This window comes from Argiope bruennichi, chromosome 6, assembly GCF_947563725.1.
Source record: "Argiope bruennichi chromosome 6, qqArgBrue1.1, whole genome shotgun sequence".
Taxonomy (NCBI): Eukaryota; Metazoa; Arthropoda; class Arachnida; order Araneae; family Araneidae; genus Argiope; species Argiope bruennichi.
This window is the reverse complement of record NC_079156.1, coordinates 96,742,277-96,882,619: the sequence shown is the minus strand read 5'-3', so window position 1 is coordinate 96,882,619 and position 140,343 is coordinate 96,742,277. Positions and strand designations below refer to the sequence as shown.

The window sequence follows — 140,343 nt, the reverse complement described above, 5'->3', positions numbered from 1 at the left end:
TATCCATTAAGGATATATCATTATGTGCCAGTATTGAGAGGAGTTTCTAAAAGATTTTTAAGTGGAGAGGAGTGAAGTTTTCAATTAATTTCTAAAGTAGAAACATTAGTATTTCTCCTTGTCTATGTAGTGAATGTTGTACTTAAGTATGTGACTAAATAGAATAAATAACTGGATATAATTTGTGAACAAAGATGGTGCTTTTGTAGCTTAGTTATTAGTAAACTATAAAATTTTTATTGTATTTTTTTATTATAATTTATTTTTCATTTCAGTTATTACAATAAAAAAAATCTTATTTTATAAATGACATCCTTGTATTTCTTTTTGTTTTTAAACAAAATCTTTTATCTATAAGTTTCACTAGTATTTCTTGACAAATGTTTGATCTTTGAAACTGTTCATTAAATCAGTTTACACTTTGCATTTAAAGAAATGAGACAGTTGTTGTTGTTGTTTCTTATGGCACTTGCTAAGGGCAAGCCCGCTTTTCGAAGACAGCCGATTTAAGCCTGGGGGGGGGGGTGCGCAGATGCTAAAATTTCATAATTTTATTCCGTAATCTCTCTGATCTGAAAAAACTTCTTTGTTTAATTGTATGAAGCTGTTTAAATGTCATGCAACTAAATTGAGACAAGATAACTACAAAAAAAAATGACTGTCACTGATGCATTTTTTTTTTTCTGTTATACTTTGATTTTCTGTTTTAAATTGATGTTAAAATGAAAATATCTCTATTTGCTGTATTGAAAGCAATTTTATAATTATGGATGTTTTTAGACTAAGTGTTTTATAGACTAGATGTTCCATAGACTAGATACTTCATGATATTAATTTTATAATGGAATTTAATATCATAAATTGCAATTATTATCTGAAAACAATTGCAGTATCTAATCTTTTTTTTATTTAAAAACCTTATGTATACATTTATTATTTTTTCAAATAAGCTAGTTAGGATACAATAAAAGACCCCCTTTGCCACCTTTATACTATTATTTTATGTAGACTTAATATAGAATTAATGTCGTTTACTGTGATTTGTAATTCCCTTTATAGGTAATCCCTAAGTTCCACCTCAATTTCATTGAACTGTAAACTGTGTTGGTAAATTGATGTTCATCTATTACTTTTCTTAAACGAATTTAAAACCGAATTGTATACAAAATAAAAATTTTGATGGAAATTGTATTTATTTTTAAAATGATCTAAAAATAATGACAAAATGTTTTTCTTTGGCATTTACTATCAGATTTTGCTATAAATAAGATGGGAAAAATACAATTTATTAAAGTTGTTTTTATTGTTGTTCACATTTTTATTTTTATATTTATTATGTGACATATTTAAAATGAAAATTGTGTGTAAATTGGTGGTGTTAAACATTATTTATCTGTAATGAACATTTTTGTGTGTGTGTGTGTATTTTCATTTTAATAAAGTGTTTGAAATTAAACAGTCGAAATTTCCGGTCTTGAAAGGAAGTTTTCTTTTTCATTGCTTAAAAAAAATGTAATCAATTCACAAAATTCAGAAGATAGTATTTTTATGTATTAAGTAACATCTGAAAAATTTCATCCCTGCAATGCATGTTGTTAAATATAAACACTTTATATCTTCAAAAATCAGCTATCATTAATTTATTCTGAAAAATTTTGATATAAGTATTTGAATTCTTCAAAATAGGAAATTTTAATGTAATTTAAGTGATTTTTAAATGACATTTTCTATATTGACTGTTTGTGAATTTTTTGATCATCTTAATGGTAACTAAGCAATTTGATAAAATGTTTAATTCCAAGTGAAATTTTAAATATTTTAATCTGCAAAATTGTAGATATTGTAACTAAACATGTTGGATTTCACTACCAGTGTTTATTATTTTATGTACATTTATTTTAACCCACTTGAATTTTACTTTTGCTACACTTTCACGCTGTTTTTACTTAAATAAAATTTGCACTTTAATTTTATTACATTATTTGTTGAATAGTTGCACATTTGCAATATTGCAACAATATGAATATTGTTTAGTGTAGATGTCATATTTGTGTTATAAGTATACTTAATTATACATTTTTCTTAAATGTTTTTCAGCTAATAGAAAACATACAGCTAATAAAATGCATAAATCATCGTCAATATTTACATTTTTTTTTAAAAGGAAAGCATTTATTTTCGTTAGCATTAAATTTATCGGTTGTATGCTCGATATAATTTTTTAAAGATGAAAAGACAATAAATTAACCCTTTGGATAGATACATTTGACATATCAGAACGTTCCATATTTGTTTGAATTTATGTTTAAAGTTTTTTTGCAATTCTAATTATCTTACGTTATCTCAATATCATGCAGCGTTATATATTCCGAATAGTTAAAAATAAATAAATTCGTACATAAAAGCTACTGCCTTCATATATTCAATACATTAAATGTGCTTCAAATACAAGTCATTTTAAATAAATGTGTAGTTGAAGCATTAAGCTTATATCAAAATTTCCAATCTATCGCCCTTTTGAACTAATATCATTCTAGATAAGTGACTGACTAAGATAATGAAAGTTACAATAGTAGTACTTCAAGAAAAGATTTTTTAGTAAACATTATTTAAAAAGTATATAAATACTAGAAAAATTGTATAATTGTCTTTTTTACTTGCTTTCAGAGGTTGATTTAGTTCCAATAACTTGCCCAGTCTGAGCGGCATACACTATTAGCTAAAAATACAGGGTGTTTATAAAGTCCCGGACCCATTTTGATGTTTAATAACTCATAAAATAATAAAGATAGATTTAAATTAATAACATAAATGGTTAAATAGACTCAAAAAGTTTCATGACCCTTGTCAATGAACTTCCACGTGTGCCCCCTTCGTCGCACGGAGAATATCAAGTCGATAGTCAATTTCACGCCAGGTAGCGACAAGCATGTCGGCATCCACAGAGCCATTTGCGCACATTATGGCGATTAACAATGCCAGAAACATGAACGGATGCTTCATCGGAGAACATTATGCTCTTCAGAAAATCAGCAGCATCTTCTATCCTCCTTAGCATATCTGTTGCAAAGGCCATCCTCCTAGGTCTATCGTTCGGTTCCAAAACTTAAACAATTTGAACTTTGTATGCATGCAGTCTTAATTTTTTCTTAATAACCTTGTACACCGTCGAAATTGGCATATCCAATTCTGTTGCCGCTGATCTCACAGATATTCTAGGATTGAGTAAAAATGTCTCTCTGACACGCTCAACATCAAAATCACTTGTGCAAGGACGTCTGGAACGTTTCTTATCTTCGATACTTCCAATTTCTAGAAAATTCTTTTTCCACCGCAAGGTGCTGTTTTTGGATGGAGGATCTTTTTGGTAAATTCTTCTGAAATTTCTCTGTGCTTGCACTATCGATTTCATTTCTATGAACCACCATAAAATCTGTGCTTTCTCTTGTGGTGTATGCATTCTCCTTAATATCCGCTCGAATAAAACATCACATACAAAAGTACTACATAGAACAAACACATCAAAAGTAAACATAACATTGCAATAGTTGACAAAAACAAAAGAGAGAAAAATGCAATTAATAAGCAGACAATATTTAGAAAAGTACAGATATTTAGACTGGAAAATGAAATTATCTGAAATTAACCACACGCGCAGACGATATTTACAAAAGTAAAAATATTCAAACCTGAAAAGGAAAATATATGAGTTATTTCATCAATAAATGTCATAAGTGTGTTTATATCTTTATTATTTTATGAGTTATTAAACATCAAAATGGGTCCGGGACTTTATAAACACCCTGTATATATGTTAATAGATATTCATGATTTTATCGAATGAATATTTACATGATCTGAATGTAAATAATATTTACTAAAATATGCAAAGATTTTGTTGCAGTAAAGCAGAACATTTTGTGTTATTTGAATATGAAAAGAGCTTATTACCATCAGAGCCGGCTTATTGTACTCTTTTTATATTTCCCTTTCTAGTTACTACCGTTGTCATATGCCTGTCCTCTACTATTTATAATTTTTAAATCAAGCTCACTAAATCGTTGCAATAGATTTTTTGCTAATACTTCTCCAGTCACATCTGTTACTTCAATAAATTCTATAAATGGCTCATTTATACTTTAATCTTTTCTCTTCAAAATTTACGTACTAAATAATGATTGTTTTCCTTAAGGGAAATATCAGGCAAACAATTCATTTGGATACTGAAGTAAGTGGTTGCTTTTTATATCGGCTTTAATTTTGTTAAGAACATCATTTCTTGACACAGGAATAATTTATTCTTGCAATCTATCTGCTAAAGGATGCATAATTCTATTTTTGTGATAGATTGTTCATTGTTTAGAACATGATTTAATTCTTGATCGTGTTGGAGCCCTCTCAATTGCGAGGTTCCGACGCATGGAATCCGCCGCACCTACCAGATGGCCGGCCCTGATTATCACCACAAGCAAAGCAAAATGGATTCAGAGAAATGTCTAATTAAAAATCCTAGATTAAATTATCTTCTTCATATTATAAGGAAGGCAGATATTGTAATTTTGGACCACTATTTGATTACGAAAACGCATCATGTTCCAAATTATTACATAAGATCGTTCATCATTATGAAATCTAGATATACTCTTTAACTTTTTATTCTGTGATTGCAATTTCAAAGATTTACTTTTCAATAGTGCAATAATCAGGATAAGAGATAAGATAATTATAAATATTCCGTCGTCAATCTCTGTAGGGAAGCGACACGAAGCTTCACTTCCAATATATCTTTCGGAGGTGACGTAAAAAGACAAAAATAGTGTGTTTCTTTCAATTTGAAATCAGATTTGAGAGGGGTCGAAAAATACAGTGAAACAATTATTTTTGTTAAAGCAAGATAAACTCCTATATTCAAGTTCATTTCTTACAAGACTACAATCATTAAGTTTATCACCATAAATATTTCAAAAGGAAACTGGTTCGGGACTCTTGTAAATAAACAACTTTATATTGAGGAGCAAAGCATTTTCAAATGCAGATGCCAAAAAGTTTGTAGTAAGCAGCTTGAATTATAGTGCTTAAAGATCAGTGGAGTTTCTGAAGAAGCTTCTAATTTTTTTCTCCATTTCAAACGAATTTAAACTGCACCTGAAACAGTCGTTAAGTATTGCGTAAATTAAAGTAGCATGGATATTAAATAATTGTGCTGTAATATTTCGAATACGTTAAATTTTGATCATTTGCAAATAGAAATACAAAGTTTTCGACTACCTAATATCCTTCATTTTTACATTTCTGCTCACTGATTACCTGTTCTTCAGATAAACTGATCCCCAATAGGACCATAATATTTTGGGAATATATTAAACAAAATTTGAATACCATATCAACAATATGTAATAATATTCAAAAAATATTGTAATTTTTAAAAGCATCGATATAATTAAATTCTGGTCCTAAAATATTAGTTTTAGCTTTACTCATTTAATTTGAAATTTTATTGCAAAAAAAAAAAAAAAATTAGATCATTAAAAGCTAAAAATATTGTGCAAATATTATTGGTAGTGCTATATTACACAGCGTTGAACAATATTGTAAACATTATAATGTAAATTATACAATAATCAACGCTGTGATAACACTACTGTAAATTGTATTTAACAATACTGCATAACAGTTTATTCATTTTACCTTAAGTAATGCGATAACCGAAATTCATTTATATATATATATAAATGTTAAAAAAAAATGTCCTAACTTGACCTTTATTTATGTAAAATAAAATAGAAGAAAATTAAAAGAAAATAATAACTTTATGTGGGTATGATGGCTTTTAATGTATCTGTCTACGTGGATAGATTAATTTTTATTTTTTGATTAACTAAAAGAACTATGATAATTTTTATATATCAGTGTTTAAGGATGAAGTAGGAATTTGTGTGCTGCTGTCCAAAATGATTTTTTCCACCCATACATAGTACACTGGGCACCTTAGAGCAGCGTTTCTCAACCTTTCAGTATTCGTGGCCCAGTTTTCAATCATAATTTTCAACTCGCCCCCCCCCCCCCGCTTACAATAAAAAGTATACAACAATAATGTATATTGAGTATTTTGCATTCTGTTTTTAAATTATTTTTAACTAACTGCCAGAAAAAGAGTAAAAGCGAGCCAACATTGGCAAGAAACCACGTCTGGCATTTGCAAAGCCGGCATTGAACAGATGAAGCGAATGAAAGTGGGGAAAATTTAAATATTATTTTTGAAATGAAAGCAAAACAGGTAGATAATGTTAAAAGAATATGAAAATAGAAAAATTCGTTAATGGGAGTTAATCTAGACGGGGTGAGCTAAATTTAGAAACTGGGAATACATTTTTTTCGAATAATAAAAGAAATAAAATAGAAGCATGACTAAACAAAAGAGAAAAAAATAAGTGATGTTTGTGGAAGAGAATCCACACAACCGATGCCGTCTCGAGCATGCGCAGATGCTTTCTCATAGGAAGAAGGAAAATGTTTGATAATGCAAGTTTCAATTCCAGCCAGTCTATTCCACCTTCTATCGCTATCGAATATATCGTGAATGTGTATGTTATATATGTTTTCGTATTAATTGCAATTCACCACACTAAATATTTACGGAGCAGATTTATGCAGATTCATGGATAAATTTTTAAGCGAAAGTAAGCGAGCAGTAGACGACAGTCAAGCATCAACAAGTGCACAGACGAGCGTGGTTCCGAAAATAAAATCAAGAAAATATTCTCAAGAATGCTTAAATTTTAGGTTTACCAGTACTGAAGTAAATGAAGAAGAAGGCCCCTGTGTATCATTTGCTCAAAAATGTTGGCCGCAGGCAGCATGAAACCTAAAAAACTTAAACGACATTTGGAAGCACTTCATAGTGAGTACGTCAACAAATCCAGAGAACTCTTCGAATTAAAATTAAAATCATATAAAAAGCAAAAATTATTTTTTAAAGAAATTTTGTCTGTGAATAAAAAAGCTTTAATTGCATCGTACAAAGTTTCATATAAAATAGCCAGATGTAAAAAACCTCACACCATTGATGAAGAACTTATTTTGCCAACAGCAACTGAGGTTGTAGAAATTTTGTTTGGAGATAATTTTTCAAAACAATTGCAGTCCGCACCTGTTTCCAATGATACTGTTGCTCGTCGAATTGGTGATATAGCTGAAGATGTATAGTGTCAGCTTTTCTTGAAGTTGCGTGACAAATTGCTTTCAATACAGCTTGATGAAGCAACAGATAGTAATAAAGATGCTCATTTAATTGCCTATGTTCGGTTTTGTGATAATATGTCAGTAGTAGAAGAACTACTTTTCTGCAAACCAATAGAACTCAAAACAACAGCCCTAGAATTATTTGCTATTTTAAATGATTATATGAAGGAGGCAAACATAGAACGGAATATGCACCGATGGTGCCCGTTCAATGTCCGGAAGATTCCAAGGTATACAAGCACTTGTAAAACAAAAATCGCCTCATTGCGTCTGGACACATTGCAGCACGGCAAAACTGAGAGAAGCTATTTCTAATATTAAGCCTTCCTTCGAAAAACTTTGCTCTGCAATATGTCCCCAGGAAGTCACTAAAAATTATTAAATTAGTTTTAATTTAGTATGTTTTGATTAAGTAAGTTTTGATTTAGTAAGTTGTTTTACTTTAATAAGTTATTTAATATGTCGAAATGTTACCTGTTTTCTATGTGTATGTGTGCTTTCCTTTCAGTAAGTTAATCAATTTTTTAAATAATATTTTCTCTTGGATATTCTCGCGCCCCCCTTCTAGTGTACTCGCGCCCCACAGGTTGAGAATCGCTGCCTTAAAGGAATACTTCCAAGCAAGAATTACACTTGTGTCAATGGATCATTTCTCTTAAAGCTCGGGTCCAACTGTTCCTTGCTGATGTCTCATAACAAACTCCTGCTCACTCTAATATCTGATAAAAGGAGGGTAGAGCGCCCTCTCTTGGAAATAAATTATCATATCACATGACCTTCGACATGTGAAGTCTTCCGAATTTAGAAACACACAAGTGATCAAAAATCATATAAAAAATAATAGAGACATTAATTAAAAAAAGATTATAAAAAAAGTATGGAATGTTTTGATATCTAGTTAGTATTGCATCAGGGTTACTAGTAATCTTCCTTCCTATTCCCTGTACAGTGCTTAACATGATCTTATGAAATGGAAGTTGCTTCTGACCCTTTATGAGGTCCTACTTTTGCCACGTACGTAATCATAAATGATCGTTACAACATCGTAACGATCATGTGGGTTTATCTTGACTACTTTGTAAGGTCCGGAGAACTTGTGTCTTCGCTTCAGATCTTCTCCTAAAATGATTCTTTTTTACTTCTACCAAGTTGTTTAGTTTATAGAGAAGAGCAGTTTCCTCAAATCTATTATATCTACTGTTATACTTTGAAAATGCTCGCTTTGACCTCTTCAAGAAAAAGCTTCTTTCTCTTGAAGTATGAAATACATGAATTCTTTATCAAGAATTTCTTTGGTTCTTAGGTCTACTTTGTTTTGCATTTTCATGCCTGTCATCAATTCAAAGTGAATTTAGTGAATCTGCTGAAAATACTGTTAATAATACTATAATTTGTTGGATATCTGACACGAACTTCGCAGGATTGTCTATGTTTTGTAAGTACTGGGATAAAGGCTCTTTGTATTTCTTCTATATGATCGTTTACTCTTGGTACTCTTGTTATAATTTGCATGTACTGAATTCCTTCTTCCTTCCAGTAGTCCTCGAAGTAAGTAAATAATTCTCGAAGGATTTCCGAAAATACCTTGTTTAATCTTGATAAATTTTTTTGTAGTGTGTTTACTGCTGACGACGGCCAACTCTTGTCTCCGTCATCAGATTGTCTTCACGGGTAGAATTAAACAAATTTATTAAATGCATCTACTACTATATATCTCTTGCTCGAGGCAGGTGACCAACGAAACCAATGTGTCATGTGCTCAAAGGAATACTGTCCTTGGGAATCAGATTCAGGAGACTTTCTCCTTTATTTGTTTATTATTATAAAGGATGCACTCAACACAGTTCATTATGACTTATTTTATTTTGATCCGTTTTGAATATATCAAAATTTCCAATTAATTTTCTTAAGTCATACCATTTTATATCATAGTTTCACCGAGTTTTTCAGCAATTAAGTTTAAATCACACTTTTTAAAATTATTTTGAATACCTATTTTCAGAATTCACATGGCAAAATTATTATAAAACAGAAGTGTCATTATAACTTTAGAATTTGTTGTTCATTTCGAGTTCCCATGAAGTCGAGTGTGATGTGTTTAATGCATTTCTAGTTGGATAGCTTAATCTTTTCATTCTGGATTATGAAAAATGATTATAATGATTTTTAGATATGATATTTCAAGGATGGTGAAGAAGGAATTTATTTTAGATGAGGAAAGACATGTGCTAATGTCAAGAATGATTTTTTTCCCATTATGCATAGTACATTGGGCATCTTAGAAGAATTCTTCTATGCAAGAATTCTTCTATGGATTTTCAATGGATCATTTCACTTGGAGTTGCGGTCGAACCCTTCCCGGCTGATAACGAACTTCTGCTCACTTTGACTAATAAACATTATCAGAAGAAAGCAGAGTGTTCTGTGGTGGAAATAATTTGCCAAATTTATAGGCGCAAAAATTTTAAGATTCTTCAGCTAAGTTTTTATCTAAATAGAAAATGCAAAATTTATTATGTTGAAGAAAATTATCAAAAACTTTGATTAGCAACTTTTGTTTTACAGAAAAATTTACTGTTTCCTTTATACTGAAATTTTAATTTTCATAAACTAAATTAAAGCCAAAAGATAGTAAATAGTTTTGGAAATATAAAAATTTCTTAATGTCACATTTATTTAAAAGCTATTACTTTTCAGCTTCTATAACTTATTGTAATAGCAAATATTACTTACGAGTGAAAGTGCATTCTATTTGATTTCAAATCTCATTCTTAACCTGGCAAATTAAAAAGGCAATAAAAAATTAGATTTAGACGTGCCTAGTATTCTTATCGAGTCAACTACACAATTTCTATAATTGATACATAGTTTCTCTGGATAGTCGCATTCTAGTCCCGCTGATCCCATGGATAAAACGTCGTTTACAAACCAAAAAATCCCGAATCAGAATGTCACGATAAATGAAAAAAAAACAGCAAATTTAGGCTAAAAAAATAATTAAAAGAGTAGTTTAAAAAATTGATGTTTTTTCATACTCTAATAAGTAATTAAAATTGCTTTTGGAATATTTATAATATTGGGAATTGATTCATTGAATATCGAATATAATATTGTTCAATAACCGGAATAAAATATTGGTCAATATAATAATAATAATAGCTTACAGTTTGCTTGTTTCAGTATTGTAAAATAATATATGTTTTGCCAAACTTTTACAAAACAGATTTCGAAGCTCACAAAGTTTCGAATAAATTATTCACAATCATTATTAATAAAGGATAGACCGAAATCATTTGTAACTCGAACGAAATTTAAAAAAAAAATTGTAATAGAACATTTAAAATCAAAACAGCGATCGATGTCGGCAATTCATGCTCATGTTATGACAGTTATTATTGGTGGTGGTGGTGGTGGGGGGGTCCTTTGGAAGCACCTAGGCTCGCTGCTTTTTATCTTTCATTCAGCTGGAATGAGTGGGTTTGTAACAGACAATATACAATGAATATATTTTTTTAAAAATAAGTATATTACAACAAATATGCAAAAACATTATAGATAATTATAATTATAATTAAAGGGAAATTGAAAAAAAAAGACAATCACAGCAATTTATTATGTATACTATTATGTTATTAAGCTTCAATAATAATTTGCCTTATCAAGCAAAGCTTCACCGGTCAGGTCCGGTAGGGTTAGAGAGCAGGCCTAGGAGTTGATACCAAAAGGCAAATCGGGGGAGCACATTAAGCTGAGGTATTATAGAGAAACTGAGTGTCTCAGTTAAGATCAGTAACTTTTCCCATACATTATCTCTACTCTGCACTGCTTGCAATGTATCCGGTATGTCATTAATAACATTAAATATTTTGCCTAACTTGGCGGTGAGACCAAAACATCTTGAATATTTTCTGATGGAGGGGGCACCCGTTTGAGTTTTGGATCTGTTGATCCTTTCTTTTAGCTACTTGAGAGAGAAGGGGGGGATTCGTGCCTCAGCGATTGCTTGTATATTTGTCTTAAACAGTTCCGGTCTAATAGCCCTAACGGTATCCCGCTTTTCATTCCAGCCGAAAACGCGAAGCCTTTCTCCTACCGAATAGTTTTGCTTATCGATAATTTGGAATATTGGGGGAAAACCGCTATAGTTAGTGACGTGTGGCACACTGCAGTTAATGCACTTTTCCTTGGTATTTTCTTTCCTTCTTTGGGTGGCGGTGACTAGGGACTTTCAGCACTTTGGTTTTAATTTGCATCCCTTGGACCCATGATTACAATGGCTGGCAGTTATGGCATTGGTGGTTTTGCTTATTTTCATACTTTTCTACCATAACCTTGTTATATGAAAGGGTGTCTAACTTATAGATTTCCTGGATGTTTTTTATTTTTAAAAGGTGGATTTAAATATAAGTAGGAATTCTTTAGTTTTATATTTTTTTAGTTAATTTATTTTGTCTATACGGAGTTCTTTTTTTGTTCGTTCAGTTTTAATTTCGTCAACATCGGTATTCACCAGTAAGCCCTTGATAACGATTTTAATAGGCTTCTTAGTCTAAAACAGTAAAATAGTATAATATTTTATTAGATGTCTTAATTATTTATTTGTATTCAACCGTTCTACGCATAGTGATGTGTGAGATTTTATTGGGGTTTGAGATGGAAGGGGGTGGGTCGCATCTTTTATTCAATTTAATAAATTATATTTATTTTGGGTGATTGGTGGCTCACTGAAAGCAGTTTTCTTACTCGGGATAAATTCCTTACTGACCCTTCAGCTTAGCTTTTTCTTTTGGACCTAAAGCCGGCCAAAAGAGCTGTCTTTGGTTTTATTCTTATTTTTTTAAACAACCTACCTCTTTAATTATATTTTATTCGCCGTCGTTATTTATTTCTTCTTCATCCTCCCCGTGGGGGGTAGCGTTTGATTCATCTATCCTATTCTCAGTAATAATCTCACCGTCCTCTTTATATCCATGCTCTCTATTTATAATCGTTTCGAAAGTTTCGTTACAACTATCATTATTTAAACATTGGGGGGGGGACTAACACAAAAGTCTCCCACTCACCCTTTAGTTGTAGTTGATCGCTATCTACTTCATTTTGAGGTACATTTCCGGGTAGACATTAAATTGCTGTGCTGAACCAAACTTCAGTATTGTTTGTCGTTCTTTCTCTGAAATCTGTCGTTGATCCGGTTTAACGCCTTGATGTCGGGGCTACCTCAGGTGGCATATCCATTTATCACAGACATTCATTTTCAGGCTCGATTCGTTTGCCCTCCGTAGCCATCACAGTTGACTCGGTGCTCATGTTATACATGATAAATATGACAATTTACTTTTGGAGCGCATTCCATATCATGCAGTCGATATGGTGGTGCATTGGTGATAATGTATAATTAAATGTTAGATTGGATTGCATTACCAATTTTGTCATGTGATAAGTCATATATTTACAAGTTAAAAAGAAATGATCTTAAATGTTTTGGAATAACTGTAACTGTTCGATAACTGTAAACAAAACAGCAAATTAAAAACATTGAATTGACGGAGATTTGTGTGTCCTTGTATTCTCACGATTCTCATTTCCAAATTTAGATGTACAAATGGATTAATGTTACACTAAACAAGGTTTATGACTTTTCAAATTTTGCAAATTATTATAGAAATTAGATTGAAAAATATTTTTAAAGGAGTGTATATATCCCGTATGTGGACATAAAAAAATTTGCCTTTTCTTGTTTTAAATCTAGATTAATGGTTTCATGTCTGCACAATCACACACAACTTGACATTTGAAATAATATTTTAGCTATAGTGAATGCGGAACTTTCAGACAGGGTTTCTTTAATTTTATTTACTTTTATTGTGGAAGGAAGTACATATCTGATGTGTTTTTCTATGTAGCGTCTGCGTAAAACAAGATATTTGCTCGGTAATTTCAGTCAAATGAGACTTTTAAAAAAAATTAGTTTTTTTTTCTTTTCTTTTTTTAAACAAATCGTAAAAAATCAGTAGGAGGCTAATGTTCTGCCATGTCATTGCATGACATGAATCCATGTCTTAGATTACTAAAAATAAATAATTTTATTTTCTGTTTAGTGTGTCGCTGATTCTGAAACTATTACATATTTTTTTATTTCATATTATTTTATTGCTAGAAAATTTTATTTACCTTTTCTTTTGAATTAAATTATTGTTATATTATTTCCTTATATTAATATAATACTTTTTTCTATATCTTGTGTATTTCTGTAGTAGTCCAAAATATATTGAAAATATACTTCATTAATAATATATATAAAACAAGTTTTAAGTAACTCTTTAAAAGTTTTTAATTATCAACAATTAACAATAAAATGAAAAATAAGAAACAATAAGTTTAAAGATGCTCTCGTTAAACTTACTAGATACACTGTTTTAATGGCAAAATTATTTTGTAAAAACCTAAATGCTTTGAATTATTTATTTATTTTATATTTTATAATTTACTGCCAGATTATCATATATCAAGAATGATAATTCTAATTAGTGTTCTCTCTCTCTCTTTTTTTTTTTGTAAAAAAAGAAAAAAAAAAAAAAAATTAAGAAGCATCCAGACTACTAATTTTCCCGCCTTTCTTTCTGGGGGCACCATTTCATAGTATTATCTTGAATGCTGTTAATTCTTAAACCTTTTTGTTTTGCTCATAATTACCTTTGTCACTTTGTGAAAAATAGCCAAAAGTTAAGATTTTATTTTCTCAAATATGGTTTTTCATCAGCAGTGTTAAATAGTATCATTGTAGAAAAATAAATGGCTTTAATAACTTTGCTGTTATTGAAAATAGTATAATTTTCTTTGTGTTTTGGAATTATGTACTAACTCTACATATGATTTTTATATTTAAAATTTTTATTTTTAGGCCTATCGAAGAGTTTTTAACATGGCTACTCAATCTTCTCTTGATCCTTTAAAAGAGCTACTACAGGTTATTTATGAAACAAATCCACCGACTAAACCTGTCATAGGTTATTCATGGGTTCCTAGATTTTTGGAGCAACCACCTGTTGAAATGACGAAAGCTTTGATATGCGGAGTGGATTGCGATGAAGTATATCCTAACATATTTGTTGGTGATGAGTAAGTATTTGTTTTTTTGTGTAGTATTTCTTGGTATTACAAACTAAGATTAGATTTATATTTTTATGGAAAGGAAATTTAAGTTTGCCTGAAAAGCTTTCTTTTCCTGTTTCTTAACAACTCTTCAAATGCTCACCAGAATTTCTTTATCATTAAATTAAAAATGTGTTGAATATTGCTATTTAATGGCAAACTGTGAAATTCTAAAATGAAATATATTGGCCAATTTTATATTGCTAAGATGGTAGTCATACATTTTGATGGATTATTTATTAAAAAGTGATATTTTGTGGCATTTTTTTTTCTTCTCATTTATGTGTAGTAAACAGGTATTTAGTAAACAAAAAATAAGAAAAAGTCCATATTCTTTAAAGATGCATTATTAAATTGTGTTTATATTAAATGTGCTCAATCTGAAAAATAATCCAGAATATGTATTCTAGGTATTCCATTTACATCATTTTTAGATTATTTATTGGTATATCTTATGACCAGTTTTAATCCGATTAATAACTGAAGTTTCAGATAAAGAAAGGTATTAAAGTGATATTTAAAAAAGGAATACCATTAAATGCTTTTTTAAATTAAATATTCTGATCATATTCATTCATTCGTACATTAGATTTTTTTATTGTAAATAATTCTGATTTTAAAATGTATTTTCAATATTTACTGTTCTTTAATATTATTGCTTTATTAAAATTATTTACAGGCTAACAATCTGCACCTTTACAGAATTTTTTTTTTTTCATCCATATAAATAAATGAATAGAAAAGAGAATTATTTGAATAGAAAAAGAAATGTATGTGTGTGTGTGTGTAATTACATTATCAGTTCTTGAAGGGAATACAATTATTTTGATAAAATGTATTATTATAGATATGGTATTATTCCTAAAGTTAATTAGATATTGAAACAAATTTTAATTGTGTATTTAACTATTTCCAGTTCATGAGTATTGAAATGCTGGACTTGCAGTTGTGGCATCAAGTTGTGCCAAGTAAACATCAAATTGTTAAAAGCTAGTCTCAGATTAGCAAATAAACTTTTTATAGCAAAGTAGAATTCATTAAAACAGCAGTTCATCATTTTGAAGAAGCTTGCTAAGTTCTTTGGAACATGTAACAGACTAGGGCAGTGAAAATTATAGTAGTTATACTTTGAAAGACATGATTAATCTATATACTTTTTTATATAGTCAATGATTTATACTGCAGATGTGAGAAAAGTTACTCATTTTGAAATTCATCATGTGTATTTTAGAATAAAATTATTTATTGATATGCTTAAATGCTAAATAATTATTAATGAACTTCATTTTTGGAACACTGTGATGTTTTTACATTTTAATGTTAAAAAAATTATATCTTTGAATTATATTTTGTTTTAATTTAAAAAAAAATATATAAATGTGTCAATTTTAATTTTATTTAGAGGGTCTGCTAGGAAAAAAGACTTTCTTCAGGCTGTTGGTATCACTCATGTCTTGAATACAGCAGAAGGTTCAAATTTTGGTCAAGTTAATACAGGAACAAATTTCTATGCTGATGCAGGAATAAAATATTTGGGCTTTGATTTAATTGATGCTCCACGAACAAGAATAATTGATTATTTTGATGAGGGTGTCAATTTCATTGATGATGGTGTTAGTAGTGGTGGTGAGTATTTCTTTTATATGCAGTAAGAAATTTCATTTTCTAAACATATTCATCACTGTCTATTGCTGTTTAATTTAAATATATTTTTTATTAGTTATTAGAAGAGAGATATGTTGAATTGAATTATATTAATTCTTAGTTTGCATTTCATTTTTCAACTAAAAAAAAAGCGTTACTGTGCTTTTTTTTAAAGGCTTTAAAATTGCATTTTTTTAAAAAACACATTCACTGTTTTCTTTACATTCTATTGCTCTAATATTTTGAATTAATCTAATAATACTCATTATTTATTAATAATTATTTTACCATTTTATGTGATTCTGAGACATTTCAGTTTAAAAAATTTTTCCGTGTATATTAACACTTTTACTTGGGGCTAATTAGTTTTTATTGTATGTAGTAGTAAATTAGTTTCAAATATCACAGGAATTTCTTGTTTAAATAATTTTGCTCCTAATAGAAAGTGGTTGGAAAAAAAGTTTTTGTGTCTGAAAAATGATATATATGATATATATCATTCTAGAAATAATAAATACCTATCATTGCGAGTTTGAAATCAATATAATTATCATACTAACATTTGTAAAAACAACAAATCAATTCATGCTGCATAGCAAATATGTTTTGCAAATGTTTCAGTTATTTCAGCTGTTTAATTGTTGAAATATGAGAATATTAATTATTTCTCTCATTGCTACATAATGTTTTTGTCAAATTATAACATGTGTGTATTTGCATGAATCAATGATCGAATTAATATCTCTGTGAGTTTCATTCAATTGTGTATCATTTTAATATTGTTCATTGAAATATTGACATTTGAATTTTAAGACACTGTATTTATAATAACAGTTGATTGTTTGCTTTGTTTATATTTTTAATGTTTAATAAATGTTTATATTTTTTATTGTTTATTTATTTATTTTGAATGAAGTCTTTTCATTTGGATTTTTATAAAGTATGTTTTCATTTTGCAGGAAAAGTTCTTGTCCATTGTTTGATGGGTTTATCAAGATCTGCAACATTTGTGGCTGCTTACCTTATGATCAAAAAGAATATGAAAGCCAAAGAAGCATTGCGCACCATCCGCAAACAAAGGGAAGTGAGACCAAATGATGGTTTTTTAGTCCAACTTTTACAACTGGAAGCTAAGGGTTTGGATAAATAACAGTACTGTGGTAATATTCATGTGATTTAAAAATAAGCGAACTTGAGCATTTGTAAGCTGTTTGTAATATGTCATTAAGTATACCTTTTTTGTACTGTTTTATTGCTATTTTAAAATGTTTAAATAGATTTTCTGTGAAAGATATCTAGAGTATTATTAATGAAGAACTGAAATTTTTTTTATGATACAAATGAATTAAAAAAAAATCTTCATGTTCATTCAAATTTTAAATTTTGATAAATACATTTATATATTAACATTTAAATAATTCTAAAAGCTTGTATATGCAGTTATAAAAATGATCATTTGATTATTTAATTTATGATTGTGATTATTTTAATTTGATGTGAGGTTTGTTCTTACAATCAGATTATATAATAGTAATGAAATGAGACTTTTTAAAGATATAGTTTAATCTATCTAAATACTACATAAAATTATAGTGATAGCTATTTTAAATATGCCTCTAAATCTTCAAACAGTTTTGAAAAAAGCATTTTCAAATAAATGGTATTAGACTCAATATTTATTCTTTCTAAAACTTATTCTTCAAAACATTTTTTTTCCTTCCTTTTATTATAAAGCACCAGTTGCTGATTAAATATGTAATACAAATTGATGATATACATTAGCTGTTTGTAATATAAAGAATGAATTCTTAATAAGTTTAATTATATCTTATTGAATTTAATCAGTAATACAAAGTAACTCAAAGAAGTTTGCAGCTGTGTTGAAATGGTTTTTTCCTTCTTATAAATTTGTATTATTTTTTTTATCTGTGATTAATTAATTGATACTTCTACGAACACTAAAAAAATGATATAAAATCATATTCAGAAGAAATTATTCAGAATATTACCATGAGTTTCTTTTTATTTCAATTTCTAACAAATCTTGATCTAAAAAAATAAAATCCTCTTTTTTTAAAAAATTTGTATTCAACAAGTGATTTTTTTTGCCTTCTGACCATGACATATTTATTCTTTTATCCTTAATGTTCCTGTATTTTCTATAAAACACAAATTTGTACATTCATTTCATTGTTTTTTTTTATTTTACTCTAAAACAAAAATCAGTATCTAATGCAGTATATAATTCTAATTTTCTGTCAAACTAGTAATAATACCTCCTAATTTTATGCAAATGCAAAATGCTATTTTTTTTCTGTCTTTAGATAAAATGTATGTTTGTACATCCAGATTTTGTATTATTCTTTGAAGGAAAGTTACTTGAATTACTTTTGGTTTCATTGGAATTGATGCTTACTTGTAGTATCGTAAACTGATTTCTCTAAAATTTTAAATATTTAATTGTTAATAACACAAATGAACAAAATTGTACCTGAAAAATATAAGGTCACAATACTGACTTTATAAGAGTTATATACATATCAGTAAAAACTTTTTTTTTAATCATAATTTATATATGTTTAATAGTGATTTACATTGGTTTATTATAATTTTATACTCTAGGTAAAGCTATTGGGATTTAATTTTTAGAGAAAACAATTAGCTATTTTATCTGCTGATTATGATACTACAAGAATTAATAGTTGGAAATTTTATGTTTGTATTTAGCATTATTTAAATAATATTTAATATTATTTAAATTTGCATCGATTAAGATATAATCAGCAATTTTCCCAATTTGTTAAAAAGCAATTTAGGGCTGTTTTCTACTTTTTTTTGGGTTTGTTTAATTTTATATTCACAGAAATTTATATTACCTTAAACAATAGATAATAAATGCTGCTTCTTACCATTGCAGTTTAAGAATGAAAATTAAAATTTAAAAAAAATGTATGTACAATTTAAATTACTAATGCATTCACAGTAAAAAAATATGCATAAATATCTTACCTCAAATTTAATTGGTTTGAAATATGAATTTTTGAAAGCCTATTTTGATTAGATTCTTTTGAAAACAAGGTTAGAATATTAAGGTTCCTACAATTTATTGCATCTCACTTGGAATATGTATTTGTAAGCCTGGATAAAGAAAAACAAAACCAAGTTTAAATTGCTGAAGAACAGCTACAGTGGATAAATTAACTTGACTTATGTGTATGCTATAAAAATAATTTATTGTTGGTATTTGGAATTTTAAGGAATGTCAATCATGAAAAGAGTTTTTTTTTATAAAAAAAATCTAATCTATCTTTTATAATATTAAATTATTAAAATATGAACATGCATTATTTTATTTCTATAAATTATTATGATATAAGTCATTTAGCAGGTGTTTAAAATTTATGAAATAATTATTTCAAATGGAATAAACCTATAAGTAAGTTTTGAAAATCAAGTAAGATGTGTTTTGAATTTTTCTTGATACATATGTTCGTCTGAGAATATATATATATATATATATATATATATATATATATTCTTCTGTAAACAAACAACATATCTATGTAATTTCGTTATAATATGGAAAAAAAATTTACATTTTATTGCTTTCATATGCCATTACAAGTAACCTAAAAGTGAAAGGTTTTATTATCTATTTACTGAATTATATCTATGATTATAAGCTTCATAACAGAGCTTTTTATTTCAACATTTGCTCTTCATATAATGCAGTGAATGTTCTTTTCTATAATGGCGTCCATTATGAAAAGCAATAAGGATTTCCTTTCTAGAGAATACTGAATATCAAGTCTTCAGTGTCCTAATAATACTGAATTCTTCTGTCTATAGCAATAAAAAATACTTTGTTTCTTAAGTATCCATTACTTTTCAAAACTCAGGGATTCCCATTCCAGTCTATATTTGGTGCAGTATAGCCAGATATAGCTCTTGCGCCAATAAACCCCATAATCCAATCCAATCCCATTCCAGTCCAAACATCCTCAGATAATGTCTATAGCCTGCAATAAAAGTTCTGAATATTTCTCTGTAGCCATACATTATTTATCAAGCCTTTTACCTACTTCATTAATTTGCCATTGATCTCAACTTTTTAAATATATTTCAGTAGTGTGATAATTGTTGGATTTTAGGTATTTGATTGATATTTTGCTTTGTTGATTAAAAGTCTTGTGAATATTATATTTCATGGCTGCTTGAAAAAGTTTAAAATATCATAATCTATTTGAAAGCTTTTGGTTGCTCTTAAGAAGTTATTACAGTGCTTTTGATTTTATTGCATATAAAAGATTGATTGATTTTACTACATATTTATAATACATATAAAAGAAGATTTCTTAAACATTTTCTGTCTGAGTACTTTTCTGAATAAAAAATAAATTAGTTTCCCATTTTCATTCAGATTTATTCTCCATAATCCCGAATGCCTTTGTTCTTAAAAATAATAGGAAATAAGTAATTAAGATAAATAATCATTGCTGGAAAATTAATTTAATATTTTATTTACTAAAATTGAATTAAGATATTGGTTTTAAGATATGAGAAAGTTATATGTTTTAGAGATTTTTGTAAATTCAAGGACAATTTCAGCTTTTGTCCTTGATATATATCGTCCAATGTATAATTATTACAGCAATAACTCATTGTGCATTCTCAAATTTTAACTAACTATTTTATCTATATTTTTATTTTAATGAAGTTAATTATGCTTTATGATACTTACTTATCTTGAAATAATATGTTCATGTTGTACATTTACTATAATGTTGTTAAATTTGAGTTTTTAAAATGTATTCATATGTTCTTAATAGGTATCATAAGTTTTTTTTTATATATATATATACATATTTTTATTACAAAAACCTTCAGGGTGTAAGGGGAAAAAAAAGCTTTATGGCTTTTAAAATTGCATTGTGAAAAATTTAAATTAATTCAATTATACATAAAAAGGTTAATTAAAATTTCTAATCATTTTGCTGTCGTATCCAATTTTATCGTATTATAGATTGATAAAATTTTAGAAAAAAATAAGATTAATTTGTTGAAAAATTAGAATCAACAATAAGACCCTCCCTGCCTTCATTTTTAGTAGGAAAATATTGTTTTAAATATTTTACTTCTGAAACTTCTAAACTGCTATGAATTTTAAAAACTTTGACCTTTGTAAATGCAATATACAATTATTCAGCTTAAAAATTATTTCATTTTTTATATCTATTAAGTTTTGTATTTTTATAGAAATGATTTAACTTCATTAAAAAAATTATAACACTAGCAGTAATCGGAAAAATTTTCCATTTTCCATATTTGTGTTTCACTTATATGTAATTGTGTTTAAATCTAACAGTGATCTCTTCAAGTGCTCTTAGCGTTTGCCTTATATTGTATTATTTTGGAAGTCTCATAAAAATGTTTAGCTGTTCTTTCAGCTATAATCTTAAGAGGTTTTATTCTTTTGTATTTTTAACGTAACTATATGAGGACAGATGTTTTATGATGTAATTTATACTACAATATGGAGAGACAGATAACAGTGTACTATTATTTGTGTTTGTAATGTAATTCCCAATATTCTAGAAATGTTAATATTTTGTTATTAAATGTTGTTAAAAGTGCCATTTTTGTGAATATTATTAAAGGAAAAGTTCAAGTTCTGTTACTAATAAAATAAAGAGATGGACTCATTTCCCCTTTTGAAACTAAAGAAGTGATGTTTGCTTTGTGTTTTAGGTTACATTGTAACTTAATATATTGATAAATTATGCATAAAGTACAGATCTGCTAAATATATTGTGTGTTTATCCTAGTCAATTATTTGCTTTAGTATATATATGGATCCTGAAGTATTACTTAGGTTCTTTAACTTTCATTCAGTGTTTTGATATTTTTTTGAAAAATATTATAAGAAAAATTATTACCTGTAACATTTATATTTCATATTTAAATTTCACTTTTCTATATTCTTATATTTCTGAAAAGAATATTTGTATGCAATACATTTTTACAAATTTAAGAAAACAATATCTACATTGAAATACAAATTTTTTTCCCTGATTTTTTGTGACAGACATTATCTATTTATTGAAAGACAGTATTAGTGCTGGTAGGACTTAACATAAATATTTTTGGTTATTTGATTTAACTTGTATATGAATGAAAGATTAATAAAATTTTTATAGTACAAACATTTTTGTAGGAAGCTAATACTTAAACTATTATTTAGTTATAATTATTGCCTTAAATTATTCTTGTTATTGTGAGATTTCAGTTTTTGTTGCATTTGTTTGTAACTATTTTGAAAACAGTTTTTTTGTGTTTTCATTTCCTGCTGTGATATATATTCCTTCTTTATAATTTATGTTGATTGCTTATCGTTCATTTTAGTGCATAATAAATTTTGCTTCAATTTATTACTTGTGTGTCAGGGCTCTTATATTTTATTTAATTAGAAATATTTTTAAGTGCTTTTAATTAATTTGACTTGTTTTATGATGATGGTCACTTCTTGATGTGCTATAATTTTGAAATTTTGTATGCATATATCTTTTTAATGAAATGCAATATTTTAATACTTTCAGAAAGTTGTGAGTTAAGTAATAAATTTAATTAAATTTTGATGTAATGCTATTTAATGACAGCATATGGTATTGAACTTAAGAAAAAAAAATTACTCCTGGCATCCTGCCATATAATTTGTGCCTTATATTGAATGTACATACTATATGACAAGTAGTACCATTCCTAACTAATAGATTACTTTCTCTTCCTTAGCAGAGCCAGATTTAGGGCTCATAGAAGTTATTGTTAAAAAACATGGAAATGAAACATATCTCCAAGCATATTTTTTCGTGTGAATTTTAGCGATGAATTAATTAAACTTGCCACCGATTCTTAAAATGAGTCAAATTTTTTCATACATGCAAAATTTTCTTTAGCTGCTTATAACACTAATACAATATTTTTAATTTGGAATATCGTGGTTTAGAAAATGAGTGTAAGCGTTACAGCCTTATTTATTAAACTGTGGTACATATATCACTAATGGTACATTATAAGTTATATTAATTTAGTGATATAAAGTTTACATAAAAGAATGTATTTATTATTTAAATAAATCTAATAATATGCCACGTTTTTAAAAAGGACTAAAAATATAAAATAATTTCTCTTAGCCTCATACAGATTTGTATGCCCAGACAAAGTTTATTTTATTTATTTATTGGAGAATTTTTAAAATTAACAATCACAAATTTTCAGGACAATCTGTATTTCATAGGAGAAATGATTTTATACTTTTTAGTTTATTTTTAAAATGTAGTGTAAGTTTTTTATTTAAATAATTATTTTCTGCTTTTTAGTTGTGTGTGTGTATGTATATATAAAAAAGTAAGATCAAAGTAAGAAATATTTTGAAAACGAAACGAAATAGTTTCGGAATCGTAACTAGAAATTATTTCTTATTCAAACTAAAACCAAAAATGGAACAGGAAAAACATCATAATATTTAGAGAGTGCAAATGCAGCTACATCTAAAACACAGATGAATTGAGACAAAAGTAATAAAAATCAACTTAATAGGAAATTCAAATTAAACCAAATAAAAAGAATTCGCCTGAAGTCTTTTTCAAGGGTCACCCTCAGGCAGGGATTCAAAAAAAAAAAAAAAAAAAAAGAGGATTTTTCTGTGAAGGAATGCAGACTAAAAAGTCAAATAATGATTCCTCGTGACCCGAAAATCCCTTGAAATAAGGCCCAAGAGATATACCATTTTAACAGAAAAGAAAATACAAAACAATAAATTAGAAAAATAATATATATATATATATATAGTTTATTTTGGTTAAAGCAGAATGCAGGTTCGAAGACATTGAAGAGAAATTTTACATTTTTAAATTAATTTTAATATCCATTCTGGGGAAGCATAATTATTTACAAGCAGAGACGCGGACAAGGCACGTCCGCCACAGAGCGGCACAAAAGCAGAAGTAAGGAAGGGGGCCGAAATAAATGATCACTAGTCTTATATAACACTGGATTTCCGGCCACGTGTCGATTGAATACACGTGTTGACCTTTGACAAGGGCAACGGAGGGATCATTTTCACTTCACACATGGAACTGATGACGCCGTAATTTTTACTCAACTTAATACATGGAATGGGATCAGGAAACACTTTAGAATGACCCCGACATGGGCCTAATTAGGCAAAAATTTTAGGAAATTAATTTGGATTAAATTAGATATTAAAATATTACAATCCCCCCCACCCCCCGCAATTCGTAGGAGTGCGTCGGGACCCTTCGACACACAGCCATACCTTAAAGTGGTAGTAGCCATACCTTACAAATGCAAATTACGACCATAGCTATGGAGATTATTTGGACGTGGCCTTTGATGAATTTTTGATGAAAATAATCAACTAATTTAACATTTTTTGAATCAAATTTCAAATGTGAAAAATCAGTAAAATTAACAATATTGGGTTCAATAAACTGTTCAGTTAATATACAACATAAATCATCAAAATTATCAATATTTAAGCAACTATTTATATAATGGGTTAAAGCTGACCCTTTTAGAAATTTAGCAATATTTTTAATTTTCCACAAATCAGTTTTGTTATTTTCTCGACAAATTTTATTGAAATATCCCAACCATAAATCCATTTTCGAGATCAAAAGGGATTCTGGAGGGTTCTTTTTCATAATTTTCTTCTTTAGCAATTTTATTTTCTGAATTTTGAGGATCAGAACACGTTTGTTTTATCTTGGGCAGTCATTTTTCCTAAAGTACTTTTCACACAAAAAACATTATTAATTTATGCATAAAATTTTAAAATATAGACTTAATAAAAGACTAAAAATTCAATGTTTTAAATAATACTATAAAATAATTTGCAATAATTCTAAAATCTAAACATGAAAATCAAAAAAAAAGAAAAGCACACAATATAAATCTTGATTTTCACCCGTTGACACAGGAAACACGAATCACTTTTTAAGAAATCACAAAAGTAATTTTTTGCGCTGATTAACTGGAACTTCTCTATGATGACAATGAGCACAAAAACATAAGGGTATTGAGCCGGAGTGGCGATGCGGTATCAAGAAGGGAAGCATCGTCATTCGCAGAATTTCAGCGATGTGGTCGGATCTGAAGACGCTATGCCACGGGAGGTAACCCGACAGGGTCGGTAAGCAAGCGGCCGAGCCAGCACGGAAGCATCTTCAGAGTAACGGCGAATCAAGAAGCCGTACTGTAACATCAAATTGCCTCTCATCCCGGGTATTTAATTCATTTGAACATTTTTTCTTGTCGACTCTTTAATATGTAAGCATTATTTTGTTTGAAGCAGAAGGCAGGTTTGAAGACATAGATGAGACATTTTACATTTTTAAGTTAATTTTAATATCCATTCTGGGAAAGCAAAATTATTTACAAGCAGAGACGCGGACAGGCACATCCGCCACAGCGCGACACAAAAGCAGAAGTAAGGAAGGAGACCGAAACAAATGATTACTAGTCTTATATAACATGGGATTTCCGGCCACCTGGCGATTGAATACACGTGTTGATCTTTGACAACGGCAACGAAGGGATCATTTGCACTTGACACATGGAACTGATGGCGCAGTAATTTTTACACAGCTTCATACGTAGAATGGGATCAGGAAACAAGAGAACACTTTAGAATGACGCCGACATGGGCCGAATTAGGCAAACATTTTATTAAATTAATTTTGATGAAATTAGATATTAAAATATCATTATATATATATATATATATATATATATATATATATATATATATATATACCGGGTGTCCCATAAATTTGTAAATACTTTAAAAATTCATAAAAATTAAAGGAATGAGTATATTTGAATGCGATTTACGAAACTATTATTCTCATGAAGGGTTTTTTTTTGATACAGAAAAAAAAATTTCACTAGAGGGCGCTGCACACAAGCAAATCAGTGGAAATATGCAAATTAAAGTCTTATGAAAGGCAGAGTGAGCGATTGACACATCATTTCTAAAGGTTTGTATTAAGATGTTGACACTGGTGGATAAAGCACTATTGGTAAAGTTGTTTTATGTCAGCAACGAATCGGCGGCTGAAGTCTTACGAAAGTTTAGGACCCAGAAAAGATTGAAGAAAGGTTCAGGTCCGATCACTCCTGCTGGACTTGTTTCCCTAGTACGCCGTTTCGAAGAAACTGGAAGTTTGTGTCATCGGCCACGCAGTGGTGCACCTCGTTTAACAACAGTCCGTACCCCCGATGTCTCTTCGCAAATGGACACGCTAAGGGAACAGTCTACAAGTGCAGTCAGTAGCGCACGAGAAGTGGCACGAATAACTGGTATACCAAAGACTTCGGTATACCGTATCCTTCATGGTGTATTGCAATTTTACCCATACAAATTGCAATCGCTACATCAGCTCTTACCAAATGATACAGCCAAGAGATTGGAATTCTCAAATTGGGCTTTGGCGAAAATTGAAGATGATCCGCGATGGCTGCTGAAAATATTGTGGACAGATGAGGTTCATTTTGCTTTGCATGGAGCAGTTAATACCCATAACTGTAGAATATGGGCACATGAGAATCCACATGCTCACACTGAGAAGCCCCTGCATTCACCACGGGTTACTGTTTGGTGTGGTTTCACTGCATCCATTATTGTAGGCCCGTTTTTCTTTGAAAAGCCCTGTAAAAAAGCAGGATGGAAGGCATGTTCAGTTAATGGAACAAGTTACTTGGAAATGTTACAGAAGGAAGTGATACCGTCCTTATTGGAACACGATGTCCTTGACACAGTGACATTCATGCAAGACGGGGCACCTCCTCACATCGACACCGAAGTGAAGGCCTTTTTGACAAGAACTTTTACTGAAGAACAGATAATCAGCCGTCACTTTACACATGAATGGCCCCCACGCTCACCAGATTTAACACCCCTTGATTTTTGGCTATGGGGTTACCTTAAATCTCGGGTGTACCGCCATTGGCCAACTTCGTTAGTGCACCTAAAGGAAGCCATTCGTCACGAAATCTCATGCATTCATCCGGATATGCTGTATGATGCAATTACCAGTGTTGTCTCCCGCTTCCAGTTATTTGTGGTGATGGCGGACACATAGAACAAGTATTGTAGTACTGGTGTGATACGCATGTAAACAATTGCTTGCATGCAAATAAAAGTATTTTTCCCATAGAATTGTATGTTTTGCGCCCTCTATCGACACATTTTTGAACTATTTCTCTTTTTTTTTTGTATGAAAAAAAATCCTCCTTCATGAGAATAACAGTTTCGCAAACCGCATTAAAATATACTCATTCCCTCAATTTTTATGAATTTTTAAAGTATTTACAAATTTATGGGACACCCAGTATATATTGCAAACGATTTTAAATCAACTTCGCAGTGGGCTAATGAGTTCCAACGTCTTATCCTTCTCGAGTTATTTGGCGAATAATGCCAGGCATGCGTTAAGAGTAGCCAAAAATCGAATTTCTGTCTTAGACACATTTTTCTCAACCAATTGAAAGAAACATTTGACATGAAACTACACTTGTAGTCACAAAATCTCACATCAAATTTGGTATATTTAAATAATTGCGTTTTTGAATTATTGTGTTTACATGTTTCTGAAAGTACAGGCAGACAGACAGTCAACCAGAAGTTGTATTTGGCTCAAAATTTGTCAGGTATTTTGTCAAAATTTGTCGTCTTCTATTTAAATCTGTGTACCGAAGTTTTCCTAATGTATGCTTTTTCGAACTCTGGGAGATCTGAAACTGTAGAAATTCATCAAAATCTCGAGTTTGAATTTTTTGACGATTACTATAATTTCTCTATACAACGTGTACTAGAAAATTTAAAAAAATTGCTCCCACTTTTTACTTAATGGGTGCATTTAATAAATATTAAAAATTGGCCTCTAAAAGTCATTTCCAACTGTTTTATTACAAAATTCCTTTAGATGCGCAGAAGTTCCCCATTCTCCACTACATACTTAAATCTGTAAACAAAAAGTCAAAATGATGAGGAATTTGGTCTAAAATTTAAAGTACATCTACAATTCGGATTATAAATCCATATACAAAATTTCATCCACCGAGATCATGAGTTCTCAACGATGGTCGGTACCATCCACCCCCAGTGGGCACTGGAATTTCATATGAAAGCGGTTTTATATCCAAAGACAATAATATTTCAATATTTGTTACAATGAATTATAATGGAATGTTTTGTTCTTGTAAAAGGAGCGATGGGCCAAAAAAGGTAGGGAAATTTTGATCTAGAACGTCGAATGTTTGATTTATTGTTTTCTCATACTGGTGGATAGACGGAGAGAATTCTCTTAGACAAATTCCATAAAAGTTGTAAAAAAAATTTACGATTTTACGATTAAAAAAAATTTACGATACGAAAAAAAATTTACGAAGAATATGTCCCAAATTTCTTTGTTCTAGCTGATTGCATTTTTGAGTTGTCGTCTTCACAGACATATAGACATAATTTCATGCAAACACATTGACATAATAGTGTTTTTTCTGCACCTAGGTATTTCTAGAATGTTGAGCTTTATCAAAACAGTTATAATTTTAAAGGTAGTTCTTTTTTGTACTTGGGGATTTCAAGAAAATCGAGATTTATCACAACATATATAATTTTAGATAGTTCTGTTTTGTACTCGGAGATTTCAAGAAAATCGAGATTTATACGACATATATAATATTAAAGATAGTTCTTTTTTTTTTTGTATTCGTGGGATTTCAAGAAAATCGAGATCTATCACAACATATATCATTTTAGAGAAAATTCTTTTTTGTACTGTAGGATTTCAAGAATTCTCACAACATGTATAATTTTAAAGATAGTTCTTTTTTTGATATTCTGGGGATTTCAAGAAAATCAAGATTTATGACAATATGTATAATTTGAGAGATAGTTCTTTTTTGTATTTGGGGGATTTCAAGAATTTCGAGATTTAACGAAACAGATATAATTTCAAAGATAATTCTTTTTTGTATTCAGGGAATTACAAGAATATCGGGATTTATCACAACATATAAAATGTTAAAGATAGTTCTTTTTTGGTATTCCGGGGATTTCAAGAAAATCGAGATTTATCAAAACATATTTAATTTTAGATAGTTCTTTGATGTACTCGGAGATAATAAGAATTTCGAGATTTATCAAAACATATTTAATTTTAGATAGTTCTTTGATGTACTCGGAGATAATAAGAATTTCGAGATTTATCACGACATATATAATATTAAAGATAGTTCTTTCTTTGTATTCGGGGGTTTTTCAAGAAAATCGAGATATCATAACATATATAATCTTGGAGATAATTCTTTTTTGTACTGTAGGATTTCAAGAATTCTCACAACATATAAAATGTTAAAGATAGTTCTTTTTTGGTATTCTGGGGATTTCAAGAAAATCGAGATTTATCAAAATATATATAATTTTAGATAGTTCTTTTTTTGTACTCGAGGATTTCAAGAATTTCGAGATTTAACGAAACAGATATGATTTCAAAGATAGTTCTTTTTTGTATTCGGGGGATTACAAGAAAATCAAATCTATCACAACATGTATAATTTTAGAGAAAATTCTTTTTTGTACTGTAGGATTTCAAGAATTCTCACAACATATATAATTTTAAAGATAGTTCTTTTTCTGATATTCTGGGGCTTACAAGAAAATCAAGATTTATGACAATATGTATAATTTTAGAGATAGTTCTTTTTTGTACTCGGGGATTTCTAGAAAATCGAGATTTATCACAACATATATAATTTTAGAGAAAATTCCTTTTTTGTACTGTAGGATTTCAAGAATTTTCACAACATATATAATTTTAAAGATAGTTCTTTATTTATTATTATTATTATTATTATTGTTTTGATATTCTGGGGATTTCAAGAAAATCAAAGATTTATGACAATATGTATAATTTTAGAGATAGTTCTTTTTTGTACTCGGAGATTTTAAGAATTTCGAGATTTAACACAATATATATATTGCTAAAGATAGTTTTTTTTTCTTTTGTACTCGGGGGATTACAAAAGTATCGAAATTTATTAAAATTCCCCAGGACGAATGTTTTGACGATTGCAATTACTCTCTCTTTTTACATTTCATACATGACAAAATAATAATCGCTGTTTCAGACATTCGTTGCACATTTTCGAAACATCATTGAATGAGTTAATTTCTGAAATTTGCTGTTAAATCATTTTTCGATTATTTGAGCCACGCTATCAGTAACTAGCATTGTTTCGAGGATGGACGAATAGTTATTAATACTTATTCGTCTCCTATTCTGCTAGACTAAGTGCAAAAAATGCTTGAAATTTGCTAGCTTAGCTCTAAATTGTACAAGTGCGAGCCTAGTTTAAATTCGGCTGGAAAATGCAATGAGATTTCGGTTCTGAAAAGCTTTATCTGTCTATTGAAAATCTTTGTGAAGAAAGAACTGACTTTTGATCATATTTTTTAAAAATGTTTGTGAATCTGCAATCATGTTTCATGTTTATTTTTCTGATGAGTTCGTTCAATATATGTTCATGTAATCCTGTGTGCTATGATGGGTAAGTTGTTATTATTTTTTGTATATTTATTATTTACTAGCCGCCTTCGGTGTCTAACTGTTCATTCACAATATTAGTATCATTTAGTAATGCCAGTTAACCAGTTTAGTAATGTCATTTAGTAATGTAGGGAGCGGAGACAGGTAATTATTGATTATTTATATAGGTATCATGAGTTTCCATTTGAAATATAATCCTGTAATAGCTGAGTTGAAAACTCTGTTGTGGAATTTTGGTGAAGTATATCTTATCACACCAAATAAAAGTTCCTTTTTAACTTATATTTGCACACTAAACCTAAAGTATTATGATTTGTTAGCTATTAAAATAAAATGGAAAAAATAATTTGCGAAAAAAATGGTGAAAATGGTCTATTTGTTGGTTGCATTTGTGTAAAGGTTTTATTTGTAGTATTTCTGGAAAACGTAGGGCAGAAAACAACAACAAGTAGTCATTGATAACATATTTAGAGGTCATAGACTTTGAATTGAGACTTTAAAAAGTGGCAAAATCAGGGAAGTGATTAAAGATGCAGAATTGTTTACGGATTTCTTCCGTAGAGAATGGGCAACGAATTGGAGTGTTTGATATTTATCTCGAAAATAGGGAGTTGTGGGGAGGGGAGGGGAGAAGGCAATTATGATTATTTATATTGGTATCATGAGTTTCCATTTGAAATAAAATCGCTGTAATAGCTGAGTTAAAAACTTTGCTGTTTTTTTTTTGTTATAGAGAATGTGCAGTGAAGCTAGTGTTTTTGAAATTTTTTTCGAAAATCCGAAATAGTTGAGGTAAGGAGAGATAGATGAACGTTGATGGCATATTTAGATATTATTAGCATTCATACGAAATAAAAGTTGTAGAAAGTTGTAGTTGTATCAGTGGTTGAAGGTTGGTCACTGATTCATTGCTCATTTTTTCTAATTATTTTATGCCTGCTGCCTTTAGTGGCCAGCTGTTTCATCAGGAATATTATTTTTTTAAAAAATATTTTCAAATGAATCTCTATACATAGGTTAATGTTGATCATTTCTCCAAGAAAAAAATATTTAGCCTTCAAGTTATGGCAGACATGAAGACCGTGTTGTTTTAGTAGTCTTATATCTCTTCTGTTCATTATATATACGAGCTAATTTAATGGAATTAAGTTCCATTGCATCGAAGTGGCATTAAAAATTTACTTTCAGGAAAATCTATTTTTTAACTTTCGTCTTACTGTTAATTTGACTTTCTTATTTTTCATGTAAACTATACAGATATTAAGCAGAATCCTTCTTCCTTAGATTTCAACAATGGAAGAAAATCACGTGATTAAATATTTGTTGAAACAATAAAAATGGTTTGAACTTCAGTTTAAAAATTACGCAAAAATATTTTAAAAATTACTAATCTTGAGAAAAGATTTCCATGATAATTAAAATATTATCATTAAAAGACAATTTTTTGAATTTTTAAATGGCGTGAAAATAGTTTTGTGCAATAATATTTTCTTTTCAAAAATGTTAAAGTTTCACTGTATTTTTAATTAATTAACATTTAAAAAATCGCTCCGACAAAAAATTCCCACCTTCCAAAATATATATTTGATAAAATATATTAGCTGTAGACCAAACGATCTGTCCTATAGAAAGGCGGAACACGCACACGCACGCACGCACGCACGCACGCACACACACACACACACACACACACACACACACACACACACACACACATACACAGAGAGAGAGGGTGAGAGAGCAACGGATATACATTCATCTTTTATATCAGTAGAAATTGAGATATATAGATAGCATTCAAACATTTTATAAGAATTTGGATATTATCATCATTGCTGAAAAAAGCAACTGGAATTTTCAAAACAAATTAATTTTTATTTTATATAATTTCAATTCAAATTTGGTTTTATAACTATTTTGTATATGCATCTTGAATTTTTCTTTCAAACAAAAAAAAGTTTTCATTTACTATTCAAATGTTAATTAAGACACATTAAAAACCAAGATATGCTAAACTGAAAAAATAAGAAGTGAAATGATTGGTTTGACGAAACTGATCTCCGCTTGTATTTATTAAAATTTTATAGATTATACCATTGCTTAATAAGTAACATAATATCTTTCAATGTACGAAATAATTGAACGGAAAGAAGAAATTAAATTTTTTGCAGTCAGTGATAAATATTTCCGACTCTTTATTTAATTATTTATTTTTATATTATGTATACGAGAGAGTAAAAATAAGAGAGAAAGAATATTATTCTTTCACTTTATTATAACTCTTATTTCTACCAAAATACATTTCTTCAATGTCGATTAAAATATAGAATTCTGAATATGTATGTAATAATGAATACGATTTTGGATGCTTAGCCATAGTAATTTTTAGAGCCTGCTATTTTATTTTATTTTATTTGCATTCGCGATAGTAAAAACCAGCGGTAGTGGTCTCCCTAAAACTTTCTCGCATATTCTCTAATAAACGGCCTTACAAAGCAATGACGTACAATAGTTACGAAATGTTAACTTTTGGCATGAATTTATCATTTTTTACTGAATCTATCATGTCATCATTGGCAAATTATTCGGAGGTTAATCCCAGGCATGTTTTAATAGTATCCAAAAATTGAATTTGTGCTTTAGACACATTTTTCTCAATCGACTGAAACAAAAATTTGGCACAAAGCTCACAAAATCCCATACCAAATTTGATATATTTAAGTCGCTGCTTTTTTTAATTATCATATTTACATATTTCTGAAAGTACAGACCGACCGACAATCAATTCTTTTTTGGATATGGCACAAAATTTGACAGATGTCTAGACTATAGATGTTAAATTTGTGCACCAAATTTTATATATCTAGCTCCCTTCGATTATAATTATCGTGTCTGACATTTAGTAATAGATTTTAGAAAATCGAATTTGTATTTTATACGTGTCCCAACCGATTGAAATTGAAATTTGACAGACCACTACAATTGTAGTCATATATCAAATTTCATAAATTTAAGTCATTGCATTTTTGAATTATCAGTTTTACTTATGTATAAAAGTACCGATAAAAAGTCATTCCCTGGATGAATTTGGTTCCACATCTGATGCAGATCTATATTTTAGATTAATAAGATTTTATTTATCAAGCTTTTGCTAGTGTTTTGCTTGTGCTTAGACAATCGGGCAGACAGACTTCCTGTAAATGGATTTCACTCACAATTTGCTAGATATATCGAGATTTGGTGTAAAGGCAATATAACTCATTTCGTCAGCCTAGCCCAAAAGGTTTGTAACAGACAGATAGGGAGACATAATGCCAACAATATATTTTTTAAACCTGTGGAGGTGTAAATCTTGGTGATTCGTCCATATATCGAGTTTGAATTTTCTGTCGATTACACTAACGTAAGTATTGTAATAAAATTAAAAGGTTTAAACTTACAATAAAAAAAGAGAATGTGTGTTTTTCAACATTTGATTAGAAACCGATTTTTTAAAAACCTCAAGAATTCTAAAACTACGTACTTTTGTCTTATACGCAACTAGCTTCTTCATTACTACCCCTTGATAGTGACATATTGACGCCATCAGCATTTGTTCTGCCTGAAACACTTTAGTTACACCACGGAATGTCAGTAATGGGTTTCAAATTATTTTTACTTACATTTTAAATAATAACTCTATTTTTAAAACGTAATTATAAATAGCCAGGAGGAAGAATTACAATATTACGTTTATTACAAATATTGCAAAAATTACTTTTTCCTGGGGAATAAAATAAATTAGTAAAATTATTTTTCGATTAACCAGCATTATCAATTCAATGACGTATTCCCAAACTGGTTATCGATTTACCACAGACTTTTAAGAGAATTTATATAATTTTTTCAGTAAACCTGAAAATTACATCATTCTATAGTTTCATCATATCATAGTTCATTTTATAGTATCATCATTTTATAGTTTTATCATTTTATACATTTACCATAGATTTTTAAGAGAATTTATATAGTTTTTTCAGTAAACCTGAAAATGACATCATTTTATAGTTTCTTGCTATTATTTATATGTGTAACAACATATTGTTACAAACCTATAATATTGCTACCCGGCACGAATAGAGTCATCGTAAGAAAGACCGTTGTACGATCGGTCCTGTACGTGCTGAGATCAATGAACTTAGAGCTTGGCGAGCATTTGGCGGCTTGGCGATAAATTTGGCGAGTTTGGCGACTAAATGGATAATACCAGAAAGTTCGAGAACTTTCAGAACTTTCACGATCCATCCACTAAGACACGAGGTACAGCCAGCTACGACCTGATTGGTCTGAAGATTCTAGCCCCGCCTCCCGGAGCTATAAAAGACAGGCAATCTGAATCTGAAGAAGAAGTCGTGTCGTGTGTATCGTCAGAAGTTGTGTGGATAGTCAGAGGCGGTGTGTGGTGAGCAGTCGGAGTCGCCGACAAAATGAGGTCTTGGAGGATTAGACAGCAAGAAAGCTGCTGAACTATAGCAATTAAATGCGCTGAGTAATTACGATTGATCGACGGTATTTTGCTGTATAGAAAAATTTTGTAACAATATATATTATTTGGCCAGAAAAGCTTTTTAATATTCACTCTTTTTGATTATCAGTTTGTTTTATATAAAAATTCATAACAGCAGTCAGGCACGAAACAGCTCTCGTTTTGTTTTAAAATACTACAAGAAACTATATTATACGAAGTATTTGAAGGTTCTTTCACGATAGAGCCATGTCTGATTATAAAAAATAGTTAAATTATTTTCTATTTAGTAACTCTAGGCAACGGTTTAGAGGCGTCACAACAACGCAGTGTGCAACAAAACAACAGGATTATGAAGAATTAATGCGAATCGTTAAAAACTCTCATGCGAATAAGCAAAAATAAATACTAAATTTTTTCTGTCTATTATAAAAGTTTTAATACATTTCAGAGCATCGGATGTTTTATAAGCATGATAAAATTTTTAAAGGGTAGTTTTTCTGTAATTTGTGTAATGTAAAAATCCCTACATATTGTATGCAATGACTGATACAATCAAGCCAGACAAAATATAAGGCAGAAAGTCATTTCTATGAATTCAAAGCGGCATCTTATATCAATCTAAAATATATAATTGTAAATAAATATTGTGTCTATCGATCATAAGAACTGTTTCAAAATGGTGAATGATAGCGACCTGACATTTGCGCATGGCTTTCTGGGGATATTTTTTCGCTTAACTGTTGCTTAATTAAAATATTTAATTTAATCGTTAAAATTAAGATAATTTTCAGATATTTTCATTTATTGGAAATATTTTTCATACAAAAAAAATACTTGTTTATTTTTACCACCGCCGCAATAAATTCCCCCCCCCCCAAAAAAAAGAAAAAAAAATTACAAACTTCGGTCAATTTTGCGATTGGTAGTTAGGCATTGGTAATCTTGGCATAATCTGAAAATCGCCAAGTAAACACGGGAATGCAATAATCTTTGTGAAATCTTGGCATCTTAACATATAATGTAATTGGCTATCTTGGCTTAATCTAAAAATTGCTTAATAAACCGGGAACCATAAAATTAACCAAGCACAGACAAAAATTATTTTCACACCATCTTCAAGAACGATAAATTATATTTTTAATGTTATCATTTTTTTTTTTTTTTGCGATGGAATTTTTTTTTCTCTCTAATTTAAACAAATACTTCAAAATTATTTTCAATGGAAATAATAACAATTAAATTTAAATTAATATGTTGTTGCATCAAGACCTTCATTAATGTATTTTTGCCAATTTTAAAATTATGATAAAAATACTATTTTATATGGATTTTTACTTCCACTTTTTTATTTCATAGCTCACACAATTTTACTATGCACTTGAGGTAATCTAATAGCGTTAGGTTGATTACCATGGCTATTTCAAATTTAATTTCTATAAATTTTTTAATAATCATAATTAGTAAATTCAAGTTTGCTGAGTACCATTCCTACGAAAAAACAACAAATATGCCGTCTAGTATTTGCTTTTGTTTAGTTTATAGAAAAGTCCTAGCCGATAAATGAACTTTATTAAACTTTCTTTTCTAAAATTATTTATTTTAAAAATGCCCAAAAGGAAGAGAAAGGCACTTAATCTTGCTTGTCTCGCCACAATATATTAGAAGCAATCACAGTAGAAGTAAATTCAAGAAAAAAATGAAAAACTCATGAATTACATATAATCCAGTAAACTAAGGAATAAAAGAACATAACTATTAAAGAAACTGAAAAAATGCTAATTTTGTTTAAAGAAAAAACTTAATTAGTTATTGATTTTTCTTAAATTTCTTAAATCCATTTTTCTTAAACTTTTTCCAAATATTCATCTACACTTTTATTAAAGATGAATGCGTGTGTGTTGGTGCTCTGCAGACTAGATCTTTTGTTTTGGAGCTATCGCATTCGGCACATAGATAAAATTAAACAGGGGTTTAAAATGTGCAAAAAAAAAAAAAAAAAAAAAGAGAGAGAGAGAGAGTTTTTTTAAAAAATTTAAGTAGAACTTCAATTAATTAAAATTTTGATGTTTTTTTCGCAATAATTTCCACACATAATACATTAATTATACCAATTTCTTAGCTGTATAATTTTTTTTTTTACTTTTAATCAAATTAAAAAAATATTTTAAGAATATTTCCAAGAATATATTTCACTTAAAATATAGAGTTTAAAATAGAATGTATTAATAGTATGGGTCAATATAAATATCATGATGAATTACACGAGTTTCAAATTTTTATTTAGGTCTTAGGAGTCATAATAAATAAAATGTTCTTGATACACTTTCATTTTAATTTTAAAAAATCCCATTCTTTTGCGTCAAGAACTGTCTAGAGTTATGAAAATTTGAACATCACTATTTCATAAAACCGTGCGATTTCAGATCACTCCATATACCGTCCAGGAAAAGATGCACCAATCAGCATCCAGAGTTTTCCCGAAGCTGATTGGCCTAAAATAATGAAACTATTTATTGTTCTAAAATGATGAGATTCGAAGCTTCAAATCTTGGCAAAATTATTGAAGATTTCTTAGAATTTAGATAAAGATTCTTAAGGATTTTTCTCGGCAACAGATTTAAACTTTTTTTTAAAAAAAGTTAGAATAGCAAGAATATTTAGTTGAATATGATTTATAGAACCAGAGGATTGTGTAAAATTCATAATTTTTCCAGTAGTACATTAAGTGATTGAAAAAAATTATTATTATTTACGTCATTTACAGCATTTTCTCTGTTGAAAGTGCATACTTATCTGAAATATTTAAAATTTAGCTGCTGGGTCATAATTACAGCGTACACCAGGTATATAAAATCTTTCAATGTAACGGTCATTTGAAAAACCAATTTAACTTTCATAGAACAACAGGCTAATTTTAAAGAGAAAAAAGAAATAAATTTGAAAAATGAAAGTAAAAAAAAAAAAAAAACCTAGAGGTTTAATGCTTTTTTACAAAAAGCCATTCAATAAAAATAAAAAAAATTAAAATAAACATGCATAAACTCTGTCAGCATACTAGTTCTAATCAAAAGTGTGTATTAAAATATTTTCCGCAGTAAAGTAAATCTTTTATCAAACTGTAGTTGAATCCCAATAAAACAGAGTCTAGATTTCCATAAGTCGGTATTTAACTTTGATTTTACGAGCTCTAAAGCTGTAGCCTTTACTTATATCAATGGACATATCACTAATAAAATCAGGTACTTTTCCTTTAGCCGGGCGCAAGTGAAAAATCGCCAAATAATGTAGAATTCCGCCAAATTTCTTACGCCAAATTCGCGTTTAGTTCACAATTGGCGACATTTGCGCCCGGCTAACGGAAAAGTACCGAAAATCAATTATTCAAAATAGTATGAAGATTTAGAAATTTTAATGTCTTATTGATTGCTAACAATTATAATAAAACTTTTGCTTTTGCTGCATGTCTTAGTTTACATAACTTGGTCAACTGCATGTTTTGGTTTATTTGGATCTCTGAAAAAGCCATTAAGACAAAGTTATATAAAATATTTAATTGAAAAGTTAGGCAAAACTAGCAAACCGGTTAATGAATTAAAGCAAACCGTCTGGTCTACAAAAGTGGCTAGTCTTTATTATAAATAGAGACGTAATTTGGTTTAATTATACAAAATGTATAATGCTAGTTTTTTTTTTCAGGTATTCCTTGTTACGCATTACACCTACTACAGAAAAACAATTGAAATGCTTATTAGACATTCATTCTAAATATCCGGAAGTGAGTACAAATATATTTTATTAAATATTGCATAGAATATTATATAATAAAATATTACATTCATTCTAGAATGATTATGACCTATAATAATAAACTTTAAGAAAATGAAGTAGCATGATAATGTTTTGCTTTGGTTATATATGAAGAGTAGACTTTTCATAAAGAATGATAGTTTGATACCCGCAAGATTCCATAAGCATTCTTATCTTGGAAAGATAAGAATGCAACAATAATAATTAATTAATTTAATTTTTACTTTCTCTCCTACTTAGTATAGAAAAAGTATAATAATCGTTAAAAAATTCGAGATTTTGACGAATCTTCATGCTTTCGAAGTGCTTCAGTTCGAAAACACAGTTTTTGGAAAATGTCCATCTGTTTATCTGTGACAAAGACAACTCAAAATCAATTTGAGCTAAACAGTTGAAATTTGGTATGTGGTCATTAAATCAAATTCGCAGATTTCTATCAAATTTTGAGTAAAATCTGCTCAGAGGAAGTCCATCATGTGGCTATTGGAATCTAAGTTAACACGATAATTACAAAACGATGAGAGCTAGACAGATAAAATTTGGTACACAAATTTAACATTTATCGTGCTGACACCTGTCATATTTTCAGTTAAATCCAACTACGGATTGATTGTCTGTTGGTCTATGTTTTAAAAAGTAAATAAACGCGATAATTAAAAAACGCAATGACTTAAATATATCAAATTTGATATGGGAATTCTTGATTACAACTGCAGTTTTGCGTCAAATTTTTGTTTCAACTGGTTTGGAAAAACGTGTCTAAACACAAAATCGATTTTCGGATGCTAATATTGCATGCCGGGGATTAATCGCCAAATAATTCGCCAAGGATGATATGATAAATTCAGTAAAAACGCTAAATTCATGCCTAATATTTGTGGTGAACCTTATAAGTCAGATAATAGCTACGAAACATGAGTATTACTTTTGTCTTGTGGTCTTGTCACTTGGCTTCGAATCACAAGGTCCCGGGTTCTATTCTCGCTCATCACAATCCGCTACATTGGTGACCTCGGACAATGAAACTTCAACCTTCGTACATCTGTTGTGGCGCCATCTACCCACAGGAACCAAAGGTCGTCAGATTCACTTCACGCAGCAACACAAAGCCGTCAGGCTCACTTCACGCAGTAACACAAAGCCATCAGACTCACTTGGCGCAACAGCAACCACTCACCCACACACGCTCGCTATAAAGCTTGGCGCTTCACAAATGCTCAAATGGGTACAGGCACATTAGACTCAACAGCTAAATACATCGCCACTCAGTTGCAATACCGTTCGTCTCACCTCTGACTCACTGGAGGGAGAGTATTGTGGTGAACCTTATAAGTCAGATAACAGCTACGAGACATGAGTATTAATTTTGTCTTGTTACTCGGCTGCGAACCACAAGGTTCCAGGTTCTATCCTCGTTCAGGCAATCCGCTACATGTTAATATTTCATAACTATTGTACGCCAATGCCATGCAAGGCTTTCTCTGGGATAACACCTATATTTGAGAATATTCACGAAAGTTTTGGGAAAAACAGTCTTGGTAAGGATTCTTTTTTCTGAAATTGATCATCGGATAGAGTTGAATCGAATCTAAATGTGAACTAACTTGATTGGTCTCGCCAGAACTTCCACACATACTCTTCAGTAAAGGTTTCATTCAACTCCCTGCGCATAAAACTGTAGATTTTGGATTAAGACCGCTACGTGGTATTGATGAAGATAGTTTCAAAACGTAGATTTTTGGCCTGAATCTAGCATTTTCACTGAATCTATCGCGAAGATATATATTTTTAGAAGTATTTTTGCTAGCCGATTGACACCAAAATGTGACACAAAATACAGTTGTATTCACAAGATAACACAATGAATTTAATTAATTCAAATCAGTGTATTTACATGCATACTAAAGTAGACCGACAGACAATCAACTATTTAACGAATTTGGTTGGTTCAAGATTTGATTCAAGCAGTTTTGAGCTATCGGGTTTGCAGGCAGACAGGCGGTCATAATGCTAGAAATATGCTACATATTGAACTTAGGGATGACTGAATGTGGAGATTCATCGAAATCTTGAGTTCGATTTTTTTTGGGGGGGGGGAGGAGATTACTATTACTTATTTGCAAAAGATTTATAATTACATGCTAAATTTGTGTACTAAGTTTTATCTATCTAGTTTTTTTTATATTTTGCAATTATTGAGTTCGCTTGTATTTCGAAGACCTACAGAAAGACTGAATGGATTTCGTTAAACTTTGACAAAAATATACAAATTTGTTATAAAGACCAAATACCAAATTTCATCTGTTTTAGCCCATAACAGTTTTCTGTTATCTTGTTTCCAAATAAACAGATATATATATATATGTAATGATATTTTAAACTCTTAATTTAATCCAAGCTAATTTCCAAAACTTTATTTTAAGTCAGCCCATAGTAAGTTCATTCTCTTATTTCGTGATCTAATTCCACTTTCGGTTTAATTAATCCCTTTGTAAAAATAATGCGCCATCAGTACTACGTATCGAGTGAAAGTGACACCTCCGTTGCCCTTCTCAAAGGTCACCACGTGTATTGAATTGGCGCGTGGCTGGAAATCCCATCTTATATAAGACTAGTGATCATTTATTTCTCCCCTTTTTGCCTTTTTTACTTCTGCTTTTGTGTCGCGTTGTGGCGGACGTGCCTTGTCCGTGTCTCTGCTTGTAAATAATTATTCTTTCACGAAACGGATATTAAAATTAATTAAAAAATATAACATGTCTCTTCAACGTCTTCGAACCTGCATTCTGCTTCAAACAAAATAATGTTACATTTGTATTTCTAGAAGTATGTTTTTTCGGACTCAGAGAAGTCTGAAATGCTCAGATTCTTCAAAATATCGAATTGTTTTGACAATTAGAGTGCATATTCTTTGTATATTTCTTAAATGAGAAAATGAAAAATAATATTGTTTTTGCACGTTTCTTTTTTCGTTTTATTTTGATAGAGAAACAATAAATTAGAATATTTCCTGCAAACGACCTCATAGAGTTGAAATTATATAAGAATAATTTTGTGAAAAGCGAAGAAGTAAAACTCCTTCTCCAGGATTTATATTTTCTATTTCTATATTTATCACAGTTCTGCAAAAGAAAGGTTAGAACCTATCCAGAAAACAGTTAAAGAAAAATTACTTAAAAAGAATATTTTGACATACTGGTTTTAAATTAGAGAGAAATAAAAGTTCTAATGACAAAACAAATTGAAAAACATTAGGGAATTCGAATGTCTAATGCAGGAATTTTAGTTTTAATTTTTAAAAATCAACTAAAAAAATGTGATCATTAATTTTTTCTTCAAAATTCAAAAAATTATATTAGTAGCGCAAAAACCATTTCTTCACATTTACGCTTCCTCTTCAATATTATGCTGAATTTTTCTGCAATCATTAGAAATAATATTATAGACAAATACATGAGAAAAATAATCTATATAAAACAAAATCTAAAGTAAAAATTATTTTTTACATTCAATTTCAAAATTCGAGTTTTGAGGAGCATTGAGTCATTATTATGACTACTCGTGTGCCAAATTTTAAAATTGTAAGTGCAATTGACTTATTTAAAACACACACAGACACAGACACACACGCGCACGCACGCACACGCACACCTTTATTATTAATTAGACAATAAATGCTTTACATTATAACAATTTTTGAAAAATGGTCACACATGGTTAAAACCCAGGTAGAATAGGGATGTACGGTTTTATGAATAGTTCTCGAATCGGGAAAATTGTAATTCATTCGGCTAATACAGAGAAATGCCACGAAATAAAAATTGCACGCCAAGAAAAAAGATCACAAACATTTTTTGCAACCTGCATAATTTCTTTCCGGTGTCAACTTTTATTGCTTTTTCATTTACAAATAAATAACCGTAAAAAAAAAAATAAAAAAAATACAGCAATTAGATTTTGTTGTATCTCTATGTTTCAGTACTGCTCGAGTACGAAAAACACATTTTTTGACATATGACTGTCTGTCTGTCTATGAATACGAACATTCAAAAATATTCAAGGCCAGGGAAATGAGATTTCGTATGTGGCCAAATTTTAGATTTCTGTAAAATTTGAACGAAATCCATTAAGAGGAAATTTGTCTTACTGTCTGTTCAAGTTCAGTAAACTTAGTAACCAAGAAATTTAAAAAAAAAGCTAGATGAATAAAATTTGGTACAGATATTTAGTCTCTAAATTGTAGATCATTAACAAATTTTGAACAAAAGACGTCAAGGGGTTAACCGTCTGTCAGTCTGTACTTTCGCTATGTAAAAGCGATAGCTCAAAAATACAAAGATTTAAAGAAATGATATTTGGTATACGATCTTATTACTAAAACTGTAGTTATGAGCCAAATTTTAATTTCATTCAATCCAAAAAAGAGTGCTCAAAGTGTATACTCAATTGTCTTCTATATACTATGAGCACAAAAACCGTATGTGAAGAACTCTGAAAATAAAAATCTGAGCACACGTTCTTTTACAAGTATGCTTAATGCTTAAGTGGGGGAGATGAACCTGTCAGTCATTAATTTACAAAAGATCTCAGTTCCATAAACAAAAAAAGCAGAGAAAAAGAAACGACTATAACTTAAGTAATATGCAAATTTCAGAATTAGCAAGGTTATTTTCTTTTGCGCTTTATAGATTTTGCGCCCTTTTCAAATTATCATCTGTAGCGGATCCCTCCGACTTCCCTTTAGCTTCGCCATTGCTTCGTGATAATCTCTTCCAGAAATTCTTAAAGCTACAACCTTGTCTATTCAAATCATTATAAAAAATGCTATTGCTTCATATATTCTATTTTGTGACCTCCACATCGCTTAAAATAAGTAATACACATTTCTAGTGACTTCATTGAAAAACTTTATAGTTTTAAAAGAGTTAAATTTGGTGTCGAATTAATCATATGATTTTCTCTAGTAAATTACTAATTCCTCAAATAGAGAAGGAGAAAATTGGGTGGCTTCTGAAGTCCGCAGAGATCTTTTATTTCGAGACCTTCGACTTTTCAAGTTCATTGCAACTCATCAAAATATATTTCTTTTAAATTTATCTAAAATTTTATTTATGTCTTCCAGGATCTGGTGTTTTGGCTTCGCACTTCTGCTGTCAATCATTCGGCCGACTTAATGGTAGAACCAAAAATCAAAGCATTGTTCATCAAACAACTGGCATCTCTTCGAATGCCTTATAAAGTTCTAATTCCTGATATAGGAAAGTAAGGATTTAATCTTTCAAACTGCTTTTTTATTGCTTATTTGCTTAACTACAAATATTTAACTTCATAATGTCAAATTTCCGTCGTAAATTAGATCGCATTATACCTCTAGTCGACTATCATATATGGTCATTTATATACAACGCTTGTCACTTCTTATACGTCCATCGAGTTATTTATATGTAGTATTATAATATCATCCTCTGCCAAATTATAAAGAGTAACTGAGATTCTACAGAAATAAGTTGTATACAATGCTAGGGATTATACAGAAACATAAAAGTTTCTAAAGGGTATCTCAAAATAAACGCAACGTTTGAATTTGCCACTTTTCGTGCAGCACAGTGATGGCAACCCTATTAAATAACCATTTGAAAGCTGATAGTTTAGTCAGCCATCTAACCCTCCGACCTGCCTCGAAGGCACACGGATTTAAACCATAAAAACTGAATGACCGGACCGCCGCAACAGCAACATTGACGGGAACTGTGGTTGAGTCCTAAGGGCTGTCACCGGCCACGGTACAACTCTCTCCGAAGGAAGTACGTCCCGTTAAGTCCCAGCTGATAGTTTAGAGTTGATAAAAATGGAGCGTTACATCATAGTACAACTTATTTTCATTGTTTAACAATACTTCAAAAATAATGAAAATCTGGGGTCACAATTCGAAAATTTGAGATTTGGTCCCATAGATTGTGCAATTTAACACCACTGGATTTCTTTTTATGGGGTTATTTGAAGTCAAAGGTCTATGCCAACAAGCCCACAAGTACGCGTGCACTAAACGAGAAAATTCAACGCTACATCAACGAAATTCAGCCAAATTTATACAAAATGGCCATGAAAAATTTCGATAAAAGAGGTGCATGTCCCAGCAAAGCCGTGGAAGCCGTTTGCCCTATGTGTTATTCTAGACATAACCCTATCCTGTGTACTTTATGATTCAATAAAGATATAACAGTTTAAAGAAAAAAATGTTTGTATTTAATTCAAATCTTGTGTTAAAACGTTGTTCTACTATGTAACGCTACATTTTTACAACCCTAAGCTATCAGCTGTCAAATGTTTTTTTTAAAATTGTGTTCTCAACACTTTACTGCTCGAATGGTGGCAAATTCAAATCTTGCGTTCATTTTGGGACACCCGTTATAATAGAATCCCAGCACACTATGAAACGCTTGTCAATATTTTTACACTTACTTTTATTCAACATCATATTAACGCCTTCGGCCATTGTAATTCGATCTGTATGCTTTTCGAGGTTGAGGACTTAATAAAACAAGTTAGCTTCAAAAGCAGAAATGAGTATGAACCTGAGGGTAATATATGAAAACTGAGATAAGCTTCAGTGGAGAATAAGTAAACATACAGAAAACGGAGTATAAACAGGAAAAGCAATGAGGAGGCTTTGTAAATGTTTAGAAATAGATTAATGTACAATAATGGATATTACAATCAAATAAGAATTGATTAAAGCAAATTATTTAAGATCTATTGAACGAAAAAATAATTATAATAATTAGTTCCAAAAAGTAAAGATTAGATAATTAGTCAAATAAAAGCTGAAGAACAAATTGAATTTCTTCGTCTAAATATAAAGAAGATTTCAAGAGCAAAAGAAAGCTGATAACAAAAGATTGACTTTCTTCCATATTATCAAATATTATTCTTCACAGTAGCAATGTTTGGTGGCCAGCTCGTTCGCTGCGAATATTGTTTGTATTATTTCCAATTAAAATTTTTTATATAGAATTTTTCATAATTTCCCTAGTTTAGTTTAGTTAAATTAACATCCTGTTTAAAGCAACACTAGGGGTAATTTGGTAGCGGATCTCGTAATTTTGAACCACGGACAGATGACGAGGACAAAGCCTGAGTAGGGCCACCTCTCCAAATTTCTGTAATACACCAGCAGGCACGATTCCCCAAAGGATATACAAGCATCAAATTGTGACAAACATCAAAACCTTGTTATTTTAATACCCTTATATCAGTTCCATTGCGCGTATGAATCACCCTAATAGTCCCATGATATCACTGTGTTACTAAAAAAAAAAGAAACTTTTACCTATTTCCTAATTTTCTCAATATTGTAACTTCACTTTTTTTTTATTTATCTTGTAAACTGACAGATATAACCCACAACTGCCGATTTTTTTAAACTTTAGACCGAATATTTATATATATATATACACATAAAGTTGTGTAACAGTATAATTATATTTAAATTATGTTTTTTTAAACATTTGATATTTTTGAAAAAGTCCCAAATGGGTATTGTTATAAAATGATCAATAAAAACAAGACTGAATAAGTAATTTATTGTTACTATAACTAAATTACATATTTAAGTACAGTGTTCAGTTATAATATAAAAACAAGACCAAAAATGTAATGCTTCAAATATGATAATTCTATTCCATTCAACTTACAGTCGAATTTTAAATTTGTTTCCTTTTGCAAAGAAAGGAAGCACAGAATACACACTTTCTGCTACATACAATTTTGACTAATATATACAGAATGAAACTAAACAGTCTTTCGTACCAAATATAACTTTGGCTTCGAGTGGTGTATGTAAATTCTAAAATCCTCAAATGGGGATCGTGACAGGTAATGGGTTAAACATAATCCTTCTTCCTTAGCTTACAAAAATGGAAGAAAATTATATGATCTATGATGGAACAATGAAAAGAGTTTTAGCTTCAATTCAACAATAAAATCTATTGTAAAAATTAAATCAAAAAACATTTAATCGAACGTGATAATAGACTTAATCGTCGACATATAGGCAATCGATATGACTTACCTGTGAAAATTGATGGCTATATCCTTCAAAATCATTTTCACATAAAAAGAATGTTTATAATATCTTAAAACTTTTAAATAATCTTTGTAATGATATAGGTTTCATTTATGTACAATTTTTCTTTATTTTTTAACAATTTTTTTTTAAATGTAATATAATATACAATCTGTAATGCTGTGATGTAATTCAAACAGGTAACATATATTTGATAGTAACTTAGAAATGAATCAATTAAAGAGGAATACAGCAACATTAAAAGCGGTATGAAATTGCACAAGGAGAAAGGTGAAACTACTCAGATTAGGCGATTATACAATAGATTAAACGCTTTTACATATATTTCATTGTTAAATAAATATAAATAAGAGTTTATTTATTAATTATGCCGTTTTTTAAATTATGGTGTCAGGTTTCCTATGTTATATTTTTACTTTTTACTACCTTTTGTATTTTTTCCATTTTACAAAGCAATTTTATATTTTGTTTCGAATCAAATGGGCCATCATTTTATTACTCATATGAAAAACAAATTTCAAATTTCGTATTTTATTTTGAAACAAGAAGTAAGATTAATTTTAAAAATTGCTTTTTCCAGAATAATCAAAGAAGAGAATGTGACACCTGAAGAGAGAGCAAAGTTAGGGTTCTTTGAAGTATATAGGAGTTTTGTTGAGGTAAGATACAATATTTGAAAAACATTGGTTTTTGGAAGCAAAGCTATTTTGGTTTTCTCTTGTATATAAAAAAGAAAATAATGAAATAATTAAAAAAAATTTATTTGATGATCTGCTTGTTTTAGACTACATAAAGTCAGAAAAAAAAAACTTTTTTGAAAATTTCATTCAATATAAGATGAAATATTCGGTATGAGCTCCAAACCAAAACCTGTATTATTTTTTTTAATTCAACTTTGTTCGAACAAGAAGAAAAAATGACATCGAAAATTGCTTATAAGTACTTTTTATTAAGTCTGAATTCGTGGATTGGATAAGAATAATTTCTAAAAGTTCTATTCTACAATTTCAAATGTTTTTTTGCAGATCGTCATTCAGAAAATAGTGATCAAATTAATTCAAATTATCATTTTTTTTCTAAATTATTATGCCTAAACATGTTTTTTGATATATCTTAATGCACATAGCCTTTGAATTTTTGCAAAGAAGACTTATACCATTTTTTCCATTAAAAAAAACGTTTTTAGTACAAGCTTTTTTAAGCTAATTATCTTAAATAATTCTTCGTTTTTTGAAATTCCATTGTAATTTTAACTATAACATATTTTTCTTTTTTTACAGATAGACCATTATATTGAAGATCTAGCTTACAGATTCCCAGAATGTGTGTCCTTAATACCGTATGGCTTATCCTCTGAAGGTAGAACTCTCCAACTTCTTCGAGTAAGCCATATTTTTTTAACAAAACTATTCAACTATTTCGACTAAAACTTATTTAAAACTAACTTTGAGCGATTATCTTTAATATAAAGTTAGCTACTTTGTGCTGTATTTGTAAAATATCTTTTCAAAATTCTAATAAATTGAACATTAAAGCATATATGTGGTGAACTTTCCCAGATGCATTTATATATTTAAAGTTGTAGTTGATGTTTTGTTTTGTTTCTTTTCTTTTTTCTTTTTCTTTCTTCTTTTTTTATTTTAGATATCTTCGAATCCAGCAGAAAGGAAACCAGCCATCTGGATTCAAGGAGGGACTCACGCAAGAGAATTTATCAGTCCTGCAACAGTTCTATATATTGCTACTAAAGTAGGTGAAACATTGCTTTACAAAACCACAAAGTGTGTGAAAAAAAAAGACGGATTTGAATGTACAGGGTGATTATAAAAAATTATCCCGATATGTGAGATCGAAACTATCATACCTTTCACAGGAATGGAATCAAATTTTGACCCAACCCATTGTGAGGTATGCGCCCAACAATTACATGGAAAATAACAGTTAAGCTCTAGCAGTTACGATTACAGTGACAAAATTTGAAAATTTACGAATGGCAACACCAACTTTTTTATTGGAATGTGTTCTTCATTGCAAAAAAACAAGAAATAGCGTTGAAACGGTATCTGCAGCACGAAAATTACCTGCGCTAGACTAGACTAATTAGAAAAGCGCAAACAATTGTGGTATGCCTAACAAAGATGTGAAGTTCAACAAATTCCTTTTGGCATAGCATGTGCTTTGGTTCTAGGCACCATCTGCAGTATATAAAATGTCATTGTGGTTGAAGTAGGTCAAGTAGAAAATTTGTGAAACCCAACAAAATAATTTTTTCCCTGTTGTTTCTCTGCTGTTATTGGTTATTTTCTCTTCTCTTCTTAGTCAATCTAGCGCTGATGATTATCGTGCTATAATTGCCGTTCCAACGCCATTTATTGTTTCTTGATATAGGGAGTGCATTCAAAGAAAAAAAAAGTTGGTGTCATTTGAAAATTTTGAAATATTTGTCTCTGCAATCGTAACAATTAGAGCTTAACTGTTATTTTTCATATGATTCTTGAGCTCATACCTCAAAATATCTTGAAGCAGAATTTTATTCCGTCCCTGTGAACGGTATGATAGTTACGGTCTTATACATTGGGTTATTTTTTTTATAGTCACTTTGTACTAAAAGCGTAAATAGTATCTTTCAATTTATAAGAAAGCACCTTCAATATACTGTTGAAGGGTTAATCACTAGTATGAAGAATATTTGTGACTTCGCGGATCATCAAATGATATGGGTAGAAATGATGTTGGGCAATATTATTTGCTATGTTGAACTTATATAGCTTGATGACCACAGTATTATCATATCATCAAAACCATTAAGCCATAGTAAAATATAAATAGAAAAATCAACGGTTGTTAAAGAGAATTTATAACAAATAACATCTTTAAAAGGTGACATTGCACCCCCCCCCCCAAAAAAAAAAAAAAACAACAACAACACTATAATAATGATTTCTAGTCCGAAGCTTCTGAAGTGCGATTATTTTTGCAAGACGAGTGAATAGCTATTATTTCAGACCACTTAGATGTGTCATTTGGGAAGTTGTTTTGCTGCATTGGTTTCCCGACTGTTAAACTATTAATGTGAGATGTATTTATTTAAAATTCCCTTTCGTTATTTGATAAGACTGAAAAAATGTGAATTTAATCGACTACAAATTGTGTGCAAATTAAAAAGTAATACACGTAATGGTGAATGTGATTAATCCGGTGATTATGTATAATTAAAAATGATGGTTCACAATTACCACTAAATTTATTGGTGATTATGAATATTCAGCGGTAATTATACATAATCACCATTTTATTACATTTATCGTAACATATACAAATATGAATATTCAGCGGTAATTATACGTAATCACCAGTTTATTACATTTATTGTAACATATACAATTATGAATATTCAGCGGTAATTATACATTACATAATCACCATTTTATTACATTTATCGTAACATATACAATTATGAATATTCAGCGGTAATTATGCATAATCACCAGTTTATTACATTTATTCGTAACATATACAATTAGTGACTAAATTTTTATGATTACATCTTCAGTACAATGTTGGACCTCCCTTTTGCCCTTCATACTGCATGAAATCTTCTTGACATGGACTCTATGAGATGTTTATAGATTATATAAGAAATTTCAGATCATATCTGATGAAATGAAATTTCCATTTCCTTCAGAAGTGATGGTACTAGATCCAGCTGTCTGATGCCCCGTTAACATAACACATATTCTCAATTGGATGGAGATCTGGTGATTGCGTAGGCCACTTAAGCCAGGTAAACTCTCTGTCATGTTCTTTGAACCATCTGCGGACAATGTTTGCTTTATGGCAGGGATAATTAGGGAGCAGCTTCGCCAAATGTGGCTCTTGCGCCAAAAAACCTCACAAATCAAATGACACGGAACATTGACCTGTTGGAAGCATTCATCCCCTGCAGGTTGTACCATTATTATATAGGGGTGTACATGATTTGAGATAAAGCTCTTGGGCATTCAGACATTATTCCACAGTAATCAAGGGATCCATACAGTTCTTAGAAACCATTTCCTAAACTATTATATTGTCCCCACCAGCTTGAAATGGTGTGTCAATACAATTGGAGCCATGCTTTATTTCTTTTTCTCTCCAAACCCGCACATTACCATCTGTATCAGTCTAGTGTAGTTGAAAACGCAATTCATCGGGCCGTATGACCTTTTTCTAGTCATTTACTGTCCAATTCTTGTGTTTCTTTGCGAACTGAAAACTATGCTCTTGTTCAGGACAATTGGTAAAGGTTTCAAGCTGGCCGGCGGCGTCCTTCACATGATGATTGTGCATGCCAACTAAACAGATAAAGTCTCTGGCATGCTCTTCGAACCATCTGCGGACAATACTAGCTTTATGACAAGGAATATTGTCCTGCTGGAAGCATTTATCCTCGACAAGTATACCATTATTATATCAGGGATGTACATGATTTGTGATAAAGCTTATATACCCTTGGGCATTCACGAAAACTTTTCCCAAATTATAATATTGTTACCAACAGCTTGAAATGTTGTGTTAATACAATTTTAGATATGCTTTAGTGCTTTTTTTCTCCATACTCGTACATTGTCATTTCTATAATGTAGTTGAAAACCCAGTTCATCGGGCCATATGACCTTTTCCCAGTTATTTACTGTTTAGTTCTTTTGTTCCTTTGCGTACTGGAGACGTCTGCTTTTATTCAAAGCAATTAGTAAAGGTTTTCGAGCAGGTCGGCGGCTTCCATCGCATATATGGTGTAATGTATAGCGAACAATTATTTAAGAGATCTTTGCAGTTGCTCTTTAATTAAGATTGCCTGCAATTTGATGTACTGTAGTTCTTCTGTATGACTGGACAAATGTGGCAAGTCTCTTTTCTGACTGAATATTCAGTAACCTGTGACAATCACAAGCCTGACGTTGAGACCGGGTTTTTTTGCTTGGTAGTTTCCTTTCTAAACGTTAACAGCTGTTGCTTTCGGAAATTTCAAAGGTGAGCCTGTTTTGAACACGGGGTTGAAATAGGGAGCTCTGTATCTCAGCTCTGTGACATTGAAGATACTAGTTCTTGCGCTTTGAGCGCCTGTAATCATCCTGGGTTCAAACTCAGTTAAAGTACATTTCTTGCCCATTTATTCCCAATTAATACAATACAACTGGTACTTCATTTGTCATGCATTCCCTTTTTATAATTATCTCTGTCTAATGGAAACAACATGAAATTATGGCAGATTTGCATATAAGTGCCATGTGGCCATAATAGTTTGGTCACTTAATGCATACAACGAAATAAAAGAAGGGAAATGCTAATTCATTGCTAACATATCTACAATATCTAAAGAAAATATTTTTTTTATTTGAATTTTTGGCCAAAGAGCACGATAGAATGATTTGATGGAATAATGAAATTAGTTTGTATTTCATAATCTTAATAAAAACATTATTAAAATTGCATATTAAATAAAATTTCAAAAGTTATTAAAGTTAGAGAAAAAATTCACTCAAATATCATTAATTTTACTTAGATTTAAGAGCATGTAAAAAATATTTTGTGAGATATTTTTGGAAGATAAAACTCAAAAAGTACCAAAAAATGGGTTAATTTTTAATAAAGTTCTATTTTAATTAAATTTTTGACTTTAAAAAGTGATAGGGACCTTTTTTCTCTTCTTGAAGAGCACATGTAAAGAATTCTGCCAAGAAACTGTAGAATTGTATAAAAAGACATTCAAGCAAAGATTCATCCATAAAAAAAGGAAAAAAACTGTATATTTGGTTTTCTTAAGAAAAAGGTTTGAATCCTATCCTATGCAATATTTATGATAGGACTGGGCCGCAAACAGCAATCGTTAAGATTTTAATCCAACATGATCTATCATACCTAAACAATCTATAAACCCTGGATTCATTTCAAATTGGGGGGGAGGAGCAGAATGTATAATCTGTTGGTCAAAGAGGTCCTGAAACATCTTCAGTAGATGTTTGATTCCTTCTTCATGTATAAATAGAATGGAATCAACGGAAAAGAAGGACACAATACCGATTAATTGTATATCAGAAGTGTGCACGTTTCGTTGTCTGGTTTTTGTGGAAACAGGAAACGAGCATTCTCGAAGAGCTTTTGAGAATTCTTTTGATTCATAATTTAAGAGTAATTTAAGATATTTTTTCCTATTAGCTTGCTTGCTTATGCGAGAAGGAGAATGAAGAGTCCTATGAGTTGCTGAACTCTTTCGATTGGTATATTCTGCCACTTATGAATCCTGACGGCTACGATTACGCCCAGAATACCGTAAGTATTTTGATATGTCAATATAAAAAATATTTTTCAGGAATTCGGTTGCTTAAGGAAAATTAGTCTTTGGTAAAACAAAAAAATCAATTAACTCTCAAATTGATTTTTACGTTTCGGCTTAAAATAGGGATATCTAAACATCAATTACATTAAAGGCTTCTGAATAAGTCAAATTATTTTGTAATTAACCAACTTAATCAACACAAGACTAATTATAAAGGTTTCTAACCATCAGTTACATTAAACGCTTCTGAATGAGTCCAGATTATTTTGTAATTAACCAAATTAATCACCACAAGACAAATTATGGAGATTTCTAACCATCAGTTACATTAAATGCTTCTGAATAAGTCGAAATTATTTTGTAATTAACCAAATTAATCAACACAAGACTAATTAGAAAGGTTTCTAACCATCAGTTACATTAAACGCTTATGAATAAGTCGAAATTATTTTGTAACTAACCAAATTAATCAGCATCAGACTAATTATAGAGATTTCTAACCGTCAGTTACATTAAACTCTTCTGAATAAGTCCAAATTATTTTGTAATTAACCAAATTAATCAACACAAGACTAATTAGAATGGTTTCTAACTGTCAATTACATTAAACGCTTCTGAATGAGTTCAGATTATTTTTTAATTAACCAAATTAATCAGCACAAGACAAATTATAGAGATTTCTAACCATCAATTACATTGAACGCTTCTGAATAAGTCCAAATTATTTTTTAATTAGCCAGATCATTGAGCACAAGACTAATATGATCACAGGTTCAATTTCTTTGTTGCATGGGAGTCTTCATTTTATTATTTTTCTGCTTCATTCTGCTCTTCTGCCGTTTTTGTAGCAGTTCATTCTAATTAGATTAAACATTTCCCCCCTATCCTCTTTTAATTTCGCCTTTTTTTAAAATTATTTTTGAAAAGTAATCAAATGAAAACTTCCTATGCTGCAATATATGCATACTTAACATAACATTTTGTTCAGGTTGATGTGCGATACATATCAGATGTTATTTACTTGCAATGCAAGTGGATTGTTTTTAATATCTTAAATAAGTGAGATTAGAAGGATAAACAAGATAAAAAAAAGACGATTCACTACGTTTACAATAAAAACAAGTATGTGCAAAACAAATAAGGTATGTTAATAAGAGCAGTGAAGCAAGACTGACAGCTAAAGAAATGTCTTATTGTACTGCACTTTTTAGATTGAAGTAGATTAATAGAATAACTATCTTCAGGTTACTCTGGACGAGTTACAAATGTGCCTGTAACTATTTTTCCAGAGCAAGAGGCTAAAGTTCAGTATTAGCTATTCTAGTAGTTCAGTTATACGAATTTTAAAAAATGTCCCTGCATCATCCAATATTTATTCAAGAAAACATTAAAAAATATTAATTTCTTTTTAAAATTTTACGCTCCTAATTCAATGATAAATTTCATAGAGAATGTTGAGAAAAATTAATTTTGTTAAATAGTAAATGTATTTAAAAAAATTTCAAAGAGTTACAAGTTTGTTATATTTATGAAAAATTAACGAATAAATTTTAGACAGGAAGAATTTTTTAAATCATGAGCTAACAAATAGAAAAGATACCTTCATTAATCCAGAGAATTTAACCAGTTATTTTATTATTAAACACGAGAATAGGTTTCATAAAAAAATATTTTACTCTTTTTCGGTTTTTTTTTCATTAAACCATGCCGGCTTCGAAACAAAGAAGTTTTCAAATATTAAAGTACCTTAAATTTACATAATTATTTTTCTTTATTTTTTAATGTTGTTAGTTTGCTCTGAAAACTTCTGCCATTTTCCAATAGCTTAAGGCTGATCATTCTAGGGACGTTGCATTGTGTTATTAATCTTTCAAATGAAATATTTTCAGGAAAATTTATGCCTCCTAAATTCTGATGAAAAAACACATTTCCATTTACCCATACGCACATTTCATTCAGTTGACCTCGCAATTTGTTCTCCATATCTCTTGCCCTTTTTGAATTTAATAGTTACAATGATTAATTGTAAGCGACAATAGACATAATCCAAATAATAATTTACGGCCACCTAAATATATTTTAAACGTAGCCAACTGGCAAAGCTCCACTTCACTAGCTAATATTGATTTTGAAATTATTAGAACTACCACTAACAAAGATGCACTTAATTATATTGTCGAAAACCATAATTGAAGCAGCAGATAAATCAATACCCAAGACGACTGTTAATTACAGAAAACAAAATAAACCTTGGTGAAATGTCGACTGCCAACAGGCTTATAAGAAACAAAGGAAGGCTTGGGATATATTCCGCAGACGTTCCACTATCGAAAATTTTATTATTTTTAAAAAGACAAAAGCGGAATCCAAAAGAATTCAAAGACTTAGCCGCAGAGCGTCATGGCGGAAGTTTGTTTCCGGCATAAAATCTACTACATCCAGCAAAAAACTTTGATATAAAATTTAAAAAAATCTCTGGTGTCACTCAATTGAATAGTGTTTCTGTTTTAGTTGATAAAATAAGAACAATATCCACCTTAAAGGACATTGCAAATACCATCGTCTCGTCTTTAGCTCACACATGCAGTAGCGAAAATTACCCCCTTACGATTTTGGAGAACAAAAAGAAAGTAGAAAAACAAAAATTGCATTTCAATTCTAAAATAACCTATCATATACTATGATTTTAGTCTACGGGAATTTGAAACAAGCCTCTCAAAGATGCATGAATCTGTACCTGGTCCAGATAATATCACCCATATCACCCATCAAACATCTAACAATAGAGTCACAGATGAATTTATTACATCTATACAACCGCATTTGGCGAGAATACCACTTTCCTACAATTTGGCAACAGGCTATAATAATTATTCTATTAAAACCAAGCAAAAATCCGATGAACTACCGTCCAATAGCTTTGACAAGTTGTCTTTGTAAGTTACTGGAAAGAATGATAGATAACAGATTAATTTATTACCTGGAAGACAATAAATTGCTACACCCATCACAGAGGGGATTTAGAAAAGATCGTTGCAGTACCGATAATCTTTTGCCTCTTGAAAGTGATATTCGCCTCTTTTTTCTCCAGAGAAAACATTTAGTTACCATCATTTTTGATATTGAAAAAGGCTACGATAGAACTTGGAGGTATGAGATTTTAAAGGACCTGCATGATCTCGGATTAAGAGGAAATCTTCCCATTTTTTAAAACTCACAAAATTTGAGGTCAGAGGGGAAATAGAGCTTTCAGCTTTTTTTATTCAGGAGGAGGGTGTTTATTCCACAGGGTAGTGTTTTAAGCGTAATCCTTTTTTTTTTCGTAAAAGTGAATATTCATTTTAAAACAACTATCCCCTTTTGTGAAAGATCATTATATGTTGACGGCCTGTACATATCCTGTAAGGGAATGAATATGAATTTTATCCAAAGCCAACTACAAATTACAATTAATAGTATTACTCAATGGTGTAACGATAATGGATTTACTATTTCTACATCGAAAACCACTTATGTCCATTTCTGGCATAAACGCAATATTCATTTTGACCCTGAACTAAAATTAAATGGAGAAAGTATACCATTTGTCAATGAAATTCGTTTTTTAGGTGTTATCTTTGACAAAAAGCTGTCCTTTCTGCCTCATAAATGTGAAAGGTCTCTAAATATTCTGAAAGTATTATCGACTACAGCTTGGGGAACTGACAGAATATCCATACTTAAGATTTACAAGGCTATTGTACTCTCTAAGCTCGATTATAGCTCTGTAATTTATGGCTCCGCCAGGAAAAGTATTTTGTAAAAATTGGATCTAATTCACCACGCAGCTCTTCGTTTATGTACAGGAGCTTTCAGGACTTCACCCATTAAATGCCTGTATGTTGATAGTTTTGAACCTGCCCTTGAATCTAAAAGGCAATCGCTTTCCCTGAACTATTATTTCAGTATTAAATCGATTATAAATAATCCATTTCATGATTTTGAACAGCGCCCATGCTTGATTCGATTAGCCGAAGCCAGGCAATCCTTCATTCCTATATTTCTTAAAAGAGTATATAACATTTTTGCAGATTTAAATCTACTCTATTTAAACGTAACCCTTGAGCCGAAAATAACGCCGACATTCTTGGAAAATTCCTGTTTTTCATTATTTAAATCCTTTTACAAGCTTTACTAAATCTGACACATCGTATATCACCTATCAACAAAGTTTTCTTGAACACAGGCAGCATTACTTTCACTTTATTCCAATTTATATAGATGGATCCAAATCAGCTAATAGTGTATCTTTTCTAGTCATTTTCCCAAATAATAATGTGTTTTCTTTTAAAATTAATTCTTTCTGTTCAGTGTTCACAGCAGAGATAATTGCTATTTTATATGCATCGGAAGAAATTTTTGATGGTCTGCAAAAGCAGTTCATCGTTTACACAGACTCCCTCAGTGTATTAGAATCTCTTGCATCATTTCATCCTCAATCTCATTCTCATCCCCTGGTTTAAAGTGTTTTGGATATTTTAAATAAACTAGCATCTCGAGATTTCAATGTTTTATTATGATGGGTGCCATCCCATGTTGAGATTGTGGACAACGAAAGAGCAGACAAGGCTGCCAAATTGGTGACTACCACAAAGAATACTACTATACCTTTGACAGACTTATTTCTTTTAAACAAATGGCAAAGAGAATGGGATATTGAAAGCAAAAACAAGCTTCATGGAGTTAAACCCACTGTCGAACTTTGGCCTAAACAGAAAAGCGGATACAGTTCTCACTAGATTACGAGTGGGTCATATTCGATATACACATCGTCATCTGTTGTTAAGAGAACAAGCTCCAATGTGTTCTCGGTGCAACAACACTATGTCCGTCGAACATATACTTTCTGCATACCCAAATTTTTATATACAGCGTTTACATTTTTTTAAACCTAATAATATTGTTTTGTCTACTTTACTTGGAAAAACTCCACATGATAACCTCTTACCCTTTTTAAAATCAATTGGTTTTTATTCACATATTTAGTCTACTGTCCTTTCTTTTTTTGAAGGTTATCTGCTATTAATTTTTATTCCAAATTGTTTCCTAGACCAAAGAATTGCGAAATTTTAACTTGAAAGAATTTTACCTAGTCTGGCACAGCATGGCCAAACCTATGGCCCTTATGTCAAAAAGCCAAACCAAACCCAGGAAGCTGTGGTCTTTTGCAGTGGGATTAGAAAGGCATTGCCTATTTTGACAGGTAGCAGTCTAAGCTAATAACTTGGACAATTTAAAGAAAGTCATTGGTTACAAGTGCCCAGAACTGACCAATTCTGAAGAGACAGTCTTCTCGAGGATAACGCTAGAACATATATGTGTTTGGTTATGTGACGGAAGTTGTTAGAGCTTGTGTCCTCTTACCCATCTTATCCATCTTCCATATGGTCTTTATTCTATTTTATTGTCTATAAAGTTGGCAGAAGGAGTTTCAATTCTGAGGAAAACTGAAAAACAGCTGCAGTTTTTTTAAGATAAATTCGAGACATTCTATGAGATTCAAATATGAAATTTCTAAAAAAAATAGCAAATGATTATCAAGTTAAACGTTGTATATATTATAGAATAAATTAAGTAGTTAGTACAAAAAAATTTTTCCAATATACCCAAACAATGGATCGAGTTTACAAAAACAACTCAGTGCTTGAAAGTAAAAATATGCAGTTTTTTCTAAAGAATGAATGTGCTTGTATTTTAAGGTTAAATTACTGAATCAATTATTTTCCAGGATCGTCTGTGGAGAAAGACTCGCTCTCGATATCCAAATGCTGAAAATTGTGTCGGAGTTGATCCAAACAGAAACTGGGATATAAAATGGAGTGGTAAGAAAAAAATTAAATTGCATTCTTGACATAGACTTTTGTCTTTTAACACTAGAACTAGTTTTTAACACTAGTTAGATCCTATTAATGTAAGAAGAGAGGGGAGGTTAAATTCTATTTCTTTGCCTAAATCCTTTGTTTTCCAAAATACCATCATGAAAAGTCCAAGTCACAATAGTCAAAGAGAGGTTTTCAATCATGTTATACCATTTTGGCTGGTTGGTTGTGAGTTTTAGTGGCGCAAGAGCCAACCTTGGCTAAACTGCGCCAACCATTTTGGCACTCATGTTATAAATTTAGGTAAACGTCAACAGTCGTTGTATTGTTATAAAAAGCAACATCTAATTAAAATGCTGGCAAATTATTCTACACATCTAACGTTTGTGTTCAGTATTTCATTACCAAATGAGATTGTTGGTTACCGAGTTGTAATTATAATGTTTGCTTGAAAAAGTATGATTTTAAAGAAGAGAAAACGAAATTTATAAACACTTTTTTTAATATTGTATAAACTGAGAATAGAATTTATAAAACTTTAGATTGCTTGTAAAATTTTGCATTTGTATTTAATAAGTTGAGTAAAGAAACTTTTATATATGTTATGAATAATTTATGTAATAGTTGTGCAAAATGAAAGTGTGTATGCATTTGAAAATACTGTGTAAAAATATAAGGTATATATGGCAAAGCAGATTTCTTTTGTTATTGTCTTTAAAGGAATTAAATGTCCGATATTTAATGAACTCTCTGAACATATTTATACATCTCTCATTAATCTGTTAGTCAGACATGGTAAAATATTTCAATGCAAAACGAATCAAACATATTAATTATTTGGTTAACAGGTTAAAAATTACAATTCAGTGAACCACAGAGAAAATTACTGTTCCCTATTATAATTCCTCTAGTACAAACTTGTGTTACACATTTTTCAGAGTTAATTTCAGATATGAAAATGTCTTGGAAAAAAGTTGGTATTTTTGAAATTGGAGACTTATCATTTGATATAAATATGAACAAGATAGAAACATTAGAAATAAATAAGTTTGTCTTAAAGATTATTTTGAAGAGTGTCTGGAGAATTTCTAAAAACTATGAACAAAATTGTGAAGTAACAAAAACATAAAATATTATATATTTTTTTAATATTTAATATTTTTATAAAATAAAATTTTATAGAATCAATGGCTTTTTTTATTGTTCCAATATATAATACTTATTTTGAGAAAGCAAAATGAATTTTCGTTTTTTTTACATATATATCAGGTTCAAATTTTAGAAGTGAAATTGGATAATTTAATTAAATACAAGCCATTATACTCTGTGTTTAGATAGACAGACAGAACGAGAAAATCCAGACAAGAAAGTTTTCAAAAAGATATCGCGGCGGATGTATATTTATTTTCATTTGGTGACCTTCGATGTGTTTACTTCCTCATGAGGGGAGAAAAAAGCGACAGCTGAAGTTTTTAACTTTCATTTAAATATCTATTAAGGCTAAAGATGAAAGTGTCTGCCCGTGTATGTTGAAACAGTACAAACCAGATCGTTCGACTTAGAGCTAGAAATTTGACATACAAATATTTTGGAAGAAGAAAATGGCGATTTTTTAAAATTTAATTAAATAAAAATTTAACTAAATTTTGATGTTTTTACATCATAACTTTCAAAATATTATACATAAAAATTATTTTTACATCTTAAAATTTAAAAAAATTATTAATAACTTTTTTGTAATATAACTTTTTTCTATTTTTAATTTTTTTAAAAATATTTTATCTCAACATATTTCATCGTTGATGTAAAACTCAAATCGTTTTCATTGTTGCTATTAATATTTCAGCCCGGATTTTTTTTATTGCTGATGATCAAGATATGAAAACTTGATTTATTGATTCGTTCATGAATAAGTTTCAATATAAGGCATGTTTAAAATTTTTTTTGAAATTCTTATCGTATTTACAATTACAGTAAAATCGTAAATACAGAAAAATTATTATTGGAAATACATAATGGAGAAAATTCCTTAAATTACATCTGTTTTTAACTACTGATACGATTTATTGTAATATATGTATAATGAATGACATGAACAAAAATGCACTACACAATGATCAAAATGATATAAGACTTCTAAAATGCATAAGTCTGTATTTGTTTATATGCTGTATATAATCAAATTGTCTCAAATAATATTTGATGAATCAGATTTTCTTAATAATAATATTCAAAATTTTAAAAAGGACCTCCATATTTTAAAAATCTTGCATTTAAGATACAAATATAAAATTTTTCAATTATTTGTTCCTTTGAATTTTTAATATGATAATGCTTACAGCTTGCAATACTATCTGCGAAGTATTATAAGCATCATGTAAAAATAGTTAAAAATACTAACAGGGCAAACAGTTGGACCTAGGGATAACTTATTTTTTGTGTAATTGCTACATGAATAGTAGATTATAGGTTTTTCCAAATTTCAAAGTTTTTCCTTAATAACTTCGAAGCATATTATTGCTCGAAAACTATTTTTTATACCACTTTAAAATTCAAAAATTATTCTTTACAATGATGTAGAGTTTTATTTTCAGCCATTTTTCTTTAATTTTAATTAATTTATTAAAATTTTTTGCAATAATATTTTTTAATTATTTTAACTATTCAATTTATACCGGATTAAAATTGGATTTATATCAATGCGCTTAGCAAAAATATTAAATAAAGTTTTGTGTGCACAATATCATTACTTTAATCAAGAGTAAATATTTTGTAATAAAACAAGATATATGAATTTCGTTTATCATTATTATGCTCCGATATTTCGAACTAAATGTTCGGATTTCCTTGGCAAATTTTTCAATTATTTTATGAAAAAAATTTTGAGGTCAAGAAATCACAGTAAAGAAAGAATTAGCAGAGTAATTTATGCTTGCAAAATTTAAAAAAATACTGTTAGAATTATTCTTTTTTTCTGAAAAATTACTGATTGTACATTAAATTTAGGTAATGAGTAAAAAAATGCATCAATATGATGTTATAAATTTTGTTTAATTAATTTTATTTAGTTTCCAAAATAAGTAATGGTGTAAGTAATTAGTTGGCAATATGGCGGAACTAACAAAACAGGACTAAAAATTGTCTGGCTTTTAACATTCTCAGCATCAGTTTAAGTAACTGAGAGAAAACTAACAAATAGAACTCTAAAAATATCTCCGACTGCTCCGAAGTTTCATTTGACGTCACAAAAAATTAAATTCGTTTTCTCGTGCACACAGACGATTTATTAAGAAGCTTCAGAATTCTCTTCAGCAAAAATTTAAGAAGCTAATAGTTTTGAAATCAGAAATTTGTGATATTATATGGAAATTAATAAGTAATATAATTAAACGACGATGAATATTCGGTTCAAATATCTTCCGATATTATGAATATCAATTCTATACTATATAATGCAGTCACTTTGAAAACAAAACAGGCGAATATTTAATACATACGGGAAAGAGTGTTGGTTTATTTCATTTTATTGAATACTGGCCGCCATTAGCGACAAGTTTGTTCGCCAAAATTAGGGGATGTTAAAAATTTCGATTAAACATTTTTTTCGGCATTTTTTAATTCATAAGTTTTTTTAAGAAAATACTTTTAAATTCCAAATTCTGTTAGATACAATTCTTCATATTTTAGAATACATTGTTCTATTCATTGTCCTAATAATGCTTTCAATAATTTTATCGTCTTTATTTTATGCATCCAATTAAATTAAATGTGCACATTTAAAAATTTTTTCTCTTTGCTTGGTTCTGAAGTTAAACAATTATAAGTACAACAAAATAAAAAAAAATATTAAAAGAATGTCTTGTACTGAAACCTATTCAGAATAGAAGAAATAAGCCCAATCTTTATATATATGTATCATTTTATCAGCAAAAAATGATGAAAAAATCTAATTCGAGTCCAGGACCGCTACTATAGATGACTAATAATATCACTTTTGCACAAATAATCCACATTCTTAGAGACGAAACATTTATTCACACTTCACGCACATAAAATAAACTCAAATAACACTTAGAATTAAAAGCATCTTAATTCTCAGTTTACAATCTAACCCAAAGACCATGTGTTGGTGTTTTTAGTAGAAGGCCTCGGTATCAACTGACTGGAATAAAGTGGCGCTGCTGTCTGATTCCAAAGTCCAAGATGGGAACAGTTTGTGACAATATGTAATCATCAACAATGGAAAAGGCTAGAGTAAAACATTAATAGCAGCAATGAAAGCGATTTGAGTTTCACTTAAACAATAAAATATATTATTAAAGAATATGCTTAAAGTATTCTTGAAAACTGAATAAAAATTGAAAAAAAAACAAAGTAATGCAGTAAAAAAGTTGGTGTCGTTGAAATGATCAATTTAAGAATTTTAAATTTTAAAAAAAATCAATTTTGTGTTGTAATATTTTCGGAATCTATTTGGTAAAAGACTGTAATTTCACTAAATTTTTTATTAATTGAAATTCGAATTAATTTTTTTTTAAAAAATTCACTCTGATGTGCATATTTTCAGCCTCCAATTACAAATGTGCTAGATTTAAAAGCTCTAGGTCAAATAGTCGGGCGTATAGAACGTCAACACATGGGCGCATATACAGATCTGTATTATTAGTAGAGAAAATTCAATACATTATATCAATTTTTAAAAAATATTATTACATCCTATTGTTATTATATCTGTATAAAATTATACAGATATAAAAATAGTGGGATTAGATAAAGAAGCTGCATAGTCTGAGCAACCGAAAGGGTAATTTAATGATAGCGAAGCATTCAGCGAATATTTACATTTCTGAAAACCGCTTCACTTTACAGTGCAGTTAGAAAATGTATCCTGGTCGTTTAAATAAAATGCCGACTGTTTGGAAAAAATAAATAAATAAAGTTGGTGAATGAAATGAATGAATTTATGTGAAATAGGTAAAATAGGGATAATATGCATTGGCTTATAAATAATTCTTGAATTCATTTAGTTAACACGGATGGGTATTTTGAAAAAAATAATATTGTTTTAAGGCATTCATAAATTTTAAAAGTGTCATTTTTTATTCCTTTTTCATTTAAGAAGTGAATAAAGAGTAAATAACTGTCAAAAAAATTCTCTCCCGTTAGATTTTGATACATTTTCAGATTCATTAGTTCACAAATAAGTGAAATAAATTTTTGGATTTATAACTGTCTATTTATCTGTGAATAAGAGTACACAAAATCGCTTTGAGGTAGGCAAATAAAATTCGAAATTTAATCTTAACATCAAATTTTAAATTTCCAGAAAGGAAGAAAATCTATTTAGAGGGCATCTGTCTGTCTGTCTGACTGAATGCAAGTAAATGCGGTAACTAAAAAAAAAAATACTACATCAATAAAATTTGGTACATAGATTTAACATCTAAACAGCAGATCATTAACCAATTTTGAACTAAATCTAACAAGAAGTTAACCGTCTGTCAATTTGTACTTTCGCACGTATGTAAAAGTGACAACTCAAAAACGATGCAAAGAATTAAATAAAGGATATTTGGTATGTATTCTTTCTACCAAACTGTAATTATGTACTAAATTTTAACTTCAATCAATCGAGAAAAAAAAATAAGTAAAACAGTACTCAAAATGCAGATTCAATTTTCTTCAATATAATATGAATACAGGGCTGTATATATTATATATTATGAATACATTGTCAGCCTACAATATATTATGAATACATTGGTTATTTTTGCTTAAAAAAATAAATATCATTATTTAATATATTACGGAGAATGAATACAAATTGTCATCTGTTTGAAAATATATTTGTACTTTCCCATCCCCTTGTGAGAAGAAATTGTGTAATATATTATGAATTAATAACAAAACAAAAGCCAATGTAAAGCTAAATGTGCCATAAGTTGATATTTAAATTCGCCTACTCAGTAATTTGAATAATCACGCAAAACTTCATTTTACTTCTTTCTCTCCGTGGATAGAAAATGCGCTGATTGATGCGCATAATAAAAGAATTTGCTGACTAAATCAGTGCTGTTGCGTATCTAGCCGAAAATGTGAGTATGAGCATGGGTCAGCAATTTCGATGAATCATTCTATAAATAATTAATTCAAGTGCCGACTTCAGCGGAGCCTTTTGTTGCTAATTGCCGATCTTTTTATTATAAACTTTCAATTCGGTTGTAATTTTACTACATTTGATAATATCATGAAATTAATCATAAATGTTGTAAGGATTGTTTAAATTTAATATGTCTGATTGTTATGTATAATTGTTAAATTATTACCAATGTTAAAATTGCTACATAATATTAATATAACTGAGATAATCATTTCATAGTAAATCTTTTAACTCTTTTACTTACAATGACGTGCCTGGCTGTTTTGTCAAATTGCTGCCTTTTTAATTTTTTAATCCGTAATTAAATATAAATATTAAATAATTTAAAATACAAAAGTTACTTGGAAGTGCTTCAATATCGCATGTGCTTTTTGTATTATAATAGGTATTGAAATAATAATAAATATCCCGAAGAGGATGTGACATCTAATTCGCTTATATACTCAAGAAATATTGATTTCTTTAACATCTCATTAAGTTTCATTTTATTTCAGACGCTTCAGGCGCAAGTTTAAGACCTTGTTCTGACTTCTACGCAGGACCCACAGCTTTTTCGGAGCCGGAAACGAGATCCATTAGCGATTTTATGTTGGATAATTTAAAAGGACGTTTAATACTATTTCTTGACGTTCATAGTTACTCTCAAAAGTTATCGTATCCATACGGATATACGACCGAATTACCCTCAAATTTCTATGAACAGGTAAATAATTATTCCCAAAATATTCACAAATCGCTGACATAACAACCAACTTTATAGTTGGAGCGGTATTTACATGCCTTTGATAAACTGTTTCTTTCCTTGGTGTTATTGCCTCTGTTAAATGCCTTGGTGTACGATCTTTATACTAAATTTGTAGATTTCTATCAAATTTTGAGCAAACTACGCTCAGAGAAAGCTGGCTGTCTGTCCAGCTGTTCAAATATAAGTTAACATAACAGTTGCAAAACGAAGAAAACTATATGAATCATATTTACACACACATTTAAATTCAATAGTATAGACTCCTATCAAATTTTGAGCCAAATCCAATGAGGGGTTGACTGTCTGTCGTGTTAGATATCTGTGCTTCCCTTACATGTGATTGGCATGCGTCAGAAATCCCTATAAGAATCTTAATAATATATTAGCACTGTGAAAAAATATTTTCCGAATTTTTTCGAATTTAAAAATGCAATTTAATTTAAAAATGCAAAGTGTCTTCACTGCTTGTTCGATTTGCATTCTGCTTCACATAAAATAATGCTTCCATATTATTTAGTCGACAAGGATAGTTTCCTGTGCAAAAATGTCAAATTAATTAAAATTAAATCCGCGGTAAAGCAAGTAAAATGAATGACGCAATAGCTCTTCGCCGATGCTTTTCTTCACTGCCAGCCGTCTACATTTTCCAGTGGCATAGCTTCGCTACGCCGTTCGGCCACGTTGTTCTACGACGTTGAAATTCTTCGACTCCGTTGATATGCTCTACTCTATGCCTTCATTAAGCTGTGGTCTCATCCAACATTCCAGTGCTGCTGTTCAATGTATACCCTTTGTGCTCCATATCTTCATGTGCCTGCTTCTTATATCTTCAAGAAGTTGAGGCTCCTTGACAACATAAAGAAGTTGCTGCTATTATTTTGTGCCAAATTGAATCAACCAGATTTTCAAAATATCATTTGTGTTTTACATTATCACCAAAATACACTGATCACCTTCCGTTTACTCTCCAGTAGTCTACAGTGGCAGTCCAGTGCACAAAATTGCCTTTTGTGATTAATTAAAAAAGTGATCAGTGTTTTTTTTAAAAAAAAGCATCCATGAACTGACTCAACGAGTGAAAGTCAAGATTTATATTTTGTACTTTTGATTTTATTTTAAATTGAATTTTCCAATTACAATGCAATTGCAAATGATATTTTCATATTTTTATTTAAAATATTATGATGGTTTTAATTTTTTTCATATCTATTACTTAAAATTTATTCATAATATTTTAATTTGTTGAATTTGAAATTTATGTACATGCTATTAAAATCAAAAATTATTTCCCCAAATAATTTAATTTAATTAAATTCGTCTAACTCCAAGGTTTTTAAATTAAAGAATAAATAAAAATAATGACAAGTGATATCAGAGAAATTTAGGGAGTACTTCAAAGGAAAGTTATTACACCTCTGATTGTAATTAAACTATACTCTGGTATTTATAGTGTCAGAATGCTTTTATGTTTTAATATGCATACAGACCTTGTGAATGAAAAAAAGTAACAGAGCAAGAATTTTATATACTACATAATGGCACGTGATAATTAGAATAATGTAGTAAATACGTCAGGGGAAATGTTTACACCTCTAACAGTTATTAAGCCCCCCTCTATTATCACTGTGTCAAAATACTTGTTTCCAAATACAAATATTTTTTTTCAATTACCAAATATTTTTTATTATTATTATTTCTTAAATATTTTTTCATGAGAGTGTCTTGAATCTTGTGTTTGTTACATTCATTTACACGTTTTTTGTATGAAATCTTTGAATCTTGCATTGATTTCCATTTCCAAAAGTTATATGAAAACATTCAGTTTTACAATTATTTTTAGTTCCAAGTTTTTCATTTGATATTTTAAAATTTTGCAATTATTATCATTTCCAAATGATTTATTTGAAATACATGAAACTTACATTTCTTTACATTTCCAAAAGTTTTATAAGAAACCATTCAATTTTACAAGTATTATTTTCATATCTAAGTTTTTCAATACATATTTTTGAATCTTATATTTATGTTTTCAGTTCCAAGTGTTTAATATGAAATATTTCAATTTTGCAAGTATTATTTTGATATCCAAGTTTTTTACCTGAAGTTTTGAATTTGTGTTTTTATTTACAACTAAAATACTTTATTTAAAATCATTACTATACTAATATTTGATTTGGGTAAAATCATAACAATATTGATATTATATTTAATAATTTAATACTTACTTTATTTATAATTATTATATATATATATATATATATATATATATATATATATATATATATATATATATATATATATATATATATATATTAAGCATTATTTTATGTGAAGCAGGATGCAGTTTTGAAGATAGTGAAAAGATTTTCGATTTCGTGACGCCGTTTTATTTCATTTTGGAGAAGCAGGCATATGTACAAGCGATGAGCACGCACATAACACAGAACGACGCAGAGAGGAATGAGCAAAAAGCTTTGGATATTTTATCCCTGGTCTTATATAACCTGAGAAATTAATAGGGAAAATATTTCTTCATAGTGCTAATATATAATGAGATTTCGATAGAGATTTTCGCTACACGCGTCGACGAAGTAAGGGAAACACAGGGATCTTTTAAAAAGAATGTGCTAATTGGACATTTTTCTAGCCCTTCTCTCGGAGCGTGGGAATGTGAGGTTTTTAGCCGATTTAGGAATTTTACAAAGTTACTCTTGAATTAATTAAGTAGAGAAAGTGGAATTGGATCACGAAATAAGAGAATATTTTTTAAATGAAGTTACTATGTGCTAAATTAAGATAAAATCTCGGAAATTAATTAGAATTAAAATATCATTATATATATATATATATATATATATATATATATATATATATATATATATATATATATATATATATATATATATATATATATATATATATATATAATTTCTTATGTGATTTTGTGACTACAAGTATAACTTTTTAAAAAATTCTTGTTTCAATCGATTGGGAAAAACACACCTAAAATACTGATTCGATTTTCGAATATTAATAACCGCATGCCAGGGCTGAAACGTCAAATAACTTGCCAAAGATGACATGACAGATGGATTAAAAATTCTGAATTCATGCCAAATGTTGATATTTCGTAACTACTGCAATCTAATGCTGTGAAAGGTGTTCTCTGTTATAACGCCTTTATTAGACAGTATGAGAAATTTTGGGGAGAACACTTGTGTTAGTTTCACTTTAAAAAACCCACTTCTAATTTGCTAGAGCACGAATTTTAATTAATAATATACTAACTGCAATTATAAATTTTTTAATTTATAAAAATGGTACTTCTTTCTTTTCATTTATTATTTTTTATGTATTCGGACGTGTATTAAATTTCGATGTTCATGTCAAGGAAAATTAAAATTTCATATCTAGATCTCTGAAATGCTGGGGGAAAATTAGTTTACATTTGGAGGAGAGGTGCTAAAAACGAATCCCATCTTGCCAGAATACGAATTTTAACCAACAGTAATTAACTACAATAAAAAATGTCTGAAATCTCAAAATTAACATTTTTACTTTATTGTATATATAGTATAGAGAAAGTATAGTAATCTTTAAAAAATTCGAACTCGAGGTTTTGACGAATATATATATATCTATATTTGTAATGATATTTTAAACTCTTAATTTAAACCAAATTAATTTCAAAGCTTTATCTTAATTTAGCCCAAAGTAATTTCATTTTCTTATTTCCTGATCTCATTCCATTTTAATAGTTCAACTGAAGCTAGGTAAAAATTACTGCGCCATCAGTTGTCCTTGCCAAGATGCCAAGGTCAACACGAGTATTCAATCGACACGTGGCCGGAAATCCCATGTTATATAAGACATGTAACCATTTGTTTCGTCCCTTCCCTTCTGTACTTCTGCTTTTGTGTCGCAATGTGGCGGACGTGCCTTGTCCGCATCTCTGCTAGTAAATAATTATGCTTTACCGGAATGGATATTAAAATTAATTTAAAAATGTAAATTGTTTCTTCAATGTCATCGAACCTGCATTCTGCTTCAACCAAAATAAGCTTATATATATATATATATATATATATATATATATTCAGTGAGCCTGAATGTTCATGAAAATGAGTCAATTACGGCAGCGATAAGAACTAGAGAGCTAATCTTCAAGACGGGTGCTTTTGATGTTCTACTATTCCATTCTATATCCACTCTACTATTTCCACAATTTACAGATGACACTTGATATTTCAGTGCATTATAATAGCTTGTAATTTAATAATATCTTGCGGTTCCAGCTAATAATCTATCAACGATTCACCTTCATTTTCTTTCATGAATTTCTAGATTTTCAGTGAACCTGAATACTCATGAAAATGAGCCAATTTTGGCAAGAATATCAGCTATATGAACAAGGGAACTAATAGTCAAAATTGATTTTTATGCCATCCTCTATGAAAGTTTCTCATAGGCGTGTGTAATTATGTATTTGGCACTAAAAAATTGTGTTCTTATTCAGTATCATAATTTATTCCCTTATTTTTATAAAAATCACCGAATTGAGTCATTTCTTTTAATTTTGAATATTTGTTAATACTTCATAGAGACGTCTGGCTGAAGTAGCGATTCGAGCTATGGAATCGGTGAATGGGACAAAATTCACAACTGGATCGACTGAAATGACCACATGTGAGTAAATTTTTTACTATCCGGAATTTTTTAAAGTGATAATGCTTTCTGTTAGTTCAATGATACAAAAGTCGTTCAAAACATTTAACAGTGTAGGACGTTGGTTCTAACGTTACAAAATTTGGCCTGCAGCTACTTTTCGATTAATAGGCGTTTACTAAGAATGAGTTTTTAAAATTTAAAAAAAATATAGTCAATTTCCAAGTAAACTTTAAAATTTCTATTAAATAACTTCGAAGTCTTTTATCGTACAAAAACTCGTTTTACATTGTTGCGGATTGTGCACAGATGACGCTTCCACCTCTTGTTTACATAGTGTTTGTCAATAGCCACTCCCGAGAACGGGGAGTGGCAGGCATGGAACCCAACGGATGGAATTTGGAAAGAGTGCCATGAACTTTAAGCTTTGTAAATAGTTTAGTTAGTATTTATATACGCCGCCATCCTGGCATAGGGGTAGCACATCTTCCCCGTGATCTGGGCTTTCTGGGTTTGAGTCCCGGTTCGGGCATGGTTGTTTTTCATCTGTTCTATCTGTGAGATTGTGAACGTGGCCCCTTGTAAAAAGGGGTTGTGCAAGCGAATGTGATGCGTGAGTATCTAAGACGTACTCCTGGCCCTAATTGGCGCTACTAAAAACAAGAGACGCACCCTCGGCTTAAAATCGTTGACTTCGTCAGCGAACTTGTTCATGGCAAGTGCCATTAGAAACAACAATATTTATATACACCTATTATCGTTAATAAACATCTAAAAATGCACCGATTTTGGAATTCAATAAGCACCTCCACTGAACACAAATGCAATATACATCAATAAAAGTTACCTTTAAACAATATTGAATTAAGTATTAATTCGGTCGAACTAGCTATCGTGTTCGTTATCTGAGCGTTCCTAGAATAATAAAATTTCTATGCCAGGACGTTATATATACTTTCTCGTACACGTTGTGTAGAGAAAGTATAGTAATCGTCAAAAAATTCGAATTCAAGATTTTGACGGATCTCCACGTTTTAAACCTCCCTGAGTTCGAGAAACACATTTTTGGAAAATGTCCATCTGTCTACCTGTGATAAAAATAACTCAAAAACGATAAAATGTTTGTTTTATGCAATTCCTTTTTCAGAGTAAGTAAATTGTGACAATTAGAATTGCTAATGAAAAGAGTTATTTTCCAAAGCTTAATTTGAATCATAGTGGCGAGGCTTCCTAATATTAAATACAACATTTTGAATATTTTACTTTTTCACTAATTTTTGTTACTTGCAGATACCATTACAGGAAGTACCAGAGATTGGGTCTTTGACGTGATGTGTCCCAAATATGCATACGTTCTCGAATTGAGGGACAAAGGTAGATTCGGCTTTCTTCTGCCTACACGTTTCATTTTGCCTACAGCGAAGGAGACGTGGGAAGGCGTCAAAGCTATTGGATTCGATTTGGCTGAAAAGTTGTATTACGACTCGTATTTCATATAAAAATTCTGTTATGTTATGAACAAGTAATAATAAAAATTGATTTTTAATGGCAATTGTTATTTTTCTGTGTTTTTATTTACTGAAATAAACTGAAGTAGAAACCCGAATGACTTTTTCTATCAAAAAAAATTTTGGGAAGTTTCTATAAGACAGACATGTCCTTCTCCGTGGGGTAAAAGAAAAAATTTGAAGGACTTAATGTAAACCATCTACAACCTAACGTAATTTTATTTTTATTTAACGTTATTTTATTTCAATTTCCAGGAAAACTGAAGCAGAAAACTGAGTCCCTACAGATTTTTTTTCTGGAAAAATTAATAGTAAAATTATTCTGCTTCGTAGAGAGACTTACTCTTCATTCAAATTTTTAAAAAAATCCTGGGAAATGATTTCTTCATTCATTCTGTGATTATTTAATTTTTCTATGATTAGCAGTTGATTCGTTTATTTTTCGTTACATTTTGATACGGAATGTCTTACAAATACAAATGTAGGTGAGACTGCTTTCACAATAAACTCACTGCAGTTTTAAGTAATCTTGGAAAAAAAGTTCTTCCTGAATCAGCTTTAAACCGTAATTTTGACTCCATTGTTCACTGGAGAAGAGCTTTTAATTTCAGCAACTCGTTTTTTCCAGAAAGACTCTAGCTATCAAATGTAATTAATTTTAACTCATTTTTCAATAGAATCGAACTTAGCTTCAGAGTAGCATTCACTGCTAAGTATGAAGACCAATATTCACTCTGATGTTACTGTAAAAAGACCAGGCAAACATAAATTTAAAACCTATTCGTTTGAAAAGATGATATGGACCTAACTGTACAAAATCATTAACTGTACAAAAAGGAATAAATATTGCGTTAAAAATTCCAAGTACAGATATTTACCCAAGGAAGGCATTGAATAAAGTGAATGTGTGTGACACAGAGTTGCATTCGCAGCTAAATATGGAAAGCAATATTCACTCTGATACTCTTGTAAAAAAACCAAGCAAGCATCGATTTAAGACTTACTCGTTTGAAGAAATGGTATGGATAACTATCGCCAACCCTACGACAAGGAATAATTATTACAATAAAAAAGCCAAGTAAACATCTTTACACAAGGATGATGTTGAAAAAGTGAATGTGTGTGTGTGACAAAAATCGTTAAGAATTTCGTTTCTTATTTTATCAGAATTTGTAGGCATATTTTTCAAGAAATATAATATCAAGACTGACCTACCTTTTCTGACTTCTGGGGAACAGGACTTTTGTTTTACTATTAGTTAGCTTCAAAAAAAAAATCCATTTATGAATGAATTTCATCAAATAATGCTAAGCACGTTCTGGATTAAAAGATTATATTGAATTTAAAACGTGCATTAACATTTTGCACGCTTACACGTTACTTGAACATTACTGCATATAGAACATTGAGGGGAAAAAAGAAAGTAAATCTTTTGTGTTCAAGAATTCGAATTGTTTCTGCAGTTTCTTCCAGGTTCATATCTCGCACTTAAAGGTGGGTTCACACGAGGCTAACAGTTGCGCGCAGTTGTTGTCTCTCTGCTTTTGTCCCTGTATTGTCCCCGTGTGAACAGTTGAGACAACGTCGATGGGACAATGGCTAATAGTTGTCCCGACGGGACAACCATTTGCCATTGTCCCGTTGCAGTCACGTGATTTTCCTGAAGTACGCGTGACCTTCTATTGCGCGCAATAGTTGGCTTCGTGTGAACCCACCTTAATGCTACATGTGTAAGGCGACCTCTAGTGGATATATTTTGATGGTAATAGAAATGCTCCGGAGTACAGAGGAAGAGCAGCCTATCTTGAACAAAAAGAGATTCAAATTTCAGCATACAAAATGATAAAGAGATTTTTTTTAACATGATTATGTTTATATCACCTGTTGTACAGAGGTTAGCTTACCATCTGTTAATTACATTAAACGACATTCATAATAAAGGAAAAACATTGAAAACATTCGACAATGCTACCTGAAGCTCTCGTGAACCTACAGCAACCAAAGCTTTTAAACAATTGCTTTTTAAATAGAAAGGATTTCTAATAAGGAATTTTTCAAGATTTTAATTATATTTTCAATCAAAAATTCATTAAAATTATTTTAACCTTTTATTTCATTAACATCGGAGCAGCACATTTCACAGAAATCATTTATTCACCACATTAGAATTAAAAAATAATAAAATTTTGATACAAAAATGATTTTGATGATTTCAATGATACCAATTTTATTTCCCCTCAACTATTTCCCTAATTTAATTTTTAAAAATATTTTAAGTGTGTTCTACAATAAAACTTTTTTTATTATTTGAATTATCAGAATAATACTCCCCCGTATTACGATGATATTAAATAAAATTTTGTGTGCACGGGTTTCTCTTCTTTATAATTAAAATTATATTTAAAACAAATTGAAAGCGAAGAAATAATATGAAACATTGATGGATTAAAACAAGTGTACTTTTGGAGCACGCAAAATCCTTTGCATCTAAAATCACTAATGAAACTATCCAAAATCTTGGTATCTTGTCAATTATGAAAGACCAGTTCGGATAAAAAACTGAATTTTGCCTTTTGAATCTGAGGACTTCATCAAAGGTTAAGAATTCAAAAGTAGGGATTTTTTTTTCCTTTTGTAAAACGGTTGCATTTCGTCCAAAAATAGATCTCTCATGATCCGAAAATCACCTGAGATTGAGAGGTTACGAAAAAAAAAAAAAGAATTAAAATATACAAAATATAGATTCAGTAAAATATTAAAAACAAGAAATTCAAATACAATAATGCAAATGTGTAAATCCGAACAATAAGTTAAAATTAGAACACAAGCCAGCCCACACCTATGATTTGCACAGATGGCAAGAGGAAACGATACAGTTTACGCCTAACCAATGGAAATCAAGATGAAAAACTAATACCTACCTGAATTTTTGATTATCTATTAAGGGCGATCGCAGTTTGAATCTCTATCGACATGTGATCCTTGATTAAATCTTCAGGGCAGATTCATTTGCATTTCTTTTTATGTTAAATCGTCCCCTGTCTTTTATAATTGATATTTCCCTTTTGGATATATCATTAAAAGAAAATTTTATAAATAAAATAAAAATAGGCGAAACAAATTTAAAGCAATATCATACTATGATGTTTTGGACAATTTCCAATCCACGATAAATTTTTTTAATTAGAAAGATAAATAAAAAATAAATAAATAAAGACTGATCAAAATATCGAGATCGAAATTCTTGATTATTACAATCTTGATGGAAATAAAAGATAAAAAATTAATACCTACCTGAATGTTCGAATCCCTATTAAAGGCGATCTCAGTTTGAATCTCTATCGGCAGGTGATCCTTGATAAAGTTTTCAGGACCGATTCATTTGTATTTTTTTTATATTAAATAGCATCTTGTATTTTATAATTTATATTTCTCTTTTGGATATATAATTAAGGATAAGTTTTATAAAAATAGGCGAATATAGTTTAAAGCATTATTATACTACGATATTTTGGACAAGCTCCAGCCTCCGTTAATTTTTTTAAGTCAGAGAGATATAAAAAATGAAAACTGATCAAAACATCGAGATCGAATTTCTTGACTATTACAATAGTTTTTATATTTCACATACGAAAGTAATAATCATTATTTCAATACCTTTTTTAATATTTTTCAAACATAAATATGTGAATTATTAGTTTCTAATGCGCTCGCAAAAAAAAAAAAAAAATCAAGTTTTCAATAATCAAGCATTGTACTGAGGATGGTTTCTAAAATAATACCTATTCATCACCTGTTTTGCTAGACTAAAATGAAATTTGCTAACATAGCTCTAAAATGTGCAAATGCTTACATAGTTAAAACTGAGCTGGCTAGAGCATTGAGGATTTGGAAATGAAAAAGTTCGCTTATTGTTTGAAAGATACTTTCAACGAATTTTACCTGAAAAAAAGAATTCGTTTATAATCATACTTTAACTTTTTAAAATGTCTGTGTACTTGCAAGCCTGTTTCATATTTCCTTTTTTGATGAGCTGGTTTAATATATTTTTATGTAATCAAGTATGTTATGATGGGTAAGTTGTCATTTTTTATATAATTTATTTGTCATATTTCAGCTTTTTATAACAATTTGGATACAGTTGCTAAAGCTAGCATGTTAGGAAAAGCAAATAGACTTTTTGATAAATATTCATCTATATTTAATAAATTACAGTTTAAATTCGTTTTAGATCTAAGTTTTACCTTTGTTTTACCATTTACCTTAACCTTTATTTTACCTTTGTTTTACCATTAACAACATTATTTTTAGTTAATATTTGTTGTATGTTTTGATGAAATTTATGTATATATTTCGTAGTGCTGTTTTGTTCTTAGATATTCCCTGTTACGTATTACACCTACAACAGAATCGCAATTAAAAAGCTTATCTGATCTTCATGCTAAACATGTTGATGTAAGTATACTTTATTATGCTTTATGATACATTTTTTATTACATAGGAAATTAAATCACGAATATTTTCCTTTTTTTTGCTAATATTACGATCTGTAATTTGCATAAAACAAATATATTATAATTACGTATGTGGAGTGTTTATGATCGCTTTTATGTCCTATGTCAAGAACTACACTTAGTAATACATACAAAATTTTGAAGTAAAAAATGAAATTGATAACAATTTACGGCATTTATGATAATACACAACAATTTCGTATTATACGTATCAATAATTTGGTACATAAAATTTATTTAAAGAAGATTTTGTATTAATGAAATATTTTGGAAAATTTGACGTGCGACATTCTGATATTAGTGACAATATGAAGAATAGATTTTTTAAAAATCTTAACACGGGATTTGTAGATAATACAAAACATCTTCTAAACCTACTATTGTATAGAAATAAATTATTATTAATGAAATTTTTAAAATACAAAAGCGTTTTATAATGTACTATTTAATATCAAATAAATGTTATAAAAATCTGCAAGTAGAAATAAAAATAGTAAAATTGGTATAATTATCCTAAGTAAAGAGGAATTTTACCTTCATTATGTTGTAACATTTAAAAAAATTTTTGATAAATATTTTTGTATTAAATGTTTTTATTACAACTTTTCTTTCCGTCTTTTTAAGCAGAGCAGCCCATTTTTAAGATTTTTCTTTTCATTTTCAGAATTTTTATTAAAAAAATCATTTTTCGTATATAAAAAAAGCATATTTTATAGTAATTCTTTTTTCCAATATGTATATTCTTTAATAATACTCACTATTCATTAATATAATCATTATGAATTATAATCATAAATATTTTTCAAACACCCTTTTAGATGCCATTTCTTGTATCAAGTCAAAATTCAATACAATACAAATTACGTTATTTGTTACTAATTCTGAAATTGTTTAAATTTTGCATTGGGAACTCAATTTTTTACAAAATTAAAGAATTCTAGCTAACTAGGGATGAAAGGTCAATTAATGAAGCTAATAAAACACATAAAACAAACAAAAATTAATATGCATTTGAAATTTATAATCGCGTGCAACAAAAGTTATTAGTCTTTTATTGAATTAATTATTTAGTCTTAATTGAAATTAATTATTAAGTGAAACTATACATAAAGTTAGAGGCAGTTTCTTTTACGTGTATGCATTTACAATTACATTTTCTTTTTGTGAATAAGAAATGTTATCAGAATATATCATCTTTTATTTATACTTTCTCGTATGCGGAATATAGAGAAAGTATAGATTGACGAATCTTCACGTTTTAGACTTCCCTTGGTTCGAAACACACATTTTTTCGAAAATGTTCGTCTGTCTGTCTGTGACAAAAATAACTAAAAAAATGCTTTAAGCAAGATAGATGAAATTTGGTATACAGGCTTAAAATTTAAATTTAGAGATTTCTATCAAATTTTGAGTAAATATCGTTCAGAGAAAGTCTGTCTGTCCGGCTGCTTGAATATGTTAGCACGATAACTACAAATAACTACTGCTGGATGGATGAAATTTAGTACGCAGGTTTAACATATTTAATTTAGACGACCACCGAATTTCGCACTAAATCTAACAATGAGTTGACCGTCTGTCGGTCTGTACTTTCAGTGACTTTGCAACTTTAGGTGCAATTTTAGATCAAATTTGTGTTTCAATCGGTTGGGAAGAACGCGTCTGAAACTCAGATTCGATTTTTGGATATTTTTTACCGCATGTCAGGGATTAATCGCCAAAACACTCGCCAAGGACCACAAGATAAATTTAGTAAGGAGACTAAATCCCCGCCAACAATTAATATTTCGAAACTATTGTATTAGTGTCATTCAAGACGTTCACTGGGATAACATCTTTTTTTAGAACTTATGTGTGAAAGTTTTGAGGAATCACTCCCGCTGGTTTGTTAGCCATTTTCTACAACTGATACAAAAATATTGCATGCATGCCTGCACGAATGAAAAGGCTGTGTACCATTATACCAATATCCCGGATGATTAAATTCTACAATTGTCTGTTAAAATAAATTGATTCTATATAAAAGGTTGATGAAAACATTCAATCTACTAATACTTTATACATTTCTGAAAGTTTCTGTTAGTTGAGAAAAAGTAGGGCTTGCAGAATGCTTTAGAATTGTGTAGTTATAGTAGTTTACCGTATTTTGAATCAAGATTCAGTAATCTCTAAAAATACAAAGTTTTAGTATAGTTTTTCAAACAATAAACTGGAATACATAAAATGATATCTCTTAGTTTAATTTACATTCTAATTAATTTTCTATTTCCTATCTTAAATTAGCCCATATTACTTTATTCTAAAAAATCTTTTATTTCCTGATCCATGTTCTTTTTTTTTTTTTTTAATTCAGTTATTCCTTACACGGGTTCTAAAAATTGCCGAGTCAGAAATTCTCACGCTCTGAAAGAACATGCAAACATCCCTAGCGCCTACGGCATTTCTTTCAAAGATACCCAAGATTCCCTTTCCTGAATCGATAGATGCCAAAAAAAAATTCCTAAAATAATCTCCACATAGAAAAAACACTAAAGGAAAAATATCACACACTTTTTCGCTCTCGTGTTCTGGTACGAACAGACGTGTTCGTCTTTGGTTCCCATTTACAAAACAGTCTTTCCCGTGGAAAATTAAATTGAAGTTCATTTCAAATTTGCCTTCTTTTTAACCACTCATCTGTAAAATTGTATTATGTATATAAAAAGGCCAAATTGAAGAAAATTTTCAAATAAGAATGAAAGAAGATAAATCCTAAATATTGCAAAAAGCTTTTGTTTATAAAGATTAGGTATTTGATAATCATTTGAATTTCATCAACCTTTTTATATATTTTAAAGAGATTTAAATTTTGAATATGTTTTTCAGGAACTAGAGTTTTGGCTTCGTACAACTGCTGTTAATCATTCGGCCGATGTACTGGTAAAACCAAATATTAAATATTTCCTAGTTAGACAGCTGGCCTTACTTCGAATGCCTTATGAAATTCTCATTGATGACATAGGAAAGTAAGTGCATCATTTTTCCAAATCTTTTAATTATTATTTTTTCATTTTCTCATGTACGAAGTATGCAAAGAGTAAGTACTATAATCATCTTAAAAAAAAAAATGCAGACACGAGATTTTGGTGAATTTTCATGTTTCAGGTCTCCCTGAGTTTCCAAAACTTATTTTAGAAATTATGCCTACCTGTGAACAAAACAACTCAAAACCCTTGACCTTGAAGAATGAAATTTTGTATATGGACATAACACCAAATTTGTACATTTCTATCAAATGTTGAGCAAAATCCATTCGGAGGAAGTTTTGTTGACTTGCTATCTGAATAAAAATGAAAACGACGATTAGAAAACATGGAGATAGCTAGCTAGATAAAAATTGGTGGATAGGTTTAGCCTCTAAAATACAGATCCATGTCAAATTTAGAATCCGTCAAAGGGTTGACTATATGTTGGTCTATACTTTTGCATGCATGTAAACGCGATAATAATAATAATAATTAAAAAAACGTTTCAGTTCGTAAGAAATTTTGAAGTAAATCTAGCAGAGATATGATCATCTTTCGATCTATTCTTTTGTATGCATGTAAACTCAAAATACATATTCGATTTTTTGGTACTTGTGTATCAATCATAAGCCAGTGATTAATCAACCATATGCCAGGGATCCAAAAATAATTGCCCATATTGTACGCTATACTCATGTCAAAGATTGATATTTCAAAAATATTTTCCGACATGACACATGCAATTAATATTAAAAGTACCGATTTTCTTTACCATACTACGAAGACCCTCGGGGGGGGGCACCTCGAAATGAGGATGAGATGCTTCCTGCATGATGGTTGGATCTCGCCACTATGGAGGTACTGAAAAAGGTGGGAATCTGACTCCTCCCATCGATGACGGGACGTATTTCCTTAGGGAAGGGTTGTACCGTGGCCGATGATGGCCCTTAGAACTCAACCACAGTTCCCGCTAGTGTTGCTGTTGTGGCGGTCCGGTCATTCAGTATTTTCATCCGTGTGTTTTCCGGTGGGTCGGAGAGTCGGTGATATGACTTACTATACTACAAAATACACAACTCTCATGTGCGGGGCTTTGAAAATAAGTATCTGAACACTAATGGCGTCCATGGTTTTTTTCTAGAGTCCATAAATTTATGCGGATGTGGGGAAGATGATAAAATCTTTATCAGTGTAGGCGAGAAAGTTTCAGGGAGATCATTTTGCGGGGTTTTCAATTCTGGGTGAATTTCAAAATAATATTTTTATGCATAATGCAACATCTTCATTGTTAGCATTCAAGTTCAACCGGTGATATTTGGAATTTTTCTACATAAAATACATAATTTTTTGTTACAAGTGTTACGGAACTTCAAATCCACTAAGTCCGTAAAGTCATTGGGTTCGTTTGTAGTGGATTTAAGGTGTGAAAACAATCAGCAGGCCTTAATAACAAACTACGATTTTTATTAAGCACGAAAAAAGGAATACCCAGGAAACAAATATACAGCCAAGAAGAACTCAGGCAACACACTGCAGTACGTTACAACAAACAGTATCCCACAAGTAGTAATCGGTAGTAATAACAACCACAGCATAGAAAGCGGCCAGACAAAATTCCGCAAGAGGAAGGAATCTTCGTAGATACTCTCTACGGTTGTAAGTCTCCAGTGTCTCCTCGCTTTGGCTGTATCCGACTGCTGACATACTACTACAAGATTGGCCACTCCTCACACGATTCGATGTTGCTTCTACAATAAACACCATGACTTGGCACATAGCTCAATTCAGCAATCACTTGAGCTCCACACAAAGATTGCTCTTCGCTGGATTAATCCAACTATTTAGTGTTAACTTTTTCCACGATTGAGTACACGACTGCCTTCGGCTTGAGGCTGCCAGCCTTTTATAGTTCCTGGAGGCAGACAGAGAATATTCTGGAACAATCAAGCATATCTCGGCTCCTATTGGCTCTATCGTCAAAATTTTGGAAAATTCCAGTATTATCTATTTTGTCACCAAATTCGTCGCCAAGTTTCCAAATGGTCTTCAAATTTGTCGCCAACCCCGAGCAGAATCATCTAGCAGAGCTGATCGTAAAACGGTCGTTCCAGTGATTGAACTAACCATGCTGGGAAACAACGTTATAGATTTGTAACACAAGAATTTATATGCAATACTTTTCTAGTAAGTTCAAAAAATGTAACATTAAAGGTCGTCATTATTATAACGTTACGCAATGGCAAGATTATATTAACTTCTTCAGCCAAATTGAGCGTAGTAATTAAAATCCTATTTCTTCATCCCCTGGAAGTAAAAGGGTTATCAGAACATGTAAATTTTAAAAAAATGGGAATTAATAATTCTGATAGGAAATTTATAGAAACTAACATTGATTTTCAGAATTGAAGAAATCATACAACCGACCCCCGATTTACCGAAGCGTTTGGAATGGTTTTCTTCGTAACAGTATGGCGGGCGGGAATTAAAGTTGAGTCCTAATGACGGCTATGGTACAACCTCTCCCGTAGGAGGTAGATCCTGTCATGGAAATCCCAAATTAGTTTTATGCAGTCATAGTAAAAATAATTTGCCGTGATGCAATAACTAACTTCGTTGAAACATCTCACACACATATCTGAAGAGTCTCTAAGAGGAACTCTGTCAGAAATATGACTTTAAATCTCTACTAATAATAAAGATGAATGTGTGTGTGACACATATATGCTTACCTTGGAGGGTAGAAATGAGCTCCTCAGAGTGATTTATTTTGGAAATTTTAATTGCAATATTAATTAATTGAAAATTAACCTGAATGTTTGTGTTTTTCCACTAATTTCCGAAAATATTATTGCACTTAAAAGTATATTACACCATTTAAAAGTTTAGACATTTGTTTTTTTAATGACACCAATTTAACAGCAATTTTTTTCTGAATTTCGGCAATTAAAATTTTTTGAAACTTAATTTTTAACAATAGGTTACATAATTGCCTCGAAATTCAAACCGTCTCTATTGTTTTTTAATCGCGAGATTTTCTTTCACTGTTGAAAGCTAAAGAAGAATTTTATTTAACATTTGTGTGGCTTACAGGACGAGTAAACAAAATGTAATTATAATATCACGAAATTTAAAAGATAATTTAAATGCGCATTTTCGTTTTTAACAGGGCTATGATGTCATGGAACTGGTCTCCATAAGCAAGGCTCATGTACATATTGAAGAGAATATACATAATACATTTAGAATAACATGATTATAATGTCTAACAATTTAGTGGAATCATGGAAATATATATGATATTTTAAACTCTAATTTCAATTTAATTAATTTCCAAGATTTTATCTTAATTTAGCCATAGTAACTTCATTCTAAAATATTCTCTTATTTCCTGTTCCGATTCCACTGTCTCTGCTTAATAAATTCAATAGAAGCTTTATAAAATTGCTGAATCGGCTAAACGCCGACAGATTCTCACGCTCCCCGTGAAGGGATAGAAAAATGTCCAGTAAGCACATTCTTTTTATCCCTGTGTTTCCCTTACTTGTGATTGACATGCGTCAGAAATCCCTATCAGAATCTTAATAATATATTAGAACTGTAAAAAAATATTTTCCCTATCCATATCTCATGTTATATAAGACGAGGGATAATTTCTTTCTTTCTTCTTCCCGACTTCTGCTTTTGTGACGCACAGAGAGTGGACGTGCCTTGTCCGCGCCTACTTGTAAATAAAACATGCCTCCTTCCCGAGAGAGAATAAAACGAACTTAAAAATACAAAGTCTCTTCACTGTTTGTCGCACCTGCATTCAGCTTCACATAAAATAATGCTTATATATATATATGTGTGTGTGTGTGTGTGTGTGTGTGTGTGTGTGTGTGTGTGTGTGTGTGTGTGTGTGTGTGTGTGTGTGTGTGTGTGTGTGTGTGTGTGTGTGTGTGTGTGTGTGTGTGTGTGTGTGTGTGTGTGTGTGTGTGTGTGTGTGTGTGTGTGTGTGTGTGTGTGTGTGTGTGTGTGTGTGTGTGTGTGTGTGTGTGTGTGTGTGTGTGTGTGTGTGTGTGTGTGTGTGTGTGTGTGTGTGTGTGTGTGTGTGTGTGTGTGTGTGTGTGTGTGTGTGTGTGTGTGTGTGTGTGTGTGTGTGTGTGTGTGTGTGTGTGTGTGTGTGTGTGTGTGTGTGTGTGTGTGTGTGTGTGTGTGTGTGTGTGTGTGTGTGTGTGTGTGTGTGTGTGTGTGTGTGTGTGTGTGTGTGTGTGTGTGTGTGTGTGTGTGTGTGTGTGTGTGTGTGTGTGTGTGTGTGTGTGTGTGTGTGTGTGTGTGTGTGTGTGTGTGTGTAAAGGACTTAAATGGAATTAATATCCCCGCAAATATGCTGGTAGCCAAAGATAAATAATTTTGTAAAAAAGAAAATTCTTCTGAGTTGACTGCTTATTAGTCAGTCAGTCCGTATGTATGTAAACGCTATAACTCAAGGGAAAAAAAATACCAAAAGAATAAAAAATGGTGCTTAATTGAAATTTGATACTTTACCCTGATATAAAAATTATAGGTTTGTATGAAATTTTGGGCCAATTAGTCAACAATAACATCCAAAATACGTACTCTATTATCCTCCCTATATTATGATGTTAAATGCAAAAGGGCCATATTGTACAATAGTATATGGTATGAGAAAATCAACAAGAGAACATTCCTGCTGGTCTATTTTCTTCTAGAATTTTTACCAAATTTCGAATTAATTTTTTTTATTTCTTATTATGTAGTCATTAGTTTCAGAATTTATATGAGAAACAATATTCGAGATTCAAATTTAATTTTTCAAAATCCAAAATTAATTTTAACAACATTTTATGATTGCACTTCTAGAAAAATTAAAGAAGATAAAGTATCTCCTGAAGAGAGAGCGAAACTAGGGTTCTTCGAAGTGTATCCAAGTATAGAAGAGGTAAGATGGTGATGTCTTAATTCGGAACATTGATATTTGGACGATACATTTTTAAGTTTAATTAATATAATTTATTTTAAGTTAAAAATATATTAATTAATAATTTGAATTTCTAAATCAAATTTAAAAGTATAAAACATATTTTAATTTTGTATACATTTGTCTCAAAACGATATTTTAGCAAAAGGCAAAATTTTATAGGCTGTGAAATAACTCGCAGATTGGAATCGGTGAGCATTTCCTTAAAAATAAATTGCTATAGGTACTAGAAAACCATCAAATAGATATAAAAACACACACAAAGTATGAAGTACAATAGAATATGTCTGAATGGACATAGTGTGTTCTTCTATTTAAGATCATCTCATTTAAGATGTTAAAAATCATTAATTGAATATTATCTTTTCTCTCTGACATCATAAAATATTTGCGAATTACTTAACGAAATATTTATCCCAATTTACTTTTGAATATCGAATTTTCATGTTTCCGCAGATTTAGAACGATTTTGAAATTTATATACCTTTTGTCATTAAAATATTATTTGTTGCTTTAAATACTTGCCTTACGATTAACATAAAAACTGGTCAAACAATAGGAGGAAACGCATGACGCAACGCATGCGTATCAATTTGACGCGTGCTGTGCCAGATTCATGCGCATGAATATCTGCAATAAGAATCAAAATGCGGATGTGTATAGTTTTGATAATACATCTTGGTATGGACGTCAAAATTAATTTTTACATGCATACAGAGTGATCGGTAAACTCCTGTTAAGCCTTTTAAATTCAAACGCCTCGAATAGCTAGGAAAGTAAGCTTAGCAACTATAGTAAAGTGACTAAGCTAAATTTGTTGAAACAGATTACAGCGCTCCTAGCGGCGGAATAAGGAAATTACAAATTATAACTCAAAAAATAAAAAAATAAAAAACGGCCGAAAATCTCCAATTAAAGCAATGTACACTATATCATGATAAAGGTATAGCAAAAAGTTTCAAAATTATCTGTAAAATTGGCGAAGATATTTGCCATTCAAATTATAAAAGTTTCCGTGCATTGAAAAACGGTTCGTCCTAAAATTGAAAACACGTATTCTTCCCCCAAATGCATTTTTCATAGTTGTTTTATAATTATTCTTGTTTACTTTCACCGTTGCTTAAAAAGAAACATTTCACTGTTGCTAAACTAGGAAAAATTGTATAATGATACCGGAAAATATATTTTTCAATTTTAAGATGAATCTTTCTTTAAGGCACGGAATGTTCATTATTTGAATTTCAAATATCTCTGCTAATTTTACAGATAATTCCATGAAACTTTTTCCTGCGTTATTATTATTATATAACGTACATTTATTTAATTGCCTTTTATTTACTTAACTCCTAAATTTTTTATTTCGCCTTGAATTTAAAGAGCTTAAAAGGATTTTACCGATCACCGTATATATATATTATAATATAAAACTCTCGAAAATATTATTGCACAAAGCTGATTTTTTTGCCATTTAAAATTCAAAACATTCCAATTCAATTAACGAGAAAATTCCTCCAGAATTTTTTGAAAATGTTACAAAAATAGTTTGTGCGTTAATTTTTAACAATGGATTGCGCCGTTGAAATGGAGCTCAAATTCTTTCCATTTTTCTATTAAATACTTAATTACATGATTTTCTTCCATTTGTTGTATGCCAATGAAGAAGAGTTTTGTTTAATATCTGTGTAGTTCAGACAAGCAAAACATTGAAGCAATAATACAGAGAAAGTTAAAAAATAGTTTATACTGAAAATGTTTTTATTAGCACTGTGATGTCATGGGACTTGGCTTTATTAAGATGGTTCATGCACACGATGAGCTGTATAGATATAAGGTTATTAAAATAACAAGGTTTTGATATGTCCCAAAATAAAACTTAAAAAATATTTTCTTGGGAGAATCATGAGCATTAAATTATACATTACATATTTAATTAGAAATAAGAGACAATATACGAACAGGTCCCCAAAGGCGGCCAATTAATTAACGTGTGTGATTAAAGGTGGCAGAATCTCGCCAAATTTTTATTAGAGGCGGTTCAAAATAATGTAAACAGACATTGACTTGAAAAATTGTAAGCTGTTAATCACAGACTAGATGATTATTGCTTTGCTTAATAATTAGGTTATTTGGTTGGAACGTAAGCATTCAGATTCCTAATTATAGTACTGATGTGGTGTCAAACTTATTGTCCACCAAGTGTGAAAAATTTATTTAGATGATTCTACAGTAGTAGTAATTGACAGTAGTAGTAATTCAGCGAACGTTTCGTATACAAACGTTGATGTATAGTAAGATGGTTGTTTAATGGTCTATTAGTTTATAGTTTATCTTGGTTTAGATAATAGATTCATGGTCTACTGTCCAAATCAAGTTTATCTAAATTTGACCTTCCCCTTTTACTAATTTTTGGAAAATATATTAAATTAGAAAACTGCAGTTGGATGGTAGAAGTATTATGTTTTTTATAAAGTACTCACTCATTTCCACTTGAAATCTTTTCTATATACCACATTATTATCTTAAATTATTAGTAATTATCATAAAAAAAACTTCCCAAATTTTCCAAATATTTTGTAAAAATTTTATTGGTAATACATTCTTATTTTTTTTCAGATCCACGAATATATTCAAGACTTAATTGACAAGTATCCAGAATGTTTGTCTTTAATACCTTTCGGCAAGTCTTTTGAAGGTAGACTTCTTCAAATACTTCGAGTAAGCTATATTTTTCAAAACTTTTTTAAAGATTATTTGTCAAAATCTTTATTTAAAAGTAATTTTGCATACCTGTCTTTAATGGAAAGCTATTGAGTGAAATTTTATGCAATGTCCACAACATGCTGTACAGATTTAGATTAGTCAGATTTAGATTTAACAGATTTAGCATTAAATCATGTCTATATTTGTAAATAAAGATGAAAATTCATTTATATTTCTTATACAAATCTACAGTTTTTGCCCGATTTTGATGAATTTGGGTACGTGTTTTTCAAGACAAGATGAATATTATATTAAATTTTCAGAGCTCAAAAACTATTAAAATATAAATTAATTAAAAATTAAACAGTTTTTTTTGTAGTTTTACAGCAAAAATCCTTTATAAAAAGTCTTTTCATAAAAAAAAAAGATTTTTGCACTATTTTAAATTGGCTGTTTTAATGATATCAATTCCATTTCTGTACATTGTTTGCTCAAATTTTAATAATTTTTTAAAAAATTTAATTTGATACATAATCTGTAACAATGCTTTTATAATTTTTATGAAATACAAACTAATTCTATCAATCCCATCGTCTGCTTTCCTCAATATTAAAATTAGAGAAACAATTATTTGTGATATAAGCATCGAAATAGCATTTTTACTTCATCTTTTATTTGATAATATATGCACTTTTTAATTTCCATTCACAGTAATTTACTGATATTGGTTCTATTTAATTGATATATTTCGTATTCATTAAATAATAAGTTTTAAATTAATACATTAAATAACAAGTTTTAAATAACATTAAATAACAAGCCCTTACATAACAAATTTTAAATTAATACATTCCATATGAACAAAATGCATATTTACATATGCATTCCATATATCAATATATAGCCATAAAACACAAACTGAAACCTATATATCAATATTCCGCCCTTACATAATGTTACGGATTCCTCGATTCCACTACTATTAAGTCGTTAAAATCACCGGGTTCGCTTGTAGTGGGTGTATGGTGTGAAAACAATTAGCAGGCTTCATTAGAAAACAACAAAAACGTTTATTAGACACGAAGGCACTAATACAAAGACGTCAAATACACAGCCGGGACGAATACGGGACAGAACACAGTAGCACACTACCGCAAACAGTAGCCCACAAGTTGTAATTTACAACAGCACACAAAGTGGTCAGACAGAATTTAGCAGAAGGACGGATTTCACATAGCTTCACTCCATCCTCTGCTCTCCTCCTCCAAACATCTGCAATTCTCCACTGTCTCCTCGCTTTAGCTGTATCCAACTGCCGACTTACGACTATACTACTGACTACTCTACACGCGACACAATGCTGCTTCTACAATAAACGCCAGTACTTATTACATAGCTCAGTTCAGCAATCGTTTGAGCTCCATACAACACAGGTCTATTCCGCCGTTGCTTCGTTATCCTCTTGAAGACTCGTTTCACGCCTCCGACTGACTACAATTCATTACAGCTTGAGATTGCCGGCCTTTTATAGTTCCCTGGAGGCAGGCTGAGAAGATTCTGAACCAATCAGGCGTATCTTAATTCCTATTGGATGAATCGTCAAAATTCTAGAAGTTTGCAGTAATATCTATTTTGCTGCCAAATGGTCGCTAAGCTCTGAGATCACTGATGCGGCACCCGATCAGCACCCACAGGGCTGATCGCAAAACGGTCTTTCCAGTGATTCAACTAACCGTGCTGGGAAGAAACTTTACAGGCTTGTAACAATATTATAATATAGTAAGTAGTTATGGCGAACAAATTCATCGACAAAGGCGGCTAGTTTGCATATAAATATTAATGTACTTCCCCTGGAATATCTTTATTATGTTTCTAATTCAAATTAAGGCATTTTTTCTCTTTTATTTTAGATATCTTCAAATCCGTTTGAAACGAAACCTGTTATATGGATTCAAGGAGGAGCTCACGCAAGGGAGCAGATTGGCCCTGCAACAGTGGTCTATATTGCAACTAAAGTAAGTCGATTTTAGCCGTTTAATTTTACTTTAGTTTCTCCGAAGGAAGCTCTGAACCAAATCGGTTAGAATAGTTATAATATCAGGTGCTTCAACAAATGTATTGACAGGTTAAAAAATTGGGGTGTTTCGAATAGCATTTGATCTCGCATTCCTAGTAAAATCCAAATTAGTTACTTTCTCGAATTCATGCAAGGAAATATGTTGACTTTTATTGACCAAATGACCAAAGCGACCTTGTTAACTGAAGTATTACCTACAGCGAAACCCTACATTAACTCATGAGTTCAAAGGTAGAGGGAAAGGTTATGGTTAAACGAAAGGTACTTTATGGAAAAGTTAGTCTGCATGTATGTTTGGCATTCAGGGAAACAGAAAAACCTCCAGGTGCAGGTTCAACAACAACGAGCAGCTTGTTATTAAAGCGATAGAAGGTTTATTAGCTAAATCATATTTTATAATCTATTACATACTCATTCAGCAATGTTAGAAATCGTCAAATCAAATATTTATTACAAAATACAAAATTCAATGGAAATTATGAAAGGAACTGAATCGGTTTGCATCCATTTATTACTTTATAGGAAAAAAAGTGCGGCATTTTTTACAAGAATGTTTACTTGATTATAGTAGCAGTAACATATTATCCTCTACCACTAGACGAACACATTTTAATACAGAATTGAGGAACTGCTAAATATTGTTACGGATTTCACTACTACTATTAAGTCCATAAATTCACATGGTTCGCCTGTAGTGGGTGTATGGTGTGAACACTATCATCACGTCTCAGTAGAAAAACAACAGCGACGTTTATTAACACGAAGACGCTAACACAAGGGCGACGAATACACAGACGACAAATATGTACAGCCGATACGAACACATAGCAGCACACTACAACATCAGTAGTCCACAAGTAGTATTCGACCACAGCACACAAAGCGGCCAGACAGGACAGGATTCAGCAGGAGAAGGGATCTTTGGAGCTTCGCTCTACGGTCTCTCTAAACGGCTAAACTTCTCCACTGTCTCCTCGCTTTAGCTGTAACCAACTGCCGACTCACTACTACACGACTGACTACTCCATACACGACACGAAGCTATTTCTACAATAACTACTAGGACTCGGCACACAGCTCAGTTCAGCAATAGCTTGGACTCTACACAAAGCTGGCATTCCGCCGTTGATTCGTTATCCTCTCGAAGACTCGATACTTGACTAAGACTCCAACTGCGATTCCTTCTCCAATTCCGACTCCCGTCTCTCGTTACGATTCCAGTTGATGGTTGACTTCGATTCATTGCAGCTTGAGACTGCTGGCCTTTTATAGTTCCCGGGAGGCGGAACTAGAAGGTTCTGGCATGTCTCAGTTCCTATTGGATGAATCGTTAAAATTCTCGAAGTTTCCAGCATTACCTATTTTGTCGCCAAATGGTCGTCAAGCTTTAGGATCACTGACGCCTAGCACCCGATTAGCACACAACAGAGCTCACCGTAAAACGGTCTTTTTTACGATGACACTATTCGTACTGGGAAGTAACTTTACAGCTTGTAACAATATTTCTTTTTTAACGTCTTCGCTTGCAACGACTTGTTTGATATATGCATTGAATTGCTGAAATTTTAGTATTTAAATCATCAATTAAGTTAAACCTTTTTGTAATTAAAAATCAGTTGTAATTAAGTTAAAACTTGCGGAAGTCGTCTCGCAAAACTTTCTAGCATATTCTCTAATAAAGCTGATATCCCAGCCAATGCCTTGTATGCCACTGGGTAGAATAGTTATGAAATAGTAACTTTTGGTGGGAATTTAGCCTTTTTACTGAATTTATCGTATTCTTGATGAGTTTTTTTTGGTGATTAATCCTTGGCATGTCGATGACAATACCCGAAGATCGAATTTATGCTGTAGACACGTTTTTCTCAACCGATTGAAACAAAGATGCGATACAAAACTTCAATTTTAATCACATAATTCAATACCAAATTTTATATATTTATGTCATTTCGTTTTTGAATTATTACTTTTACATGTTACTGAAAATGCAGACATATAGACAATCAATTCATTGTTGGATTTGGCTCAAAATTTTACAATTGTCTACACAATAGATATCAAGTATGTGCACCGAATCTTATCTATCTAGCTCTCCTCGTTTCGTAGTTAACGTGTTAACTTGTATTAGAATTGCCGATCAGGCAAGACCTCTTCTGAGCGGAATTTGCTCAAAATTTGCTCAAATTTGGTGTAAGGAATGTATGCCAAATTTCATCCGTATAGCTCAAGGCGTTTTTGAGTTTTGTTACAGACAGACGAACATTTTCTAAAAATGTGTTTGTTGAACTTGTGGTGAAATATATAAGCCAGTTAACAGCTACGCTACACGAGCAATTGCTTTTGTATTGTGGTCATGTTACTGGGCTGCGAACCCCAAGGTCCCAGGTTCTATACCCGCTCATCACAAATTCGCCACAAACTCGAGGAGGACACTGAGCCATTATTTTGAAAAGAATGAGTCAGTTCCTTTGGTATTTAGTCTTATTCAGTTACCATTCGTAATAATTAAAGCAGTATCACAGAGTTTTTAAAATATTTGTAGGCTGTCCAAAACTCATTATGAGTAATAACAGTATTAACTCGATAACTCTCTTTAATATTGATAATTTCTCTCCCCCCCCCGTCCTCAGTAATCGTTTGAAATATTTTCTAGAAAAAAAAATCACAAAGTTTGTTAAAATTTTTCTGGATCCTAATTTAAGGCATTTTTCTTGATAGCTTGCTTGTCTATGTGATAAAGAGAGCGAAGAAATTTATGAATTGTTGAACTCTTTTGATTGGTACGTTCTGCCCATTCTAAATCCTGACGGCTACGAGTATGCTCAGAGTACAGTAAGTACTTTATATATATTTTCAGAACAATATATAAAACTCGAAGATCTATTGATTAGCAGGGAAAAGTCATGTTAAATAAAACGAGATCCATTCATTCGATTTATTAAGGAGCTGAAAATTTATGTTTCGAATATGAAATTGAAAAAGTTCGTGATTAAGTCGAAATTTATTTCCTATTTACAGTGGTATTAAATAAACCATAAAAGATTGCAAATTCCTTGCCCGCTTATTTTCATCTTATGGTTTTCTGCTTTAATCCTTTAAAGGGCCATTTTTTTCTAGTCATATTATGTTAAAATATTTTTAGGCTTGAAATTAGAATAAGAAAAGGGATTCCTTTAGCTTATTAAATAAATTTAATTTAATTAATTAATTTGGTTAATTAATAATTAAGTAACAAATCAATACACGTCATTTTGCGTGAGATAAAGAACTGAAGCATCTAAGTTTCTGCCTTTTTAAAAAAATTTATCCGAACTTATACCAATCTACAAAATTTCATACAAAGATTGATAAATTTGATGGGAAGCATTCTCCCCACAGCCCTAGAAAGGGTTAAAATGGCGAACTTCAGACTAGGTTGACTAATCAGCAGCATAGGACCACTGGATTGAAGGCCTATTTGACGATTTGTGGACAGTGTCTCGGAGTTCTTGAACTCAACAATCTTATCCTCCGGGCGTAATAAGTGAAGAGAGTAAGGCATAGTAATGAGATTATTTAGTAACTAGTTGTGCTCAGATAATAAAGGTATAACTTAAAAAATTAACTTATAAATAATATATCGTGAAAAATGAAAAAGATTTTACATGAATGTTTTGGACTGAAGGTTAGCTGACGGTGGCAAATTAAAATTTTTAGTATATTTAAATAAATCCTTTTATTATATTTAAATAATTTTTTAAACTATATTTAGTATAAATTTCATAGTAAAATCACTGAAGGAAAAGAATTGTTATATTGCTGTTTTGTCGAGATGTAAACAGGCGCCATTTTATTGTCGCTTCTCTCTAGTACAAATTATACCGCCGTGTAAAATAAATTGAAGTTAATTCCAAACGTTTCTTCTTTCAAGCCATACATCTGCAAAGTCAATTCATTTATATATACATATTATAATTCATTGTTACAAAAAAAAATATAAAATAAATCAACATGTTTATTAATATCAAAATGAAATGAAATATGAAACAATTAACTGTTTATTAAGAGCTCATCATTCGCTTAGAATAGAGCAGCAAAAAGCATAAATCTGCCTCTGTTGCTTTATCTTGACTCAAATTGTTATTATTTTACCAAAACATATTCCAGAAACTTGATAGCTTTCTCGACTGTCTCTTCCCGTTTTGTCTTTAATTTCAAATTTCTTACAAATACTATGAAGAGTTCCGAATCTTTAGTCAAAACCAATCTTAACATTATAATGCATTAGGTTTGTTTGGGCAATCTTAATAATAAAAAAAAAACTTTTAATTATATAAGTCGAAATTCGCATTCAAAAAATATATTTGATATTTCTTATGTACATAAACATAGCAACTACAACTATGTAAAATACTGTTGCGAGATAAAATTAAAAGGTTTTTTAGTAATTTCCTAAAAAAATAGAGAAAGTAATATGCAGTAGTAAAATTAGCATCAACCAAAAATTAATTTCTTCTTTAATTTTAAAATAATTGAAAAAACGTTTTTGTACAATGTGTTAGAGAGTTATTAAGGGTAAACTTTAAAATTTCAAATAATTTTAAAGTCTATTTAAGATTTTGATAAGAATTTTCTTAATGAGCTGTTGCCACCTAATAGGTATTAACGTGCCTAATTTTTTAGTTTTAAATTTAATGGTCTGCCTTCATTCTGAAAGCTGCTTTACATACGCTTATCTTACGATACGTTTGTCGTATCACAAATGCTTACTTTTCGGTTGTTATACATTTCTATAAGCATTATCACCTTAAAAATAAACATTTCTTTGCTTCAAAGTTTAATTTCATAAATTAATGCGTTCCAGGATCGCTTGTGGAGGAAGACACGTTCTCGTCATACGAATGCTCAGAACTGTATCGGAGTTGATGCAAACAGAAATTGGGATATAAAATGGAGCGGTAAGAAAATTGCAAACTTGCATCTTGCTTTTATGAAATCTGTACATATTGTGCACTAAGAAATAAGTATACCGTGCCTTGTACCATGTGTTTGGCTGTGCGGGATCTCTCTTTCTATAATCTCTGGTACCAGTAGCGTAGCAATAGTAAGTAGCGCCAGAGGTATACTGATATTTTTCGCCCCTAGTTGCCATCAACTTCTTAGCATGTGTAAATGGCTCATGTTATTAACCTTTCTTTCATTAATTATATTGCTAATCTGTCCGTCGGTGTACGATGAAAAGTTCTTCAGCTCAGTAACAAACAAAGGCGTTTTATTCCACAGGAATACATAGTAACAAAACACAGCGAAAGCATACACAAGAATAGCATTTGAAGTAAACAGAAGCATACAATCTGCACATCTTTATTAAACAAAAACAGTTCCACAAATCACACAAAAAGAAATAGCAGAAGATTGGCACTCCAAAGACAAATTCACTTGAGCTCAACTCAATTACTTCTATTTACTAGTGACTATCCGTCATCCTTTCTATAAGAGCTGTGGTAGGGCATCGAATGTGTTTAGAACAAACTCTGTGATTAGAATCCTAATAGACCAATCACCATGATTCTCGAATATTTGGGATCCTCCATTTTTGTCACCAAAGTCCTGGATGATCGGTTCGAAGTCAGCAGCCATGATTGCAACAGTAAAACTTTTTTACCAAAACTTATTGCGCATGGGAAAAATATTAAAAATTCGTAATAATATTTAAATTTGAAAGTGCCATAAACGCATTAATGTTTTGTATTGAAAGCGCCTTCTTAAACTTGCGCCTGGACTACTGTGCCCACAATTCTTAACCCCGCCATTGTTTTGTGCCAGGAAGTCTTATTGATCACTCATTTGGAACACTACAGAAATAATTGTTACCTTTGGCGTAATCTAACTACTAATCATTTCATATCTACAGTGCTTTCCACTTTTATCAATACTTCACATCGTGTTCAGGTGAACTATCAATTCTTAACGCAATTATAAAAATTTTCTTAAGTGAAAGAACAGAAGAGAGAAAAAGCATGAACAACATTTAAACAAAATACACTAACTTCTGGTTCGAGAAATCGCAGCATAAAAAATATAGGCATGATTTTAATTTTACTTTTTAATATTTGCTCCTAATTATATAATAATGATAAATGTGCATACAAAATATGTATTTAATATCATTGCAAAGGGCGTTAGTATAAACTCAATAATTAAAATAATAAAAAATATTATTGTAAAATACATTTAAAAATATTTTGAAAAAATTATTAAACCAGGGGAAGAATAGAACGGAAAAAAATTGGTACTATAAAAATTTTAAATTTTTGAATTTTAACTAACTTTAAATTAAATTTTATGAAATAAAATGTTCAAAAGTTACCTAACAGTTGAATCGAAGTGATTGATGAAAACTGCTGAAATTCCAATCAATTTTTAATTAAAAAATAAAATATATTCTTCTAATCAGAACTCCTCTTTTTCTTAAAATACATTAGCGTATTCTTTTAAGCAGAACTCTCTTTCAAAAAATACTTTAGTATCAAATCCTATTTGAATTTCTCTTTTCATGATTTCTTAAAAGTCGTTCAATGCTGCATTAATGTTATAAATTTAACATTAAACATTTTAAACTGGTCTCTAATTAAAAAAAAAATTTTCGTTTTCAGTTCACAGATTCCATTTATCTTATAACTTCAGAATCAATGTTTTCAAGTTTTTTTCTTATAACTGAAAATCTCATGATAATTAGATAATCTGCATCATATATCTCAAATAATTCATGGTGTAAAATGAGATAATTTACAGTTCCGACACTTGGTAATCTTTGCAGGTTATGATTGTACTTATGAACAACGAGTAGACTTACTTAACAAATTATACTGAAAAAGAAAAAAATAGTGAAAACTCCTAAGCAATTTTGAAGTTTGCAAATAAAGAAATATAAGAATATAAAAGTAAAGAATAAAATTACTTTTTTCTCTAAAAAAGCAATTTTATAGCCACATTTAAAAATAATCGGAATGAAGTAACAGATTTCTATTAAATACTGACGAATGTTCTTTGAAATTTATTTAAATATTTGTATAAAAAGGCAACTCATAACAAGATAAAGATTAGTGATATAAAGTTTAGAATGTCCAAAGTACAGTGATCTATTCTATTTATTAATTGCTAATGTAGCAGTAATTTTAAAAGTATATACATTTTTGAGATACCCTTTAGAAATTATGTTATTACTTCATTTTTTGTTCCTGACAAAGAACTAAAAAAATCGTCTGCCCAACTTCTAATATTTAACTGTAGCTTTGTGTTCGTCCAGAATTCTTGTTTACGTCTGCATTCCTGTTCGTGATACTTTTTTATGTTCGTGTATATATGTTACAGAATGTGAAAATAAATTATTGTGTTATGCATAAAATGAGCTTAATATTATCAAACAGCTTAAATATAACGGCATTTAAGAATAATAAATTTTATCACATACAATTTTAGGAATGACATCAGTATAAATCTTTGCATATAATATATGAATAGTTCGTACTATTATTGATGCTACCCAAAACGCTAATTCGATAAAAAGTTTTAAGAGTGTATCATTAAAAAAGTTTGCATTGTTGAGATTAAAAGATTTCTGAATAATCTACTTATATAAAGCTCAGTGTGTGTGTGTGTGTGTGTGTGTGTGTGTGTGTGTGTGTGTGTGTGTGTGTGTGTGTGTGTGTGTGTGTGTGTGTGTGTGTGTGTGTGTGTGTGTGTGTGTGTGTGTGTGTGTGTGTGTGTGTGTGTGTGTGTGTGTGTGTGTGTGTGTGTGTGTGTGTGTGTGTGTGTGTGTGTGTGTGTGTGTGTGTGTGTGTGTGTGTGTGTGTGTGTGTGTGTGTGTGTGTGTGTGTGTGTGTGTGTGTGTGTGTGTGTGTGTGTGTGTGTGTGTGTGTGTGTGTGTGTGTGTGTGTGTGTGTGTGTGTGTGTGTGTGTGTGTGTGTGTGTGTGTGTGTGTGTGTGTGTGTGTGTGTGTGTGTGTGTGTGTGTGTGTGTGTGTGTGTGTGTGTGTGTGTGTGTGTGTGTGTGTGTGTGTGTGTGTGTGTGTGTGTGTGTGTGTGTGTGTGTGTGTGTGTGTGTGTGTGTGTGTGTGTGTGTGTGTGTGTGTGTGTGTGTGTGTGTGTGTGTGTGTGTGTGTGTGTGTGTGTGTGTGTGTGTGTGTGTGTGTGTGTGTGTGTGTGTGTGTGTGTGTGTGTGTGTGTGTGTGTGTGTGTGTGTGTGTGTGTTGCCGCTCTACGGGCCAGATTGTTCGACCTACAGCTACCAAATTTGACACATGAATACCTTGGAGGTCGGGAATGTGCACCTGGGGTCCCTTTTTTCACTTTTTAACTAGCATTTTAATTATTAATTAAAAACTAACTTTCTCGCCAAAAAAATCTTTTTATTTCCCCACCGCCAAATGAGTAAGGCTTCAGTTTTTTTCCCCATGCTAACGATATTTTCGACCGATTATTTCAAATGATTCTGTTTATTTTCTTAGTGTTTGGTGCATTTAAAATTATTGTTAATGAATCGATCTTTCAGATTCATTCTGAAGTACTTTTGAATTAAAATAAAACAGAATAAAGGTAATTAAAAATTTCTAATCTAGGTAGCGTTGCCTCAACTGGCGTAGAAAATTCAAGCATTCGCTATCATAATTGGCATTGAAAATTCGAGCATGCGCATTGTGTTCTGAATGTTGACAATTCTATTTTCAACGGATATGGACTTGGTTTTAAAGGCTTAACTTGTTTCCGACCGATTATTTCAAACGACTCTGTTTATTTTCTTAGAGTTTGATGCATTTAAAACTAAACATTGTTAATTAATTGATCTGTTCATGATGAATGTGAGAAAATTTTGCAGAAAATTTCTTGAGATATTACATAAATTAAGAAAGATATTCTTTAGTGTCCATAAGATTTAAATACTCAGCGACTCTGTTTTCAGTACTCATATCAAAATAAAACGCTTCGTCTCAGTAAAAAATGTTCTTATATTAATTGCAATTTACCAATTTCCACTTTAATTTAAAGCATAAATTCTACGGGAGCTAACAGAAAATTAGAGAGATACATATTACGTTATGGTCTTTATAATATTATGAATGAATTATATGACTATCAAAATTTGAAGCTTTAAAATATTTTTATGATGAAGCTATTAAAATAGGAGTTACATAAAATATTTAATTAAAATTTTAGCAAGCATTAAGATTGGCGAACCGGCTGGTCGCCAAAGGCGGCTAGTCTATAAATAAATAAAAGAAAGAAATATATTTGATTTAAAAGTGTAGAATTTAGAAAATCGGGCACAAAGTTAGGAAGTATTAAAATCGAAAAAAAAGTCAACTTATATTTCTTTGATTTTTATTTTCCTGGTTAAGTCAATTTTCACAGAATCCAGAAACACATTTTTTTTAAATCTGCAATTAAATGATATAAAAAGAAATTAATAAATAATATTTTATTACTCTCATTAACAGGACTTAACTAAAATAAACTATTTCTAAGATCAATATTTGAGCCGTTTATTTTGAAGGTGGGGCAAGTCCATTTTTGAAAAAAATGGAGATAATGGCAGTTATAGATAAAACTTGTTATGATCTTTTTATGAGTAAAAAAATCATAGTAAAAAAATATTTAGACTCTAGTATTTTGCAGATGGAGCAGTAATAAACAGTATTGAAAACTTAACAGTATTAAAAATCTGTTTATTTTGAAAGTAGTGTAAGTCCATCTTAAATTGAAATTATATTTGACCAAATATATTACCGCAAAATTTAGCTCCGGTTGCTCTATGGTGAAGCAAATGTGGCCGTTTGGCATCACGTCTGAAATCTAGGGTGTTTTTATTTATCTATTTTTGATATTGAAAATCGATGGTTGTACAGTATTTTATAAATAATAAAAAGTATATCTTAATTTTGCAGGTCGATAATAATGTTTAGTTCCATCACCGATTATTCAGTCCAGTGACAAAGAAATAAATATCATTGATCACAAATTTTTATTGTCAGGACATTCATTTCTACCGAACGATCGTGATATTGGAGTAGAACTATCCAGTAACTATTCAATCCAGAAAACAGTTCCTTGCATATTCCCCAGGATTACTATAAAGTAATACAAAATTGTCGAAAACATAATGATTTTTCAGTACATGAAATGAAACATGGAAATTTATTTTCAACCCAACCTTTGGAAAAAGTGGTTTTAAAAAGAAAGAAAAATACCGATGGAGAAACCGTGAATTGATTAACTATATGCTGGATCAGATTTACAAGGGATGCACCATACAAAATGTTCAATGAAACTTCGATAGAACGAGATCTTCAATTTAAAATTATCGATTTGTCAACACAAAACTGAAGGTAAATAATTCCAAGTAATTTCAGAAATATAAAATTATCTTTTATGTAAGAAAAAAAAGGAGATTAATTACATCTGGAAAATACAAGGATATGATGGATTTATTACCATATATACCTCCCGTTTATCATAAATTTTTAAATCTTGAATAAAATTCAAATTGATTATACCTACGTATACACTTAAATATATGATTTCATTAAAATTCTTAATAACACTGAATTGATTGTTGTTATGTTATATTTTCTACTAGAATATTCTTGGTTTTGTTTCACTTTTTATCAAATGACTAAATATTTATAAAAATTTGAATAGTATTTTGTTTTTACTATTAAAAAATGGCTGATGCAACTGAAATATTTCCCAATTAAATGTACGTTTACAATAATTTGTTAATTTTGAAAGTGAAGCAAGTTCATTTAGTTATAATGGAACTCTTATTTTTTTTGTCAGCACTGTAAACACTATTGGATTATAAACCTACATTATCTGGTACCACAAAATACAAAAAAAAAATCTATTAATACTTACCAATATTTTTAAATTTATTGAAACGCAAACCTTTAAGTATCTCACAAAAACAAAAAATGAACTTGCCCCATTTTCAAAATAAACGGCTCATTTTAAGGAAGAAAAAGATAGATATTCGATTTTGCATTTATTCTTTATACGAGCATCAAAATAAAATCCAGAAATGACAAAAAAAAATTACTCAAATTTTATTTAAAATGACGAATAAAACGACAAAATCCAAACAAGGAAAGTGTTTCGAAAGGATTTATTTTTATGAGTATAATACGAGACGGCATATTATTATTATCTGTCGGTTGACAGATAAGTTGACCTTCAATAAAATTCCGCAGTTGGCTTTTAATAAATTTACTTCCTCATAGGCGAGAAAAAGTGATAGAGTAGTTATCTCATATTTACATTTAATAGTAGTAGTTATCTTATTTAAATTTGCACTGATGTAATATTTTATAAACTTAACCTCTACATTGTATGGTGTTTTTTTTTCCACTAGTTGTGCAAATTTTTTTCATAGTGCGAAATTAATAATTATAAAAAAAACGATTAAAATTTAATTTTGAATTTTAATTTCATTTAAAATTACATTAATTGATTAAATAAAACTTCTTGGGGAAAAAAGCTTGCTTCTTTACTTTAAAAATTTTACAAGTAAATAAATGTATTGATCCATTATACATTCATTTAAAATCAATTGAAATGCTAAAATGATAGTGATACAAATATTAATTACTGTTCGGCGAAAATTACAATAAGCAATTTTTTCATGACATGCGGTTAATAGTATTCGAAAATCGAATTTGTGTTTCAGATGCGTTTTCCCCCAACCAAATAAAACAAAATTTCATACGAATCTACACTTGTAGTCACAAAATTGCGTACCATTTTTGATATATTTAAGTCATTGCATTACCTACAGGTGATCAATTTCTGGTTGGATTGGGCTTAAAATTTAACAGGTGTCTAGACTATAGATGTTAATTTTGGGTATTGAATTTTACCTGGCTAGCTCTCTTTGTTTTATAGTTATCGCGTTAAATTATATTCGAACAACCGGACAGATAGACTTCCTTTGAGCGAAAATTGTTCAAAATTCGATAGAAATCTGCAAGTTGGGTATAAAGATCATATTTCATATAAGACCAAATTTCATCGGTTTAGATCAAAGAGTTTTCGACTTATTTTTGTCACAGACAGATGGACATCTAAAAATGTGTCTTTCGAACTCAGAGAGCTTTAAAATAATTTATATAATTAAATCGAATTATTTTAATTAGCTCTTTTAATTTAAGGAATAATCGGATAAATTAAAGGAATGAAATATTTTTTTATATAGATAGATGGTTGTATATTCAAAGTTCGTTTCTATTATGCATTCTGTATTTTTTTTTTATAATTCAGATACCACAGGATCGAGTTCAAGACCTTGTTCTGACTACTATGCAGGACCCTCAGCTTTTTCGGAACCGGAAACGAAGGCTGTAAGCGAATTCATGCTGGATAACTTAAAGGGACGTTTAGTGTTATTTCTCGACTTTCATAGTTACTCTCAAAGATGGCTTACTCCATACGGATATTCTATGAAATTACCCCCAAATTACCAAGAACAGGTAATAAATAGTGTCTAACTAGCATTCAATACAAAATCTTAGTTCAACAATCAAAATCTGATATAGATTGTCAAATATAGATCCATTTATAAATTGGTTGATGTTCTCATAAGGCTTACAATTAGTTAATATTCACATTTCTATGCTGGATTTGTAGAGATCAGTGAGATGAGGCCTGAAATTTTTATTTTTTATATTTATGCTGATTTATTATATTCTCATTTCACCTTCCGATTGGAGATGTGTGTTAATAATAATCTTTAGTGACAATGACTCCTCAATTGTTTTCATAGGCTGCAAACCTCATTGAGCCTTTCATTCAAGCTAATATTTTCTTTCAACATTTCTTTTAAAAATTTTTGTGTTTACCATTTCATTTTTTGTTAATAGATTACTAATTGTTACAATTTGACTTTAGTGATAAGCTTTGAGTTTTCGTGAACGTTACGTCTAGAGAAGATCCTACTATAAGGAAGCTAAGGTTAGTGTGGCGGATTGGGATACGCGAGGATAGAACCTGGGACCTTGTGGTTCGCAACCCAGTAGCATGACCACGATACAAAAGCAATTGCTCGGGTAGCGTAGCTGTTAACTGGCTTATAAGCTTTCACCACATTAGCAAGAGGGAGAATTGCACGACGGAGGGAAAACAAACTCTAGAACTTGATTCAAATCTGGGATATTGCTACTACGATAAATGTTCGTCTAGAACAGGGATCGGCAAGCTAATGAAACAGAAGATCTAAAATCAGCAATTTTCAACAATTTCCAGTTTGTAAAGAGCCACTAAAAATTTTCGATTCAATATTATAGTATTTGGTTATATATATTTGATTTTTGGTTTAATAAACGACTTTAAATACGGAATAATCTTTATTCCTATAAAAACGCAAATATGGATAGTTACATCAATGATGGCATTGGCTTTGCATGCCTTTTGAAAGTTTGATTAAATCTGGCTTATGCCTTGTTGTTATAAGTTTCAAGCACGACTCTAGATTTTTATTTGTTAGTTGACTTCTAAATTTACTGTTTATTATATTCATGAAAGAGGGTGCTTGTTCACACGAATATGTCGACCCGAAGATCGTCAGCACTTCATATGCCAACTTCTTCATCTCACTGTAGCATTCTGGAAGACTATTCCGAATATGAGGGCCACAACTCGCGGAATTTATTTTAGGGTTACAGTCCACTTGTGTTGCGCGATGTGTTTGTATTTCTGGACCTCCAACTCTTTCAACTTGCTCTTGAGTTCTGTAAACTTGCCATTCCACAAGTCTTTGGTTTTCAAATCTAGCAATTGCATTTGAAGCCATCCAGCATGCATTCCAAATGGCTCAATGTTGATCTCATTTGTATTTGTGTTGAGAGAATTTACTATGAACACGAGAGTACTTTTGTTTGTTTTGAATTGCTCGAATCTCTCAGCGAATCGATCCTTCATGTTTTTTAAAGTTATGCTGAAGTAATTCATGTCAATAGTTGCATTGGTCTCATCGCGAGATTACTTCATTTTAAATATCAGAAGCAATTTACCGCTCACCATGTCTTCAACAAAGAGAAGTATTTTTTTTTTCGAAACAAACTACTGTCAGATATAGGCTAGGTTGCCCTTTCCTTGCAGTTCCAGATTTAATTCATTTAGTTTCATTGTGATATCTACCACGAAATCGAATTTTTGCAGCCATTTGTCTTCTTCCAATTCTTGATGTTCAATGATTTTTTTTCATTGAGGAATGTTTTATTTCACTCAAACACAAAGCAAAGCGTTGCAATACCTTACTTCTGGAAAGCCATCGCACTTTATTGTGCAGAAATAGATCAGAAAACTGGCTATCTATTTCTTCAAGGAAATCTTTAAACTGTCGATGGTAGAGTTCCTTTGCCAAGATGATGTTAATAATCTTAATTACCAAGTTCGTGACCTCAACTATTCGGCTGAAAATGTTTGGGCACAAAGCGCTACTTGATAAATTATGCAGTGAAACATTAGAATTTCGTTCTTTTTTCTGAGGACTTGATGTTACCCCTCTATGTATTCCTATCATACTTCTGGCTCCATCAGTTGCTATAGAAACGATTTTATTTATATCAATAGTTCAATAGCTTCAATTTATCTCATTACGGTCATGTTAAGCGCAGCGATTTGTAATTAACGATTATTTTAATAGAAGCTGTTGTGAGATTAGGCATTTAAAAATATATTTTATTTTTTAATTATTACTTTTTTGTATGGAATTGGAGAGCCGCAGCTTTATATCATAAGAGCCGTAGGTTGCCGACCCCTAGTCTAGAAGGAAACGCCTTCTATATATCAATAGAAATATATTTGGTTTTCAAAGTTAGTGTCAGAAAGGGAGTTAGAATATGGGCGCTATAATGTCTAATCCGCCACATTTGAAGACAGTTGAACGTAAACGGTGGTATTTCAATCAATTCCCTATCCCCTATGAAAACACTGGAGAACAATAACTCTTCAAATATGGGCATTAGTAATGACACAGATAGTGACAATCTGGTGGTAAGATTTCGACTTTCCAGGGTCTCCAAAAACCAATATTTAACCAAAGATACGTTGGTGATGGATTTATGCATGTTAAACATGCAGTTGAATTCAAACATTTCTAGCTAGTATCGGATAAAAAATTTTGGAGCGAAGTCGCAGGTTAACATATTGCCCTCCCCATCTGATTGTTTCAAAATAACTAAATCAGCATCATGTTGGTTCATGACGAGATATTAATGCAATTAAATTGCTTTGTGTGACATACAACAGTGCAAACAGTTTGATGCTAAAATAGCGAAATAATGATTTCACAGATACGATAAGGACTTTTCTATTGTTTTGTTTTCACAGGTTGCTAATGCACACAGAACATTTCATTCAGTTCTTCAAAAACGTATATACTTAAGTTATCACCCTGTCTCCAATCAATCCAAGATTTTCCATCCCATTTCTTTCTTTTCACGAAATCATTACTATTAATATAAATTGAATGCTTATTAAATTGAACCTTGATACTTTTTAAGAAATTCAAGAAATACCGGAGATGACGCTGAATGCACTAATTCTGGAAAATACCATCTGTTTTTCACATCTCTATCGTTTAAGCTTCCCTCACATGCTCAATTCTGGTCACATGCCTGGTTCTAAAAATCTGCAATCTAACTCAGCCTATTGGGTTATTATTTTTGTCAAATTCAACGAAATGTTCGAAGACATATCATCTAGTTTTGAATAAAAGTATATATTCAACAGAAACGACTGGCTGAGGTAGGGACTCGAGCTTTGGAACTGATGAACGGAACGAAGTATACCACGGGATCGACTGGTAACATCATGTGTAAGTAAATAATATTTTGAAATCTCCTAACATACTTTTTTCTCGAATATTCTTGGTTTCGAGTTTGTATATACTATTTAATTTTTTTATTATAATTAATTTTAAAAACATGCAAATTTAATCATCTGAAAACAATCTGAGCCATGGTATATTATTCAAATAAAAACTCTTTGAATAGTTCTCGGGAAATTATTTTCATTGCTATTTGATACATCACCTGCAAGAAGTTTGTATGATAGATCTTATAATGGAATGCTTTTACTTTCTCGTATGTGTAATATAGAGAAAGTATAGTAAGCTACAAAAAATTCGAACTCGGAATTTTAATGAATCTTCATGTTTTAAACTTCCCTAAGTTCCAAAAACACATTTTTTTTTCAAAATCTCCATCTGTCTGACTGATTGTGCTAAAGATAACTCAAAAATGTTTTGATCTATGCAGATGGAATTTGGTGTACTGTCTTTACACCAAATTTGCAGATTTCTTCCAAATTTTGAGTAAAATTTGCTCAGAGGAAGTTCGGCTGTTCAAATGCAAGTTAATACGATAACCATAAAAATGAAGAGAACTAGTTTGATAAGACTTGGTGCACAGATTTAACATCTATAGTGCAGACATCAGTCAAATTTTGAGCCAAAACCAACAACGGGTTGAATTTCGGTCGGTCTGTACTTTAAGAAAATTTTAATGCGATAATTCAAAAGGGGAGAGACTAAAGTATATCAAATTTGTTATGGGATTTTGTGACTACAACTGTAGCTCTGGGTTAAATTTTTGTTTCAATCGATTGAGAAAAACATGCTGAAAACACAAATTTGATTTTTGGATAATATTAAAGCATGTCAGGGATTAATCGCCAAATAACTCGCCAAGGATGACACAATAGATTCAGTAAAAAATCTAATTTCATGTCAGTGGTTAAGATTTCATAATTATTGTGCGCCAATTGCTATGTAAGATGTTCTCTGGAATAGCACCTTTATTAGAGAGTATGCGTGAAAGTTTTGGGAAAAATACTTCGGCTGGTTTATCGTAGTCTTTGCCATCTAGTCCTGATCCTGAATGTTCTGAATTGCGAATTTTGCAGTCAGTAGTTTTAGACATAAAACTAAGCGACAAATGTCTTAACATCTAATCATGTAGTATTTTTTATGAATTCATTCGACCGTCAAATACAGCATCATGAGACTTTTTTGTTATTTCTACTCATAATAAACTACATTTTATTTCTTTTGTTTCAATTTAATTAGTTCAGTTATTCAAAAAAAAACTTAAAAATAAAAACAAAATACACAAATTAATCCCATCAGAAGCACAAAACAAAATATTTGCACTCTGAAAGGATAAACTTTTTTACTTCTTTGAGCTTTATTATAAATATAGATTATTCGAGCCATTTTAGTGATACTTTATATATATATATTTTTGAGATTTTCATACATAAATTATTCAGTCCATCTCCGCATTCTACAGCAATAATTTTTTCCCCTAATGTGCTAAAGACAGGAAACCGATTACATAATTTTACTAGTTAATAAATACTTGATATCTGTTTCCAGAAGTGCAATCTATTAATCTCAAATGTTACAATGAACGTTATAATGCGGCTTTCACTAAGCAGGAAAACTTTTCTGCATGCTCTGAAATAACCTTAATTTGACCTTGGGAAAATTCCTGCGCGAAAGATATTATTCATACTTTAGTGCAGCAGCACTTCATTCGTGTTTATAACAATGATACTTTTAAATAGGCGAACAACTCTTCATGCACGGGGAAATAATTTTAAAAAACATAAGCTGAATCTATTTTGGCAACTTTTTAAAATTCAAGTTAGGTTCTTTTTTTTTTTTAAAGAGTCTAATTTTTCATTCAGAAGCTGCATTTGCATTAAAAAAAGATTGAAAAAAATTGAATCTATTCTCAGAATGGAATTCATTCACTTTATTATAAGCATATCATTCACGAGCAAAGAAAATCAGACTACTCCACCCCAAAGTAGATTGCCACAGTGGAAACCGATTAAAAATGTCATGGCATGGAGTGGAAGATTGAAAATTCAATTCGTCCCAATTTTCATAACTACACGCAACATGGTAGAGATGTTGTGGGATATTGTATCAAAGAGTGCAGGTAGAGTAATTGGGAGGGGGAAATAAGATATGCCATACATAGCTCTCCCATGAAAACGAAGCCGTACATTACACTTTAGAGAGACGGTTATCGAACAAATCATAGAAGCAGGAGTTCAGATTTTAAAGGAGATATAGGATATCGGAATTTCCAGAATTTTTATAGGAATTTAAAAGGATAATCTAATGGAATAGTGTAGAGTGATTGTGGATGACCAGCTAAATACGCCGAATACTTTCAGCCAATTGGATTTTGGAATTTATGGGTAATATTGCAAGAGGGGAGGTTGAGGCGTAGTGTGAGACTACGTGTTCTTAGATACTGGATGACATGTGCAGATATATATTGCCGCATTGAAAAGAGACAGACGACTCTCCATGACCGAATAGTCATAGCACTGGTCTTTTAATCAAGAGATCGTAAGTTCGAATCCCGCTAGAGACAATGCGATTCACTCTGTGTAAATATTTAATTCCTTGATTTTATGCTTTCCTTTATTTCACGTTCCAGAAGATTCTGGACCTTTCTTTAGTTTACCAGATAAGTGTTCTGGACTTTTCTTACTGTCTCCAGAAAAGTATTTTGGAACTGTCCCTGCTAGTATAAAAGCAGAAGATCTGCCATTCACTGTGTTCTGAGTTCAGAGTTGAGTTAATAAATTGGTTTAGCTCTACTTCTTGTGTGTGTCATTGAGTTCCACGCTAGAGTACCTACGTGACAATATAATTTGTGACGGTGGTGTCATTTAACTGACTTCGCTATGATGTTAAATAATGTCATTTAGTTATAGATTTGTTTTGAAAAGGAATGAATGACTTTACTTTTGTCTATAAATTTCATAAAATGTATTTTGTGTCTAAATATTATTAACGACCATGAACAAATTTTAAAGGAAAACACACACACACACACACACACACACACACACACACACACACACACACACACACACACACACACACACACACACACACACACACACACACACACACACACACACACACAAATGTTTGAACCTGAAGTTATAAAATCACTCGAGACATTTGAGCGGGTCTATTATAGTAAGACGGAAGCTTTCATATATGACAGCGTTTCTCAACCTTTCAGTATTCGTGACCCAGTTTTCAATCATAATTTTCATCTCGCCCCCCCCGCTTACAATAAAAAGTATACAGCGATAATGCATATTGAGTATTTTGTATTCTGTTTTTAATCATTTTTTACTAACTACCAATAAAAGTGTAAAAGCGAGCCAAATTGGCGATAAACCACTTCTGGCATTTTGAAAAGTGGGCAGTGGATGAAGCGAATGAAAGCGGGGAAAATTTAAATATTATATTTGAAATGAAAGCCAAATAGGGAGATAACGTTAAAAGAATATGAAAGTAGAAAAATTCTTTAATGAAAGTTAACCTAGACGTGGTGAGCTAAATTTAGAAACTGGGAATACATTTTTTCAAATCATAAAAGAAATAAAACAGAAGCATGACTAAAAAGAGAAAAAAATAAGTAATGCTTGTGGAAGAGAATCCACACGACCGATGCCGTCTCGAGCATGCGCTGATGTTTTCTCATAGGAAAAAGGAAAATGTTTGATAATGCAAGTTTCAATTCCAGCCAGTGTCATTCGAGTCGATCCTTCTATCGCTATCGAATATATCGTGAATGTATATGTTTTCATGTTAATTGTAATTCACCATATTAAATATTTATGGCAGCAGATTTATACAGACTCATGGATAAATTTTTAAGCGGAAGTAAGCGAGCATTAGACGACAATCAAGCATCAACAAGTACACAGACGAGCTTGGTTCCGAAAATAAAGTCAATAAAATATTCTCAAAAATACTTAAATTTTGGGTTTACTAGTACTGAAGTAAATGAAGAAAGTCCCCTGTGTATCATTTGCTCAAAAATCACGGCCGTAGGCAGGCATGAAACCCAATAAACGACATTTGGAAACGCTTCATAGTGAGTACGTCAACAAACCCAGAGAATTAAAATTAAAATCCTATAAAAAGCAAAAATCCTTTTTTAAAGAAATTTTGTCTGTGAATAAAAAAAGCTTTAATTGAATCTTACAAAGTTTCATATAAAATAGCCAGATGTAAAAAACCTCACACCATTGGTGAAGAACTTATTTTGCCAGCAGCAATTGAGATTGTAGAAACTATGTTTGGAGATAATTTTTCAAAACAATTGCAGTCCGCACTTGTTTCAAATGATACTGTTGCTCGTCGAATTGGTGATATAGCTGAAGACGTACAGTGTCAGCTTTTTTCGAAGTTGCGTGACAAATTGTTTTTAATACAGCTTGATGAAGCAATGGATAGTAATAAAGATGCTCATTTAATTGCTTTTGTTCGATTTTGTGATAATATGTCAGTAGTAGAACTACTTTTCTGCAAACCAATAGAACTCAAAGCAACGGCCCTCGCATTATTTGCTATTTTAAATGATTTTATGAACTAGACAAACATAGAATGGAAAAATTACGTCGGAATTTGCACCGATGGTGCTCGTTCAATGTCCGGAAGATTCCAAAGTATACAAGCACTTGTAAAACAAAAATCGCCTCAGTGGGTCTGGACACATTGCATGATCCACATAGAAGCTTTGGCTTCGAAACAAATGAGTCCTGGTCTGAATATTGTGTTAACTACGGTTGTAACCATAGTAAATTATATAAAAATGAGACCCCCTGAAATCGAGAATCTTTTCCGCACTTTGTAAAGACATAGGTTCAGTACATTCAGCTTTACTATTTTATTACGAAACAAGATGGTTATCACGTGGGAAATTTTTGCAACGTGTTTATGAATTAAGAGAAGAAATCTCCATTTTCCTAGAAGAAGAAGAAAACATACCGGAGGCCGAGAATTTTCGCGATGGTTTATTTGTGATGAAATTGAGTTACTTGGTCGACATATTCGAGAAATTAAATAACTTGAATCTTCAACTCCGGGGAGCAAATACACATATGTTGGATACGAGTGATAAAGTTAATGGTTTTTGTGGAAAATTGGAATTGTGGAGCAGAAATTTAAAGTAAAGAAATCTAACAATGTTTGCAAATGTGGATGATTGTACTAAAACTTACAAGGCTGAAGAAGAACATCTAAAAGTTGTTTGTGTAACCACTGAAAATCATTTAGCCATGCTGGCAAAGAATTTTAAAAAGTATTTTCTTGTTGACGACAAACTGATAGCAAGTTACGAGTGAGTTAGGGATCCATTTCATAAGACTCCTGAAGGGCTCTCAATTGATGAGGAAGAAAAATTCATAGACTTCACGACAAGTGGCGAAACTAGGAGACAATTTAGTAATAAATCACTATTTGAATTTTGGACAGGAGTAGAGGATGATTTTAATCGCACTAAAAACAAGGGCATTTCGCATTCTATTACCATTTTCAACATCCTACCTTTGAGAAACTGTATTTTCTGCTGTGGCTACTTTGAAGACAAAATATAGATCTCGGCAGAACTGAGAATGGCTATTTGTAATGTTAAGTCTTCCTTCGAAACACTTTGCTCTGCAAGACAGGCCCCAGGAAGTCGCTAATAATTATTAAATTTGTTTTAATTTAGTATGTTTTGATTGAGTAAGTTTTGATTTAGTAAGTTGTTTTACTTTAATAAGTTATTAAATATGTCGAAATGAATTTTGTTTTCTATGTGTATGTGTGCTTTCCTTTCAGTCAGTTAATCAATTTTTTAAATAATATTTTCTCTTGGATATTCTAGCGCCTCCCCTCTAGTGTGCTCGCGCCCCCCTAGGGGGGGGGGCGCCCCACAGGTTGAGAATCACTGATATATGAGTTATTTCTTATTCACGAATTATTTAGAGGATACTTTTATTTAAGAGAATCTAAGAAACTTTGTTTTATTATGCTAATAGATAAAAAAACTTACGTACAATTGTACTAGCTAAAAAAATTACATCACCATAAATCCAGTCAGTTTATTAATTTATAATGGATGCATAATGCAGCTTTCTCTAGCCAGGAGAATATTTTTCAGCCTTTGAAACAGCAATGAAATGAATCAGACAACCAAAGAAAGATATTATAAAAGGGGATACAAAGTTTTATGCCAGAAATTTGTTATCTAGGTGATCTCCTAGACACTCAGAGTATGCAAACAATATCCCGACATAACCAGAAGCCACGCGGGAAACTTGATGGGGTAGCCGAAGAGCAATCTCACCTCACACGATGGAACAAACGACACTTGATGATATTGAACACTTGCAAACAACAAAGGACCTTCCAGAGAGAACGCATATTGATCTTTTTACATTAGGTGAGAACTTAAATACCAGAGCTTTGACAAAATGTCTTTAATAGAAGAGAAATTTTAAGAGTTCGTCACCGTCAAGAGACATCCAATTTCTTGGCCATCTCGAGACCCGGAGTATACTGAAATCTATCATCTATCGTTTTATACCAATAGATTGTGAAGAGACCTCTAAATAATTTTGTATCCATGGTCTAATGTTTTCAAAATTCGGTTGATACCATTTTATGATTCTAGTTTCAATTTCATTCAAAAACACTTTCAATTTCCAAAGGTAAAGATAAATACTCTGTATTTTCTTAATGTTATTACTCTGTTTTACATCTTCAACTATGCTGACTTCATTTTTAAATAGCACAAATAAAGGATTGAGGATTGTTTCAATCCGACAGCAGGCCGACATTTTGTTGATGTCTGAAAGTATGCAAGTTTCCATCCTCTCTCTCTCTCTCTTTTTTTTTTCCCTGTAAAGGAAACAGATCAACTGATACATTTATAGCAAATCTTCATTTGAAGTTGATCCTTAAATCTCCTTTATTTAACAGTCAGATTACGTGGTAAATTACTTACTTTCGTTTTGGCATAACTTCCAATTTTAACTTATTGCTTTGTAACTTGAGCTCTTAAAAGTCGCGAACACAATAGATTGACAATTACAGCAAAGTATGAATCATCGGACATATTACCATTAACTTAATTTCTGAAATACTTAAATAATGAATAAAACTTCTTATTATTAAATCAAATGTTTTAAATATAAGGCTTTTTCACTAATTTTTTTTTCTGTATGCTCCCGTGATTTGCAGATACGGTTACCGGAGGTGCCAGAGATTGGGTCTATGATGTGATATGCGCCAATTATTCCTATGTTGTCGAGTTGCGAGACAAAGGGGAATTCGGCTTCCTTCTGCCAAGACGTTTCATTTTGCCTACAGCGACGGAGACGTGGGAAGGCGTCAAAGCTATGGGACTCGACATGGCTGGAAAGACGAATTTTGACTCAGATTACATGTAGTCGTTCTACATGTGATGCATAAATAATAAAGATAAATGATTTTTAATAAAACGTGAACTTTTCGTCTGTCTTATTTTATAATATTTTTTGTTTTTATAATTTTTGTGAGAAATCGGTATATTTAATTAAAAACTTCTTTTTTTTCTTTGGTTTCAAATTTTATAAAAAATACTAGGTGGTATCCACCTCGTTGCTGCCGCAGAAGAAATAATTTTGGAAATATCGTTTAAAATTTGAAATAGTTTTTTTTTATTTAATTAGGAATGATAGAAGGAATATTTATTTTCTTGTCGACATTGAATACATTCATTGAAATTGAATGATATATGAAGGAAAAGTATAAATAACATTTATTCTATTTTTTGCTTTATTATTCAAGTGTCTTAGGATAGAAAATATTTTTTTTTTTTTGTATTTCCGTCTTCAGCAAAAACTAATTTCTTGACCTGTCCGACTCGTGAGCATCCGACATACAACTGGTCATGTGAAAAACATGAATTTTCTAGATTCAATCCGCACTCTTGAAGTGATTGATCTTGCGCCTTATTGATGGTCATCGTGAAAGCAAGTCGAATGGGGGGGGACTGCAGTCTTTTGATATCAAAATACCTGTCGGTGGGAATAATGGGAATGCTTGAAATGAGAACATCTTTTCCATTTGACTTTCCGTTAAGAATAGCTCCCTCGATTCTTGCCGCATGTTAGTCTTCTGATTCTGATGCACGAGATCGGGTTGTATATAAACGTTGTCTTTCGATTCTTGCCGCATGCTGATATTGAAATTCCGAAGCACGTGAATTTGCAATTCGTAAATGATATATTTCATTACTCACTTGTCGTTCCTCGTTTGTTTGAGAAGCATGAATGTGCTTATTTCTACGTGCTTCGCTGATCTAAAAGAGGAACACTAAGAGAGGAACACTTGGAAGATATATTTTTTGATGAAGCAATTAACACTATGTACGTTTTTATAACTGAAATATCATTTGTCGATTCAAGGAATAAATAGAAAAATTACTTTTGCAGTAGAAAATGTCCATTATATATAACTTACCTTGATCGGCATCGATAATAATATTTTGTATGTGTGAGATAAATTCTGAATAATATGTGCAGTTTGTTGCAGCCAAAATATTGCATATGCTGAATGACAATATCTTGTGTAGATGACTATTCATTAACGAAAAGAAGAAAAAAATTAGCGCTTGCACTAAATATTTTTGATTTTATTTCGCTTACATTAATTGGCAATAATTTAATTTAATTTATAATTAATAATTTATAATACTAATTTTATTTTCTTTCATATATATGCGATTAACTCCGAATGACACGTTTCGTTTGCCGCTTACTGTTTGTCTTTTGTCTATTTAAAAATAACAGAACGTATGAAACTATTTGTAAATTTTATTGTGTTCAAAATAAATGCTAATATTTGCACTATGCCTACAACCTTCGCGCAAATGCAAGCAATAAATTGTAAAAGATTTATTGCAATCGTTTGGACGGTACGGCAGCGCATAAAATACGAAGAAACAAAAATTCATTTTTATATTCGATCTTTAAATTTGTCTCAGTATTGTACAATTACAACTTATATTTTGTAATGCACAATGCTATAATATAACGTTGCCCATTTGGGGGTATCAGTAATCAAAAGTTTTAATGCTTTCAGTTTCCATTTCGTCTTTTATTTTTGAAATAACGATGAATAATGTCTGGAACAATATCTGAATATCAATCTATAAACACCCTCACTTCCCACGGCCAATTAAACAGAGTGACTGGTAAAGTTGTTTTAAGCCTTTTAAATTCAAATCATCGTCTTCGGCATAGCTAAGACAGTAATGTTTATCCACAGTAAAGAGACTGAATTTATTGAGACAGGTTAAAGCGCTACCAACGGCAAAATAAAGAAGGTAAAAAAAATAAAGGAAATCGGTCAAAGTTCAATAGAAAACTGTAGGTTATACTATAATAAAAATTGAAGAAACCGTTTCATGGGGTTATCTTTAAAATTTGCAGAAATATTTTCGTTTCAAAGTATTAATTTCCGCGATTTGAAAAAGGTTCATTCTGAAAAGGAAATATGTATTATCATACATTTTTTCCGAATCTAGCAACGGCGAAGTGACATTTCAGCAATGAAGAAAGTAAATAATAATAATAATAATATCTGAAAACTGCACTCCGGTTGTAGGAGGAATCTGAGGATACATTTTTCATATTTAGGACGAACCCTTTTTCAAGTGACAAAAAGGAGTTTGCAGTTTTAATCGCAAAGACTTATGATAAATATAAATCCTTGAAATTATATTCAGGTAAGTGAATATTGGTATTCAAATTGATTGATTGAAGAAGTATTAAAATATATCACTGCTGATTGAATGACAAATCGTAATAAAGATTGATTAATCAAGAAAATAACAAAGAGATCGAATAAATCAGGAGAAAATGAAAGAATAGCATACAAAATTGGAAAATTTTGGAGAAATGTACTTTTAACTTTGCAGTGTAAAATTAAAAACTTAAAATCTTATTTTATAGAAATATTTTCATAAATGTTTATTTTTTAAACAAATAATTAAAAATTTATTAAAAAATCTATCTAAAAATTTCGCATATGTTTCAATCAAAATACTATTTAGACAATAAACCTCTGTAATATCTATGTAATGATAATTCATTTGAAAGTAGTGTAGTTTTGAAATGCTGGAGACGTTTTTCTTCATATTATTGCATTTTGTCCAGCTGATATGGAGATTGCTATGCCTTTGTGCTAGTTACATTTCATATATAAAATGAGAAGTTATATAAGCAATAAATAATTTATCTCTAGCAGAGAACAAAATAAAAAAACGTAACAGCATTGAAATTGAATCGATAAAGAAAACCAGAAAAGTTCAAATTTGTGATATTATTGCTATTCTTCAAATTGATGCTTTGAAGTTGATATAATATGCCATCTGGTAAAAGCCTAACTTCCGTAATGTGCAATTTTTATTAGTTATAGCATTTTAGAGGTATACATTTAGCAATCATCCCCCCTTTATAAGTCATCTCAACACCACTAATCTTATTTAACTTAAGCTTTCAACACCATTAACTCACTCTCAAACTTAAGAAACAATCTTCTTTTTTAAACAGCCATAATTAAATATCACATATTTTTATGTTCGCAGTAATTGAATTAAACAAATGAGTCGAAGAAATATGGCGAAAATTAAATGAAAGTTGCTAAATTAAAATAACTAACTGACAGTTCAAATATTAGTTATCTAAAATATAGAACACATGATTATTGTTTCAACTTAGGTATAATATATTATGATAAGAAATATCATTAGTTCTTGATACATTTTTGTATAAATTTACTGGAAAATAATTCATCTCTCATAAAACACAATGTAAAAATTATTCATATTAAAAATTATGTCATTGAGTATTAAAAAAAGTATTTAAAAAACGTCAAATTTCACCAAATCTAATCGTAGATAACATTTAAAATGTTGTAATCTTTTCCAGAAGTAATTCTTATCAGTGGCTTTCAAAAGACCATTGACTGACGGTTTTATGACCAGTACGGAAATATTCTGCTCAGAAAAGTCATACAATCCTCTGAAAGATAATCGAATTCCAAACACTGAAAAACGTCCGAGTTCTGAACTATCTTCGGTCGCTAAACAACGTTAACTAACTACACAAAGGGAATTTCCCCGTTTTTAGAACTCGCGTGATGAACAGATTGTCGCTATGGCGAAAAAGTTTACCAAGTGCCACATTTAGCGCTTAATTGCTGTTTGATTATTTTAAGTTTTAAAGCAATTTCATTTATATTTACAGATACAATTCATATTTTAAAAAATTTATGAGGCATATACATGTAGTTATTATTTAAAATCAGGTTTATATCCACTTTTTTTTCTTTTAAAGCGAATGTTTAAAGTCTTTTTTTTTTTTTTAACTTGGCCTTTTATAGGTTTTTTTTTTTTTTTTTCTTTAAAAGTAATTCAGAAATCTCTGACAATTGCTGCTTATTTCTTTGAAAAAGTACATTGCGTTAATGCGTACCTAATTTGCTCAATACAATATTACGCTAGTTATTATTTTTTTAAAAAATTTCATCGATGATTAACGCTTAGTGTCAAGAATGAGAAAATCGATACTTAAAATTTACAATCGATATAATAAATATGAAAAAATATAATATAATTAAACTGTCTCAAATAAAAATAAAAAAATACTACTTGACTTTATTCATCTATTGACATAAAAGATTATTTTAAATTCTTTGAAAACAGTTTTTTTTTTTTTCAAAATTCTTTGCACTTTTTGAAACAATGGCAGTTAATAAATTAAATTATTAATTATTATGTAGAAACTAATAATATCATTTATGTAATTAAAAATAATAAAACGAAGAATTTGAATTTCGTTTTTTCAAAGTGAATTTTGAAAACAAGCAGGATGAGAAGGTATATTTTTAAAAATTTTGTTAGAAATATGTTAAAGAAAAAAAAATTGATTCGAACTTTTTGTCTGAAGTGTTATAACAGGATAATTTTTTTTTGTTTCATTTGTCTGTATCTGTAAAAGTTTAATGTATCGACGCAGTGTGTGTATGTATAAATGCTGTAACTAAAACAATGAAAATGGGAGTTTTAAAATATATTTTAAAATATTTTGAATTTTTTTAAAAGTAACGAAATGTATTCGGCAGTTTAATTACAGTAATTATTGGAAATTATGTAGTAATTATTAATTATTGGAAAGTTTTTTTTTTAAATTTTAAAGTAATATAAAAACTTTTTTTTTTTTTGCTAATATATGCTCTGAAGTTATGGAGCGAAACCTTAAACACTTTTGATTAATTTTCAATAAAATTTTGAAAAGCTCCTTATTAGCTAGAGTCTTACCCAAAAAATAACTACCAGACAAATTTAGCAGTTCCAGGTTCGACATTCTATTTTATAGAGCATTTTTTAGTTCTTGAGAGAACTAAAGAATCTGAATAGAGCAAACAATTCTGAACAACAATCTCTGAACAAAGAATTCTGAGCAGATTGCTAAAAATTTCTTTGAATTTCACCATGTCATTCTTGTTGTTAACTAGAATTTCAAATTATGCAATTCTACTTGCGCTTGTAGGTCTGCTTAAATGATATTCTATAGTATAAATACAACCAAAAGCTCAGTCATTTCATCACCTTGTGATGGCTAATTTGAAAATAATACCGGCAGTGCAAAACAAATGAACTGTGGCTTGATAATAAGTATAAAACATATTTGTTAGTAATTATTAAATTATGATCAACAGATCAAATGACACCCATAAATCAGACTCCTGCTCTTCATTTAGTAGTTTTGTGTGCTGCTTAATATGAATTAATGAAGAAAACCAAATGTCCTTCTGTTTTATTGGGTAGTGGCGTAGCTAGGATAAGTGGCGCCCGGGGCATAATATAAACTTTTTTGTTTCCAGTTATCATAATTTATCATAATTAGAGAATAATTAACTGGATGCCCTCAGGTTTCTAATTCTGGACCTCTGTATTGGCTTCTAGTAGATCTAATGAAGCACTGCCAATTAATTTTGGAGAAGATGCTAAAATAATTGCACACGCTGATGATTTTTATCTATTTGTGGCAGCAACTAGCAAGCATAAAAAATTCAAGATCTGGTTAATAAGGCATTAGAAAAATTAGATTGTTGGAGTAAGGACTCTAAGGTTACCTTTGCGCATGAAAAGACGCAGCTGATTCCTTTTGGTATAAAAGGGCGTTATAAACACCCTCCGCATTGTTCTTATGCAGATAAACCAATGAAGTTTACAAGAAATATGAAGATTCTTAGGATTATTGTTGATGACAGATTAAGTGGTATGGCCCATATAAATCATGTGGGAAGCAAGATGACTAAAATTTTAAATAGACTTACAGTTGCCAAATACAATAGAGAGATATCAGGAAAAATTGTCAAGATTTTAAACAAAAGAGCTCTGAAAAGAAATTTAGTATATGCAGTTGCAGCCTGGTGGAAGGGAACTAATAGCCAAAGGCAAAAGAACAATAGTGTACAACGTAAAGCACTGTTAGCAATAACGGGGGCTTTTCGTACAACATCTACAACAACTCAACAAATAATTAGTGAACTTGAACCAGTAGATCTGATATGTGATATTGAAACCGCTTGGTATTGGATAAAAAATCACCATAAAGACATCAATATTTTTGGCCAAATAATTCAGAGCTCTAAAATGATTAGTTATGAAAATAAATGGGTTCACACCAGTAAGATTGAAAAGATACAGTGAGATGTTTCTGCAGTGACAGCTCCGCATTCAATCTATACAGATGGTTCGAAAATGAATGAACAAGTTGCTGCGGATTTTGTGTTTTTGAAGGCGATGATAAAATTGAAGAGTTTCAGTATAGGCTTGAAAATCACTGTTCAATTTTTCAAGCAGAGCTTTTTGCAATATGGCAAGTTTTAAATTGGAAAAACCATAATAAACCGTATTTGCATTATCATCTATTCACGGACAGCCTTAGTGTATTAAAGCCTCTTCAAATATTCAACCCCAAAAATAATTCAGTAGAAGATGTTAGAAGTCTGGCTGATGGTATATTTCTTTACACTGGGTTAAAGCCCACATTAGCATCAAAGATAATGAACTAGCCGATCTGGCTGCCAAAGCTGCTTCACTTAAACCTGCAATTGACTATCACCTTGGAGAATCTGAAAGAACAATCAAAACTCGTCTTCGTTAAATTCTCATCAATGAATGGCAATTAAGATGGGAAAATAATGAAAAGGGCCGCTTTACTTTCAGTATCTTTTCTCAGGTAAAAAGAAATAGATGTATTAACAATAAATATTTAGCCCAATTAACTACAAACCACGGACGTTGCCCAAAGTATCTTAAAAGATTCAGTTTGAGAAATTGTAATTGTAGATGTGGTAATGATTATGATGAAATTCCACACTATATTTTCCAATGCCTTATTCTTCATCATTTGAGAAAACTTATTAAACCTCAACTAAATATTTCCCAAATTCTATTAAACAATAGATTGACTTTAGAAACTCAAAATATTTTGGATTTCCTATATCATAATGAAAACAGAATTTACCAAATGGAACAATAATTTATCCTTTTTCTTTTTATGCTTGATCCTTTTTATTTTTTTTATTTATCTTTGGCTGTTTTTAGCTTCTCGTACACAATATTAAGAAGAAAAAAATTGAATGGCTAGTCCTTTGATAGCCATTTAAATTCTATTTTTTAATTTTATTTATGAGCTTTTACCCGTGTAACGCCACTTGGCACACACCTAATCATCATCAGAATACATAAATAATTATGATTATTAAACCATATGAATACTTTATTGATTTAGTTGCTTGTAGATTTTTTAATAATCGGGTCCACGTACACACGTGCAGCGAAACAGATGTATTTCCAAGATCGGATTATCCAATAGATAACTGCCTAAGCCGGCGACTTTCAGGGCTCTGACATTTTGAGACTTGCAAGATAATTTTAAACCGAAGTCAGATGACGAGGACGTCACCTGAACTGGCACCCCTTCTCCACACCACACCAGCTGGAGAGCGTTTGGTCCGGACTGATTTAACGCGTACCAGAACTGCTTACAATACGGTTCTTGGGTGGAATAGGGTCTCGAACCTGAAACCTTCCGTTTCGGAAGTCGAGGCCTTACCACCAGGACATCGCAGCCCTAAAACTAATTTAAATTATAAAACTTTTGATTAATTAATAATTTTTCGAAATTTTAATATTTTCTACAGCATTTTTGGAGTATAATATAATCCTAAAATAATTTTTTTTTAATTTAAAGTATTAAATTTTATTTTTATGTGCAATTTTTTCTTTAATCTTAGAAAATTTTTTGAAATTAGTTTTAAGCAAAATTTTGCAAAAACGTCTCATTTTTATGTAACTATGTCCAAGAAAATAGCAAGATTGCAATTAATCAATCAAATTATATATTTTTTCGATCATATTTGATTTAACTTATTTCAAAATTTTTTACAATTTTATACAATTTATAACAATTTTTTTTTAACATTTTAAAATTGACGTTGTTTTTAAGCTGGTGTTCTTTTGTATATCTCGTGATGAAAAATAATTATTCGCAAAAGGCAATGTTGGATGTAATCAATGAAGACGTATCAAATCTGAAACATTATAATGTTTCGGACAAAAAGTTCGAAACTCTTTCTTCCACATTTTTTTTTTTTTTTTTCAAAAACCGAGCAATTCTATAACAGGAATTTGGCGCCATTGGCGACTTAAAAAAGTTTCTCCTTTAGAGGTTGGTGGGAACTGATACTCCTCGTTTCATTTGACAGTTAGAAAAGATATTTTCTTTCCGGAGATCTTTAGGAAGTGAGGCTATTAATGAAAGTATTTTAATATGTTTTCTTCTGGTTAAAATATTTTATTCTAAATTTGAAAAATCGTTTTTTACTCATAATGTATGATCCTGTGGTTATACTTCGATTATACTCAAGTGTTCTTCACAAACACAAAAGAGAATATGATGTTAATGAAGCCGATATTAGAACTGCGATACAAAACATGAAAGAAGTATACAAACCGAATCCAGGTAGTTTAGCCAACCCTACAGTTTCTGTTGCTGATTATAATGATGCTGCTCATCGATGTGCATATTTGCATAAATATGCCCCATTTCACACTGCACTTGTTGCTGATATGTTGGGAAGAGCTCTGCAACAAGATCTGAATGCTTTTCAAGATTTAATATATGCTTCGGGGCCTATGAATATTTGCAGTTTAGGAGGAGGACCAGGTAGTGATATCTTTGGTGTGCTTAGTGTTCTGAATGCAACATTTGGCTTTTTTCCAGTATCTGCAACTGTCATAGATTGCATGGAAAACTGGAGGGATCTGTTTTACGAATTAATAAATGAACTGCGTTATGGAAATTATGGTGCTCTTGGAGAGTGTGTTGGTGGGCAGTATTTTGACTGGAAATATTTACAACACAATCTCCTGGCCAAGATGACCAATCAAGTTAATACCGCAATAGCAAGAGCAAATTTAGTGACCATGATTAAATTTGTATCAGCATCTTCTTGCAAAGATACGTCTGCTATGATAAAGGTATGCTATTTATTTGTAATTTTAGTTATCAATTGTAATTAGTTTGCTTAGTTGAATTCAGCTGAAACCAGTTAAATATATCTTTTTTTTTTTTTTTTTTTTTTTAAGAAAAAAAGATAGGTTAAATTGAAATGTTTAATCGAATTAGGTATTCCTGCCATTTTTAAAGTTCAATATTTGGTATTAATGCATTCTTGGAAATGGTTAATGTGTATGTTTTTACTATTTTTGTTACTTGAAATATGTTATAAATTAACTAACAAAAGAAAGTTTTTTATTTTCATTGGGGAAAAAAATAACATTCGTTTTACAATCATATTTAACTTCAACAGACGTAAAATGCGTATTGATAGTCGTTAGAGCCACGTTCATGATAAAGTAAAAGAAGGCTTGAGAAAGAAAATTAACATTTATGAAAAACGAATCCATGTAAAAATAAACAGCAGTGCAAGTATGTTTTAAAAAATGACTAAGAAGTTGAGTTAAAATGCACAAGTTCAGGCATTATATGTACATGAAATAAAATTAAAAAAAAAACATTAACATTAACAATAAAAACAAACATTACATTAAAATAAAATAAAAATATTTTAACAAATGGCTATTACTATCCTTTTTTTAATATACTTTTTCATATTCTTATATTAATTAGGAATAAACAGCTGAAACATTATTAGACCTCTTTTCAGATAATATTTTACGTGTCAGTCTATGAACAATAAAAGTAAAATTATCAATTGGAAAAAAAATCACGTCTCTAGAGCCTTTTTTTTTTCTTTGAATAAGAAGCCTTTTATCATACAAGACAAGATTCTTTTAAATCTGAATAAAAATTATTTTATCTTCTGATATATTTGTGAACAAACGATAATTCATGCATTTCAAGCTTTGCTTTTCTGTTTTTATTTTGTTTTGTTTATTTTTGATTGTGAAAACATTTATTTATTTCATTTATCTGCATGTTTTGTGAGCACGTTAAGTGTCTCAGTATGATTAAATTGAGTTTTTTTTTTTTTTTTTGCTCGATTGTGACCAAAATAGACTTGTCTGAAATTTTGGAAAATTAACGTGTTAATCGAAAGCTTTCGAAACATATATTTCATATTTTCTTTTTAATATTAAAATTTTAATTTTGTAGATACATTTTTGTAATTTTATACAATGTGATATATTCACTTTTCTTTTGTATGTTAAGTTAATAATTCTGACTAAACAATTTTCATTTTATCAACCTTATTAATTTTATGATTAAAAAAAATCGCGGTCTTTATTGAGTTTGCCATTTTTATTTGTACAATAAATGAGGAAATATATTAATGGTTAAGCTTTAAATATTATGGAAAAATAATTTGAGTTATAATATGGCAGCAAATATCTGTAGAAATCACAAAACTAATATCAGTTTGGATATATATGAAACGAAACTTTGGGTGATAAGTAACTTGGGCAATGTAAATTCAATATTGAACGACGTTATTATCTAAAACAACTATGCCGTTACAACACTATTATCATTTCAATACCTTTTGATAAAAAAAATTTCTAATGCATGCAGATTTTGATTGAATAAACGATTTCTTTTTATTATTTGTTGTTTATCTTCGAATGCAATCATAGTTTCGATTTTGATGATTACGGTTGCTAAAGTTCACTAATCTGATAAAACTAGAAATATTTTTCTGTTTAATTTTAATTGCAATATCTTTTGTCTATTCTTACTTATGTTAATGATTGCTGCATTATTATTGCAATGATTTTACTAGAATAAACATATATTCAATTTCTTCTTTGTTAAATTGTTATCACAGAATATAGAGCATTAAATGTTATTTTTCTTATTAAATATATTATGTTACTTTTTTATCATTTCATTATAATTAAAAGAAATAGAGAAGTTTGAATAATTGCTTTTATTGCAGTAATTCTTGGTTTTATCTCTTCTGATAGATGTTCCTAAGATACTTCTGATATTTTTATTTTGAAAACAGTTATCTTAGTTTCAGTTATCGCCCCATTTAATTTTAAAATTTAATTAAATCACCGTGAATTGAACTTGTATCCTTAAAAGTTATTTTCTTTCATATAAAACTTCGTTTGGACATTTTTTTTTTAAAAACCAGATATACAGTAGGTACTAAAAATTAGGCAAACTTAAAAGAATGCTATCTCTGTCTTATCTTTATCCTGCAAAGCATGATTAATATTCCAAATTAATAAAAATGATAAACCAATGACAAGCGGTGGCGGAAAGTGTTACAGAGATTAAAATGACAAACATTTATGATTAACAAAACCTGCGATATTTATAAATTATAATACTTAGCCATATAATGATTTTTCGTTGAGTTTATTTAATTTTAATATTATTAAACATGATTATAAGTAATCATTATCAGATTATTTAGTAATCATTATACATAATTATAAGTAATCATCATCAGATTATTTAGTAATATTAAACATGATTATAAGTAATCATTATCAAATTATTTAGTAATTATTGAACTTGATAATTTAATATTAGTTTAATACGCTTTTGTAACTCAAGAATAAAGTAGAATTTTTTTTGAAAAAAAAAGTTTTGAGATATAATGATGTCTTGAAAAAATAACAGAATCATTTCGATGAACTTGTAGGCAAAGCAGTTAGGTAAATTAGGTAATTAGCAATTCCTAATTACCTAAATTAATTTTTTTTTCAAATTCCCTTCAATTCTTAACAGAAAGATAAAATATTGCTTATTGGAATAGTCATAAAAAATGGCTTTATTATTAGTTTAATCTACTATATAGGACTTTGAAGTTTTAATGCAAATGTTAAAAGTTCGTTATTATCCAGCAAGAACAAAAAATTTATCGTCTGCACATTAAATGTATTTAAAGAAATAAATTCTTGTTTGCAATTGTTCTTCATTTCTTTAAATCCAGAAAATATCATTTTATGATTCAAATCAGTAATTTATCATTTGATATTTCTGAAAAAAATATCTGCTATTTTTAGTTAAGATTGGAATTGAAATCTTATTTATTGAATTTCTGAATATTTCAATCTTTCTCTATGTTTTCAATTATAATTATTAATTGGAATAAAAAGAGTATATTATTAGTTTTTTTAAGCATATTTATGTTACAATTATAACGACTGTCTTTTTTAATAAAATATATTCTGAGTAGTGTAATAAACAACGGATTGGAGGACCTCCAGACAAAAGCTCCGAATGCATAAATATACAGAAAATGATCTTACATATAATAAATGTTACAACATATAATTCAAAATCGAAGCAGCGACCTATTTTATGTCGCGATAATGTAATTGATATTCGTTTAGTAAATTGGTTGACCACTATAAAAATCAGTTTGTAATTTTCTAATATTTCCTTCTAATATTTATATAACCAGCAAATATTCTCTCTGGATAACAAAATATTAAATTTTTCGGATAGTATTCAATTATATTCTACTACCAAAGAAACAAATTCTGTAAAATTTCGAGTGTCTATTTCTGATAGTGCAGAAGATTTCCGTTTTTATGTATGTTATCACGAAGAAAATAAAATTTTAGAAAATAACTGGGCTTTTAAAAAAAAGACTAAATAAAGGTAAAAAAAAGTATTCTCACATTCTTACTTTCAAGATAAGGATTATAATAAAATACATTCAAAAGAACTAGAACACGAACAACTTTTAGAATTTTTTTTTGAAAGTAATGTTTTTTGTATAAGATTGACAATAAATATTTCTGCTCCTTTATTTTTACGTAATTAATATTCTTTAAGCTATTAAACTTTAGTCCACGTGCAGACAATTTCAAAATTAGAAAAGAAAATATGCTTAGAAATTTTATTTTATTGTATTTTCTTTCCAAAACTGGCAATTTAGGTCATGTTAAAAATATAAGATGTTAAATACTGAAAATCACTAACAAGCTTTTCTTTTCACTTATGGTGTTTTGATCTTCATAAAATTATTTACTGTTTTATTATCAGAAACATAGTTTTGAGTTGCCTACCAGGTTGTGAAAAAAAAAAGACTGTGTACTATATATTCATTTACACTTTATATATCATTCACACTTTAATAGAATCATTAGAATTTTTAAGAAGATTCTGAATTTGCAGATCGCAAATCAATTTGTGCTGACTTGTGACAAGATCATCAATATATTTATGTATCTTTTCACAAATTGCAGTATTCTGATGTGAACTTAAGATTTTCATCCTGCACACATTAAAAATATTTTTTATAAAATTATTACTTGATAATACTGTAATTTCTAAAAGTTCCTTCTTGGTCTATAAAACCTCTTTCGGAAATAATGTATGCCTTGTTCTAGGAAATAATTCTACGCCCTGAAAATGTGGTGGGTCATTCGCTGTGCCTATAAATTCAGCAATCTTTGATGGAAAATGAGAGTTTAAAATTTTTTTTAACTTATTGATTTATTGCTGGATTTTATTCTCTCTGGAAACCTAACCTTTATTCTCTCTGACACACCTAAGGAATTCGCTCTGCCTATCCAATTCTTGTTACGCCACTGGCATTTATACTTTATAAGTCTTGTTCATCTTCAATATCTTGCATTTGATTGTTGCTCAATTTCAAATATCCCGACTACATCCAGAGGCATTTCTTTCTTTCTTTTTTTTAAATAATGACATTTGCAACAATTTTCTTTTTCATTTCCAGATGACAATTATGAAAAAACTTAATGGATTGGTGGAAAAAAATTATTATTTAAATATTTTTTTTTTTCAAATGCTTCAAAAAAATTTGCACTAAATTAGACCTTTTATTTCAAACACTCTTGATCAAAAACAAATGACTGAATTGATATATTCTTCATTATATACATATATTCATTGATGTATGAGCTAAAAATTTTACAGTCACTCAAAATTCCTGCAAATTAAATGAGTTTTAGTGTGAAATTCTAAATTTGTTTGGAGAATTTTGGCCCTTTTTCAAAACTTATTATTTCACTTATGTTCAACTCCAAAACAATGTTATGAATAAAATATATGCCAATGCATGGCAATAATATTTTAGTAATCGTGTTTTGAAAAATGAAAATTTATGGAAAAACGGCATTTCGAGAAAAACGAGTTTCTATTTTTAATATTCAATGAGATGAGTAAGGGATTTTTCTTTAAAATCTTCGAAATTTATAGGCTATTTCTTCTTTTTCTCGAGCGCATTTCATTCCTTTTTAATTTTTCAGTTTTGGAAATTTTTTCTTTGTTGTGTTCTTGAATATCATGAGTATTTATCGTGATCAGCTATACAGCTGCTGCTGAAAGTATTCACTAATTTCTCTAACTTGAAAATACATGTTATCTAACAAGACAATTCTTTTATCAGTTAATACTTGTCATTAGCACCAGTATGTGCTTTGTATGTGTTTACTGTCAGAAGTTTGAAGAATTCATCATTGATAAATCTTTCAATAGTTCTAAACGTAAGAATCTATCAATTTTTTTCAAAAGTTCCGTTTGTAAATTTGATAATGAAATGATTTAAACTTTTAGTCGTTTTTTTAGCTTTATATTTATGTAAAAATATCTTTGTGAGTTATTTCTCTGAAGAAAACTTAGATATCTAATAATGTGTTTATATTTTATAGAAAATATTTAGGACAATGAGACCTGGATCTTTAGTTCTTTACATAGACAACGCAGGCGGCGGATTTCACCAATTGGTCAGGAAAGAAGCTCGTGATTGTAACTTGATTACAGTGTTTGGTCCCTTGAAGCATGAACTGTATGTAAATCACAATTTTAATACTAAACGCTTCGGATACACTCCTTGTCTGGAAACTAAAGTCACTGTTGAGATATGGAGAAAAACTCACCGGAATATAAATATCCACTTGGAATTGAACGAACCCTCGTCATTCACTGTGGAAAATATAAATGCACAAGCTGAAAAACCTGCCAGAGAAAATTCCAGATTAATTTATAAATTTTCATCACCTGAATCTATTAACAACCAAAGGGGACCCTACAACAAACCATACGTTAATTCACAATCTATATACATTCATCAGCAGAGAGTTATAAGCTCTCAGCCATCGGATCACCCAGAAGCTCAGGCTTTAATTTCCAGTCATAATATCAATACTAGACGTACTGGATCTCATGCTAATGAAGTAATACAATCTCAACCTTTGAGAATTACATCAACTATGTCAGAATCAGGGAGAAATGAAAATGATGATTGTTGCACTTGTTGTGTTATTTCATAGTCTACTTATTAAAAACTGATTTTTAATGAGAATCAATTGTGAACTTTGAGATTAATTACAACTGTAAAGTGCCAAGCAATTGAATTGAATTGTTCTCATGTTAACGATACTGAACGATCTCAACCTTTGACCATCACGTCACCTATGTCAGAATCAGAGAGAAATGAAGATGATTGTTGCACTTGTGTTATTTCGTAGTTTACTAATTCTAAACTGATTTTCAGTAAGACTCCTCTGTAAACTGTGAGATTAATTACAACAATAAAGTGCCAAGCAATTTATTGAATTTTCTTTGGATTTCTTAAAATGATGTCTTGAGTACTTTATGTATTTTGTGTTACTTCTCCACTAAAAAGTAATTTGTTAAAAAAAATTTCCCTTTTTTTCAATTTCTTTATTTTAAAGAGGTTTTTGTTAAATATTTTATTATTATTTTTTATTTCTTGCCTTAATATTCTCCCTGTATTTGTTTTCAATATATCTGTTATAGATAATTTCGCTGATCATTCTAATTTTTTTAGTGATTTTTGAATACTTAAAAAACTTTTCTATTTATATTTTGTCTTATCTCTGCATAATAAAACGAAAATTCTTGCTATCGAAACTCTTGATTCTGTGTGCTTATTGTTCCTAAAACTTGCAATTTAGCTTCTTTAAAAATAGGATAATATAAGGTAACAGAATTGTACATTTCCATGTGCAAATTAATTAATTTGTGCTCATTAAAAGATTTGCTTGTTTCTTCAATCTCCATGTTGTTTTTCGTAATAATATAAATGCTTTTGTTGTTAATAGTAAAAAAAAAAAAAAAAAAAAAAAAATACTAATAAAATGGAAAGGAAAAAATGAATGAACATCTTATAATGCATGTGAAATTTTATACATTGTTAACATTATTGAAGTTAATAGCATTGTTTTTAAAGGAAGGAAACATATTTTGCCACAACTTCTGGAATTGACTGGACCTACCACCACCGTGTATTTACGCAGAACGCAAAAGGAAGCCCGTCTTTTGTAAAATCAGATACACTTTGCTGAGATGGTAGCAATATCAATCCATGATGAATCGTCATCCAATTTAATATCTCTGCAAGTAGACATTGGTAATAACAGTTGGCAACAAATGATTTTTAAAGGACACCTATTTCATTAATAGTTTTCAACGACCTTGCCTACGTATAACAGCGACATTGATCTTATCCTATGGTAATGTTGCCATTTACCATTGTACAGACTTAAGTGGCAGACCTCCAAAAAGACTCAGTGGGGCAACTAAATGACAAGTGTCTATAGATGCCATTCTTAGGGTGTACCATTATTTAATTTAGTTTAGTTATATTAAGTCCCTTTTTAAGGAACCACTAGGGCTATTTTGAGATGAACCTCTTAATTTTGAACCCTGGTCAGATGATGAGGACGAAACCTGAGCTGACACACTTCCCGCTCTCAAAACTTCCACACCACAGCAAGGGTGTGTCAGGAAGGAAAGATTATGTAAAGAAGTGCATTTATGTCAACATTTAAAACATACCATGAAGGTTCTAAAAAATAACACGCTCCAGTCGCCATTTCTCTCATTATGCCACTTAGAGGATTCTACGTTCTACTCGTCGATAATTTCTTCGATCAGTAAAAGGTCCATGTTACTTGGTTTATAAGAGAATGATATTTTTCTCAGTATTTTGTCGAAATAGTACTTTCAACAATCGGAATTACAGTGTAAAGGTCCGTTTTAGATTTATAGAATCAGACGGGCAACAATGTTGTTTATTTGCTTGGTGTTTATGGAAATATATGTTTTATTCCGAATCATCTGATTCTCATTTATATATCACCCAAAAAATTGATTTTTGTTTATTTTGTGATATCTTAGTGAAGAATCTATTATTAAATGAAGGGTGATTTAGTAAAGGGTCAGTAAATGGTATTAGCGATATGTCGTTATTGGCCAATCCATGGTTTGAGATGCATAAAAAATTGCATTAGAATAAAGCAAATATTAGAAGATATTGGATGTTTTGCATTGACGATTTTATTTTTTTTCATAACTTTTCTTCTCGAATTTACGGCTTCATATAATAATTATTTTAGGGAATACTTCAGTCAAAAAATTTAATGTAGAGATTTATTTCTCTGAGAATAATTCTTTCTCTCGTTTCAGATAATACTTATAGACATGAAGATTAGAGAGCTTGTTCTTTCTATAGACTAATTATAGACTATAGACTTTCTATAGAAGAATTTCATTAGTTACTAAATAAGGAAACAAAAAAAATTATTTGAAGTAATGTTGTTTCAGAATAACAAATATTTAATTAAAAATAGATTCTCAATACAAAAGAATAAATAAGATATGTGCTTTAATTTGAAAAGAAAATGTAGAGAAAAATGTTTCCGAAAAAACTATTTCTTCGGAATTTTATTTATGAGCTATATTTTGCTTTTTTCTTTCTCCTAAACGTAATATAGAGAAAGTATTGTAATCGTTGAAAAAATTTTTGACGAATCTCCATGTTTTAGATCTTTCTGAGTTCAAAAAACGCATTTTTTAAAAAGTATCCGTCTATTTTGTGAGAAAGATAACTCAAAAACACTTTGAGCAATTCTGATGAAATTTAGTATACCAACTTAAAACTAAGTACATAGATTTCTATAAAATTTTGAGCAAACTCCGTTCAGGGGAAATCTGTCTGTCCGATTGTTCTAACTAAAAACCGAAGACAGCTAGGTAGATAAAGTTCGATATCCAGAATTTGTCTATAGTCATCAAACTTTGATAAGTGTATAGACAAAAAAGGATTGGCCATCTTTTAGAACTATGTAAACGCGATAATTCAAAAACACAATAAATATATCAAGTTTGATATGGGATTTTGTGGCTACAAATGTAGTTTTGTATCAAATCTTTTTTTCAATCGATCGAGAAAAACGTGCCTAAACACAAATTCGACTTTTGGATACTATTAATGCATGCCAGGGATTAATCGCCAAATAACTTGCCAGGAATAACGCGATGGATTGAGTAAAAGTGCTGAATTGACGCCAAAGGTTAATATTTCGTAACTACTGTAAGCCAATGCCAGACAAGGCGTTCACTGAGATAACATCTTTGTTAGAGAATATGCGAGAAAGTTTGGGGGAAAGCTCTTTCGCTGATTATATTAAAACGTTATTTTTTTAAATATTTTTTAAAGAAATGCTTAAAGTATTGTGCGACTATTAACCCTTTTTGTAAAATGATGAATATAGCTCGTCATTGAATTTTCATGCCGTACAGCACGATGACATTCAACATGCGACTAAAGTTACTGTTATATGATAATAAATTTCGTTCAAATTTTTGAATACGGCAGCACTTTTTTGTTTCGTTGATATAATAGATAACTATTACATATTATATACCGTTAGAACTTCTTAATATAAATCACGATCAAATTGTTGTTAGTCAGTGGGATTTCATTCGTATTAACATTCAGAGGGAGCATCGGTCCGGTCAATATATATTTTTACTAAAGGAAAAAATGTTTTGTAAAATAAACACTGTAATGGATATGAAGACTAGATTATGAAGATCAAAATGATTAGAGGGATTCTGAAAACTCAGAAGAAATAAGCCTACGTTTACCTAATACTATATTGAAATTTATGATAGTGAAGGTACTTACGTATTAACGCCACTGCAGCTACAGATTTGGCGGTTTTTAAGTGCCGCCAATCACTTTCAAATTCAACGCCAGAAAATGAAGATACGCTAGAGAACTAATAAGTGATTCTAGTGAATGTTCTGGAATCGTAGACATACCATCAGAAGTATGGAAGCAAATAGATAAGGTGCCTGAAATAAATAAATAAAAATTACTGGAGTACCTGGCATAAAAACTCTCATTTTGGGAAAATTAAGTGCTAATCCAAAGTCACTAAATGTTTTTGAGGAAATGTTGAAATGATCTTACGAATTACAATAATATATATCCATATCAATAATGTACTTTTATTTAATAATATGTAAAAATTATAAAATCAAACAAGTTTTTTTAAATAAAAATTAAATGGTTATTTTCTGTACAAATTTTCATTATTAAATTTTACAGGAATTGTATTTGTTTATATTAAATTTTATATTCAATACCACTAATTCTTATCCAATTTTATTTAATTCTAAAAAAATATGGGTAATCAATAAAATCTAAATTTTATTTTATGTAATGTTTATAATTTATTCCTTAGTATAAAGAGTGCATTATATTTCTAATAATATTCTTTTTCTCGTGCAGAAAATATTTACTTGCATGAAACCTGGAGCTCTAGTTGTGTATATTGACAATGCTGGCGGAGGATTTCACAAGTTGGTGACAAAGGAAGCAGAAGATTGCAAGTTCAAAAGTGTATTTTATCTTAATCATGAAACTTTTATAGAACCAGATCTCAGAATCAAAAAGTTTGGATATATGCCCTGTTGTGAAAGTAGAGTAAGCTTCCATATCTGGAGAAAAGCATCTCTGGAAAAGAGAAATTGTTCTGTTCCAAATTATACATTTAAAGAACAGGATTTTCCTCCTTTGCAAACCAATACCATTCTATCGCCTAAAAAATATGAAAATCAGCTTGATAATGAAAGTTTTGTACATAATACGAGGATTTCTGTCTCCAGCTCTTCAGCTAGTTCGTTCCCTAAATTTATCGATGCAGACGACACAGAGTTTTTTCAAGAAACATTATGTTCCAAATATAGTACAAATGCTGTTTATGGTTTCAGTGAGGTGAATCTCAGAATACACGAAAATTCACCGAGCAATTCATCTGAATCTCACAATGAGACATATTCAAGAGAAATCTCTGCTGAAGAATCTATTCAATATGGATTTGCCTGGGATGCCAGTAATAAAAAATGGCTGGATTTTGTCAGCAAACGGAATACAAATGCTACATCTGTGAAAAATGTCAAAACATCCGAAAAATTATTATGCAAAACATCTGAAACTCAAAGGAAGCCATATCCAAAGGAAATCCTTGCAGAGGAATCCATTCAATTAGAAATTGCCAAGAATACTTTTACAAATTGCACAGATTTTGCTATTAGCCAATTACATTCAAAACATCCAGCTGACGCTTCCAATTTGAATACCGTAACATTCGAATGTTCCCGAGTTAAACCATTTGAAATCCAAAAGGCCACGAACCGAAGACAAATTGCTGTTTCAGAATCTTTTCCCAATAGAGATTCTTCTGCAAGTCTTAGTTGGTGGGATTATATTCGTGGCCTTTTCTATCAAGAATTGATTGGTATAATAGCTGAAGAATTTATTAGCTTGTACCAAGAACCTCCGGTGCAATCATTGCAACAAATGTACACCATCGGTGCAACCATTGCCGAAAGATTCCAGTTTTATCTCTTTGAAAACATGATATAAAAAAAAAGAAATTCTAAAAGAACAGAAAATGTAATGCTTCATACTGTTCGAATAGGCTCTATATGAATTACCTGAAATCCAAAAGACCACAGAACGAAGAAAAGTTGCTGCTCCAGAATCTTTCTCTAATAGCAACTCTTCTACACGGCTTAGTTGGTTGGATCCTACTCGTAGCATGCTGTAGTAGGAACTTATTGATTTAATAAATGGAGAATTTATTAGCTTGTACCAAGAAGAACAAATGTACACCATCGGTACAACCATTGGAGGAAGATTCCAAATTTTTCTCTTTGAAAGTACCTAATTAATGTGAAAAAAAAGTGAGAAAATGCATAAAGATTCATATTTTCTCTTACTGGCTAGAGTCAGTTATATCTAACAATAATCTAAAACCAGTACAAATATGTCCATTCAGAACTTAAGCAGCTATTGTGCGCACTGAAAGGTCGGGAAAAAGGCCCGCCGTAGGAAGATCACGTGGCCACAGACGGACAATGGCAAATGGTTGTCTCATCGGGACAAGCATTTGCCAGTAAGCAGAGTTCAAACGGGGTCAAATATTGCGCTAAGTAGAGCGTTACGCCTACTTCAAGAATATCACGTGGCCGCAATAGGACAATGGTAAGTAATTGTCCCGATGAGACAACCATTTGCCATTTTACCATTGGGATCACGTGATGCTTTTGAGGTAGGCATGACCTTCTATTACGCGCAATAGTTGGCCTCATGTGAATGCTGCTTAAGACTCGAAGCAGACTGACCGAGATTGTGAGTGCAAGATCCTCTCCAGTAGCTGCACTTTGAAGGACTGAAATTCCATTTTTATGCAATATTATTTTGTGTAAATATACTTGATTGTACATTTTGAGCAATATTGAAACCATATTTTTATTAAATTATATGGAAATACAATATAAAATGTCGTAAAATGTTGAATTATTACATTTAGTATCAAATGTACCTTAATTTTTCTATTGACATATTATAATAAGTACAGTACATGTCATTTAATGTGATCATTTCGGGACTTAAAAATTTTGGTAACATTAACCGATTTACCGTTATTTATGTATGGATAACTGTGTGAATATTGAGCAAAAGAATGAATGAATGAATTATACCACTAAATAATAATTCCCTTACAGATAAAAAGAAAACAAAGGCACCAATAATACACAGGCTTAATGCAATATTCTTAACGTCTAAATAAAATAACTCTCAAATCTCGGAGATATAGGACCACAGAGTCAAGGTGTTTTATCCAAAGTATTTGTCACTGGCGCATTAAACGAATGGAGTAAAATGCACGACATTTTTATCATATTAAAGGGGGGGGGGTGCATTTACTTTTGAGCCATCCATTTTTTTTCGAAAATAGTAATTAAAAATATTTTATAGCTATTGTTTATCGCCAATTATTCCTTAACAGTTTACATATACATAGTTCGTATTTGTATTAAAATATTTTGAACGATATTTCATGCCAAGTTTCAAAATATCAAGTGCTTGATGTTTCGATGTCCGTTGGAGTATTTTCTTCAATAGATTCACCGCCGTCGGAATTAGTAACCTTTATTATTTGATCTTCCTCACACAAAATTCAAAATTTTACTAGGAAGAGCATGTGAAATTTTCAACTATAATTAAGAATTTCACTTTTGTCTCTAAAACTTACTCAGATCTATTTTTTTAATCAATTTTACTGTTGTAACAAAGTTACTGACGATGGTGCTTCATGATTATTCAACAAATTTCAAGCCAAATCTGTCAGTTGTCCGTTTAAACCAGTCTACTTACTGTTCGTTTACGGATTCTGAAACCTTCCACAGTTTTGCGCATGCGTCAAGAGGAGTTTATTTTCTCAAAAAAGGGATGAGAAAGAAGATGGAAGGAAGAGATGTTAACATTTTTAAAAAGTATCTCTCGGCAAGTTGGCAGGCAAAGGTAAATTCCTTTTCATTTAAGTTGCTATTGTTTGACAACGGATTCTAAAACCTTCCTCGCTTTCGCGCATGCGTTAAGATGGGTTTAATTCATCAAAATAGGGGTGAGAGGAAAGATGAAAGGAGGGGATGTTTACATTTAACAATAAAATAAAATCGGATTACTCGCATACTGAATTAAAATTGTGGCGGATTGGAATGAGCGAGGATAGAACCTGGGACCTTGTGGTTCGCAGCTGAATAACATGACCACAATACAAAAGCAATTGCTCGGGTAGCGTAGATGTTAACTGGCTGATAAGCTTTCACCACAAAATAAAACGGGCAGTAATGACTCGATATTCACATACACGTGAAAAAAAAATTGATCCAAAAAAAAAGTATCTAATAGGGCGAAACAAGGTGAAAGAAAGACAAAGAATTCCGGAAATGCGCTCATTCTTCCGCGTCTCTCCCCTTAATGAGATAGAATCGTCGAAAACTTGTCGTCTTAGAATACTGAAACGAATTTCAAATTCCTTTCAATTCTTAGCCATACTATCACAAACAGAAATGATTTTCCCGAAATTTTCTGGTATACCCTCCAATTGATTCACCCTCTCTCACTGCATAAAATTGTGGATCTTAGATAAGGCCACGTAAACCTTGAATGGCTTTCACTAACGCCATGCAAAGTAATTACAGATCTGATGATAATTATAAAGCATAGATCTACTATATATAGAATCTACCATTATACTGAATCGATTTTGAGAATACGTGTTTTGGACGTCTTTTTTTTGCAGACCGATTTACACCAAAATTTAACTAAGGAAGAGCATATAATTGTCTTTACAGGGTGTCTCAAAAACAGGTTTTTATTCCTTAAATATTGATCATAAACATATACTGTAAATTACAAAGTTGCGTAAAAAAAGGTACAAAATATTATGAAATCGATTAAATTTTTCAGGAGATTAAACTTTTAAAAATACAAAATTTAAATTTTTATACGGACCTCGTACAAAAAATTCCCAGTGAGTAAAATGTGCCCAATCCTCTAATAAGGCCATGTACAAAATTTCAGCAATGTATGACAAAAAGTCTCAAAGATATGTTAAAACAAAGTTGGTGAAGGGTCAATCATAAATTAAAATTCATATGTTTACAGCTTCACTGCAGAAGACGCGACGTAGCAAAGCATCATAAGGAAATAAAATATGCTTTATATCTTTAGTTTTAAATACAAATTTTAAAATCTATGCTCCCTGAAAAATACTTTAAAATTTTATATCATGAATTGCAGAATAAAACTTAAAAATAGCACAGTCAATAAACTTGTAAAAAACTTATGTAATCTTTCCTTTAAGTAATCTTTTCTTAAAGTTATTATTTCTACAAATTTTTAATACTTTTGAACCAATAAATAGCAAAATTATTATTTATTTATTCAATCATTAATTTCTTTGTTAATTTGTGTACGACCCCTAAAACACGAACATCCGACTTGATTTTGCAACTTTGCAAACTCATATCCAGGCATCGAAAATAAGTCAGCATTTATGTAGTTTCATATCTTTGAGACTTTTTGTGATACATTGCTGAAATTTTGTACATGACTTTATTAGAGGATGGGGCACGTTTTACTCACTGAAAATTCTTTTGTGCGGGGTCCGTATAAAAATTGAAATTTTGAATTTTTTGAAGTTTAATTCCCTGAAAATTTTAAAGGATTTCATAACATTTTATACCCTTTTTTGCGCAACTTTGTCATTTACAGAATATGTCTAAGGCCAATATTTAAGGAATAAAAGTCGCGGTCAAGAGTTTTGAGACACCCTGTATAATTCATTGGTTTATGTCATTGCATTGGCGAATTATCGTATTTACATGCATGAGAAAGTACGGACCAACAGATGGACAACCGCTTGTCAGATTTGATTCAAAATCTGATACGAATCATCATTTCAGATGCTAAACTTGTGTACCAACGCTCTTTGCGTTTTGTAATTATTGGGTCCAATGGTACTCAAACAGGCGGGCAGACAAACTTCCACTGAATAGAATTTGCTTGAAATTTCATTGAAATCTACAAATTGGTTTTAAATACCGTTTATGAAATTTCATTTGTGTACCTCGAAGCATTTTGGAGTTATCTTTGTTACAAACAAATTGATTTAGATTCATAGTGCCAAAAATATGTTTTTCGGACTCAGAGAGGTCCGAAACGAAGAGTTTCATCAAAATCTGGAGTGTGAATTTTCTTGACGGTTACCGTACCTTCTCTATACTTCTTATCCGATAAAGTAAAATGGATTTAAGAGGCGTCATAACTGCTTACCTTTCTGCGTACCACTTCTTAGAGAGTGCTAGTCTCGGGATCTGGAAACGAACGATAAACCACTTCAAAACCAGTCCGAAAAAGCAATAAGGACCTTTCATCTCCGCTACCCCGGCTATAATTCAAACAAATGTATGTGATCCCCAACTTCTGGGAAAGATAGCTTCCAGATGTTACTTTCAAGGGGTGCAAGAAATTCCACGACGATCTGTGGTAAACGGAGGTTGAAAATGAAGATTCGGTTTATTATGCACTTCAAATGTGATAATTTTATCGTCATACTATTATAAATTTCTTTTACTTTATTAAATAGAAGAAACTTAATATAGAAATAGAAGAAAATATATTCTTTTAATGTAAAAAAAAAAAAAAAAAAAAAAAAAAAAACGAAACCGTTAAACGATTAGGGGCACTTATTTGCAAACATACATATTTAAAAAAACGCATATTTGCAAAATCCTAAGTCTTAACCATTAACATTTATTCGTCTTTGATTACTCAATTATTTCATTGTGCTATAAGCATTCAAATTCAGTTTTGGCCACAATAATTTCAAAATTACTTTAGCCAAGAGTGATAAGATAGTTCTACGAATTTACTTACAGAACACGTAAAAAATTATCGTTAGATAAATTCCCGTATTCTTAAGTGAACAAATCATTACGAGTATTATTTTAAGTAGTTACTGTAGTTTTAGTTTCAATTATCTGTATTTGAAGGGGGGTGGACTTGTTAAATCACGCGTTCGAAATTTGCAGGAGCATTCCAGAGTTATTCATGTTGACCTAAAAGATAATCTCATTCCGTACATTGGAAGAAGTTCGAATTTTCCCTGGCCCCTAAGCAGTGTAAACAAACAACGTGGGGTAAAGGGAATTTCCCGTTTTCAGAACCCCCCCCCCCCCCCAGCGAAGAAGAGATTGTTACCATGGCGAAAGATTCTACCAGGTGCCACATTTGGCGCCTTATTGGTATTCGATGATTTTAATTTTTACTGCAATATTATTTTTATTTACGTACATTCAATTCATAACTATTATTTAAAATTTTATGAGACATCTATTTCTGCTATTTAAAATCAGTTTCATATTTATTTTGCTGCTTTTTTTTTCTCTTAATACGAATGTTTGTAAAGCTTTTTCTAAAAGTTAACTTTTCATAGAGTTTTACTTCAAAAATATTCCCCGAGTCTTGGTTAGCTAGTATATATGCACATAGACGGAATTAGACATATTTCCAAGACTTCATTATCGTATAACTTATAACTGCTTAATAATTAAAATAGGAACCGCGCAATATAATTTTATCGATTTCGAGATCTTGAGATTTAATTTTTGTGTGTTTTCGGAGTTATTAAATTTTAAATTTTCATTTTCCTTTATATACTTGATTTAATATGATATACTTGAATTTAATGAAATAAAAAGTAAGCCTTGTTTAAATTAAAATAAATTATTTTCAGGATTTTTAGGTGTTCAGTTTAATATTCTTTTTGTTCTTTTCTTTTTTTTTAGCAGTTGTTTGTCTGATTCACGAGTTAACATCTCTAGCAAATTCTGTATTAAATTATTTCCGTTTTTGTTGAAAAATGTTTTGTAATTTCTTTTTACCATTTTATTTAAAATTATTTTTCAATTATTTTTTTAAAGGTGAGATAATCTCACGAAAATGAATAAGATTCAAATGTTTTGTAATTCTCTTATAATATTTTTAATTAAAAGCCGACAAATAAAGGTAAATTTAAGATTATTAAAAGTGTCTGGTTTTGAAATTTGGAACCGAAAATGGTGTTCTGAAACTTACAATGCTTAATGTCTCTTACGTAGTTTAAACCAGCCATACATACCTTCTGTACTAAAAAATTTACTAAAAAATTTTATAGAAATCTTCAATTTTAGCTCATGCCACAAAAAAGGTCAAATTTCATCTGTTTAGCTCAATCTTTTTTTTTAATTTATAATATTTTTCATATACAGATAGACATAATTTCATGCATGATTTCTTTTCCCATACTCAAAAAATGTAGACTGTTCAAATCCATCGATATGTCGGGGGTCAAATTTTTAAAATATTATATTTTACGCATTATATTTTATATTTTTACGTATTTAACATCATATTTTAAGCAAAATAATGCTTATAGGATTTTTATATTTTCTATAAATTACTAGATTCATCAGGAAAAAATGCTGCAAAGGGGAGACCAATGAACGTAGAACAAACAAATTTGGACCGTAGTTACTTCTTAGATAGATGTTCGTAAAGAAAATGTAGGTGCTTGCTAGTCAATTATTTAAAAATTAATCGCATTTGATGAGTTTTTAATTTGTTATAAATTAATGGCCATTTAAATGTTTTCCTACCATAACTGATGTTTATATTA

At 30.4% G+C, this 140,343-nt stretch overlaps 3 protein-coding genes across 5 annotated transcripts; all 3 read left to right on the top strand.

Moving 5' to 3' along the window:
• Positions 1 to 12,746: 12,746 nt before the first annotated feature.
• On the top strand, positions 12,747 to 18,681 carry LOC129972421 (dual specificity protein phosphatase 3-like). 2 transcript variants are annotated; one of them, XM_056086556.1, is made up of 4 exons: positions 12,747 to 12,869; positions 14,144 to 14,361; positions 15,797 to 16,020; positions 16,998 to 18,679. In XM_056086556.1, exons 1-4 carry the CDS (start codon positions 12,837 to 12,839, stop codon positions 17,186 to 17,188), a joined length of 666 nt encoding a protein of 221 aa, XP_055942531.1. In that variant the 5' UTR covers positions 12,747 to 12,836; the 3' UTR covers positions 17,189 to 18,679. The 2 variants fall into 2 exon arrangements, with proteins under 2 accessions (XP_055942531.1, XP_055942532.1); XM_056086557.1 differs by lacking the exon at positions 12,747 to 12,869 and adding an exon at positions 13,071 to 13,173 and having other exon boundaries at positions 16,998 to 18,681.
• Positions 18,682 to 30,486: 11,805 nt separating this feature from the next.
• Positions 30,487 to 112,938, top strand: LOC129971836 (uncharacterized). Its single transcript, XM_056085811.1, has 22 exons — positions 30,487 to 30,669; positions 38,872 to 38,950; positions 44,105 to 44,244; positions 47,649 to 47,727; positions 48,349 to 48,450; positions 48,713 to 48,817; positions 53,267 to 53,380; positions 59,155 to 59,248; positions 65,900 to 66,108; positions 70,752 to 70,836; positions 72,106 to 72,301; positions 76,303 to 76,398; positions 76,700 to 76,778; positions 79,703 to 79,842; positions 84,706 to 84,784; positions 87,437 to 87,538; positions 89,434 to 89,538; positions 92,319 to 92,432; positions 94,444 to 94,537; positions 101,891 to 102,099; positions 105,362 to 105,446; positions 112,683 to 112,938. The coding sequence occupies exons 1-22, from the start codon at positions 30,581 to 30,583 to the stop codon at positions 112,889 to 112,891; spliced, it is 2,604 nt and encodes an 867-aa protein (XP_055941786.1). The 5' UTR covers positions 30,487 to 30,580; the 3' UTR covers positions 112,892 to 112,938.
• Positions 112,939 to 121,278: 8,340 nt separating this feature from the next.
• LOC129971113 (uncharacterized) lies at positions 121,279 to 134,575 on the top strand. 2 transcript variants are annotated; one of them, XM_056084597.1, is made up of 2 exons: positions 121,279 to 122,043; positions 132,561 to 134,575. In XM_056084597.1, exons 1-2 carry the CDS (start codon positions 121,393 to 121,395, stop codon positions 133,695 to 133,697), a joined length of 1,788 nt encoding a protein of 595 aa, XP_055940572.1. In that variant the 5' UTR covers positions 121,279 to 121,392; the 3' UTR covers positions 133,698 to 134,575. The 2 variants fall into 2 exon arrangements, with proteins under 2 accessions (XP_055940572.1, XP_055940573.1); XM_056084598.1 differs by lacking the exon at positions 132,561 to 134,575 and adding an exon at positions 127,666 to 128,717.
• Positions 134,576 to 140,343: the final 5,768 nt, after the last annotated feature.

Bases quoted from the DNA above. Each gene is read 5' to 3' on its own strand.
- LOC129971113 (XM_056084597.1), top strand. From the start codon at position 121,393: ATGTATGATCCTGTGGTTATACTTCGATTATACTCAAGTGTTCTTCAC. The intron at 122,044-132,560 runs GTATGCTATTTA...TTTCTCGTGCAG, and splicing joins ATACGTCTGCTATGATAAAG to AAAATATTTACTTGCATGAA.
- LOC129972421 (XM_056086556.1), top strand. From the start codon at position 12,837: ATGTACAAATGGATTAATGTTACACTAAACAAG. The intron at 12,870-14,143 runs GTTTATGACTTT...TTTTATTTTTAG, and splicing joins TTAATGTTACACTAAACAAG to GCCTATCGAAGAGTTTTTAA. The intron at 16,021-16,997 runs GTGAGTATTTCT...TTCATTTTGCAG, and splicing joins TGATGGTGTTAGTAGTGGTG to GAAAAGTTCTTGTCCATTGT.
- LOC129971836 (XM_056085811.1), top strand. From the start codon at position 30,581: ATGTTTGTGAATCTGCAATCATGTTTCATGTTTATTTTTCTGATGAGT. The intron at 87,539-89,433 runs GTAAGCTATATT...CTTTTATTTTAG, and splicing joins GACTTCTTCAAATACTTCGA to ATATCTTCAAATCCGTTTGA. The intron at 102,100-105,361 runs GTAATAAATAGT...TATATTCAACAG, and splicing joins CCCCAAATTACCAAGAACAG to AAACGACTGGCTGAGGTAGG.